The 144,179-nt window shown below is 43.5% G+C and overlaps 1 protein-coding gene and 1 pseudogene across 2 annotated transcripts; both read right to left on the minus strand.

Moving 5' to 3' along the window:
- Window positions 1-12,550: 12,550 nt before the first annotated feature.
- Window positions 12,551-102,936, minus strand: LOC147459838 (Nitrilase/cyanide hydratase and apolipoprotein N-acyltransferase family protein). Of its 2 annotated transcripts, none has more exons than XM_086511035.1 (9): window positions 102,702-102,922; window positions 43,778-43,914; window positions 43,548-43,676; window positions 43,402-43,460; window positions 43,208-43,320; window positions 43,013-43,105; window positions 42,197-42,299; window positions 41,703-41,785; window positions 12,551-12,770 (listed from the first exon to the last, which is right to left on the minus strand). In XM_086511035.1, the coding sequence occupies exons 1-9, from the start codon at window positions 102,858-102,860 to the stop codon at window positions 12,702-12,704; spliced, it is 945 nt and encodes a 314-aa protein (XP_086367161.1). In that variant the 5' UTR covers window positions 102,861-102,922; the 3' UTR covers window positions 12,551-12,701. The 2 variants fall into 2 exon arrangements, with proteins under 2 accessions (XP_086367161.1, XP_086367160.1); XM_086511034.1 differs by lacking the exon at window positions 12,551-12,770 and adding an exon at window positions 25,242-25,640 and having other exon boundaries at window positions 102,702-102,936.
- A 39,451-nt stretch (window positions 102,937-142,387) lies between these two features.
- Window positions 142,388-144,179, minus strand: part of LOC147459839 (cytochrome P450 71A1-like) — a 4,575-nt pseudogene continuing 2,783 nt past the window's right edge.

Here is a 144,179-nt window from a genome sequence, read left to right on the forward strand (position 1 = left end):
ATACCTTCCATAAATCTAAAAAAATTTGTCTTTACAAAAAATCGTAGAGGGTGTCGTGCTCTTTGATTGAGGCTATAGATCACCCAAATCGGAGTTTGGATAAAGAAGTTACGATCAAAAGTGTCAATTCCAATCTACTAGGTCAAAAAACGGCTACGTTTTTGGTTGAAGGAGAGAGAGAGAGAGAGAGAGAGAGAGAGAGAGAGAGAGAGAGAGAGATGCCTTGCTCTATGCATCACACGCCCATGACGGGTTGTTCTCCCCTTGGCTCTGTGCTCACAACAACGAGCCCAATTCAACTCACTTTGGTGGAGGTCGACCCCCCCCCCCCCGCCCCCTCTCTGCGGCCTAAGCGGCCCTGCATGCGTGACTCTTTTTTGCTTAACAAAAGCTGCAACACGACCATCATCTTCCCCATTTTGCATGAGCATACACAAAGCTTTAGTGGTGAGAGATGACCACGCCCTCTTTCCCCCAAAAACAGCCCAACTCTTGATACCAATGTAAGAACCCTTGGAGGACTGCTTGGGAGATCCTCCTCCCTACCACCCTTAATATAAACCGTAAGACTCATAGTCCTTGTCTATTTGGATCCCAGTCCTCATTCCAAGTTGTCCAAGCCCTTGGCCTAGGTCCGTGACCCCCAAGGGTGCCCTTGGCCTTACACAATGGTAAAGAGAGTGCCGAGAGCGCGCGCGCGCACACACACACACACACACACACAATTAAGAGACATTGTGAGGCAATAGATCATCATGTATAGTGTTGTTAGCTATTAAAACATACTCATTGTACTTGGGACTTTAACCTCTAGCTTGGGTTTGGTGATCATCCATTGAGTCTCTCAAAAAGTACCTATATTATGTACCATAGTACCTATCAAGGTACATTAGAGTACCTTTTGCAGCCAGTAACTAAGTACATGGACTATATCCCATGGTAGCCTACTAATTAATCAATCTTTTCATTACACCATATCATTTTCTCTCTCATATTCGAGTTGAGGTGCAACTCATGGAAGAGTTTACATGAAGGTCGTAAGGAGACAAGCTAGATTGAGCTAGAGCAACGATTCCACTACACATTATCTAGTGAGCTTAGCAAGATTGTGAAGTGATCTTACTGGAAAACACACTCACACCTTAGCATCGGCAAAGAGAGTAAAGAGAGAGAGAGAGAGAGAGAGAGAGAGAGAGAGGTGTGAGAGACATTATGAGAGCGCATGCACACATAGAGAGAGAGAGAGAGATAAAGTGAGAGTGAGAGAGAGAGAGAGAGAGAGAGAGAGAGAGAGAGAGTGAGAGAGCGAGAGTGAGATAAAGTGAGAGAGAGTGAGAGACATTATGAGGCATTAGATCATCATGCATAGAGTGTTGTTAGCTGGTAAAACACACACATTGTACTTGGGACTTTACCCTTTAGCCTAGGTTTGGAAATTAGCCATTGAATATATAAAAAGTACCTATATCTTGTATCATAGATACATTCATAGTACCTATCAAGGTACTTGAGAGTACCTTTTTCATATAGTTAAAATTATTGAAAAGTACCTTTTTGTGTAATTTAAGTGCTCAAAATGTATCTCATAGTAGCTCTCTGATTAATAATCTTTTTATTACATTATATCATTCTCTGTCTTGTACTTGAGTTGTATTTATCTCCTCCCCTTTTCTCATATATATCTTCGCACAAAGACCCCTTTCTTCCCCCACGTATTCTTACATGGTAACAAAGCATTTTATTTTCACGTGTTATTAGAGCACATTTTTTGCATAAGCACCTCCTACACTATGACCATGCATCGTAGGTAAGGTCCAAGGGTTGCAATTGAAGGATGTGTAGGTGGTCCCTTTGTACTATTGATTAGCTCTAATGGCCCAAATAGGCCCTTCTTTTATATTGAGGATCAATTTCAACCCTTGATGTAAACTAAATCTAAGGGCTAAATTTAAACCTTTGTACAACATACTTTACTCAAGCAATGATGACTCTTCAAAGAATTGGTGGTTTTAACTCTCCAACCTATTAAAAAATGTAGATTTTGCTTTATAAAAGAATATTTTTTTGCATATTTTGAAACCTCTTATAAACCCAGCATTTTGGTGCATATGGCATCCGGCCCTTTTCATAGTCTCAATCAAGCCTATTAGGCTACAACAAATTGAAGGGCCCTAAACAAATTGTTATGTCTTTTTCACTTGCAACACCCATTAGAAATTCAGCTAGCATGGAATGAGCTATCGTGCCCTAAGTAGCACACCATGAACATATATGTATATCTTTTACGGTCATATATGTAGTTATTGAGGATGAATTATCTCCCATATTGTAAGTGATTCTTTTAATTGACATATGGTTTTGTACTTTGTGACTTCTCCTCATTATATTGTATTGAGTCATCACTTATTGTTGTACAAGTTCAAAGTAATGAAATACATAAGTTGTTTAATCAAAGTCTCATTCTTGTAATCATGTCATCTTTGCATTTTTTAATTCTCTTTGTGAGCATTGTATGGCCAATGGTATAGGCATACTTGGTGATGCGTGTCCTCCTCTAGGATATCGTTAATGGGATGGCAAAGCCTTTGCTGCTCTACCACTGAAAAAGAAAATTACTCATACTATTGGTATTCAAGGTTCTTGAGCATCAATCAATATTATAGATCTTATTAACCTCAATATTATTGTTGCTTTCACAATTGATATAAACCAACTCTGATATGGAATTACAATACCTCCTTATAGAGCATATGAAGCCGCAACGCTAGCATGAAGATCCCCTTGCAGTGGTACGACATTTACCAATATTAATGCAAAACTAAATCCTAGTAATCGAATATGTGCTTGCAAGAGCTCAATATCTTCTTTACTATCACTCAAATTGGTACTAGAGCCATGTGGTGGCTAAGGAGCTATGAACGGTAAAGAAAGAAAGGCATACAAAGAAGCTCAATTGAAAGAACTTCACTATTCTCTATGATTTTGTGTCAGTATTGTGCCCCCTAAGGGAATTTTGAGGAGGGCTAATGATATGGAGGTGATCGTGTGTAAAATCATGTAGTTTGCAAGCTCTTTGGATTTCGTTTGTGTGATCTAATATTGTTTTAGGCGTAATTTTTTCTAGCTTTTTGTGAATACAGCTTTTGTTGTTGCAAGAAGCTTGGTTGTTGGTGCAATTAACTATATGGAGAGTGTATAATGGAATGATGCATTTAGCGTATATGTATACACATTGTGGTCACAAGGGTTGTAATAGTTTTATGCCATTTTCAAATCGATACTACAATTGCGTGCTTAGACATTTATTTTTCTCAAGGAAATTAACTGCTTATTGGTTAAATTTCAGAGTTTGCAACAAATTGGATAAGAACAAAATCCATCCTTGGTAGCTTTTGAATGACCAATGTTTGGATGGGTAAAGGTTATTAGTATTGAATAGAGAAGGAAAAAACAAAAGGGTTCCCAAAAACTTCAAGCATTGTGAGCCAACAGCTAAATCGGCAAAAGCCCAAAACAATGAGCACAATGACTAGGCATACACAGGATGCCACGTTCCTCAAGGACAGATCTTAGCACATTGTATTAAATAGACATAAAGATCAGGAAGTTGTAACTAAAAATGAGATGTGCATCATTAAAAAAAACATTCATTGAATGTGCTTTAAAGGTAAAATGGCTTGCAAAATTTAAGTGGAATTTCACGTTGCAAGCATGATGAGCTCCAAGGATGTGCTGAGGTGGATACACATGTGAAGAACTAGTGTAGAGAAAGAAAACTCCGTTGGTTAATTAGAGAGAAAATGAGCGCAATACACCCTTATATATGTGCAGAAGGAAGAAAAAAGACAATTGAAATCATGATTTAGATCATGTGGGAGAGACAACATGACATTTTGGAGATCTTTTGGAGGGCCTTTTAGTAGAGAGAAAAAAAAAAAGTGCTCTTCCAACCAATTATACATAGAAAAGTAGTCGTACACATCAAATATTGCAATGCTTTATGAAAATGATCATGTTTTCATTCAATGTGACCATCCTTTTTACGAGGTGGAAATCATGCATTAAACATAGCTTACATCATGAAAATAATTAAAAGTTTATCTCTGGATTTATTCAACGTATAATTACATGTTTAACACCACCAATGCATCCCAAAAACCTTAAAAGTGAATGTCTTTTCATGTCATTCTAAAACCTGCAGAGCACGAAATGGGCAAAAAACTCTCATAAGAAAGTTGTGTTGAATGGAGTGCATAGGTCATTCTATTTTTGTTGAAGTGCCCCTCTACACCTTTTTTGGCACAAGTTTCATTTATTCTTGTTTCATAATGTCTTTGAGTGTCAAGGGTTTTAGTACCTTCAAAGTTTGTGGAGACATTTTAAATCCAAGTGGGAGTTGTGCAAAATGGTGCGCAAAGGGCTTTCTGAAAAACAATGGAAGTCCCGCCATGTGTCGTTTGGCACAACTTCCATACAGACTTATTTACTATAATTTTTGGTAAGAACTATCTGGATGTAAGAATACTCATTTGATGTTGTGAGATCCTTTAGAAATTTGAAATATGAAAATTCCAAAACATACAAAAGTTATCGTTGCTAACATAATTATTTTTCAGAATTTGAAACTATTTTTTGAACTCATGCAACAAATGTCGTCGTGTTTAAAAGAGATTTACTAAAGAGAGAGAGAGATTCAATTTCTTACAAGACCCTCTAAATCGCTTGAAAATTTTCCTATTGACATAGGAGTTTCATCATGCCTTCCAAAGTAGAGATTGATTTGTGTAGCTTGTTCCTTGAGTTCATATGACCCATATGCCTATATATTATGGACATACAAATGTAGCTAGACCAAGTTCCATGGTGCGGAATATGCTAGGCTTACCCCTACATGCCATTCTTAGGCACACACCAAGGGAGGGGATCTCTCTCTCTCTCTCTCTCTCTCTCTCTCTCTCTCTCTCTCTCTCAGTGAAGGACTACGCTTCTCTTTGCAACTTCCTCCAGGAACATTAATATCCAAATTGTACCAAATCAAAAATTCTTGACATTTAATACGCAAGGAGAAACTCATACATGCATGTAGCAAGTTTGAAATGTTATTTCTTTGAGAGTGTTTTATATAATCTAGTCATGTTCTGTCACCATTCCATGTGCACGATGAGACCCACCATGCAACTATGCTACTAGTTATTGTGTTTTCATCATATGATGGGATTCTAAAATATAGCTAGAACCACAGCTTGATTACTCAAGGATGAAGTTGATCTATTTAAGAGATCTTATGGAGGCATGCATCAGATGAAGGGACTTGAAGTTTTAGGGTCAATTAACTATAGCCCAAGTATATGGCCCTGCATTAACAAAAGGCCTCCATATTTTTCTACTTTACTCTTCCAAGTAAATAAATGAGTGGGTCTCACAAACACATCATTTCAAATAATTATTTAATAGTAAGCAACATTCAGGTGCCTCACCATCAACTAACAGGCACACATACAAAATATAATTCTTCGAAAAACAAGCCAATGATATGAAAAATAAAACACACTGCTTTCAAAAACCAGGAAAAATTCTTGTAAAAGCACTAAACGTGAAAATTCAATCACTATTCACATCCTTGAAATGATTCACTGGACAAGGACAATCAATAATTGATACATGAGTTAGTTTAAGTTCTTATAGAAGTATAAACATAGTCTCCAACCTTTATATACTAGAACAAAGCAAAGAAATGTAAAATTTATTTTCAAACTCTTAAGGAAGGAACCCTCCTTTTTATCTAATCAAAATGGAAAGAAATTTTTGGGTGTGAGACCATGGCTAGGGGTATTAAAAACCGGTGTCATTAACATTGCTATGTAGAGTGGTCTTTGTGTGTATATATCACAGTTTATAGTGAATATATCACTAAAAGGACTAACAAAAGGGGTATGGATATGGCTTTCGTAACAACTTGTGAAATGAGGGAATATGTAGCAAGGAGGGCACCATACTCTCTCTCCAGTGTTCGGAAAAATCATTTTCCCAAACATACAAAATGCCTTTCATTGAATTTGCCAAGAGGAAAATTTATACAATTAGGTTACTTTTTTAGGTTTTTACAGTATTTTTCTCTATTTTGGGGCGGAATTTCTCCTTTTTCCCTTGCGCTCAACCGGCATTTTGGAAATTGAAAATGGCACGATATTAAGCTGAGACACATTTTTCCCGAACACTCTCTCTCTCTCTCTCTCTCTCTCTCTCTCTCTCTCTCTCTCTCACAGAGCTCGTAACCCTAGCACCTAGCTCCAACGTCCTCCTCAGCCCCCCCTGGGCGAGGGGTTGCCCTTGGGGGAGGCGTTAAGCCTCAGCTCAACCCCCCTCAACAATGAGATCCCCTTCGAAGCTCTGTACGATGCTGGTCGTCTTTGCCCCGGCCCTAGCCACCCAAGCTCAGGCTCTGATGACTTGACCTCTGCCTGATTGCGCCCAGACTCGGTCTCTGTAGACTTGGACAGAGGCTTGCTTTGCTGCTCTCGCGATGCTCGCTTTGCTGCTCTCGACGTGCCACACATAGGCAGCTTTTAATTAAACGAAGCCCAAGCCTTCATTTTGAATTTGCTTCCTGGACTGAGTGCCCACCATGGCCACTCGGGCTTCATCTCGCGAAAGCTCACATTCGCAGGTGTCATGGCAACACCCCCACAAGTGGACAGTATAGCCCAGCTTCAACATGAAGTCGAAAAACTTCGCAAGGAAAACGACGCTCTGAAGGAAAGACTCACAGCCATTGAGTCTCGCCTCACCACAGCGGAGAACTCCAACAAGGGGAAGATGGAACAAAAGGAAATCAAGCTCAATACGAAGGCAGAATTACACTCACCGAGAAGGTCAAGACTAAAGTGCAAGATGTCATCCTCCGCAAAGTAGAAGACCGTGTGGCGTCTACGCTACGCGAACAACAACGACAAGAGGCCATTGCTCTCAATGTTTGCATTGGCGGGCTCCCGAGCGATTGGCAAGGAAAGGAGAACCCCAAGTTCCACGAGTCTTTTGCTCGCATCCAAACAACAACCCCCATGATATAATGGGATCCATCGACAATCACCACTATCGCTCACGAGCATCGCACCAACCATGCAATTCTTACCTTCAAGACCAAAGCGGATCGAGCCAAGCTCCTTGAGCAATCGAAGCTTCTCAAGGACACAAAAATTTGGTTTGCTGAAGATCTCACACCCACCCAACTCAAACAGAAGAAGGCCGAACTCCAAAAGATGCGCGAAGCACGCACAGCAGGGAAATGGGCAGTGTACCGAGGAGGTAAAGCCATCATCCAAGAGTTTCGAACTCCCAAACCAACTCCCCCCTCCTCACCTATCTCATCTTAGGTTTTTGTCCATCCCACCTTATCTTTTTTTTCACACCACTCGATGGACCCTCAGTCCTTAACTCATATGTATCAGACAGATCCTTTGTACTGTTTTGTTTCTGGTCCCATAGGTCATATATGACCTCCGTGGACGATAATTCAATCTATCTATCTATCTATCTCTCTCATTTTTAGAGCTTGTTGATTTATAAGGTCTCTGTCACCCTTGGAGAGAGGATTCCCATGTAAAGAAAAAAATATCATTGTCATTTTGGTCATAAATAGAAAGTTTCTAATTTTGACAATTTTTCGACCTCTGATGAACTAATGATGAATAAATTGATGTGAGCTCTTCAAAAATAAAATTCCTTTTTTTGTCACTTTTGTCCAAAAGTAGTAAGTTTTGAGGTCCTTGCACCCACCTAGATGAGACCATCTGGTTTAAATCTACCCATCCTCAATTTTCATAAAAATAGTTGTCTGTCTCAAAAAATGCTAAACATAGCAAGTGTGTGCATCTAACACCTAGCTTGTCATCCTCACGATCATCTTTTAATAACAACTTTCAGAATTGAATTTTGATGGGTTAAGCTCACTTTAGCCAATTAATTCTTATCCTAATATTAATAAATTAATTCATAGTTTAAGGTATATATTTGTATGCATGTGCATGGACATGTATGTGCATGTGTATGTATGTCCATGGATCCTCATAGATGACTCATAGCCATAGATCCATCTCTTATGAAATGGTTGACTATAAGCATGGAGACTACATGAGGTGTATCACCTAAAAGTGATATAGAAGAACACCTCTAAAGAGAAGTGGGGAGCTTGTAACACCTCCACACACTCTTTTAGCAAGAGGGGGCGAGTAGGGAGGTATGGGCATTACTTGGACAACAAGGGACCTCCAAAACTATATATAAATAGCAATTCCCATTCATTTTGCACACACAACAAGACTCTGTTGCTGTGGCTACTCATTGGTGAAGCTTCTACAAGGCCTTGAGAGATCAAAAACTCCTAAGCACAATCTAGTAATGAACATTTGTTGCATCAATTTACTTCTACACTTATATTCTCTTCTTTTCTCGAGAATTCCCAACATATTACTATCCTTTCTATTCTTATCTATCTAAAGCTTCTTGGAACACAGTGAAAATTCTACATATTATAATTCTACTCTATGATTTCTCAAGATGCTTGCAAGATGATATCAAGTCAAAGCAAGTGTTGTGTTGTGCAATCATGATCGTGTTGCTCGTTACAAACTCAATTTTGTTAAAATACACAAGCCCTTGTTCAAATTTGCACTAAAAATTGAGAGAAAGGAAGTTAAAAGTCAATCATCAATTACTTTGTGATAGTGAGGTGCATAGCCTAAACTTGGTATGCATTAAGCTTGTTGAGTTGCATTATAGTCATCCACAAATGCATGAAAAGGAGATTAGGGCATGAGTCATAATGTATGCTATCATAAAACCATGTTAGAATTAAGCACAACATATGTTGGAGTAATGTATGTTATAACCATAAATTGTTAATATTAAAACACTTAAAATCAATCATCCTTACTTCCATTGGGTTCTTTATATATTAAGCTTACAAATTCTCAAGTTAATTTAGTAACTAGTAGTGAGAATGGCACCCAAGAGAATGCCATGTGGTGGATCATGAAGTTAGGATCAGTGATGGAAAAGGAAAGGGAAAGGCACCTATTATCGAAGAAGTGTTAGCCATGTCACAAAGTGATGTTATTGGCCAAGAAAAGGTAGGAAAAAAAATTTCCATTCATTGTATCATGGGTAATTAAGAAAGAGAAAATTAGCTAAACACTGGGTCATTCCCAATTCAAAACCACATCAATTGAACTTGTTAACCTTCTTTAAGTTCGAATTAATATGAAGGAATTGTTTGAGAAAATACTATCTAGAGTAAAAAAGATATCTTTGCCTAAGAAGAACTCTCTCAACCTTACTTCATTATATTTCAATATTGATCTAATCTAAACTACCCTTAATCACAGGGAGGTAGCTCGTGTTTCAATGTAAAAGCCATGCATTCTATGTATAAAGTTTATCCATTTCTATGAGACAACTTAATTTATTTCAATTAACATATAAAGTGGCATATCGGAGAGTATTTCAGAAAGTGTAGTCCACTATTGGTTGTATAGGCAACCAAGGACAACGGATGGAGTAAACATTTGTCGAAAAAAGTTCCTACAGTTTCAGTGTATTGGAATTTAATGAAGTAATATTGTATGTCGAGTTTTTATTTAGGAAAGATTGTCCTGGTACCAATTTGATCATGTTTGAAGTGGTCTTAACAACCTTGTGATGCGAACCTTAAAAAAGAACTGTGTATAAACAATTATATGGTAATAATTAGAAAACAAGCAAAAAGTATGAGTACGGTGGTGGAAAGTGGGGACTGGCTAAAGTTGTCAATCAAGAATGGGTAGTCTTAATTAGTCGAGAAACTCTCCACTCCCTCTTATTAGAAGAAGCGAATTTAGAGACCCATTGTGCCAGAGTCAAAAAGTGCCAAATATACGTGCCTCTGAAAGCTCTCTCTTTGCAAGGTGAGAATTAAGAACGTATAAAATTCTTGTGTTAGTTCATGCTTTCCTTGCAACACAAGGCTAGGAACCCTTTTCAATGGTTCAGACTCAAGTTACTTGGTGACGAGAGGCCATCCATTGAAAACTAATTCTTTCTAGCCTATGTTCTCTGAAGCGATTAGGGCCTAGCGACCTACTTAGTACACTCCAATAGCCAAAAGATTATGGTAACGAGACGAGGACCTCACATGATTGATGCTCTATTGTGACACCCAAATGTTTACACTTTGGAGAAGAAGGCAACCGACAATACCCAAGGTGAGACTGACAATCAAGTAGCATACTACATACGAAAAATTGTCTACATCCAATTCCAACTACGATTGGAAGATGATTGAGACTTTCCTAGCAAAGCATGGAAAAGATAGCCAAGACATGGAAGTTTTAACCCTCAAAGATGCACATATCTTCAAATAGAAAGAATGCTTGTCAACCAAGAATAGAGCAACGAGTGATTGTCACACAGCTTGTCAAGTTGTTTGACAAGCCTCAAGGCCTTTTTGAGTTAATGGTTACAAAAATACATGTATGGTAGCCCGAGTAACTGCATTAAAGGATTTTTTTCAAAGGCACTCCGCAAAAGCACTTTTATGAAGCTCCTTGTTTTTCTAAGTCACTTTATATTATTAAGAGAAATTACTGAAAATGTGTTCTCAAAAGACCTAAACTATTTATTTGTTGGGGCTCTTTTACTCCTAAAAGTGCTTTCCAACAACAATGGTTGCATCCAAAGTCTTGTTTTGATGACACTTTACTATTCCTTCCTTTTCTCTAGGGGACACTTATTCTCAAAGCGCTTCCAAAGTGCACTTCCTGAAAGTACTTTGCATCCTCAAAAGGCTTCTATGAAAGTGCCTCACTAAACGCATTCTTTTGCTCAAAAGCATTTATTGGCTCGTAAAGAGATGGGGGGGGGGGGGGGGGGGGGGGGGGCAACTTATACAAAATTTGTATTTAGTAAACTAAACTTTGTTTGCAATCTAGCGTTAATTAAGAAAGAGGAGAGAATCTTTTCTCAATTATCAGTAATTGATGCTACCATACATAACACTGCACTTTCATTTAGTCACTTTGCTCCCCTCCCCTCTTTTCTTGACAAGGACATCTTGCTTGGGTCTTGTTCTCCACTTTCTCCTTCTCCTCGATCACAAAAGCTCCTAAAATTAGGAGCTTGCGTCTAACTTTCTTCTAAAATTAACGACACAATTATATTAACAATTATTTGCACAATAATAAGCGTGGTAATAACAATGGCAACACCCATGTGGGAAAAAGGCATTGTGACTTTACCTCTGCCCATGGCAAAGGATTCAACCTCTCAAAGTGTCCAAGGATGTTTTTTATAACGTGACAAGTTGGTATGCTCCTCTCTCAATCCACACAAGGTTATGCACATAGGAACACACACACACACACCTTTTTTTTTAGTACACATGCACGCGCACGAGCACGCACATGCACATACAAGAAAAAGATAATTGATGCAATGAAGAGCAAAGAGAACATCTATAAGCAAGGACCCCATCACCATTACCAATAGAATTTAAGCATACACAAGCCTATCTACATTATCGCTTGACAATCTTGGAAATGAGCTACAGTGTTTGTATATTACCACATTAACAAATGAGTAAGCCTAAGTTACCCAACCTAAGTGTACTCCATGTGGACAAAAATGTTGGGTGTGTAAGAGCCCTCTAAGACATCAAACGGTGCTCTTTCCTCCCCACAAAAGGTGGAGGATAGATTTAAGATGTTGGACCTACAATAACATCTATGTGCAATCTCTTGTTTGAGCAAAAATTATACATTTGATCTACATGACAAGCTTGCTCTTTCCATTTTTTTTCGGTGTATAATCTAGCCATTGGTAAGCTAATAAAGCCCAAAGCCCTGCAGCTAGAAGGGTTTGGGGAGAAGAGGTTTGTTCAGAGGAAAGACAAAATTATTAGTTCCAATCACGGAAAAAGGTTGAGTATCTGAAGCAAAGGCCTGAATGTGTTTGTCTGCATGTATGAGAGAGTAGAGACACACATATATGATCTTACACATTTATTTACATCCATGTATCGCCTACGGGAAACTACTTATTCATATCAACATGCTTGGTAACATAAATATAGCCACATTCATATCTATAGATGTGCACGTGCCCACAATCCTCACCACAGTTCATAAACTCCTTCAGAAACGTTACAACAAACTATATTTGGTTGCCCTTAGCTTTGCTTATTTGGGTGGTGTCCCCACCAGGCTCTTAGCAAGACACACTTCAATTCGGAAAATTACCAAAAAGCAGAGAGAGAGAGAGAGAGAGAGAGAGGGGGGGGGGGGGGGGGGGGGTGATCAGTACTAGCGTTTCTAGTAGAACAATCCTTCTGGCATGTTAATTTTCAAATAGAACGATCATTTCTATAAATTGTGGTCATCAAGAAATTGTGCATTTCTTAATTCTATTTTCTTCCTTAGCAGACACAAATGACTAGTAGTTCTATTTTCTTTCTTTATATTTTCTATTTTCTCGAAGGCATGGTCTGCCTTCGAGCTAGAGGCACCTGGAAAGAGTCGAATTAGAAACCAAAAACAAGTAGTAAAGGATTCAACAAAAATTACCTTGGCTGTCAGATCTTCTGTTTTCAGAAGTTTCAAATGGCAAAGATAAGGCAACCTCATTGGCTGATTTCACTATTCATATTTCTTTTTCAAGCAATGCCTGACCTTTCATAATGCTGAAGACTTCTCATAAGACATGTCTCTCTGCACATACCCATAGATGTCATACCTGCGATGCTGCCATGCAAATGTTCATCAATTAGAAATCGTATACAGAGACAACGTCCTAAATAGGACAGCTTAGGGTAACTGAACTTTGCAAGTTGGAATTTTGTCTCCATGCCCAGATGATTTCAGCAAAGGCGTTTCAATCTTATATACAAAAACACATGATTCCAGGGAGGGCGTAGAATCCTATAAACATGCCAGGTGATAGCTTAGACTCACCTTCACCAGTAGAGGTGGGAGATTTACTCATGCTGCATGCATCGGCTATTTCATACACTCGTCATAACCAGGCTACTACATGCACGCCTGGCCTATCGCGCCTCCCAGAAGACTTCTCTGATCTGCCCTCTTGCTCAACTGCTGGCTCTCTGCGATGAGTACAGTTAGTTGGTATGTAACATGGGCAACAGCGAGTGCAATCAGTTTCCATATGACCTTTCCTCTACAAGAGGTGGTTGTGGACAAAGAAGATCTATTGATTGGACTCCTCAATGGTAGGTGCAATCCACGACAAGGCTCCTCTGCCGTTTAGAAGGTCGTTGAGACACAGCGAATACATGCTCTCAATGATCACCCTTCTAACCTATTTGCTGGCTCACCATCCACGACCTGCTATGGTCCCATTTTCTCCATGGGTGGCTCCATTCACCCACCATGAGAGAGACACTCAGACCGATGACATGGCATGACTGTGCTGATAGAGCAGAAGCGGACCGGAAACAGAACTCAACGCCCAAGTCTCAGCGTTAGAGCCCGGATTTTGCGCCACAAATCATGGGGCCTATGCGGACAAGCTAACATGGCATGCTGGCTTGGTACAATGTACGGAAAAATGCGCTGATGTGGCCAATTTTACACTCGGATGATGTTTTTGGACGCCAGATTATCATAGCAAATATCTTTTGGTGCTTTTTTGTACCAATTATTGAGTATTTGAATACGCTACAAAAGTCAAAGCTGGTCCTCTTGATGAGCCTTGTGCATTGACACAAAATGGATTTTTCAAGAAATTGGGACATTTTAAGCAAAAAAAATTGAGTTCTTGCAAAAAGTTTCAACATATGTTCGATTGATGTCTCTCGACATTCTTGTTGTTTGATCACACATAGCAGGTAAAGGAACAAGAAAGATGGATTTACAAGCATGTGGATACTAGAGATGGATATCCATGTAAGGAGAAATCTCTTTGATATTTGATTGAAAAGTTGTCGGAGTGAAATCATGTTTGAATTTATTTATTTTTTCCAAGAAAAAGATCCTTCCATTAGCTGCCCACAACCTCTACTAGAGAGGGCTACATCAAAGACAAGTGGAGACTCTCCCGGTGAGAAAAACAAATATGTACAATGGGGCCTAAATCACGACATGGGAGGAGGGAAAATCCACACAGGTGGACGGTAGTGCCATCTGGGTGCACCCTGGACCATGGTGAAGAAGGGCCCAGGCCGCCAGAGACGCAGAAAAGGCCTCTCTGCGCTCCTGCATGCGATCGGAGCTGCCCTATGTCTCTCGAACTGGCCCCTGAGAGTATGGACCAACTCCAGCCAAAAGTCGAGAACAGTCTCCGCCGGTGGGACTGGGCGAGCCTCGCAGATGTGGAAGCATAGGGACCGCCAAATGAACCAGAGTGTCAGGCCACAGACGAGCTCCCAACACACATCTCTCTCACTGCACCACTCCTGGGGGGTAAGCTCTATAGCAGACTAAAGTGTAGGTCGACCCCCCTGTATCACTATCATCCTATTGGTGGATGACACCTCAAACTGTAGCGCCAGGCCCATGAGGGTGGACCAGGCAGCAACTCCCCAAGTGTACTGTCATGTTGTGGAAAGAGTTGGCATCAGCCAAATGTTGAGCGCGCGGCGGTGTGTGCAAGTGAAAGAGCACGCGAGGAAGTGCAGTGTGTGTGCAGAGAGGGGTGGCGAAAGCCAGCAGGAGAGGAAGCACTAGCAGAACGATGAGGGAGAGAGAGAGGGCTCACGTTTTTGGGGAAAACTCAATAAGTGAGTTTTGGGTTTTCCCACTTTTATTATAAGTGACCTTTAAAAATGTGTACACGTTCAATATGAACCTGGACAAAGTATAAAAATGTACAAAAAGGGGTTATTTAGGCCTTTAACCCAACAACCTCCCACTAGCTGTATGCAATGCTCATGTTGAGCCTTAGCAAGACTCTTGGTGAGAACATCTGTAGGGTTATCCTGTGTGTGAATCTTAGTCAAGGTGACTAGACCATCCTCCAATACCTGTCGTATGAAGTGGTATCGCACATCAATGTGCTTTGTCCGTGCATGAAACATGGCATTCTTGGCCAAATAGACAGCACTTTGGCTATCACATCCCAAGACAGGACTACTAGCAGGCATACCAAGCTCTTTGACAAGTCTGCCCAACCATATGGCCTCTTTAGAAGCCTTAGTGGCTGAAATATATTCAGCCTCAGTAGTACTCAATGCCACAATTTTCTGCAATCGTGAACACCAAGAGACAGCACCACCAGCAATAGCAAACACATAGCCACTAGTGGACTTCCTGGTATCCAAGTCACCTGCCATATCTGCATCACAATAGCCCTGCAACTTCAGGTCACTTTTGCCATAGCATATACACCTAGATTGTGTACCTGACAAGTATCTCAGAATGCATTTCACAGCTTCCCAATGTGCTTTGTCGGGATTGGACATGTATCTACTAACAACTCCCACTGCATGGGCAATGTCGAGACAAGTGGAAACCATAGCATACATAAGAGATCCACAAGCTGATGCATAAGGGATTCCCTTCATAGCATTCATTGCCACGTCATTCTTTGGGCAATCAGCTTTGCTAAGTTTTGTGTGTGGAGGTAAAGGTACTCCAAGTGACTTAGCTTCAGCCATGTTAAACCTATCAAGTACTTTAGCAATGTACTTTTCTTGAGATAAGAAGAGCAATTTCAGCTTTCTATCTCTCTTGATTCTCATGCCCAAGATGTGCTCAGCATCACCTAAATCCTTCATTGCAAAAGCTGAATTCAGCTGACGTTCAAGAGCATCAATGGTAGACTTATGCTTCTTAGCAATCAACATATCATCTACATATAGCACAAGGATTATAGGACTTCCATCATTATCCTTCTTTGTATACAAACAATGGTCTGAATGGCTGCGTTTAAAGCCTTGAGACAGCATAAAAGTATCAAACTTTTTGTACCACTGACGTGATGACTGCCTCAAACCATACAGTGCCCTTCTTAGTTTGCATACAAGTTCCTTTCTATCAGGAACTACAAAACCCTCAGGTTGCTTCATGTAGATATCTTCATCAATGTCACCATGAAGAAAAGCTGTTTTTACATCCATTTGATTCAATTCTAAGTCGAGCACTGTAGTGAGAGCAAAAAGGACACGCAATGTCGTAAGCTTTACAACAGGAGAAAAGATCTCTTGAAAGCCAATCCCCTCTTTTTGTGCATACCCTTTGGCAACTAACCTTGCTTTAAACTTGGGCTTTCCATCAACACATTTGACCTTGTAAACCCATTTTTTAGGAAGAGCCTTTCTTCCTTTAGGCAATGGCACAAGATCCCAAGTATTGTTTGCATGCAAAGATTTGATTTCCTCTTGCATCGCAAGCTCCCACTTACTGCTTAACTCACATGATTTTGCCTCTTTATATGTAAGAGGCTCACCCTCATTTGTCAACATAACATGATGCAAAGAGGGGTCAAAGCGCTGTATCAACCTTCTGACACGAGTAGACCTGCATACCCAATGATCTACATTCTCAGGCACAGGTTCTACATCAGGAGGCAACTCATTTTCAGCATGCTCATGCTGCTGAAAATCATTTTCAGCCATGACAGGTGGCTATCCATCCTCATTTGGAGCATCTAAATCATGCCCTATCTCTTCTGGCTCAAGGTTAACCGGCTGATTATCAATTTCAGCTTGCGGTAATGCATCCTGAGGCTCTTTTTCAACATCAATAGGTGGCAAGAGAGGCTGAAATTTGACCAATTTCTTGTCAATTTCATAAGATGTAGAATTTTTCAGCAATTTAGCCTCATTGAACACTACATCTCGGCTGCGTACAACCCTCTTAAACTGACGCAACCATATCTTGTAGCCCATTTCACCCTCTTCCCCATAACCTAGGAAGAGTCCTTGGATGGACTTGGCATCTACCTTTGTCCTCAAGTCATTACGAACATGGACAAAAGCCTCGCTGCCAAACACTCTCAAATGATCATAAGAGGCAGGTTTGCCAGACCAAACCTCCTTTGGAATGTCATTTTTTAGCGTACTGTTAGGAGAGCGATTGCATACATGAACTGCAGTTTTCAAAGCCTCTCCCCAAAACCCATGAGGGAGATTAGCCGTGGACAACATACAACGCACTCTCTCACATAAAGGACGGTTATACCTCTCAGCCACACCATTAGAAGACGGATTATAAGGGGCTGTCAACTCCCTTTTAATCCCATATTCTTCGCAACAACACTGAAATTCAGCAGACGTGTACTCCCCCCCATTGTCAGATCTCAGACATTTAAGCTTACTACCCTTTTGCGTGGTCACAAAAGCATGAAACCTCTTAAATGCATTAAATGTCTCACTCTTATTCTTTAACAAATATGCCCAGCCTTTCCTAGTGCAATCATCAATGAATGTAACAAAGTATAATGCACCACCAAAAGACTTAACAGGCATTGAACATACATCGGAGTGAATTAAATCAAGAGCATTAGCTTTGCGCGAGACACCAGAATAATAAGAAGACTTCTTTTGTTTACCATACAAACAGTCATTACAAAAATCTAACTTGGTGCCCTTTACATCAACCCTCTTCAAAGAGGAGAGCACATCAAGTCCCTTTTGGCTCATATGGCCAAGTCTTTTGTGCCACAACTCCAAATGAGAAGCAACTTCGGCCACTGCAAGAAACTTGCCAGGCAAAGCTTTGCCATGTAAATCGTACAATGTACCACTCTTGCATCCCTTGACAATGAGCATTGATCCCTTAAGCAACTTCCATGAACCCCCAGCAAAAATGGTTGTATAACCCTGTGCATCCATCTGGCCAACAGACAATAGACTCTTCTTGATGCCTGGTACATACCTTACATCTTTAAGCATAAACTCTTGGCCATTGTTTAATGCCAAGCGCACAGTGCACATTCCTTCAATGTCACAAGCATGGTTATCCCCAAGGTAAACCTTGCCATACTTGCCTGCATGATAAGAAGCAAAACACTCCACAGATGGAGTCACATGAAATGAGGCACCCGAGTCTACTATCGAAGACTGTGTAAGGCCATCATTTGCACTTAGCAATGCATCAATGACATCTCTACGTGAGATAAGCATGTCTTCTACATTTGCTACAACAAAATCTGAGGGGCATGAAGCTGCAACCAAGATCTCCTCACTGTCAAATAACTCTGTGATAACCACACTAGAGGATACATTGACAGTCTCCGAATCCTTCGAGGAGATACCTGCTGATTTTTCCCCTTTCTTATCCTCTGTCTTCTTCTTCTCCTGTGATTCCTTCTTTCTTTCCTGCTCTTTCTTGAAATACCTGCAATCTGGCTTCTTATGGCCTTTTCTGCCACACTGGTAACAAGTCACATCCTTATCCCTAGACTTGCTTTTGCTCCTGTTTTGAGTCTTGGTACCTATATTTTGCTTCTGACTTCTGCCTCTCGCATTGTTAGCAGAACTGCCACCTTTCCCACCACTAGACTTGCGTCTAATTTCCTCATTTAAGATGGAGCCTCACACTCCATCATATGTGAGGTTGGGGCTATTACTCAAAGAAACCACAAGCGTTTCCCAAGAGTCTGGCAAAGTCATCAACAAAAATATGGCTTTCAACTTATCATCAAAAGGTTGAAGCCTAGTATCTTGTAGCTGACTCATAACACTAGTGAAAGCACTTAAGTGCTCAGAAGCCGACTTGGCTTCGCCAAGCATCATGTTCACCAGTTTGCGCATCAAATGCACCTGATTCACAGGGGTGGCATTCTCATAAGTGGCCTTCAACTTATGCCAAATTGCATGTGCACTGTCCAAGCCCTTTATGTTCACCAGAATGTCATCGGTCACAGCCATTTTGATGTAGGCCTTTGCCCTCTTGTTGAGCTTGGCCCAATCCTCATCCGGCATATCCTCGGGCTTTACGGCCAAAAGGGCGTCCTCACAATCCTTGAGGAACAAAATCCCCTGCATCCTATCCTGCCATAGGTCGAAACTTGTACCGTCAAATCGCTTGATTTCCATCAATCTCTTGGCATCAGACGACGAGGAAGTAGAGGCCATTTGTACGGATAAAAATGCAGCAGAAAGTGTCTACACAAAATCTGAAAATTTTCAGTGATCACAGTGTACCGCACGTTGCATACAATGTGCTGAAAATTTCAGCAATTAACAAGTATCCCCAATGCGTACTTGCATAAACCCACAAAAGGCGTACATAAAAACAGTCCAATTCTGAATTTTCTACAAATTTACTGTTTTGGCGCATCAATTTGCATCAAATGGACCTGTTTTGAGTGGGAAAAGCAAGGGGCATTCACGGGAATCGATTTAGAACACCTGCGTTTTTCTGTTTTGACCTGTAATTTTTTGGTTTACCTGTTTTGACCTGATTTCAACCTGTTTTAGGCTGTTTTGGAAACCCTAATCACCCTAGGTGACACCGGAAGCAAGGGGCTTCGCGATGAAAGCGGAAATTTGACGCGAGAGAAGCCTTTCGCCTGCTGTCCAGCCACCTGCGCAAAGCTTCTGAAACCCTAATCTGGCTCTGATACCAGTTGTTGAGCGCACGGCGGTGTGTGCAAGTGAAAGAGGACGCGAGGAAGTGTAGTGTGTGTGCAGAGAGGGGTGGCGAAAGCCAGCAGGAGAGGAAGCGCTAGCAGAACGATGAGGGAGAGAGAGAGGGCTCACGTTTTTGGGAAAAACTCAATAAGTGAGTTTTGGATTTTCCCACTTTTATTATAAGTGACCTTTAAAAATGTGTCCACGTTCAATATGAACCTGGACAAAGTATAAAAATGTACGAAAAGGGGTTATTTAGGCCTTTAACCCAACACCAAAGGACCCGAAGCCAAACCTGTTGTGCCATGGGGCAGTCCCACAGACAGTGACGCTGACTCTCCAAAGGATGGTCACAAGCTGCCGAGAGGCCACTATGTGCCAGCCAGCTCATAGTGGCTGTAGCTCTGTGTGCAACTAGCCACTGGAACAAAGTGACTTGCCTCGGCTGTCTACAGTCCCACAACCGCGCCCAAAAGTCTAACAAGAACTCAGTTGTGAGACCCTCCTCCTGCCAATGAAGTGTTGCAGAAAGACGAGCCTCTCTCCGTGCTGTTAGTATGTGTCGCCCCAATCGAACAGTGTACTGAAAGAAGGGGATCTCAAGGTGGTCAGCTGAAGAGAGGGGGTCTCTCCAAAACCACTCTCCAAGGTCCCACTGCACTCGTGACAGCGGGCAACTCTCCCAAGCCCGAAGTCTCTATAGTAGGCTACAGTGTCACTTTCATAGGACACACAGTTAGTACAGTTGATCTGGTCTGGTTCACACTGGACGAACTCTCTAGGCTGGGCAGTGACCACTGACACGTGGCAGGGATACGGACGGTGGTCTAGTGGACATCGAGGCCAGGTCACCACAACCACTCAGTTTGGAGATAGACTTAGATGGCTGATATTTATGAGCCGTTGGTGGCTCTTTATGGTTGTACATATGAGTAGTAATTGTTGGGTCATCGGGAATATCTTCTTTATATATGGTCCAGTGTCGTCGTCTAGAGTAGCGAGTCTATACACAGCACGTCTGCACCATCCCTGCACATCTGAGCCTCAACACCCCCATTGTACCCGTGAGTTCTGGGCTGGAGCTGAGTGTGCTGCCACACCAGAGTCAGTATTGATTCCTTTGAGATATTTGAGTCCATATGTTTTGGCCTGCTGATGTGTCTTTGTGTTGATTTACGGTTATCTATTGTTTCCTGTGTTTTCATTCTGTTTTGAGTGAGATGTCACGCACATTGCACTGAGGAGCACCCATTGTAGAGAGCACGACACACTATCCGCGCTACAGGTGCTCTCATTTTTGGCACGCCCGGTGGGACCTCAATTGAAGTCTCTCTCTCTGTTGAGGTACAAATCGGGGAGCTAGCTGGTTTACCAAGTCTCTAACCTTGCACAGTACAACCTGCTGGTCTGGTCCAGTTTCACCCTAAACAGCTTAGTCTAGCTGACCTAGTCTCTCGCCCTGCTGGTCTGGTCCTCTCTCACCCTGGTCCAACGAGCTCTCGTCCTGGTCTAGTCCTTCCTCGTCCCTGGTCCAGCCAGGTGGTCAAGTCACTCGCCTTGGTCTAGTAGAGTTTAGACCGGTGTTCAGCCAGTTAAAGGTCTTTCTGCCCAAAGCTTGGTTGGGTTTGTGGTTACTGCATGACACATACAAGGCGATCATTAGAGCGTCAAAGCGCACTACTGAGTCCTCTGAAGTACTACCACAGAAGGCCTCAACCCTTGGTATTTAGTAGAAGTCCACCAAATCCATCACCCATACCTCCACATACGGCATCATCCATTCCTCCATCCGGTTCTACATCTTCCAAGTCACCTTCGCCAGTAAGCTCTCTCCCATTTTGTTACAGCAAGATATTGAGCAACAGGCTCTTGAGCAAGATGCCATGGAGGTGTTGACCAGTGTTTTGGCCAAGGTAAACATCAAGTTTCCTACTTTCAAGGGACTCTCCTCAGAAGATGCCGATGACCATGCAAGGAGGTTTGTATCTCTCTGTAGAGGTCGTGGTCTTAATAGAGAAGATGCTTATTTGGTACTCTTTCCATCTACCTTGGATGGCTTAGCAGACAAGTGGTACAGTCAGTTTGCAGAGAACCACTTTGCAACTTGGGCCACTTTACGACAACAATTTTGTGAAGCTTTCAGACCAGGGGACTTCCACGAGAAGGTCTTGGATGAGTTGGCAAACCTGATGCTCCAGCCAAATGACACTTTCGCAGAATTCATGACCCAACAAAATCTTCGGTCGCCAAGCGTCCTCAACCACCAGGTGAGTTCATGGTCAAGAAATGGGTAGAGAGGGCTCTTCCAAAGACTTCTCAGCAAAAACTGAGAGAGAATCTCTGGCCTGATGCCACCTTGGAGGAGTTTGGTGCGGCTGCTACTAGGATAGAGGGGGCAAGGAAGCTGTTTACCGACTCTTCTCAGGTAGAGATTGCCTCTGTACTCTTGGAAAGTCCATCTGGCCCTTTGACTTCTTTGCGTAGGGAACTTGAAGCCCTAAACTACAATGCGCTCTTCAAGAGGAAGAAATCAATCTCTCTTAGACAGGAGAAGCCTCCACATCACGAGGCTTTGAAACAAATCAAGAGAGAGCTAGAAGAGCTTAGGTCTCAACAAGAGACTAAGGCTATGGTATGGTGCAGCTCATGTCGCTCTCCAGGACACCCTCCACGGGACTGTCCCCTTCATGCTTATTGCCATTTCTGCGAAAAGTCTGGGCATGAAGACAAGGATTGCTACTATATCAAGGGATTGCGGCACATACAACAAAGTCTAGGTCCTTCTCTCCAACAAGGGCTAGCACCAACATCCAATATGGTTTCCCCCTATGGCCATCCAAATTACATGTCACCTTTGCTCAATACCCCAATTGTCCAAGGTATGTCAGGTAGTTTTCCGTCTCAAAGTTTTTATCATACTCATGCTCCCTCAGCCCCCTCAGAGCTTCTACACCTCAGCTTCCAACTCCATGCAACAAAAATAGGGACCACCTCGTCCCCCATTTCGTCCATCAAATCGGCCCATCTTATGCTATAGATGTGGAGAATATGGGCATTACCAAAGCAAGTGTCCTATACCTGAAGGGTCTCCTCCTTGCCGTCATTGTCCGGAGTCTAAAGACCACTACAGTAAAGATTGTCCCAAGCAAAGGGCATCCTCATCTTCAAGCCCAACTCAGAACCAACAAGAATTCACATTCCGAAGATCAATCTGATCGCAGTGAACACCATCCCTCAACCATCACCTGCTACTCATACAGTTCGGCCACAAGTGGGGGAGCCCGCTGGCGTACTCACTCGAGCACAAAGAGCATCTCTTGGTCGCAGCTTGCCAACAGGTCCATCTCGTCCATCTCCACTTCCACAACCTGACGAAACTGACGAGCCCTTCATTCGTGCTAAGAGTAGGCCAGTCTCTATGCTTTTGGACATTGATGGAGCCTTCTTAGAAGCAGTGGCTGACTTGGAACAAGTCAAAGTTCTAGAGGAAGCCCACATTGAAGGAGCTAAGCCCACAGCGGAAGCAATCTTGAAGAACACCTTTCAACAAGTATCCCTTTATGAGATGCTCCAGCTAGATGCAACCCTCGGGAGTGACACCCTCTCAGTCATTCAATCTCTGTACCCAATGGCGGGCACCTCCCTGTACAGCCCTTAAAGTCTTACATGATTTCTTATCCAGCTGCTCCCCTCACCGACTACAAAAGTCCTCGTCTCACTGTATCTATTCTTGGGCATCATTTCTCAGGCTTCATAGTGGATGGTGGATCCGGGATCAATCTGATGCCAGAGTTTACTATGATGGCTTTAGGTTTGCAGACTACCTGCCCCGCTCCATTCACTATTACATCGGCTGACCAGAGGACAATCTATCCAATGGGCATAGTAGATAAGGTGCCTCTGAAGGTACAAGACCTCACATTTAGCTTGGATTTTGTGGTGGTCAGTCTTCCCCAGGTGGAGGGAGGATCTCCTTTGCTTATTGGTAGACCATCGTTGCGCCATACTAAGGCACTTCACGATTGGGGAAACGACGCCATGTGGATACATACTCCTAGCTCCCCCATGCAACCAATTCGACTCTAAGGAGGTATAAATCTAGTAGTTCATCACAGCTCGTTGTCAATACAGTCCAGCCCCGACCCCGAGCAGCCTATCCCACCTGACAGGTCTGACGAAGACCTGCTGCAATGGTTGGAAGCTACCACATTGATGCCGTTCTATGTGGTCTCTATTCAAGCCTAACCTGTGCCTGTAACACTCTCTCTCCCGGCTTCTCAAGCTGACACCAGTGACCCAAGTCCTACAGCAGAAACTGTGCCAGTCAAAGAAGCAAGTGTGTTAGCCCCTGATGACCATGATTCAAGTGTTCCTCTGATGGAAGTTGTCGGCCTTGGTGAACCTATAACACATCATCGAAGGGGAAGAAATCTCCTCTGCAAGAGTTCACCAACGTTCCACCTCTTCCTCTAACATCTCCCGGGTCTGACGCCCCGCCCACTCAAAAGCACTCTGCTATGTCTGAAGACTTACCCTTCGAGGAGCTTCCACCACGATGGTTACAAGAGGAGTATACGTGTAAGGTGCATCGGAAGTGAATGTTGAACTTTGCTCAAGATGAGTGCTCCGAACTGTGCTCAAGGGTTCCTTTTACTTACGGGAGAGAGAGCCTTCCGTTCCTTTAGTGAGAGAGTGCAATGGACACAAACAAAGTGAATGGACACTATGAATGGAAGTGCAGGAGACTGAGAGCTAGAGAGACAAGAGAATACGACACCGGAATGTTGTCAAACCCTCCTCAGAAGGCCCCACTCTCTATGGCGAGAGCGGTCTACTTATGATTGCACAAATCTCTACAATGGTTGGACTTGCCGACGATGAGGACGACGACGAGACGGGCTGAAATCTGGAAATGCTAAGGGGCTGAAATCTGCAAATCTTTATCTGCTGAATTCCGACTCTATGTCGATGACGACGATGCGACGACGACGCGCTGAAAACGCAGATGCTGAAATCTGCGTTTTCCGGGCTGAAACTGTAAACCTTGCGGAATCTGACTGCGCGGCGAGGAACTGCTGTGGGAAGGTGAGATCTGCGAGGTTCGGGGATTCTACTGGTGGAGTCTGACTCCTGAAAACTGAAAACGCTGCTGCTAAATGGGTCTTGTTGAGATGAATCTGCAAAACGCTGAGGTTGCTGCCTGATACAAAAACGCTAGAGGCTGAATTGTCTTCTGTTGCAAAAACGCTAGGGGTTCTGGTGTCTTACTGCTGTCGGGGCTGATCTGTTGTGCAAAAACGCCAAGTTGCTTGTCTTGATCCAAAAGCGCTGGCTGATCTGGTCCAAAAACACTAGGTTTATGCTGTGGAGCAAAAACGCTAGGCCTCTTGGGTTTTGCTGAGAAGTTGCCTATTGAGCTCCTGCTCCTGCTCCTGCTCCTGCTGCCTCTTCTGCCAGAAAGTGTTAGCACTAGGTTTGCTTATATACAAACTTAGCAAAATTGCCCTACCTACTTTCCAACAAAAGTCACTTAAAAATAATAAGTGAAAAATGTCAAAAATAGGGAAAATAGGTCTATGCACTGTAAAAATGCTATTGATGGGATCTGACTGGAATTTGATGGTCATGCTGTGTGCAACCAGAGGATATGCATCTAATCTAAGTGTCTGAATATGCACGGTTTGCGAACAGACTCACAAAAGTGCCAGATTACTTTCTATTCTAGACTGACTTGACTGAACTGAACTGAATCCTTGTCCTGAAGTAGCTTGTCCATGTACACATAGGGTTAGATGTGCACGTGACATCCCCTCCTTTTCAATGTGAGGTACTCTTACCGAACTGTATGGCGTCGAGGGAGATCGCCAACAGCATTTGGAATCCTGGAAAGGACTCTTTGCCGGCCCACTCTGATACGTGGATCCTGCCTGCGATACTTGAACTTCATAAAGGTCTGCAACGAGTGCTTCTTTGGGCCGCGCCAAAAGCAACACAAAGTCTTCTGTAGCTCCTTCAATGCTTCAACTTTGTCTATGGACATAGGTCCATCTTCTTCAAGAATCTCCAAGGCTAAAAATTCCTGAAACCACTTCCAACACAAAAACATGAACATACCTATTCCATGTAAAGTGACTCGAAAAAATCTCGTCTTCCTCAAAGACTGTGCATGCAATGTCAATGAACAAATAGACGGAGTGCCAAACCGTTCACCACACACATGCAAACAATGAGAGCGAATCTTGTGTTTCTGATCTAAATCAATCAATTGTGGCAAAACACAATGGAAATGCCGATGCTTGGTGCTCATACTTTCTTGTGCTCTTTCTACAACTGTGTCGTGCCAAGGAAGAGACATGGAATGTGACTTCCGTGAATGCATACTTTTCAGCTTTTCATGAACAATCCTCATACATCCGTGTTCATTCATGAGTGAAACGTGCTCAACGTACAATATGTCATGCCTAGGAAAAGGGATCACATAAAGCGCTGACTAAAATACAGGAAACGATCACGAATGAAACACTCGAACAATGCGTGCTAACTAATCATTCAAACACAAAATACTTCCTGTGAGGGTTCTTTGGACCTAAGCTCAAGAGCCAAGATCAATTCTTCTGGATCTATCAAATCTTCGTGTGGGGGTTCTGTGGACCTCGACTCGAAAGTCAAGATCGATTCTTCGTGATCGATCGAATCCGCAACGAGGTTAGCTTCGCTAGAAAAAGCATCAACTAAACCATCATCCTTGTGAACAATCACGTCTTGATCATACAAATCATCATGCTTGTGAGAAATCACATCGTGATCATCATGCAAATCATTGTCATTCAAATCATCAAGTTTATCATCATGCAAATCCTGTGTATCATGCTTTGGAGAAGATGAGACCGAGAGAGTCTCCTTCTCCTGAACCCGTTCAATCTTCGCCTGCACATTAGAAATGAGAGATAGAGAATGAACAACTTCCTCTCCACGAATGACAATGGGAGAGTCACTTTTGGCATTGAAAGTGAACATATTTTCCGCCCAATCAATGAGAGGGTTATGCTCACAAAACCATCGAATGCCCAAAATCATATCACATCCTGAGAGAGAAGAGACTAAAAATCTTCTTCGAAAAGCAGCTTGTTGAACTGTAAACAACACATCAAAGCACTCCTTCGTGATGAGAGAATCCATACCGGGAGCGAAGCCAGAGACCTCGAGAGGAGATTTCTGACTAACCTCTAGGCGGGCTCTCTCAACAAGAGAGGAACTAATCACATCATGCATACTGCTTGGGTCAAACAATATGACACAACGCTGCCCCGTCATATGACCATAGCATTTAATGAGAGACTCATCAATGGGAGGGTCATGAGAAACTTGGGGCACACTCATGTTGTCATTTATTGCATTGACACAGGAAGTGGGTTCTGTGGATTCTTTAGATTCATTAGAGTCAAGCTTAGGACATGTTCTTTTTATGTGACCCTTAATGTGACAATGAAAACAACAACCTTCCTTAGAATAAGTGCTTTGCTCTTCCGACGTGATACCTAGAATTCCTTGTGCTACCTTTTCATCTCGAGTGAGCTTAGGTTTAGCAATTGTGTTAGCCTTACCCTTAGGTTCATTTTGAGAGTTCTTTTCTGAGAGACTATTGGAAAATTAGTTAGAAGAGTTACCGTTCTTACCATTCTTACCGTTCTGAGGGTTCTCAGAAGTCTGAGAGGTACTTGTGGAAGTCTTGGTTTCCTTGGGCTTTCCCTTGTTGTGCTTCATCTCCTGTGCGAGAGCAATCGCTACCGCCTTGTTGAGATCGATTGGATCGAGCACCTCGACATCGTACTTGATATACTCGTCCAATCCATAAAGGAATGCCTCCTTGCGCTCCGCATCCGATTTGTATAATTGCGTGCCGAGCTGCAGAACACGATTAGAGAAAGACATAACTAGCATACCATTTTGCTTAAGAGCGTGCCAATCGTCCTTCAATCGTGCGAGGCACTGAGGTGGCATAAACCACGCCTTGAGCTTGTCTTGGAAGTTAGCCTAATTGAAGGAAAGGGCCGTGAATTCGTCGGCTTCCTCTAGGTGCGTGGAGAACTGTGCCTCTTACCACGCGTGGTACCAATTGATGGCATCACCGGCAAGGTACATAGCTGCCGTCAAAACCTTGCTATTTCCTGTATTCTTAGTTGTCGCAAAATAAGCATTAGATTGATGCAACCAAGAATGAACAACCGTAGCATCCATCTTACCATCATACTTACTGAGCTGGATCTTCTCTATGACGGAGTTGTTGGAGTCCGAATCTCGGCTTGCGCCACTTGATGAACTACCAACATCTTTGGCTGGCTCGGACTTCGAGGTGAGAACATGTCGGACCAACTCTTGCATGCGTCGTTCACTCTGTGCCGCACGCTCTGCCTGTCTTTCCTCGGCCACCAAACGATTCGCTTCTTGTTGTGCCATCATGTCCAGCATTGTCTTGACCAAAGCCTCCATAGGATTTGGTACAATCCGTGGCGTAGATGGGGAAGGGGGAGGGTCAGGAAAATCTCCTGGTGGAGAAAACTCTTCTTCGCCACTCCCATGCTCACCACCTCCATGCGAAGTATCCATGCCTCTACGGGTGATGACCATACACTGTGATCTTGGTTCTTAAGTTCTCGAGGAACGTGGGTTCTTGTGGGTCTTGGGTTCTAGGGTTCTGGGGGTCTTGAGTTCTTGAGGTTCTTGACGTTCTTCTTTCACTTGCAATCTGTGTTAGAGAAGGATCTTCTCTTCACCCGAGTTTTGCTCTTTTCCGCGATCGCACCCCTTGGCGACCTTGCACTCACACCAGGGTTGCTTTTTCTAACCTCACGTCGATTGGCCGGCTGCTAAGTGCACGGTCCGCTCTCAATGAGTGAAAAGAGGCACAAGGGGAGGCTGGACAAGCCCTTCTTTCTTGGGTTTCCTGTCACTCTTCAAAAACACGATTAAGAATCGACACGCCCAAGAGGACTTGGGTTACGTGCGACCTCAACAAGCAACAAAAAAAATTCTGTGATTCTTTTGGTTCTTTCCTTGAGTGATACAGAACACTGCCAAAGCTCTGATACCAATGTAAGGTGCAGCGGAAGTGAATGTTGAACTTTGCTCAAGATGAGTGCTCCGAACTGTGCTCAAGGGTTCCTTTTACTTACGGAAGGGAGCGCCTTCCGTTCCTTTAGTGAGAGAGTGCAATGGACACAAACAAAGTGAATGGACACTATGAATGGAAGTGTATGAGACTGAGAGACTGAGGGCTGAAATCCAGAAATGCTAAGGGGCTGAAATCTGCAAAACTTTATCTGTTGTATTCTAACTCTATTCGGTGACGATGTCGATGGTGATGATGCGACGACAACGCGCTGAAAACGCAGATGCTGAAATCTGCGTTTTCCGGGCTGAAACTGTAAACCTTGCGGAATCTGACCGTGCGACGGGGAACTGTTGCGGGAAGGTGAGACCTACAAGGTTCGGGGATTCTACTGCGGAGTCTGACTCCTGAAAACTGAAAATGCTGATGCTTCTTGGGTCTTGTCGCGATGATTCTGCAAAACGCTGAGGTTGCTGCCTGATCCAAAAACGCTAGGGGCTGAATTGTCTTCTGTTGCAAAAACGCTAGGGGTTCTGTTGTCTTGCTGCTACCGGGGCTGATCTGCTGTGCAAAAATGCCAGGTTGCTTATCTTGATCCAAAAACGCTGGCTGATCTGGTCCAAAAACACTAGGGTTATGCTGTGGAGAAAAAACGCTAGGCCTCTTGGTTCTGCTGAGAAGTTGCCTGTTGAGCGAGTGCTCCTGTTGCCTTTTCTGCCAGAAAGTGCTAGCACTAGGTTTGCTTATATACAAACTTAGCAAAATTGCCCTACCTACTTTCCAACAAAAGACACTTAAAAATAATAAGTGAAAAATGTCAAAAATAGGGAAAATAGGTCTATGCACTGTAAAAATGCTACTGATGGGATCTGACTGGAATCTGATGGTCATGTTGTGTGCAACCAAAGGATATGCATCTATCTAAGTGTCTGGACATGCACGACAGACTCACAAAACTTTCTATTCTAGACTGACTTGAATGAACTGAACTGCATCCTTGTCCTGAAGTAGCTTGTCCATGTACTGACTTGAATGAACTGAACTGCATCCTTGTCCTGAAGTAGCTTGTCCATGTACACATAGGATTAGATGTGCACATGACAATGCGGAGTTTCAATCAATCACTTTCTATTCTAGACTGACTTGAATGAACTGAACTGCATCCTTGTCCTGAAGTAGCTTGTCCATGTACACATAGGGTTAGATGTGCACATGACAATGCGGAGTTTCCAATCGATCAAACGCCAGCCCATGATGTCTCGAAGCTCCAAGAGGCAGCTCACTCTTCATCTTCTGAGGCACCCTCTCCAACTACACCTCCTGACCCGGTCAAAGAAGTCAACCTGGGCGACCCTCACAACCCTCAGCACATCCTCTTAGCAACTTGGTTATGGGAGCATCCCGCGTTACTCGATCAAGTAGTCTCTTTCATACACTCTTTTAAAGATGTTTTCGCTTGGTCCTACAAGGATTTGGAAGGCATCCCACCAGTATTGGGTGTCCATAATATCCCTCCGGTTGAAGGGGCTAAGCCTGTCAGAGGCCGAGCTTACAAGCTCAACCCAAAGTATGCAGAGGTTGTCCAGTCAGAGCTAGAAAAAATGCAAGAGGCAAGGATCAATGGTACCTGTGGAGCACTCTGAGTGGTTATCACCCATGGTGATAGCGCCTAAGAAGCAGTCCAATAAAACCCGTGTGTGCGTAAATTACCGTGCTCTGAACAAGGTAACTATCCCATATGGCTTTCCCACACCTTTCACTGAGCGTGTGCTAGAAGATGTAGCAGGGCATGTTTTGTACAGTTTCATGGACGGGTTCAATGGGTACAATCAATTGGGCATCCATCCACGTGATCAGATTAAAACTGCTTTCATGACACCCTGGGGTATTTTTATCTACACTAGAATGTCGTTTGGGTTGAAAAGCGCTCCACCTTACTTCAATCAAGCAGTATATCTCATATTCTGTCCTTTGCTTACGGATCCTCTTCACATCTTCATGGATGATTTTTCAACTTTCTCAGGTGCTCAGCCCCAGTGGAAAATCTAGAGGAGCACCTCGCTCAACTCTCTGTTGTCTTTCTTAGGTGCAGAGAGGCACGCCTGAAGCTCAATCCGAACAAATGTCATTTTTTGGTCACTGAAGGTACACTTCTAGGCCATGTAGTGTCTGCTAAAGGTTTAGCGTCCGACCCAGAGAAGATAGTAGCAATCTTGAAGTTACCACCTCCAATCAACCCTAAAGGTGTTCAGAGCTTTGTCGGCCATACAAGCTATCATCGTAGGTTTATACGCATGTATGCACAAGTGGCTCAACCACTGACCCAACTCACCAGTGCTACTGTACCCTTCCAATGGCCCAAACCTAAAGCTGAAGCTGAAGCATTTGCATATCTTAAAAAAGGTCTCACTGAAGCACCGATTCTAGTGGCTCCCGATTGATCTCTTCCTTTTTATGTGCATAATGATGCCAGTCAACTAGCTGTAGGTGTTGTGCTAACCCAGCCTAGAAGGAGTACAACTTGGATCGCCTTGTTCACTATGCAAGTCGTCTGCTCACCAAAGCAGAGCGCAACTATAGCACCACAGAAAGAGAAGGTTTGGCTATTGTGTATGCCTTACAAAAATTTCGCCATTATTTATTAGGGGTCAACTTCACAATTATTACCGATCACTATGCCCTGCGCTATCTGCTTAATAAGCCGCAAGTTGCAGGTCAAGTATGGCGATGGTGGCTACACTTATTTCAAGAGTTTGATTTCGAAGTGGTACTCAGACCCGGCAAACATCATGTCCTTGCTCACCACCTCTCTCGCATTCACACAGGTGAAGAAGCAACAGGGGTTGCAGATGACTTTCCAGATAGCAATCTCTTTAAGGTGGATACCACTCTAGAATGGTATGGCGATGTATTGCATTTGCTATCTACTGGCCTGTACCCCGTGAATGCGTCTCCACTGCAAAAGAGAAGATTGCTTTTAAAGTCGAGGCCATTCACCCTAATTGGAGGCCAGCTCTACAAGTCCAGACTAGATGGTGTTCTAAGACGGTGTGTCTCCCCTCATGAAGTTGAGAATATTCTGGAGGATGCCCACACTGGTCCCACTGGTGGCCATTACCCTAGTCACATCACCGCCCAGAAGATTCTACAGAGTGGTCTATGGTGGCCCTATGTTTTCCAGGATGCAATTGCCTATGTGAAAGTATGTGATGTGTGTCAGTGCTGCGGACCTAAACCAAGCAAGCAATCCAACCGTCCTCTGTAGGTCTCTATGGCATGGCTGTCCTTTGAGAGATGGGGCATAGATTTTGTCGGTCCAATTGCTCCCCCGGCCCAACCAAGTAACCGGAAGTATCAGCTGGTGGCTACAAATTATGCAACCAAGTGGGTAGAGGTACTGGCAACAACTGATTGCACTGGCAATACTGTAGCCAAGTTTCTATATGAAAATATTTTGTGCAGGTTTGGATGTCCCCTGGAGATCACGAGTGATAGGGGCAGTCACTTTGTTAATGAAATGATTTCAACCTTGCTCGCCAACTACAAGATTTTTTACCATAAGTCTTGTTCCTATTACCCTAGAGCAAATGGGCAGGCCAAGAGCACCAATAAGGTTCTGATAGCCCTTCTAAGGAAAGCATGTCATCTACATCCGGCGTCTTGGGCTCAAGCTATCCACAGTACTCTTTGGGCTTACCGCACTTCTTTCAAAGCCACGACCAACCACACCCCATTTCAGTTAGCCTTCGGTTTGGAAGCAATAGCACCCTTTGAATTCAACTCAGGATCTCCACAGGTAGGAAGTCTCCGTGCCAATAGGGGTTTGGGGTCTGCCTCTGTCTCTCGTCTTGCCCTATTGGAAGAAAGCCGCCGTTTGGCTTCTCAGGCTCTTGAAGTAGAGTAGCTTCGTCGCAAGGCGTGGCATGATCGCCATCTCAGAAAGCCAAAAATTATGCAAGGATCATTGGTGCTACTGTATCAAGCTAGATATCAGAAAAAAGCAAAGAAGTTGGTCCCAGCTTGGCAAGGTCCATTCACGGTACAGGAAATTTTGCCACAAGGAGCGATCCAGCTTGTAACTTTGGACGGTGTTCCCTTGCCGCTGGTAAATGGCTCCAGAATCAAGTGCTATTATTCCTCTGAGTAAACAGTCTGCAATCATTTCGCCACATGTAATTGTTATGCCTATAGTATAGGTTCCTGAATTTTCCATCTCTTTTCTTTCCATTACCTTTCCACCAGAGCCGGTGTCAGTCTCTGCTATGCTTGTAGGAGTCTCAGCATTTTCTCCTAAGGTATACTTTCTCTACATTGTGTAATTGGGGTACTTGTTTCGTCTTGAACTTCTTGAAATCCAATCATTCTTTCTATTAGTGTGGACCACCTTGATTGTAATGCTTTCTATCATCTATATTGTTTGACGCTCTTATTGGGGTCTCTCTAGTTGAACTCCTTGGCTAGATCTGTAAGGTCTCTTGTGATAGTTTCCTATGAAGTTAAAACTCTCTTCATCTTCTTCTTCTTCTTCTAGAGTAACACACTTGGACCATTGGGAGACTTTTCTAAGTTCCCACTCTTCCTTCAGTAGCACGAAGTTGTCTGTCTATAGTCTCCTAATTTGCCTTACAGCTCCTACATAAACCTTCACTGTCCCTAACCCCCCTTACTACCTCCTAGGCCTAACTGCCCTCGCATCCTATCTACTAACCCTCGCCCCTCTCTACTAACCCTCGCCCTCCTACCTAGTGCCCCTCGCCCCTCTCTATCTCCCCCTCGCCCCTACCCTCTCTACTCTCGCCCCTACCCTAATCCCCCTCACCCCTATCTCCCTTCCCCTCGTCCCTACCCAACCAGTCCCTCGCCCCTACCCTCGTCCCCTCTCTACTCTCGCCCCTACCCTAATCCCCCTCGCCCATATCTCCCTTCCCCTCGCCCCTACCCAACGAGTCCCTCGCCCCTACCCTCTAGCCTCGTCCCCTCTTAACTCCCCACGCCCCTAGCCAAACTTACCCTATCCCCTACCCTGCATCTATCGTCAAGCACCTCGTCCCTACCCTAACCCCACCCCCTCCCCTCCTTACAGTCTATCGCCCCACCCTATCAACCCTCGCACCTATCCTCCTTATACTGCTCGCTTTCCCTACCTACATCCTTTCGCCCTCTTCCTTCCTTTCGTCCTACCTTCAGCTTACTATCCCCATCGAGTTGCAACGTTGCAGCGTTCATCTCCTTCTACATTCTCCACGGATAGGACCTCTTTCAACGATACGCTTTTCAAGCTCTACTCAGCTAACCGCGTGAATGTACGCTTTTGTGGGTTTGTAAGTTTCTGAGGATACAGGCACAAAGTGCGTTCAGAACAAGAACAACTCACGATGGCTGGTATAAGCAAGCAAGCTAGAAAGAAATCCTTGTCGCGAAAGAGACCCACTAATACATCTCGAAGTTCTGTGGAAGAGGACTCAGGAAACTCAAGCCATGGCCTCACAGATCTGTCATCAAGTGATCATAGTGATGAGAGTTACAAAGCTTCTCAGGAGTCCTCGTCGGCGGCGTCTGACTCCGGCTCTGACTCTGACTCAGAGTCTTTTAGCCAACAGGAAGAATATGTGAAAGACAAAAAGAAGAAGGCCAACATCCAGGTACTCAGCCATCAAATCCCTAGGCCTCCTTCCTCCAAAACTCAAACCAAATTTACTTTGAACTTCCATCTGCAGCAGCCTCATCCGTCTCTTCAAGAAGTTTTATCAAAAGATCAGCTACAAACGCTAGGTCTGTCAGCATTAGCAGAGGCCGATCTCCCTACTGATATTCCCATAGATATGGTGCATGAGGTTCTCAAGCTTTTTCCCAAAGTAAGAGGCACCTGCTGACGGCTACACGCATTGGTGACCAAAGCGTGAAAACTCTGCACAAGCCTCATGTTGGCTCTGCAATAAACTAGCTTCTCCAGCTGACTAGTGCTCAAGCGATTGCGGATCTTGGTGTGAATCAATGAATAAGCGCTCCAATTACGCTCGCATGCACCTGCTGAGCAATCCTGCGTAATTTATAGTGCAAAGCCAAGGGTAAATCCATCATCCATGCAAGTAGGCTACTAGGAGTCTAGGACCATGGTACTAGGTGAAGATCCCTTACCTGAGAGAGAATTCGAAGAGCGAGACGAGCAAGGTTAGGTAGTCCTCTCCTGCCATGAGTCTGCCACCATGTGAGAGGAACCTTTGTAATCTCCGTTCTCAATGCAACCACTCTTGAGAAGGATGGCCCAAGGTTATTCATGAAGCTACAGAACTCGGCATCAATAAGAAGCTGGTCCTCCTCATCAAACATAATGCTCACATAATCTGAATGTAGCTTGGACAAGGCAGTGTTCGTGTACAATTCAGGCTTCTTGTAGAGAGGATGGAGCAATGCTGCCATCCCATGAATAGGACGACACATAAATGTCCACCGTGTCTCTACAATGCCTAAAATGTCAGCTCGGCTGCAATGATGATTGTGCAAGCAACAAGAGAATTCAGTATTAAGTGATGCGATTCGCAAATGAAGAGGATTAAAATCTAAACAATGCAAGAGTATACTTGAAAAAGCAAAAAACAAGTCTCAAAAAGATAAGTACGCTCACCGCTCCTCAGATAACTTCGTGCATTTGGTGATGTGGTCCTTCATCTGCTGAAAAAGATGAAAGACCAACCCCAAGGTAGAGCCCTCCATATCCGTGGGACGTAGAAGAACATATACAGGCTGGAAAGCCACTGTGAGACTCTGCACCTCTGCCCAAAAAGACTCATCAAGTACCTTTCTCTGTAAATACTTTGTACGCTCGTCCTGGGAATTGTGCATATTTCTCCACTTTGGATCAACTACTGTCTGAAGCAGTGGATCCCTAAGCTTGAAGAGCCGCTGCAAGACTAGATACATATAGGCAAATCTGGTCTTCGAAGGTCTCACCATGTCCAATGTGCTATGACTCCTGAAGATGGCAAGCGCCTAGTGCTTCTTCCAAAAGAATGTGGTGATCTTTGTTGCATCTGCAACAATGGGCTGCATCCAAGGCAACTTGCCAATGTCCTCCATCAACAAATCAAGACAGTGTGATGCACATGGAGTCCACACAATACGCTTGAACTCTCTCTCGACCATCTCTCCCATAGCCTTGCAATTGCTAGCATTATCCGTCACAACCTGTACAACATTATCTTTTCCAACATCAAGAATTGCTTGGCGTATATGCTTGAATATGAACTCCCCTGTAATCTTTTCTCCAGCCTTTCCAGCATCTACTGCATGCAAGAAGTAAGTACCCAAGCAAGAGGACACAAGGATGTTGATTATGTGACACCTACGGATGTCACTCCAACCATCAGAGATAATCGTGCATCCAAACTGCTGCCACCCTGCTTTCACTGGGACCAATGCCTGTCTATCAAGGCTTTTTGCTCAACTAGCATAGTGGTCCGCATCTTCATATAATCCAAACCACTCCACCCTTCTGTCGGACCAACCTGTGAAATGGCTCGCATCATCCTCTTCCACTGATCTGTCCTCAATACATTGAATGAAATGTTGCATTCAATGAGAGTACGAGCTATTTCCATCTCTGCAACCCTCTGTCGCTCCTTTACCCAAGATTGGGCTGAGATGCAAGAAGGTATGGTGGTTTGTCTTGGACCTGTTGGGGGGCATCCCTCACCTGTAGCAGTAGGCAATACATCCTCCGCATCCTCAGACACACGTGCTCTCTTCCTAGAGCTTGAGGGTTGTCCTGAACCAGAACCACCAGCATCCACTCCTTCGTCGGCACCTGTATCAGACAACTCCCCCACTAAAGCATCATGTAATACATCCTGTGTACTTCGACTCCCTCTCACAGAAGATCCTGAAGGAGCCCATCCTGGATAATGCTTTGCAATCAATTCGTCTCTCAATTGCTGTGATATATTTGGGCAAGGACCACAATTGTTGGTGCATTCTTTGCCTGTCAGATGCCTGATGATGCGGGTGATCGTGCTTGTGCGTATCAATCCACAATACTTGCATTGCCATTGACGCGTGCCTGTCCCTTTCTGCGAAGGAGTGTTGACAATTTGGACAATGTTTGTGTGGAGTGACCAATTAGCGTTGCTCTGGCACGGCAAGATGAAGCCTGTGCAATGTACATAAAACATAAACTCATGAGATTCAAAAAGTCGCGTTGCTCGAGGATGGAAAGACTCGTGAGCACTGAGCACTGAGAACTTGGTAGAACGGAGAGTCTCGCGAGAAGAACGCAAAGTCACGCGAGAGAACATGAGAGAGGGAAGAGGAATACCTTGGAGAGAGTGGGCACAAACTCTGGAGTCTGCAGAAGGTGAGACTCGAGAGCTCTGAACTTATAAACTTGAAACGCACTATGCAGATGTCTGCAAAACGCACGCAAGGCTGATCGCTGAGAGATTTTTATCAATCGCTGATTTTTTATGCTTGAGACCCCTAAGGTAAGTGCCCCCTTATCTACAAAATTTCAGCACTGTCCGACCTGTGAGTCGATTTTTCGCCAGACATTCGATTTTTTAAAAAGGTCAAAATTTGCCGTACAGTACCTACCAGTACGTAAAAATTCGTACCGTACGGTTGTACCATACGGTTCCGTACAGTACGTATGTACGGATGCAACCTTGCATTGGTCATGCTTTGGGAATGACAAACTTTCCTTCAGTAAAAACGGCTACAAGAACCTACTCACAACTTTCGAAAGATGCGACCATTCAAGCATGCAAAGAGCTACTTAGTGCTGGTCACGCTGACTATGCAAGAAATAAAAAGCTTTGGGCCATTTTCAAGTACTACTTTCTGGTCACAGCTGCTAAAGTAAGCAAGGGCAGATGTGACGTGCCTACTACGTGCTCTCATTGCGATGGCCTATACTGCCTCATCAACACCATCCCGTGTGGCTTTCATCAAATTCTATTTACCTCTTTACAGTCCCGGGCAAAAAGATTCAAAGCTCAGGTGCAATCTGTGCAATCTAGCTTTCAATGCTTTACAGCTCCTATGTTGGCCTGGGTCATTAACATACATGTTAGCCCCATGGATGTGGATACAGATATACGGCGTAAAAGCTCTAAGGCAAAAGGAAAATCTATTGAACAGACAATGGATCTACTTGGGAAACCGATGAAAAAGAGAGCGAGAGTGGTGAAGGACACAGTAGAATCTCTAGTATCACTGCCAGTATCCCGAAGCCAGCAGCTTCGAGTGAAGCAACTTGTTCGACGTTCCTCGCATACTCCCACTACTTGTTCGATGGTATGTTCAGGCGCTTCAGGTCACACTATGCATGTCACAGTTGTGGCTTCTACAGTGTGTGTTCCTCTCTCTACTAATGCGGCTATTTTCACTCCTACCACAGTGACTAGCTCCCAAGCCCCGGTTGGAGTTTCTTCTTCTCCTATGCCTAGTCCTGCTACAGCCACTTGACCCGTCTCTACTCCACCAGAGAGGCATGCTCCCAGTCCACCACGAGCTGTGCCACCACCAGCAATGCCACTTGCCAACCCTCTCCCACCTAACAGTGTTAGGGGCTCTTTCACAATTTCGAACTCTACATCACTTTTTCGCCTATCTGAGGATATATTGCAGGAGTCTAGGCAGGCCATTGCTACCATTGAGCTTGGGGCAGAGAGGTTGGCAGCTACACACCAGCATCATGCAACTACTTACGCAACTATGGAGGGATCTCTGTGAGTCACTGAGAGCGCCATCGCCGATCGGGATGCTACTTTTTTCGTAGTACAACAAGCCTTGAAGTTAAAGTCCCAAATGATTAATGACCTTCAAGCTCAGGTACAAGGATTTAGAGGACTGCTTCTACATGAAAATAGGGCTGCCCAGCCTACGATGATGGGCGTGGGGTATGTATGGACAAGATCAGGTACACCAGTGCAGAATGCAGCAACAGGTCCTTCTCAGCAATTTATGGGACTCTACACACAGCCTCCAGTTCAGTACTACAATCAACAGTATCCTCGGGGGTTTCAATCATCGTTTTTGCCTCAAGCGCAGAACGTTCCTTGCTGCAATGGTATTGTTGGTGCACATCGCCATGGTTGTGTTACTCGACGTCCTCAGTACACTACCGGACAAGTGCTACCCTTTGCCCAGCAGCAGGTGGCTGGCCCCTTCCTAGGCGGCCCAATTACGGACAGGAGAGTCCACATACAGCAGGGTTCCACCATTGATTTGATGGCTCCACCTCCAGAGACTGATGCTTCGGGTGGTGTGGCGACTAATCTGTCTTGGGTGACTGCATAGTAGTTTTTTTCACCGTGGCAGTGCAGTGCAGTAGTGGTTTATTTTGAAGTATTACGATCTTTTAGCAGTTTCAGTTGTTTCTCTCACCGAGACGGTGAGCGGTCTTGTGGCGGGCAACCTCTAGCAGGCTACAGTGTCACTTTCACAGGACACACAGTTAGTACAGTTGGTCTAGTCTGGTTCACACTAGACGGACTCTCTGGGCTGGGCAGTGACACGTGGCAAGGATACGGACGGTGGTCTAGTGGACATCGTGGCCAGGTCACCACCACCACTCAGTTTGGAGATAGACTTCGATGGCTGATATTTATGAGTCGTTGGTGGCTCTTTATGGTTGTACATATGAGTAGTAGTTGTTGGGTCATCGGGAGTATCTTCTTTATATAAGGTCCAGCGTCGTCGTCTAGAGTAGTGAGTCTATACACAGCACGTCTGCACCATCCCTGCACATCTGACCCTCGACACCCCCATTGTACCCGTAAGTTAAGTTCTGGGCTGGAGCTGAGTGTGCTGCCACGCCAGAGTCTGTACTGGTTCCTTTGAGATAGTCGACTATGGACTCGACTATCTCAAAGGACCCAGTACAGACTGTGGCGTGACAGTACACTCAGCTCCAGCCCAGAACTCACGGGTACAATGGGGGTGTCGAGGCTCAAATGTGCAGGGATGGTGCAGACGTGCTGTGTATAGACTTGTTACTCTAGACGACGACGTTGGACCATATATAAAGAAGATACTCTCGATGACCCAACAGCTACTACTCATATGTACAACCATAAAGAGCCACCAACGGCTCATAAATATCAGCCATCTAAGTCTGTCTCCAAATTGAGTGATGGTGGTGACCTGGCCACGATGTCCACGAGACCACCGCCCGTATCCCTGCCACGTGTCACTGCCCAACCCAAAGAGTCCGTCCAGTGTGAACCAGACTAGACCAAAGTGTACTAACTGTGTGTCCTGTGAAAGTGACATTGTAGCCTGCTACAGGTTGCCCGCCACAAGACCGCTCACCGTCTCGGTGAGAGAAACAACTGAAACTGCTAAAAGATCATAATACTTCAAAATAAACCACTACTGCACTGCACTGCCATGGTGAAAAAAACTACTATGTAGTCACCCAAGAGAAAGATTAGTCGCCACACCACCCGAAGCATCAGTCTCTGGAGGTGGAGCCATCAAACCAATGGTGGAACCCTGTTGTATGTGGGCTCTCCTGTCCGTAATTGGCCGCCTAGGAAGGGGCCAGCCACCTGCTGCTGGGCAAAGGGTAGCACTTGTCCTATAGTGTACTGAGGACGTCGAGTAACACAACCATGGCGGTGTGCACCAGCAATACCGTCGCAGCAAGGGACGTTCTGCGTCTGAATCAATGGCGACGACTGAAACCCCTGACGATACTGTTGATTGTAGTACTTGACTGGAGGCTGTGTGTAGAGTCCCATAAATTGCTGAGGACCTGTTGCTGCATTCTGCACTGGTGTACTTGATCCAGTCTATCCATATCCCACGTCCATCATCGTAGGCTGGGTAGCCCTATTTTCATGTAGAAGCAGTTCTCTAAATCCTTGTACCTGAGCTTGAAGGTCATTAATCATTTGGGACTTTAACTTCAAGGCTTGTGGTAGTGCGAAAATAGTAGCATCCCGATCGGCGATGGCGCTCTCAGCAACTCGCAGAGATCCCTCCATAGCTGTGTACGCTGGCGTGGAGCTGCCAACCTCTCTGCCCCAAGCTCAATGGTAGCAATGGTCTACCTAGACTCCTGCAATATATCAGTGATGTAGAGTCCGAAACTGTGGAAGAGCCTGCAAGAGTGTCACGTGGGAGAGGGCTGGCAAGTGGCACTGCTAGTGGTGGCACAGCTCGTGGTGGACTCGGAGCATGCCTCTCTGGTGGTGTAGAGACGGGTGGAATGGCTGCAGAAGGACTAGGCATAGGAGAAGAAGCAACTCCAACCGGGGCTTGGGAGCTAGTTACTATGGTAGGAGTGAAAACAGCCGCAGTAGAGAGAGGGATACACACTGTAGAAGCCAGAGTTGTGACATGCATAGTGTGATCTGAAGCGCCTGAACATACCATCGAACAAGTAGCGGGAGTATGCGAGGAACGTCGAACAGGTTGCGTCACTCGAAGCTGTTGGCTTTCAGATACTGGCAGTGATACTAGAGATTCTACTATGTTCTTCACCACTATCGCCCTCTTTTCCTTCGGTTTCCTAGGTAGATCCATTGACGCCCTAATCACATTTTCAGCCAGGCACTATGCTTGTAGACACCCCAGAGTTTCTCCAAGCAATTGGAGCTCACCACTTGGCTAAGACCACAGATAACCAAGCGCTGCAGCTCCGGCCTATCGGATCCATACTGCTACCAGCGCAGCCCCATTCTCGAAGCGATCTAGATGTGCCTCCACACACCCAAAGAATCCCCTCCCTTCCACTGCCAACAAAGGCACAGTTGATCTCTAACCTTACAACTGATGGAAGGATCGAGCACAAATCACTCCAAGACAATCCACCATTCGTTGCTGATCTCCTCATGATTCTCTCGAGGTTGACCTTGATCAAATCATGACAAACTTTAAGATTTCTTCTTTGATTACTTGCTGCAATCATATGCATCTTTAAGCTTACAATCCACATAATCTTGACACAACACTGACCACTAATCATAATGATAATAATATTTTGATAGTATTTACTAGTTTACTAGTTCCTAAAAGGACACAAAGGTGTACCTCAGAAATTGGCATCCGCATTCTAACTGAATTTAATGCATCCAGATTGATTTCAGCCACTGCTAGCCCCGTACATAAGTGATCTGTCAACATGAAGCTGACCAATTTACTTGGCAAGAAGAGAAATTACTTATAACCATGACACACATAAAATACAGCATCGCCTCCATTTTTAAAAAAAAGATGTACACATGCGCATGCCTCCGCAAAATCCCAACCATGTAAATACTTGAAAAAATCAGCTCCCATCTCAGCCACCATCAGGAGATCTCTTTGACTAAGCATGAAGAGCAATGAAGAAGGAAACTTGTATTCTCAATAGTAGGCTGCTCTTCCCAATTCTATTACTTCATTTCTTTTTTATGGGAGAAACTAGCCTATTGGCGTTATTTTCATTAAGGAATCTTTTATATTACTATTCTCTATCGATCCAAAAGGCTAGTATGAAAATTGCATCTTACCAACAGTACCGCCACAGCAACTGTGATCATTACCTGAGCATCGGGCAAGTACTGTGCCCCAAGGGTCAATTACCATTGCATCTCCATAACTCTCTCTTTTCTCGTTGTGCTTTCCTGCCTGTGCTGCAGCAATCACCTGCACAAAAATGTCCAAACTTTATGAAGACAAAGTGTTTGCTCTAGACATGTGCATCATTAAAAGGTCACTTCATCAGAACAAGGGGAGTGCCTTAAGTGCCTAATACGGACTAGCGTGTTTCTGCATATATTTTTGAAGGAGACTGAACATAAATGGTCGCCAAGGGAGTTGGGCCATCATTAGCCAGCACTAAAAAAGATGCCAATCAAAAGAGGGGATCAGAACCTAGCCCTACATTGTTAGACGAAGAAGACTTCGATTGCAGCTCGGACACCTCGTCCCTGACGGCTCACGCCTGATCCAGATCTAGGCAGGATCCTCAAACTCAAGGTCTTCTTTGTCTTTACATACAACCTTTCCCACATCAGCCCAAAAGATCCCTCTTTGGAGAAGTGACTTGGAGAGATTGAAGCATCCAAGAGAGTGGACTGCCAATTGCCAAGTTATTGATTTCTTGATCACTTGTATGAACGGTTTATGCAATACAGAACACTCTGATAACGGAATAGGGGCACTGAGAGGGTTGGGAAAGAAACCCACTAATATGCTATTATCAGAAGACTAGAATAACTTACCCAACTCTCCGAAAAACTACTACAAATATGCAGTAAAGAATTGTTCACTCATCATAGAACAATGTAATTTTTCAGAAAGTTCATAGAAACACCTACGCAGATTGCAACCAACATCCAGAAAAAACAAGCCCTTACATAGCATTGTGTCTCTACAGCTCGAGCTCGAAGAAGAACCTCCCAATGAGCTGCTCCCGTAACTTTTGTAAAAGCTGATGGCACAAGCAACACCTAAGAGATAAGCAAGAAAGAAAAATGTCTGATCCTGCAGATTTCATTGTCAAAAGAGTGGTTGCCACTTATTTCAAAATCCAGATATCTTAGACATTGAACCTCTGCATTTTTTTCAAAGCGAAGCCGTTGATACAACTCTGGGAACCTCAAATCATAGCAAACTGTCAGTCCAAGCCGCCCTACTGGGGTATTTGCCACCACCATTTCTGATCCTGCTACCTCACAATCATTAAAAAGGTAGAAACATAAAGCTTACACTTAGGAAAAACCCATAGTGCCAAGGGATGTCATGCCTGCTGCAGTAAACTTGCTCTCTTTAAGAACAGGTCCTCCCGGTACATCAACGTCAAACCTGCCACAACAAAATATATTTGCATATGCAGAGCATTTGCTAGGTAAAAAGCAGCAAGAGCATAATTGGTAGGGAATGCATTATCACAAATGAATTTTTCGATAGCAGCTTTGAATTGTTCCCAGATCATCTAAAAGAATATGACTGTTGAATAGGCGGGACCCATCAGGACACTTTTCTTGAAAGCCCCCAAGCGAGAGCCATATTTTAGATTGCCTGCACAAAAGAACTGGAATCGTAAGATCTTTTGTTTCATGTCAGAAGAGGTTGCCGTGTTATCAAATAAAGCATTCAACAAAAAATCTCAGGTTCCTTGCCTTGCAAGCTCTTGATATCCTTGTAAGATTGACCCATCCAATGGTTCAGCAATAGATAAAGCTTCTCCCTCCCTTGAACCAATAAATGAAAAACATTCTGGTAAGCTGAGAAGCTTGACACCAGCAGCTACCGCCTCCTAAGAGAAGACATTTTTCCTAATGTTTTAGAATATGTTAAGACTCTCATAGTAACAAACGAGGTAAGATCTGGGGTGGGTGAGATGATGAAAAATGTGAAAATGAGTGAAAAAATGTGAGAGAGAATAGAGTGAAGCTATAGAGAGAGAGAGAGAGAGAGAGAGAGAGAGTAGCTAATGAGAGGACAAAGACAGTGTTGTCTAGGAATGCTTTTGCACCAAACATTTGGTCAATTTAAGTTAAAATGTATAATGTCTTTGACTTTCCCTCCCCCCACCCATACACAGACACACACATTGCGTGCGCACACGCACGCGCAAGCGCACACACAAACATGTACAAATATATTATATATGAACAAATCAATAGATCAATAAACTTATAAAGACCTATTTATTTACATGTATATTTAAATGTATGTGTATCCGTATGTGTACGTATACACATAGGTATGTGTAAACATATGTACATATACACACATGAATACATTTACGTATACATATAAGTAAATATTTATCTATTTATTTGTTTATATGTATATGTGTGTGTGTGTGTGTGTGTGTTTCGGCTCCGTTTTCCCTCCGGCTCTTTTCACAGACGCTTTTGGCTTTTTGGGGTGCTCTAGTCACCGTCAATCTCAGTTTGCGGTGTTCTTCACTTGGGTCAGATTTTGGACTCTGTGGGCCATCTGGCACTATAGGAACTCCTTCATGTTACAAGGCATTTATGTTGACCCCTTTCCCTATTTCAAATTATGTCTTGGTCAAGCGCTGCATTTTGCTTATGATGCTGGAGACGTCACTCTTGATACCTACAAGATTTACTTTGTCTATTTCTAGCCTTCGGAGCCTCATAGTACTCCGCTTTTTGCATCCCTTTCTTTTCGTGGGTTTTTCTCGCTTTGAGGTTTCCCACTTGTAAATTAATCAAAGCAGATTCACAAAAAAAAGTGTGTGTGTGTGTGTGTGTGTGTGTGACATATACGTATATGCACATTGCGCTCAACCACACTCTCACCCCCAAACTAATATCCATACCTACAAAACAAGCTTCACTTACAGACACTCAACCCCAACCATACACTGAAACCGGCCCGTAGGGCGGTAGACATAGGCTTTCACCCGAAACTTTACTTTAGACTTTAGGACACAGAGAAACTTTGCAAAAGAAAACCTATAACGGAAATTGATACTTCAAACACACACGGCTTGGAAGCTAGAGCGCTACCAAGCAGACGCCGACACATGTTGGCCCCAAAGACTAGCGCCCCAATCCGGGCTGAAAATGACTTGTTTTGGCCCGATTTCGGCAACATAACTATACTAGGACGCTTCACAGACAGTATCCCCACGCAATAGATGACTTTCCCGACGCATACGGAAACTTTGCAAAACAGCAAATCACCTGTACAGCGGTCCCCTCGCGTCCCCGGACCTCCTGGGGTACTAGAGACTGAAACCAGCCCATAAGGCAGTTAATTTTGGCTCTCACCCGAAATTCTTTACTTTACTTTAATTTTTCACACACAAAGAGAACTTTGCAAAGGTAATCTGCGATGGGAATTAACACTTAAAGTGCACACACAACTCAGAAGCTAGAATGCTCCGAGCAGACGCCAACAACCTATAGGCCCCAAAATTGGCGCCCCTTTCGGTATTTCTTTATTCTTTATGAGGGTAAATTACAAAGAAGAGTCTTGGGAATCCTTTACCTGTATCCAGCTAGATACCACCTGTTCTGGCAAAATTTCGGTAGCATAACAACCCCAAAACTTGCCCAAAACCAATTCCCCTGCTGAAACTCACTTCCACTAACATAAACCTCTGTTTTCTACCCAAAAACAGTGAACTCAGTACGCTGTATTTACTGGTTTTTGCCTTGTTTTCAGTCCTAAACAATCCCAAAACTGTCCTCTAACAATGGGGCACTGTTCCCAATGGCTTTGGCATCCGTATGGCTGAAAAACAGTCCAAATTCAGTGCATAACCAGGGCTGAAAATGCACCTGTACGGTGAGGTTATCACCATCACCGGTGCCTACTTTTGCAGCAACAGTTAGCTACTCCTGGTCCTGCTCAGAGAAGCTTTTGCCTCAACAAAAACGAATATGACCACACAGTTGTACATGAGTCAAATGAATTGCCCTCTTGAGGGGCATCACATTACTGCACGTAGGGGAGAGAGAGGGCAGTGTAAGGTGTGCAGGACATGACTTCTTGCACTACACTGTACATGAGAGGGAAAGCTTGCAGTCAATAGCTCTTAACCTGTGACAGCCTGCAAATGAGGAGTCTCCTAGTTACAAATCGAGCGCTAGCTCTTCTGCATGAGGAAAGTGCACCAAAAGGTGCCACTTGGCACATTTACAAGCAGTTTCCCGCTTAAAAATCTCCCGACTGGTCGCCCAATTGACTTTGCAGCAGAGTTCTAAAATGTTCCCCTTGTCATTCCGGAGGTAATGACACGAACAGATTTCATGGTCCAAAATAGCAGTTCCCTAAATTTTAGGGGATGCTTCTTTGGACTCCCACTGGTCATCTAACCATCTATCCCCACTGGGACCGCATCCAAAAATGCAATATAGCCGAGTTGTCGGGTACTTTCCTTTCGTGACCCCACCTTAGCACTGTGCCTTTATTGAGTTCACTTCCTAGTATCCACCAACTTGCTAAGTGCTACGGGAGGACCTACATGATCTTGAACTAAACCTAGACATCCTTTTACTATACGAGTTCCAGTGCCGACCAACTTCCCGTCTCTGGGTGAAACTCCCGTTCACATTGGCCATACAATGTCTGACCATTTGCAACTTCAAAGAGAGGGTCTCAAAAATTAAACAAAAATCATTGGAAAGAAACCAACAACTAAAGTTAGCAATTGCCACGTCCTTGTGACATAGTTAACAGTTGCCACGTCCTCGTGACAGAGACCGTTTAGGGCCGAAACCCTAAACCTGCAAAAATACACAGCAGGGTGTATTTCCTTGTTTTGGGCTCCGTTTCGCAAGCCACTCACATCCGTAGCAAGTCCTCGAGCTCCCGCACCTGTAGGGCTACTTGCCCTTTGAATCGGACGAGATTTCTCGCATGAAATCTCTCCGAATTCACCTGTACCTGCGGGGGATTAGCAACTAGCTAATCTAGTACCTGTGCAAGAGGCTCTTGCCTCGGCAATCGCGCATGAACCCACACAACTGTACATAGGTCAAATGAAGAGCCCTCTTGTAGGGCATCACGTAACTGCACGGAGGGAAGAGAGAGAGCAGTAAATGTTGTGCAAGGCTTCAGTTCTTGCACTTCACTATACATAGAGGGTAAGCAAGCACACAGTAGCTTTGGTACCTGCAACAATCCACCATACAATTGAAAAATGCAGCCCACGTTTTGTTTTAATGCTTCTCTCTCTCTTAAGTTGGAAAATGCCCAAAAATGTGCCAAGTGGCACTCATGCATTAATTCCCCGCTTTGGACCTTCTGGTCTAAAAATATCTCAATTGGTTGCTTAGTTGACTTAGCGGCTCAGTAATAAAATGTTCCTCTTGTCATTTCGGAGCTAATGACACGAACAGATTTCGTGGCCCAAAATAGCAGTTCCCTAATGTCACAAGATGGCACCACGTGCCAATAGAAAAGAACAGACCGAACAGACTTTTAACACTTCAATAACAATTGAACTGAGAGAGAGAGAGAGAGAGAGAGACGACACGCGGCACGGAGTGGCGGAATTCCACCCCAGAGAGTATTGGCCCCAAACCTTGGCGCCCCTTTCGGTATTTCTTTATATTGCATCAACACAGTACAAGCCAGTACTCCAGACTCTGCACCTTCTCCAAGAAGCATGCCAGAGAATGAGCCCATGGCCTCATATTTAATGGCCCTAGGCCCCAAAAGCAGTTTACATGAAAAGCCTTCAAACTCAAAAGCTTCTAGTCCCAAAGCAATGCCAAAAAGCTACCAACGTAAATCACAAAATTCCGTACAACTGCTACATCAGCAGTCAGCACAAAACACGAAAATTAGTACAACTCCCACGTCATCATGTCAACGCAATTTCCAGATTTTCTGTACAGCTGCCACGTCATCAGCTGCTACGCAAGTCTTTCTCTGTGTGTGTGGATCCTGCTTTATTTTAATCCTTTATGTCACTAGGCCCCATCGGACGGGGTCCCATAAGTTGGTAGGACTTCTTCTTCTGTTGCTTGTTCTTCTTAGGGTTAGGGCCCTCGGCCGTGATCTGAAGGTTGGCTCTGCTCTTCACTGACTTGACACGTAAGCAGTTTGTGACATCCCCCCTTCTTGAAAGAGAGTAATCGTCCGCGATTACAGCATATCTGCAAAACAACTCAAGTTAGCTTTTAAAAAAATTCTGAGGGTCATTCTAAGGGACAATCAGTTTGGTATTTTTTTGTTAAGGAGTTGGCTTCTCCTTTTAGCTCTTTTGATCAAGGAGTTGGCTTCTCCTTTCGTCCAATTCGGAACTCTTGATATGCTGGCGTAGTAAAATTAGCCATCACACCTAGACCGCACTGATCTTCCACGGGTGTCTTGATGCACAAATTACATACCCAAGCAATCTCATCCAATTAGGAATATTCAATAGTTGGCACATCACAATGCAACACAAATGCTCACATATGCATGTTACAAGACACAGAAAACAGTGCCGTTGAGCACTCCCCCGAGACAAACGGTCTACGGTATGAAGCTACTCAACGACTACCTCGTCAATCCCCCCCGCAAATAACCTAAAAAGGTCTGGGCCATGAGCTCAGAGGACTGTACAACCAAACAATCTCCAGACCGCAGTCTACGTCACTTGGAGGTTCAAGCATACAACCAAACGCTCCCCAGGCATCGGCCTGCGTCGTTCCGAGGTTTTCTAACATACAACAGAACACTCCCCAGACATCGGCTTGCGTCGTTCCGAGGTTTTCAAACATACAATGAAACACTCCCCAGGCATCGGCCTGCGTCGTTCTAAGGTTTTCAAACATACAACGAAACGCTCCTCAGGCATCGGCTTGCGTCGTTCGAAGGTTCAAACAATACCAAAACAGTATTTCTCACTTCTCTACCCGGAAATAAAATCACCAATCAATGAAACTAGTTATAAAACCAGAGTCAAACATTTCAAATTGGCACCAAGACAGGTTCAAAACAAATACCATCCATTTCAAACAAATTTCAAACAAGATCACCAAACAAGTTAACTCAAACTTAAAATGTCACGTGCACATCTAACCCTATGTGTACGTGGACAAGCTACTTCATGACTTGGGTTCAGTTCAGTTAGCTTAGGAAGTGTTCTGGCACTTTTGTCAGTCTGTTCGCAGGCCGTGCATGTCCAGGCACTTAGAGTAGATGCATATCCTCTAGTTGCACACAGCATGATCATCAGATTTCAATTAGAACTCATCAGGAGCATTTTTACAGTGCATAGACCTATTTTCCCTATTTTAGCCATTTTTCACGTATTATTTTTAAGTGACTTTTGTTGGGAACTGGGTAGGGCAATTTAGCCATGCATGTATATAAGAAACCTAGCGCTAGCATTTCTGGCAGAAGAGGCAGCAAGAACAAGAGTTCAACAGGCACCTTCTCAGCAAGCCTCCCCCCCATCAGCAAACCTAGCGTTTTTGCAGCAAGCAGGCCTAGCGTTTTTGCATCCACAGAAGCTTGGCGTTTTTGCATGGTAGATCAGCCTTGGCAGTAGCATCTCCAACAAGTAGCCTAGCGTTTGTGCATCTAGCTCCAGATCAGCCCAGCGTTTTGGATTTCCAAATCAGCCTCCACGTTTTGCAGATCGACAGCGTCAGATCAGCCCATAGCCTCAGCGTTTTCAGTTTTCAGCATTCAGATACCGCACCACAGCCCCCAAACCTCGCAGATCTCACCTTCCCGCAGCAAATCCTCGCCGCACGGTCAAATCAGCGAGCGTTTGCAGATTCAGCCTGGAAAACGCAGATTTCAGCATCTGCATTTTCAACACGTCGTCGTCACATCTCGTCATTGCCGTCGTCACCGACATAGAGTCAAAATTCAGCAGATAAAGATTTGCAGATTTCAGCCCGTCTCGTCGTCGTCCTTATCGTCGTCCACACCATCGGCAAGTCCAAAGCATTGTAGAGATTTGTGCAATCAATAGTAGACCGCTCTCGCCATTGAGAGTGGGGCCTTCGGAGGAGGGTTTTGACAACATTCTGGTGCCGTATTCTTCTCTCTCTATCTCTCAATCTCATGCACCTTCATTCACAGTGTTCACCACTTTGTTTGTGTCCATTGCACTCTCTCACTAAAGGAACGGAAGGCTCTCCCTTCCGTAAGTAAAAGGAACCCTTGAGCACAGTTTGAAGCACTCATCTTGAGCAAAGTTCAACATTCACTTCCGCTGCACCTTACATTGGTATCAGAGCTTTGGCAGTGTTCTGTATCACTCAAGGAAAGAACCACAAGAATTATTTTTGCTTGTTGCGGTCGCACGTAACCCAAGTCCTCTTGGGCATGTCGATTCCTAATCGTGTTTTTGAAGGTGGATCTAGATTTCGGTCGAGGAAACCTCCCACTACATGCTCACAATGTAAGGTGCAGCGGAATGAATGTTGAGACTTTGCTCAAGATGAGTGCTCCAAACTGTGCTCAAGGTTCCTTTTACTTATGAGAGGGAGAGCCTTCCGTTTCTTTAGTGAGAGAGTGCAATGGACACAGAGAAAGTGAATAGACACTGTGTGTGAAGGTGCATGAGATTGAGAGATAGAGAGAGAAGAGAATACGACACCGGGAAGTTGTCAAACCCTCCTCCAAAGGCCCCACTCTCTATGGCGAGAGAGGTCTACTTATGATTGCACAAATCTCTATAATGCTTGGACTTGCCGACGATGTCGACGACGATGTCGACGACGATGAGGACGACGACGAGACGGGCTGAAATGTGAGAATGCTAGTGGCTGAAATCTGCAAATGTTTATCTGCTGAATTTTGACTCTATGTCGGTGACGATGTCGATGATGACGATGCGACGACCACGCGACGAAAACGCAGATGCTGAAATCTGCGTTTTCCGGGCTGAAACTGTAAACTTAAATGGATCCCACCGTGCGGCAAGGGACTGCTACGGGAAGGTGAGATCTGCGAGGTTCGGGGGTTCTTCTGCGGGTACTGATTGCTGAAAACTGGAAACTCCTAGTCTATTGGAGGTTCTCTCGCGAAGGTTTGCAAAAACGCTGATGGCTTCAGGTTGAGGCAAAAACGCTAGGCTGAAAATGGTCCTGCTGCAGTGAATCTGCTAACGCTGGGGCTTCTGCTTCTTGCTATCGCCAGGAATCTGCAGGAGCAAAAACACTGGCTGATCTGGTCCAAAAACGCCAGCTTTCTGCTGTGAAGCAAAAACACTAGGGCATCTGGGGGTTCTGCTGAGAAGTTACCTGTTGAGCGAGTGCTCCTGCTGCCTCTTCTGCCAGAAAGTGCTAGCGAACAGACTCACAAAAGTGCCAAATCACCTCCTATTCTAGACTTACTTGACTGAACTGAACCCTGGTCATGCTGTAGCTTGTCCACGGACACATAGGGTTGGATGTGTCACGTGACACACAAGGCCAATGATAGGTTGTCTTGAGATGATACTGCACCTTAGAGATGATCACTGAGCTCTGCAACTGCTGCCCACCAAAAACGCTAGGGCTGAGTGCTTGTCACAAACTGGTGACCTGGCTGCCTTGTACACACACACCTGCCCCGCAGAAACCTGCCCCGTAGAAATGTGACACGTGGCAGCAGGCGGACACCCCCGCAGATCGCGGCGCAAATCCCGGAAGGCTGTACGGACAGCAACGTGGCAGGCAGCGTACAGAAAAAAAGCAATTGTACGACAGCTTTCTCTACGCTTTTGGCTATGCAAGGCATTAGAGAAAGAGAGAGAGAGCTTTTGCTTTATTTTATTGCAAGGCTTTTGATTTACAACTTTTGGGGCTCTGCTTTTGGCATCCCTTGTAACTCTTTATAAGTGTAGTTGGGCTCCCACTTCTCAGAGCATCTTGACGCAGAGTCTGAGAGTGAGACCCAACCACTCATGTGTACTTTGTGCAACAGATTAATACAAAAAGAAATACCGAAAGGGGCGCCAGTCTTTGGGGCCAATATCTGTAGGTACGGAACTCCGCCGGGCCGTGTCAAATCAATTGTGAACTGTAAATTGTTTTGAAGTGAATTCCTGTCATGTCGCCGTAGAATCTTGACTTGGAGTGTACAAGTCTGTTATAGTGGCATCAGAGCACGGCCGATTTCTCTGCTACCGGGAAATCCGATCCTTTTTACGCGGCACTTATGGATTCGGACAGAGACCAGTCGGCTTTCTCTACATGCGAAGATGCGGAAAGAGATCACCAAGAAGATTCACGCGAGGAGTACGGCCTGCCTCAGCCTACTCAAGCGGAGCTTGAAGAGATGGAGCGTCGACGATTGATTGACGCAACAAAGATGATGCTAAATTTTGCGAAAGGACCCAAAATTTGCAAAATTTATGAACCAGACCTCCTTCGACGAGGTGCACTCACAGTGGCGGCAAACCACAGAACCACCCCTCAAACCAGCACTCAAGAAACCTCCTACTCCAAGGATGTTTACAGAGCAAGAATTAGAAGAGGTGGTTGATACACAGATTTCTTAGCTTTTTGACGCACAGAACAAAGCCGAAAAGCACGACAAAAATCAGAAGAAAGGCACTAACTTCCCGGGTTATTTGGGTCGTCAGTCTACATTTGCCTCGGCAAGAAAGCAGAAGCATGTGCGATTTAAAGGAGTCCCCCGTTCTTCTTCTTCTTCTTCTTCTTCTGACAGTTCTTCTAGCTCCTCTGACTCAAGCGAAGAAGACAGAAAAGGGAAAAAGCAAAGCTTCAGAAAGGGCAAGAAAAAGGCAAAGAAGTCTAAATCTCGCTCAGTTGTTGACAGTTCTACAGAGGACTCATCTTCGGATAGTTCGGACTCTGACGACGGCAGCTTTTATGCAAAGAAGAAGAATTTCTATAAAGCCAACCAGTATGACTTCCTGGAGGATAAAAGCAAGAAACCCCAAGAGTTTAAAGAAGGTGGACAGTCAATTAAATTTGACACGTTTTTTGGATATCGAGATGCTTCTAAGGCTTTGGCCTTCATACAGCAGTTTGACATAGCTTTCTCTGGAGGGCATTACTCAGAGCACTCCAAGATTCGGAGGGCTACCTCTTACTTCAAGGGAAATGCTCGAAGTTGGTGGTCCACGCTTCTATTGAACAAGACAGCGCGAGTCAAATGGCTGAAATTTAAAAGGCTTTTTATTTATTCTTGGTTGACTCGGGAGTACGAACGCGACATACGAACTGCTTGGAACCATCTTCGGATGACCAAGAAGGACGCGTATTGCAAGAGGAAGATCTCATGTAAAGAACAGATTGAGCGGTTTACCTTGAAACTTCCTACGGGCATCCGAGATCACTGCTTAGAGCAAAAGTCAGATTCCATTCAGGAATTGATGAGTCATGCGAAACGGGGTGTCACAAAGTGATGACGTGGCGGACAACAAAAACCCTAATTTCTGCCAGAAACCCTAATTTCCGGAAATCGCGGAGGCTGAAATTTTTATATAAAAAAAAAATTTTGGAAAATGATGAGCGACGCAAATTTTGCTTTTTTTCTACTTAAATGAGAAAGAGAGAGAGAATGCTTTTGCTTTCATGTTTTGACTCTCTGTGAGAGAGAGAGAGAGAGAGAGCAATTGCTTTTGATTTGAAGCTTTTGGGGCTCTGCTTTTGGGCATCCCTTGTAACCTTTAAATTAGTGGTGAGGGCCTCACTTCTCAGGGCATCTGGACGCAGAGTCTGAGAGTGAAACCCTAACCGCTCTCTTGTACTTTGATGATTGATTAATATAAAAAGATATACCGAAAGGGGCGCCAGTCTTTGGGGCCAATATCTCTAGGCACGGAACTCCGCCGGGCCAGTGCAAATCTATTGTGATCTGTGAATTGTTTTGAAGTGGTTATTTGGTGCTGTCGCGGTTGATTCTTGACTTGGAGTGTCCAAGTCTGTTACAGTGGTATCAGAGCACGGCCGATTTCTCTTCTATGGGAAATCCGATCCCCGAAATTTTTTTTTCTCGCGGCACCTATGGCTTCAGGCAATGATCAGTCGACTCCCTCTGCATTTGGAGATGCGGGCTGGGATCACAACGAAGATTCAAACAGAGAGTATAGCCCGCCTCGGCCTACTCAGGCGGAGCAAAGAAAGATGGAGCGTCGTCAATTGATTGGCGATGCAACAAAGATGGTGCTCAATTTTGCCAAGGATCCAAAGATGGCAAAATATATGAACCAGACCTCTTTGGAAGAGGTACAGATGGAGTGGCAGAGAACCACAACACCACTCCCGAAACCCGATCTCAAGAAACCTTCTGCCTCCAAGAAATATACGGAGAAGGAACTGGAGAACGTGGTTGATGCACAGATTGCTCATCTTTTTGACACGCAAAAGAAGGCCAAAAAGCACGGCAAAAAGCAGAAGAAAGACACTGACTTCCCGGGATATTTGGGTTGTCGGTCGACATTTGACAAGGCAAAGAAATTGAAGAAGCGCGTCAAGTTTGAAGACCTACCCAGTTCTTCTTCTTCTTCTTCTAAGAATTCTTCTAGCTCCTCGGATTCGAGCGAAGAAGACAGAAAAGGTAAAAAGCGAAGCAAGAAGCAACGCTTTGGAAAGGGCAAGAGAAAGGCAAAGAAGGCTATATCTCGCCCAGAGACTTACAGTTCTACTAAGGACTCGTCTACAAACAGCTCAGATTCCGATGACGGAAAGTTTTATGCAAACAAGAAGAATTTTTACAAAGCCAACCAGTATGACTTTCTCGAAGATAAAAGCAAGAAAGTCCGAGAGTTTAAGGAAGGTGGCCACTCGATCAAGTTTGATACTTTTCAAGATACTCAGATGCTTCGAAGGCTTTGTCTTTTATACAGCAGTTTGACATCGCTTTCGCGGGAGGACGCTATTCAGAGCACTCCAAGATTCGGAGAGCTGCCTCTTACTTTAAGGGGAATGCTCGTACTTGGTGGTCCACGCTTCTATTAAGCAAGACTCTGCCAGTTACATGGCTGAAATTCAAGAGGCTTTTTATTTCTTCTTGGTTGACACAAGAATATGAACGAGATGTACGAGCTGCTTGGAACCATCTTCGGATGACCAAGAAAGATACAATCAATGCTTATTGTGAAAGATTCTGGAACTCTTTTCTACCCGCCTCTTCATTCAAGAAGATCTCGTTCAGAGAACAAATTGAGCGGTTTACCTTGGGTCTACCTAGAGAGATCCGAGATCACTGCTTGGAACAGAAGTCAGCTTCTATTCAGGAGTTGATGAGTCATGCGAAGCGGGGCTTTGCCATTCACTCTGGCAGTCTGACCTACCCCACTGATAAGGCCATGACACAACGAGCCGAACAGACTTCTGGGAATGAAAGTAGAAAGAAAAAGAGCAAGCCAGAGAAAAAGGATGCACAACCCAAGCTTACTCCTGAGGAGAGAGCTCGCTTCATCAGAGAGGGGAAGTGCTTTGGATGCGGGGAACACGGACATATCTCCGCGAAGTGCCCTGATAAGGCACAGAAAGAACAGAATGATAAAGACGACGACACGTCTGAGAGTTCGAGAGCAGCTGAGGAATGTGGCAGAAAAGGCAGATAGAAAAGCAGAACTGGTACCACATGGCGTGGGACCTGCACCGAATCTAATGAATGAAAGTACAAACTTTGCCGCTTTCGGGGCAAAGTGAAGGATCAGGAAGCTCTTTTGAAGGAGCCAAGGCCAACTTCTTTTCACTTGGAATTGGCGGCTCGATTTGGAACTACGCCCGACAGACTGACGCCACAGGCGGAGGTAGTTCGACTGGCACCCGGATGGGATGTTTCCATTACACCGAGCATTGGCAAACTTCGTTTGCAATGACAGGGGTGTTCAGGGCACGCGAGTGACGTTCTACTCGGGATCCCTTGGTACCACAAGAACTACGCCGTGGTTGACTACCGGGCCGAGAAAGCGACTTTGATAAATGAAGGGCTTAGAGATTGTACTTGATGAACTTCAGTTTTCTTACTCATTCTTTTGGGAGAACTGAACGATGGATAAAAGTGGAATATGTTTTGACCTGAAGAAAAGAACGCCAAGATTTTTTTTCTCCACGCTCATGCCGATTGCTTTTGAGAGGGCCTGAAGATCATACCATTGATCTGATATCTGGAAGCACGCCACCGAATCGGCCACCTTATCGTGTGAGCCGAGTACAGAATGAAAAGATTATGAACTCAGTGAAAGACCTCTTGGAAAAGGGTCTTGTCCAGCCTAGTACTTCACCGTATTGCTCTCCAGTGTTGTTGGTTTTGAAGAAAGACGGATCTTGGAGAATGTGCATCGATTATAGCACTCTCAACGAAATCACCATCAAGAACAGATTTCCGATTCCTAGGATCGATGATATACTCAACAGGTTACAGGGATCCTCGTGCTTTAGCAGGATTGACTTGAAGAGTGGATATCATCAGATCAGGATAGCGCCAGGAGATGTCTACAAGACAGCTTTTCAGACGACTTTTGGGTTATTTGAGTTTTTGGTGATGCCTTTTGGCTTAACCAATGCTCCTGCGACATTTAACCGGATGATGGATAGGATTTTTCGAGAGTACAGGCTACTTGTTGGCACTTTCTTTGACGACATCATTATTTTCTCCAAGAATGAGGCAGAACACGGAGATCATCTGCTTCAAGTCTTTCAGGCATTACGAGATCACACATTAGTGATTAATGCTAAGAAAAGTGAATTTTTCCTACCAGAGATACATTTTTTGGGACACATTGTGTCAACAGCAGGAGTGCAAATGAACCCGGCCAAGATAGAGACTATCCGTGATTGGCTCGATTTGAGGAATGTCCATGAAGTTAGAAGCTTCTTGGGACTGTGTTCGTACTACAGGCGGTTCATACGAAAGTTTACAGAGGTTGCTTCCCCTTTGCATACCTTGACACAGAAAGGAGTACCTTTTTCGTGGGGACCCACAGAGGTGACTGCCTTTCGGACATTGAAAGAGAAATTCACTACAGGACCAGATTTGACTTTGCCGGACTTGCAGAAGTCATTTGAAGTATTTTGTGATGCTTGTGGTCGTAGTCTGGGTACGGTCTTGATGCAAGAAGGCCATGTCATAGCTTACGAGAGTCGTTTGTTCTCTAGGCCGGAGATGACAGCACAGATCTATGGGAAAGAGCTTTTGGTCGTTATCCATGCTCTTACTCAGTGGCGGCATTACCTACTCGGAGCGGATTTTACTGTCTTTACAGACCATCAGAGTTTGCGCTACTTCTTGTCACAGAAGCAGCTTTCGGAAAAGCAGATGCGGTGGGTGAACATCTTGTCACAGTTCCACTTCCAGATTGTCCATGTGCAGGGACAGAAGAATATGGTGGCAGATGCTTTGTCTCGAAAACCGTTGGTTGTGGCTATTTCCGCGATACATCATAGGAGCTTCGAGGATATGGTCGATCAGTGTGCCACAGATAAAGATTTTGCAGATATTTTCACACGGATACGGGATGGGGAGACAGTAGCTGGATACTCCCTTCGGGAAGGCTACTTGATGAAAAAGACTATGTTGTGCGTTACACAACCGTTGAGGGAATAGGTTATGACTAATTGCCATTGTCCACCTTTTACGGGTCACCGCGGCATTGCTACCACCATGAAAGGGGTAGAGAGAGATTTCTTTTGGCGGAGACTGAAGAAGGATGTGGAAGAGTTTGTGCACAGTTGCTTGGTATGCCAGAAGGTCAAGTTTGACAGGCATAAGGCACAGGGATTGTTACAGCCTTTACCCATACCCACCCGCCCCTGGGAAAATATTGAAATGGATTTCATTTTTTTTTATCTCCCGAGAATACAGAATGATCACGATGATTTTCCGATTACATGGCACGCCTAAGAGGATTGTCTCCGACAGAGACCCCAGATTTATGAGTTTGTTTTGGAAGGCAATTTGGGAGAACATTGGCACGCGGTTGCAGTTCTCGTCATCGTTCCACTTGCAGACTGACGGGCAATCTGAGATTGCCAATTCAGTGATTTTAGATTTATTGAAGTCTTGTATCTCGCATCAGAAGACTCAATGGGAAAAGAACTTACCTTTGGTGGAATTTGCCTACAATAACACGATACACTCTTCGACGGGGAAGACGCCATGTGAGATTGTTGAAACTGCTGCGAAGGTTCCATCCTTCCTGAGCACGAAAGATTAGAAATTTGAAGCGGATGAATATTCGCGAGACTTGGATACGGCTTTTGCCAAGGTTCGCGAGACTTTGCAGAAGTCTCAAGAACGACACAAAAAGGCAGCGGATCGCCATCGTCGTGACTGGAAACTGAAGGAGGATGATTGGGTGCTCTTACTTTTGAGAAGGCACGCCTAAGAAAGAAAAAGGGAAAGGAGAGGCTTTTTCCAAAGCTTAGTATGTGATACTACGGACCTTTCCAGATTACTGACAAGATAAATGATGTCTCCTTCCGATTGAAACTGTCAGATACTTGGAGGATTCACAATGCATTGCATGTGAGTCTCTTGAAACCTGTTAAGGGTGATGTGCCTGATGGTGGGGAGCCTAATGAGCAACCCAAAGTGGAAGAAAACGAGGAGATCCTTGTTCCTGAACAGATTTTGGCACATAATGATACGAAGAAAGGTAAAGTCCGAAGGCGGTTCTTGGTTAAGTTCAAGAACTTTCCTGCATTTGATGCGAAGTGGATGGAGGAGGAGGACCTAGCAGATACTCCTCGGATTGTGAAACTTTACCTCGCTGTTTTGGTTTAGCATAGTCTACTCCAAACGGAACCCAGAATTCAGCTTGGCCGGAGATCTGGTGCAGTGGGATGCACAAGAGGGGAGTCACTCCACTCCTTTGTCAACAGATGCCTCAATTTTGATACTAAAGTCACTGATGTCTCTTTGAGCTTCAGGGATCCTGAGAGCTGACAGTATTCTGCTGGATGACTTTATGAAATGGAATTCCTGATTATGATACTGATTTATTCTTGACTTCTTGTGAGTGCAGGAACTGATAGCCGAAATGACTGCAGCATTTTGGTCTGATTGATCTCGAATAGACATGGTTGCAATAGGGGTTAGTCAATCGGACATCGATGAGGTCCCGATTGGACCTAGATGTGATTGCTAGCTACATTGCCGATAAATCATGGTCTAAGATCCGAATGAATGTTGAATGTCATGTGATGTCCTGTGATGTCTGGTGATGTCCTGCGATGTCGTGTGATGTGACTGTCGATTTTGTACATGTGCTAGATGTGTGTTCCTAGTACGCAGGTACTAACAGTCAGTGTCTGCTAAGACGGTTTATGGCTTTTGTCGGTTTTGCAGGCGTAATCGCGGTCGATTACAATGCTTTCAAGAGGGGGGTATGTCACAAAGTGATGACGTGGCGGACAGCAGAAACCCTAATTTCTGCCAGAAACCCTAAAATTCCTACAAACCCTAATTTCTGACATAAACCCTAATTCCCGAAAATCGTGGAGGCTGAAATTTTTATTTTTTAAAAAAAAAATTTTGGAAAATGATGAGCGACGCAAATTTCGCTTTTTCTCTACTTAAATGAGAAAGAGAGAGAGAATGCTTTTGCTTTCATGTTTTGACTCTCTGTGAGAGAGAGAGAGAGAGAGAGCAATTGCTTTTGATTTGAAGCTTTTGGGGCTCTGCTTTTGGGCATCCCTTGTAACCTTTAAATTAGTGGTGAGGGCCTCACTTCTCAGGGCATCTGGACGCAGAGTCTGAGAGTGAAACCCTAACCGCTCTCTTGTACTTTGATGATTGATTAATATAAAAAGAAATACCGAAAGGGGCGCCAGTCTTTGGGGCCAATATCTCTAGGCACGGAACTCCGCCGGGCCAGTGCAAATCTATTGTGATCTGTGAATTGTTTTGAAGTGGTTATTTGGTGCTGTCGCGGTTGATTCTTGACTTGGAGTGTCCAAGTTTGTTACACGGGGTTTTGCCATTCATTCAGGCAGTTTGACCTACCCCACAAATGAAATCATGACGCAAAGGATCGAACAGACTTCGAACAATGAAAGTAGAAAAAAGAAGAGCAACCCAGAAAAGAACGAAAAGGATGCATGACCCAAGCTCACTCTTCGAGAGAGAGCTCTCTACATCAAAGAGGGGAAGTGCTTGGGATGCGGGGAAACGGGGCACATCTCCACGAAGTGCCCTAAAAAGGCACCAAAAGAACAAACGACAAGGATGAAGACAGGCCTGAAGGTTCGAAAGCAACTGTCACAAACTGGACACGTGGCTATCCAATACATACACACACCATCTGGCAAAGATGATGATGTGGCTGGCCGCTGAATAATTTACTGCAGAGAACCGCTGATGTGGCAGGCTGTACGGACGCCAGCGCAAATCGCGGCGGATTTTCCGCAACGGGAAAAGCAGCGCACCTTTTTGGTTTTGCTCTATTTTCTACGCAAGAGATGAGAGAGAGAAAGCCTTTTGCTTTTATTTTTATCTCAAGAGGCCTTGTGAGAGAAAATCATTGAGCATGCTTTATTTTTTTAAAAAGCTTTTTATACAAACTTTTGATTTCAGCTTTTGGGCTCTGCTTTTGGCATCCCTTGTATCTTTAAATATGTGAGCAAGCCTCATAGCTCAGAGCATCTGGACGCAGAGTCTGAGTGTGAGCGCCTGCCCGCACTCTTGTACTTGGAACTCAGATTAATACAAAAAGAAATACCGAAAGGGGCGCCAGTCTTTGGGGCCAATATCTCTAGGCACGGAACTCTGCCGGGCCAGTGTCGAATAAATTGTGAACTGTGAACTGTTTTTGAAGGGGTTATTTGTTGCTGTCGTGGTAGATTCTTGACTTGGAGTGTCCAAGTCTGTTACAGTGGTATCAGAGCACAGCCGATTTCTCTTCTACGGGATATCCGATCCCAATTTTTTTCCCGCGGCACCTATGGCTTCAGGCAAAGATCAGTCGACTCCCTCTGCATCCGGAGATGCGGGAAGGGATCACAACGAAGATTCTGGCAAGGAGTATGGCCCACCTCGGCTTACTCAGACGGAGCGTCGAGAGATGGAGCGTCGTCAATTGATTGGCGATGCAACAAAGATGATGCTCAATTTTGCGAAGGACCCATAATTTGCAAAATATATGAGCGAGACTTCTTTCCAGGAGGTGCATGCGCAGTGGCAGAAAACCACACCACCACCCCCAAAACCCGCCCTCAAGAAACCTTCTGCTCACAAGAAATATACAGAGAAGGAATTAGACGAGGTGGTTGATGCACGAATTGCTCAGCTTTTTGACGCGCAAAACAAAGCTAAAAAGCACGGCAAAAAGCAGAAGGAAGGCACTGACTTCCCGGGTTATTTGAGTCGTCCGTCGACATTTGAAAAGGCAAAGAAACAGAAGTGTGTTCCATTTGAAGGAGTACCCAAATCTTCTTCTTCTTCTTCTTTTGACAATTCTTCTAGCTCATCTGACTCGAGCGAAGAAGACCGAAAAGGCAAAAAGCGAAGCAAGAAACAACGCTTCGGAAAGGGCAAGAAAAGTCTAAATCTCGCCCAGTGAGTGACAATTCTACAAAGGACTCGTCTACAGACAGTTCAGACTCTGATGAGAGCAACTTTTATGCAAAGAAGAAGAATTTTTACAAAGCCAACCAGTATGACTTTCTGGAAGACAAAAGCAAGAAAGTCCGAGAGTTTAAAGAAGGTGGACAGTCAATTAAATTTGACACGTTTTTGGGATATAGAGATGCTTCGAAGGCTTTGTCTTTTGTACAACAGTTTGACATCGCTTTCGCGGGAGGACGTTACTCAGAGCACTCTAAGATTCGGAGAGTTGCCTCTTACTTTAAGGGGAATGCTCAAACTTGGTGGTCCACGCTTCTATTAAGCAAGACTACGCCAGTTAAATGGCTGAAATTCAAGAGGCTTTTTATTTCTTCTTGGTTGACTCGAGAGTGTGAGCGTGATATACGAACTGCTTGGAACCATCTTCGGATGACCAAGAAAGATACAGTGGACGCTTATTGCGAGAGATTCTGGAGCTCTTTTCTACCCGCCTCTTCATTTAAGAAGACCTCGTTCAAAGAACAGATTGAGCAGTTTACCTTGGGTCTACCTACAGAGATCCGAGATCATTGCTTAGAACAGAAGTCGGCTTCTATTCACGAGTTGATGAATCATGCGAAACGGGGTTTTGCCATCCACTCTGGCAGTCTGACTTACCCCACCGATGAGATCATAACACAGAGCTGAACAAACTTCGACAAATGAAAGTAGAAAGAGAAAGAGCAACTTAGAAAAGAAAGATGCATGACCCAAGCTTACTCCTCAAGAGCGGGCTCGCTTCATCAAGGAGGGGAAGTGCTTTGGATGCGGGGAACCTGGACATATCTCCGTGAAGTGTCCTAAAAAGGCACAGAAAGAACAGAACACAAGGACGACGAAAGGCCTGAGAGTTCGAGAGAAGCTGAGGAACGTGGAAGAAAAGGCAAGATGAAAACAGGACTGGTTCTAAATTGCGTGGGTACCGATCCCAGCACAGTGGAAGAGAGTACAGAACTTTGCCGAGCTTGGGGCAAAGTGAAAGATCAAGAAGCCCTGATCTTCTTTGATGGAGGAGCCAAGGCCAACTTCATCTCACCGGATTTGGCGGCGCGGCTCGAGATCACTCCCGATCGTGGGACCACTTGCGGAGGCAGTTCTAGCGGCACCCGGCAGGGATGTAGCCATTACGCCTGTCATTGGCAAACTTCGGTTGCATTGTCAGGGGTATTTGGGGCATGAGGACTTTTACATAATGCCTTTGGAAGGTTGTGATGTTCTCTTGGGAATTCCCTGGTACCACAAGAACAACGCCATGGTCGACTATCGGGCAAGGAATGCCAACCTCTCATGCCGATTGCTTCTCAGAGGGCCTGCCACGTGAGTTACCACCTGCTCGTCCTGAAGATCATACCATTGATCTGATTCCTGGAAGCACACCACCGAACCGGCCACCTTACCGTGTGAGCCGAGCACAGAACGAAGAGATTATGAACCAAGTGAAAGACCTCTTGGAAAAGGGTCTTGTCCAGCCTAGTACTTCACCATATTGCTCTCCAGTGTTGTTGGTGTTGAAGAAAGACGGATCTTGGAGAATGTGCATCGATTATAGAGCTCTCAACAAAATCACCATCAAGAACAGAATTCCGATTCCCAGGATCGATGATATACTCGACAGATTACAAGGATCCTCGTGTTTTAGCAGGATTGATCTAAAGAGTGGATATCATCAGATCCGAATCGCGCCGGGAGACGTCTACAAGACAGCCTTTCAGACGACTTTTGGGTTATTTGAGTTTTTGGTGATGCCTTTTGGCTTAACCAATGCTTCTGCGACATTTAACCGGATGATGGACAGGATTTTTCGAGAGTACATGCTATTTGTTGGCACTTTCTTTGACGATATCATTGTTTTCTCCAAGAATGAGACAGAACATAGAGATCATCAGCTTCAGGTCTTTCAGGCATTATGAGATAACAAGTAAGTGATGAATGCAAAGAAAAGTGAATTTTTCCTACCAGACATACACTTTTTTGAGACACATTGCCTCAGCAGCGGGAGTGCAAATGGATCTGGCCACAATAGAGACTATCCGTAATTGGCTCGATTTGAAAAATGTCCATGAAGTTAGAAGCTTCTTGGGATTGTGTTCGTACTATAGGCGGTTCATTCGAAAGTTTGCAGAGGTTGCTTCCCCTTTGCATGTTTTGACACAGAAAGAAGTCCCTTTCTCGTGGGGACCCACAGAGGTGACTGCCTTTCAGACTTTGAAACAGAAATTGACTACGGGACCAGTTTTGACTTTGTCGGACTTGTAGAAGTCATTTGAAGTATATTGTGATGCTTGTGGTCGTAGTCTAGGTGCGGTCTTAATGCAAGAAGGCCATGTCGTTGCTTACGAGAGCCGATTGTTCTCAAGTCCGGATTTGACAGCACAAATTTATGAGAAAGAGCTTTTGGCGGTTATCCATGCTCTTACTGTCACGTGACACATCCAACCCTATGTGTCCGTGGACAAGCTACAGCACGACAAGGGTTCAGTCAGTCCAGTCAATCTAGATTTAGAAGTGATTTGGCACTTTTGTGAGTCTGTTCGCAGACTGTGCATGTCCAAACACTTAGATTAGATGCATATCCTCTGGTTGCACACAGCATGACCATCAGATTCCCATCAGATCCCATCAAGAGCATTTTTACAGTGCATAGACCTATTTTTCCTATTTTTGACATTTTTCACTTATTATTTATAAGTGACTTTTGTTGGAAAGTAGGTAGGGCAAATTGAGTAAGTTTGTATATAAACAATCCTAGACTAGCACTAATTGGCAAAAGAGGCAGCAGGAGCACCTTGCTCAACAGGCAACTTCTCAGCAAGACCAACCCCCGTGACTACTTTGGCGTTTTCTCCACAGAAGACCTAGCGTTTTTGCATCAGATCAGCCTTGGCGATTTGTGCACAGCAGATCAGCCCCGACGTCGTCAAGACACAGCAGATTAGCCTAGCGTTTTGCATTTGCAGAACAACCGGCAACAACAGAAGACAATTGCAGCCCTAGCGTTTTTGGTTTGCAGATCAACCTCAGCGTTTTTGGAGATCATCGCGACAGAATCAGCCATAGGACCAGCGTTTTCAGTTTTCAGCCTTTAGCACTCGAAGAACAAGTCCCGAACCTCGCAGATCTCACCTTCCCGCAGCAGTTCCTCGCCGCACGGTGGGATCCATCGAAGTTTACAGTTTCAGCCCGGAAAACGCAGATTTCAGCATCTACGTTTTCAGCACGTCATCGTCGTACCGTCGTCATGGAGATCGTCACCGACATAAAGTTAGAATTCAGCAAATAAAGATTTGCAGATTTCAGCCCTTAGCATTCTCAAATTTCAGCCCGTCTCATCGTCATCCTCATCGTCGTGACATCGTCACCAAGTCCAAGCATTGTAGAGATTTGTGCAATCATAAGTAGACCGCTCTAGCCATAGAGAGTGGGGCCTTCGAAGGAGGGTTTGACAACATCTCTAGTGTCGTATTCTCTTCTCTATCTCTCAGTCTCATGCACTTCCATTCACTGTGTCCATTCACTTTGTTTGTGTCCATTGCACTCTCTCACTAAAGGAACCTCTCCCTTCCGTAAGAAAAACGAACCTTGAGCACAGTTCGGAGCACTCATCTTGAGCAAAGTTCAAACATTCATTCCGCTGCACCTAACATTGGTATCAAAGCTTTGGCAGTGTTCTATATCACTCAAGGAAAGAACCACAAGAACCACTGATTTTTTTTGTTTGTTGAGGTCGCACGAACCCAAGTTCGCTTGGGCGTGTCGATTCCTAATCGTGTTTTTGAAGAGTGACAGAAATCCCAAGAAAGAAGGGCTTGTCCAGCCTCCCCTTGTGCCTCTTTTCACTCATTGAGAGCGGACCGTGCACTGAGCGGCCGGCCAATCGACACGAGGTGGGAAAAAGCAACCTTGGTGTGAGTGCAAGGCCGCCAAGAGGTGCGCCCGCGGAAAAGAGCAGAACTCGGGTGAAGAGAAGATCCTTCTCAAACACAGATTGCAAGCGAAAGAAGAACCTCAAGAACCTGAAGACCCCCAAGAACCCAAGTTCCTCGTGAACTTAAGAACCCAAGACCACAAGAACCCACGACTTCAGTGGATGGTGATCACTCGAAGCGGAATGGATACTTCGCTTAGAGGTGATGAGCATGAGAGAGACGAAGAAGAATTTTCCCCACCAAGAGGTTTTTCCAACCCTCCCCCTTCCCCATCTACGCCAAGGATTGCACTAACTCCTATGGAGGAGTTGGAGCATATGTTTATGGACAGGAAGTTAGAACGCGAAGCAAGAAGAGTAGAAAGAATGGCAGAAATGGATCGTAGACACGCAGAAAGAAAAGCAGAAAGAGAAGCAGAAAGAAAGGCAGCCATAGAGCGTGAGCATGAGCAAGCGCGACACATGCAAGAGTTGTTGCGACTCTTTTCTCAAGTGCAGGCACAAATGCAAGAGATTCGGGAAAAGGAGACTCTCTCAGTCTCTTCTTCTCCCAAGCATGACACACATGATTTGCATGAGGATAAGCATGATGATTTGAATAATGATAAGCATGATGATTTGAATGACAATGATAAGCATGATGATTTGAATGACAATGATGAGCATGATGATTTGCATGATAAGGACAAGCATGATGATTTGCATGATCAAGATGTGATTTCTCACAAGCATGATGATTTGTATGATCACGATGTGATTGTTCACAAAGATGATATGTTAGTTGATACTTTCTCTAGTGAAGCTAACCTCATTGCAGATTCGATCAAACACGAAGAACCGATCTTGGCTCTCGAGCGTAGGTCCAAAGAACCCTTACAGGAAGTACTATGTGTTCAAATGATTCATCAGCACGCATTGTACAAGTGTTTCATTCGTGATCGTTTCCTGTATTTTCGTCAGCGTCTTTATGTGATCCCTTTTCCTAGGCATGACATATTGTATGTTGAGCACGTTTCACTCATGAATGAGCACGAATGTATGCGGATTGTTCATGAAAAGCTGAAAAGTATGCATTCAAGGAAGTCACATTCCATGTCTCTTCCTTGGCATGACACAGTTGTAGAAAGAGCACATGAAAGTATGAGCACCAAGCATGGGCATTTCTGTTGTGAATTGCCACAGTTGATTGATTTAGATCAGCACGACAACATTCGATCTCATTGTTTGCGTGTGTGTCGTGAACGGGTTAGCACTCCGTCTCTTTGTTCATCTACATTGCATGCACAGTCTTTTAGGAAGACAAGATTTTTTCCACTCACTTTACCTGGAATGGGTATGTTCATGTTTTTGTGTTGGAAGTGGTTTCAGGAATTTTCAGCCGTGGAGATTCTTGAAGACGGAAGAAGCATGAATCTAGACGAAGTTGAAGCAAGGAAGGAAACTCATAAGACTTTGTGTCGCTTTCGGCGCGGCCCAAAGAAGCAAGCGTTGCAGACCTTTATGAAGTTCAAGTATCGCACGACCCACACATCAGAGTGGGCCAGCAAAGAGTCCTTTCGAGGATTCCGGATGTTGTTGGCGATCTCCCTCGACGCCATACAGTTCGGTACCAGTACCTCACTTTGAAGAGGAGGGGATGTCATGTGACACATCCAACCCTGTGTGTCCGTGGACAAGTTACAGCATGACAAGGGTTCAGTCAGTCCAGTCAGTCTAGATTTAGAAGTAATCCGGCATGTCCAGACACTTAGATTAGATGCTATAACCGGCCTATACAACGTAGAGGGCGGTACTATTTCAATTACCTGTTAACTTTACACAGAGCACTGAGAGGGGAAGAGAACACAGTTGCGTCCAGCGACTAGAATGTCACTGCGCACACGAGACCGACACCCTGTAGGCCCCAAAGACTGGCGCCCCTTTTGGTATTTCTTTAATTTAGAGAGAGGGAATTACAAAAAAAGAGAGTCCTTGGAAGATAACACCTGCATCCAGCTAGTACGCTCCAGATTCAGCAAAATTTCGGCAACATAACGGTACCGAAATTAACCCGAATCAGTTTCCAAGCTCAAGACTCTATCCCACTGGCGTTATCCCTCAGTCGGGAGCACAAAACAGTAAATTCCAGGTCGCTGTAATTTTTGGTTCAGTCCTGTTTTTGACCTGATTTGGACACACGATGGTCCCTACACTGTTCACTGCACCTTGGGCTTGGTGCCCCTTGATTCTGGAAGCATCCTGGTCACAAAACAGTCTCAAAACATAGTAAAAACAGCAAGCAAACAGTGCTGAATTTATTGCGCAATCGAGAAGTTATCACCCTCTCGTGGACCTGCTTTGGTGCAACAGCTAGCTACACCGGTTCCTGTGCAAAGAGGCTCTTGCCTCGGCATGAAAGCATATTTCCCCACAGCTGTACATAGGTCAAATGAGAAGCCCACTAGTGGGGCATAACATACTGTACGTAGAGGAGAAAGAGAGCAGTATGTAGCGTGCGGGGCATCACTCCCGTCACCATACTGTGCATAGAGGGCAAGGTAAGCATTCCATAGCTTCTGTACCTGCTACAATCCACCTGAGGCTGAAAATGGCGCCCCCTTTGTTGATATGCAACTCATTTTTGCCTCCCAGAGTGGCAGAATCGCTCACAGGCTGACACGTCGCCCAGTTTCCGAGTTTGGGCTTTCCCTACTAAAAATATCTCAACTGGTGCGTCAGTTGACTTGGCAGCAGAGCAATAAAATGTTCCCCTTGTCATTCCAGAGCTAATGACGCGAACACATTTTCCGGTCAAAAATAGCAGTTCCCTAAATTTTAGTTTGCGGATGAAACGAAGAAGAGAACTTGAGCGTAGTGCCAATGTTCTCAAACAATGCCTTCCAGAAAAGACTCATCATACGTGGATCCCTGTCACTGACAATTGACTGAGGCATCCCGTGATATTTAAAGATATTGCTCATGAATATCTTGGCCATGTGTTCTGGCTTTATCTTCTTCCTCACAGGAATGAAATGGGCCTGCTTACTGAACCTACAAATGATAGTCCAAATCCCATCATTGCCTGTTTGCGTCCTTGGAAGATCAAAGATAAAGTCCATTGCTATGCTTTCCCATGGCCTATCAGGGATCGGCAATGGCTGCAACAATCCCGATTGCTTTTGTCTATCAAATTTGACTTTTTGACATACTAAGCATGATCTTACAAATGTGTCAACATCTTGACGCAAAGCTGGCCAATAGAAGAATGCCTCAACCCCTTTCACTGTCGCATCAGTTCCACGATGCCCAGCATAAGGTGGAGCATGACTTTCCATCAAAATCTTTGGCCGTAACTGTTTAGTAACGCATAACTTTCCATGCATTATAAGAAAGTCATTCTTAAGCATATAGTGCTCATGATGTTGCCCATCAACAAGCTGGTCATAGATCCTTGCAAAATCTGAATCTTTAGCATATTGTGTCTTCATTTCGTCTAGTTCACAATGGTACGGAATTGACACTGCTGAAATTTGGGGCTTTCGTGACAACGCATCAGCCACCACGTTCTTTTTCCCTTGCACATGCACAATCTGAAAATGGAACATTGACAAGATGTTTGCCCATCGCATGTGCTTCTCAGACAACTTCACCTGTGTGAGAAAATATCGCAAGGTTTGATGATCCGTTTGGACAACAAAATCAACCCCTAGCAAATAGTGTTTCCAACTAGTGAGAGCATGAATTACTGCCAGCAATTCTTTCTCATAGACTTGCAAGTTCCTTTCAATCTTCAAAAGAATTCTGCTCTCATATGCGACTACTCGGCCATTCTGCATTAGAACTGCACCAAGACTATGGCCACACGCATCACATTGAACCACAAAAGGTTTAGAAAGATCTGGCAAAATAATTACCGGATCTGAAGTCAGCTTCTCTTTCAAGTGTTTGAACGCTAAAATTTCCTTGGCTGTCCACTTGAAAGTAACTCCTTTTCCTTGCAGTGCATGGAGTGGAGAAGCAATCTCAGCAAAATTTCGGATGAACCTCCTGTAATAGGAACATAAGCCTCGAAAGCTTCGAATGTCATGTACGGACTTCAAGTCTGGCCATGACCTAATTGCTTCCACTTTAGCGGGATCCATGCGTACCCCATCTGAAACCGGCCTGTTAGATCCAAAAAGGGCGGTAGACTTTACTTCAAACCTTGATTTAGCTTTCACCCATTATTAGTCGTCTATTTTACCTGTACTTTCAAGACACAACAAAGGGGAGAGGGATACAGGCTGCTAGATTGCACCTGTATGAGTAGACAGACACCAGATTGGCCCCTAACTTAGGCGCCCCTTTCGGTATTTCTTTATTGTTCAAAAGAGGGAATAAACGCTGTGGTTCCCTACAAGCTGCCCCGCACAAACTCAGCTGAATTTCCACTGTTCCAGCCCGATTTCGGCAGCATAACTGTACTAGAACCCTTCACGGTCAGTATTCCCACGCATTAAATGACTTTCCCGACGCATACGGGCACTTTGCAAAACCTGGAGAGAATCTGCAGCACGTTGAATTCTCTGTTTTCAGCCCTGAAAATGCGCCAGATCACCTGTACAACGGTCCCCTTGCGTCCCCGAACTTCCTGGGGGTATTAGGGTCCGTTTAGGGCCAAAACCCTAAACCTGCAAAAATACACAGCAGGCTGTAATTTACTGTTTCGGGCTCTGTTTCGCGTGCCGGTCGCATCCTTAGCAAGTCCTCGAGCTCCCGCACCTGTAGGGCTACTTGCCCTTTGAATCGGACGAGATTTCTAGCGTGAAACCTCTCCGAATTCACCTGTACCTGTGGGGGGGTTAGCCGCTAGCTAATCCAGTACCTATGCAAGAGGCTCTTGCCTCGGCAATCGCGCATGAACCCACACAACTGTACATTGGTCAAATGAAGAGCCCACTAGAGGGGCATAACATACTGCCAAAGGGGAGAGAGAGGGCAGTGCGTAGCGTGCAGGGCATCACTCCTGGCACCGCACTGTGCATAAGAGGGAAAGCAAGCACTCCATTGCTCTTAACTTGTGACAAATTCTGAAAATGAGCCTCTCCCAGCTTAAAATTCAGCGCCACTTCCTTCTTGCATTGGAAACTGCACCAGAATGTGCCACTTGGCACATTTATAAGCATTTTCCCGTTTCGGGGTTGCCGTCTAAAAATATCCCAACCAGTTGCCCAGTTGACTTCACGGCAGAGTAAGAAAATGTTCCCTTTGTCATTCCGGAGGTAATGACGTCAACACATTTTCACGTCCCAAAATAGCAGTTCCCTAAATTTTAGGAGATGCTGCCATTGTATCTTTCTAGGTCATCCGACCCTCTTTGTACACTGCGGCCACATCCAGAACTGAAATGTAGCCTCTGTAGCAAAGGATTCCACTTTGGCTAGTCAATGACCCCACTTGGCTAACCATAGTCCTTGTCCAACCTTAGTGCTCTCTTGCCCTCAGGCCTGGACTCCCTCTAGACAGTTCCACACTAGCTATGCAATGCAGGGCAGTTAGATTTCCCGAGGGGTGTTTCCAAAAAGTGAAAGTAAATAGATAATAAAAAAGAAATCAACAAAAAGGATAGATAGTAGTCACACGTCGGTGACATACCTCCCTCTTGAAATCTCAAACGTCCTCGTTTGCATCTATGTCGTACATGCTCATAGTCAACACTGATGTATTCAACACCTGTCGACACATATACGACACATACATACTCATTGTCAACACTGATGTATTAACACCTGTCGACACATATACGACACATACATGCTCATTGTCAACGCTGGTGTATTCAACACCTCGTCGACTCATGTATTGCCTACGTGTGAACCCTGTCCCAATGACATAGTGGTAGCTTCGCACTGTGCCATTGCTTTGAGTCACTAACTTTCCAATGACAAAATGGTAGCTGCACATTTTGCCACTGTCTTATAGTACACGTTGGATCCCGTAACACTTTCGAGCATACCCAAACCGACAGTTTAAGAATGCAGTTACACATGTACTCTTCAATAGAAGCAATCACTGTATCCTTGACAAACTGACAAGAAATACTCACTTCTATAGCACTAACCAAACTTTTGGACATTCCATAAGAGCAATTGCCAAACTGACAATCTGTACAGCTCTAACATTCATGTAACAGGTATTTGATTTGAGCTCACTTTAAATACCATGTACATCATTTGTTTCAGAAGCCATTGTCACACTGACAATCCATGTAGCTTTGAAACTCAAGGGGTCAAGGTAGGTTGCAAATCGAAGGCTTCAAGGTAAAGTGATAACACAGTTGGTGACTCTGCAAGTTCACCTTCTTCCATCCACTTAGCATCCATTGGTGGATAGTTTCTGAACTTTACTAAGTATCGCCTAGCAACCTTGCCTTTCACTTTTCTTTCTTTGTGTGCCAAAATCTGTTCCAGGACCAAGATCTCGTCAAGTTCCTTGACTTCCGGCTGATCTTCAGCTGGCATATCTTCTGGCACATCACCCACATAGGGTATGAGAAGACTCACATGAAACGCATTGTGAATCTTCCAACTGTCAGGCAATTTCAGCCTATATGCAACATCACTGATTATGTCGCATACTTGAAAAGGCCCATAGTAACGCATGCTGAGCTTTGGAAACAGTCTTTCCTTGCCCTTCATCTTCTTTAACCTTGCCTTTTCAAAGCGTAAAAGCACCCAATCACCAAGTGAATATACCACTTCACGACGGTGACGATCAACTGCTTTCTTTTGTTTTGCCTGAGTCCTTTCTAAGGCCACTTTGACCTTCTTGTACATTTCATCCATGTCCTGAACATACTTATCTGCTTCAAATATCTTGTCCTTTGTATGCAGTATGGGAGGAACTTTCTTGCCACCTTCAACTATCTCAAAAGGTGCCTTGCCAGTTGATGAATGCACTGTATTATTGTATGCAGACTGCACCAATGGCAAATACTGCTTCCACTTTCCTTTATGCTCTGACACATAATACTTCAACAGATCTAGGACAGTAGAATTTGCCTCTTCTGACTGCCCATCTGTTTGAGGATGAAATGACGAAGAGAATTTGAGCGTGGTGCCCATATTCTCAAACAAGCCTCTCCAGAACAAACTTGTCATGCGTGGATCACGGTCGCTAACAATCGACTGTGGCATGCCATGATACTTGAAAATATTGCTCATAAACAAGCGTGCCATCTGATCTGGCTTTATCTTCTTCCTGACTGGAATAAAATGAGCCTGTTTGCTGAATCTGCAAATAATGGTCCAAATACCATCGTTTCCTGTCTGCGTTCTCGGAAGATCAAAGATAAAATCCATAGCAATACTTTCCCATGGTTTATCTGGAATAGGTAGTGGTTGCAATAACCCTGGTGCCTTTTGCCTGTCAAACTTGACCTTTTGGCATATTAGGCATTCTCGCACAAAGGCATCTACATCTCTTCTCAATGTAGGCCAGTAGAAGAATGTCTCAACCGCTTTAACTGTAGCATCGATACCACGATGCCCTGCATACGGTGGGACATGACTCTCTTCCATCACTTTGCGTCGCAATGGCTTTGTGACACAATCTGCCATGCATCATCATGAACCCGTCTTTCAGAAGATAGTGTTCATGACGTTGTCCATCCATTAGTTGCTCGAAGACCCTTGCAAAATCTTCATCATTTGCATACTGTTCTCTCATACCATCAAGTTCATGATGATAAGGAATTGACACAGCTGAAATTTGTGGCTTCCTTGACAAGGCATCAGCGACAACGTTCTTCTTGCCTTCCACATGCACAATCTGAAAATGGAACATGGACAAAATATTTGCCCATCGCATATGCTTCTCAGATAACTTTGTCTGTGTCAAGAAGTATCGCAAGGTCTGATGATCCGTTTGGACAACGAAATCTGCACCTAGCAGGTAGTGTTTCCAACTTAAGAGCGCATGAATCACAGCCAGTAACTCTTTCTCATAGACCTGCATGGTCATCTCTGGCCCTTGCAAAATTCTGCTCTCATAGGCTACTACCCTGCCATCTTGCATTAGCACTGCACCAATGCTACTACCGCAGGCATCACACTGGACCACAAATGACTTCCTAAGATCTGGCAACACAATGACTGGATCTGAAGTCATCTTTTCCTTTAAGAGATTAAAAGCTGAAATCTCTTTTTGTGTCCATCTAAAGGTGACTGCCTTCTTTTGAAGAGCATGTAAAGGTGAAGCAATCTCAGCGAAATTTCGGATAAACCTTCTGTAATAGGAGCATAGTCCCAAGAAACTTCGGACATCGTGCACCGTCTTCAAATTTGGCCATGACTTGATCGCTTCAACTTTTGCAGGATCCATTCTGACACCATCCTTTGAGACAATGTGTCCCAGAAAGTGAATCTCTTCCAGAAAAAACTCACTTTTCTTTGCATTGATGAGCAACCTATGACTGCGTAGCTCTTTGAACACAATGGCCAAGTGATGCCTCGGCTCCTCTTCATTCTTTGAGTAGACCATCATGTCATCAAAGAATGTACCAACAAACTGCTGGTGTGGACGGAAAATTCTGTCCATCATTCTATTGAACGTAGCAGGAGCATTTGTGAGACCAAAGGGCATCACTAAAAATTCGTAAAGGCCAAACGTCGTTCTAAAAGCAGTCTTGTGCACATCCTCTGATCTAATGCGGATCTGATGGTACCCACTCTTTAGATCTATCCTGCTAAACATAGCTGCTCCTTCTAATTTGTCCATAATATCATCAATTCTAGGTATAGGGAACCTATTCTTGATGGTATTCTTGTTCAGTGCACGATAGTCGATGCACATACGCCATGAGCCATCCTTTTTTTGCACCAACAACACTAGAGAACAGAATGGAGATGAACTGGGCTGAATCAGCCCCTTTTCTAACAACTCCTGTACTTGGCCCATTATCTCTTTCTGCTGAGCCGCACTAACCCTGTATGGAGGCTTATTTGGTGGGCTACTGCCTAGCACCAAATCTATCGCATGGTCCTCGGGTCTCTCTGGCAGTAATTGAGACGGTAATGAATCGGAAAAACAGTCACTATACTGTTGTAAAAACATTGACCTTTCTTTATCTAGCATAGATAAATTTGATTCATCACAATCTGACACTTCACGTGCAAAAACCAAGTACGCAGAAAGATGCTTTTTCATTACAGAAGTAATAGCAGAAGCTGATACAGTGGGAATAGACTCCCCTTTAAGCTTTACATCCAGAATGTGAGTCTTTCCCCTGCTCTGTACAGTGATCTTTTTGTTGTAGGCATCCATGATTCCCTGTACACGAAACAACCAAGGAATACCTAACAACACATCACATCCGTCCAGTGGCATGATGTAAAATTCTTCAGTATCTACATAGGACTGGATATGTAGACGCAACTTTCCAATGATGGGTGTCACAGCCTCTGTATGGCCAGGACATGCCAAACCTGCCTCTGCTGTATACCCCATCTCTTCAGGTCTGATTCCCAACTTTGAAGCCAATTCTAGGGAAATAAAGTTGACTTTGGCACTTGGATCAAAGAAGATAAGCACTGTTTGATCCCAGACCTTTCCCCATGCTCTGCAAAGCTCACTTGCATCTGAATTTGGCTTGTCGCCCACCATATCTGGCACTAGACCAGCCATGGGCTTCTTTCCTTTCTTGTCTTCCTTGTCATCAGAATCAGCTAGCCTTTTCTTTGTAGGACAATTGTAAGCAATGTGGCCAAGCTGCTCACATATAAAGCATTTGTTCTCTGTCCTCAAGACCTTTTGCTCTTCTGACTTACGAGGAAAACGTCTTTTCCATTTCTTTGCTGGTCCTTTTTCTGATTCAGCCGTAGCTTTGTCTTTCCCTGCGTTGGCTGACTCCTGAGTCCCTTTAGGAGCCTCATTGGGAACGTGCTTCTTGGCTGAATTTTTCTTGCCTGATCCTGCCTTGACGCCAGTGTTAAATTCACAATCTTCTCCCATGAGCAAACCATTGCCAGTGTTTGCTACCTCGATGAGCTGCGTCAAAGTAGTGACTTTTGTGTCTTCGTGCAGTATTTTCTCAATCCTTTGGGTAGGCCACAACAGTATTTTTCAATCTGTTTTGTCAATGGCACAAACCTATAGGAAGTTACTGGAAGTAGAGCTTTCCAAAACTTCCGATTGTAATCATCCAGATTCCTGCAAGTGGCAGCATTTAGCTGGTGCCATTCTGTCATGACATCTGCTTCAAAGTCATCAGATAACCATGCTGCTGCAAAAATCTACTTAAAGTAAATCCATGTGGACGGAGCTTGCCCTTGAAGCAATAAAGTTGTCCACCATTGTCCCGCATTCCCTGTCAAGAAAGTGGCTGCCTTGCGGACCTTTGAAGCCTCTGTAAAGTTTCCCCCTACATAAGCCTTGTCAAACTGCTGGAGGAATGAGAGAGCCTTCTTCCTGTCATCAAACCCTGTAAAGGTCGTGAATGACACACCTTTGCCACCTTCTTTGTACGGAGTTGGCCTCTCCAGCGGCGTTAAATTGTCATATGGAAGTGACTGAAACATGGGAACACTATTAGGGTTCATTTGTGTTCCTTGGCCGCTATTAACTTGACCTGGAAACGCCATATTTGGCTGCTGATTTGTAATTCCAGCCATATCAAAATTTGCCTGTGGCATCCCAAATTGGCCCTGAGTGCTCTGAAACCCTGGTTGCATAGCCATGACACTGTACATGGGGTTAGGCATCATCGTTTGAGCACCCCCGAACACTGTTCCTGGCGTATAAAACTGATTTCCAGGTGCATGACCAGCCATGCTCTAGAATACCGATCCACCTCCAAAATAGCCAGGGTGTACTGAAGGTGGTGGGAAGACTTGTTGCATAGCCTGTAAGTTGCTTCCCTGCCCATTAGAACCAGCTATAGGCTGCTGAAAGGTGGCGGGCTGAACTGGTACAGCTTGAAAGACTGGCATCTCAGCCACCTGTTCTTGCACCTTAGGCACAGGTTGTGGAGACTGCATGTTCTCCGTCAAGTGTACAGGTGTTTCCATTGACTGTGCGGTATGAATCACCTGTGCTCGAGCCTTAACAGGCTTTTGAATATGATCCAGTGACCCAACTTGCTGAGACGGAACAAGAGGTTGCAGAAAGGCTAAAAACCTTGGGTTCTGCATTACTTGTGTGAACATAGCCACAGCAGTAGCCAACTGGGTCCTGAATATATCGTCATCCGTCTGTGGTGGTCTTGAGGACTCACCCACTTCATGTGTCTGTTGACCCTGTGAAGAGGAAACCTCTTCAGTCACATCATCTGGTCTGTCAGCCATAATTGCAATTCCCTGTGTCTGGTCTATGATCCCCTGTGTCTTCAAGCCCAAAACTGACCAAGGCTCACTTCTATGGGAAAAAGTGATTTAATCCCGTCGATGGAACCATGAAACCGGCCTGTTAGATCCAAAAAGGGCGGTAGACTTTACTTCAAACCTTGATTTAGCTTTCACCCATTATTAGTCGTCTATTTTACCTGTACTTTCAAGACACAACAAAGGGGAGAGGGATACAGGCTGCTAGATTGCACCTGTATGAGTAGACGGACACCAGATTGGCCCCTAACTTAGGCGCCCCTTTCGGTATTTCTTTATTGTTCAAAAGAGGGAATAATCGTTGTGGTTCCCTACAAGCTGCCCCGCACAAACTCGGCTGAATTTCCACTGTTCCAGCCCGATTTCGGCAACATAACTGTACTAGAACCCTTCACGGTCAGTATTCCCACGCATTAAATGACTTTCCCGACGCATACGGGCACTTTGCAAAACCTGGCGAGAATCTGCAGAACGCTGAATTCTCTGTTTTCAGCCCTGAAAATGCGCCAGATCACCTGTACAACGGTCCCCTTGCGTCCCCGAACTTCCTGGGGGTATTAGGGTCCGTTTAGGGCCAAAACCCTAAACCTGCAAAAATACACAGCAGGCTGTAATTTACTGTTTCGGGCTCCGTTTCGCGTGCCGGTCGCATCCTTAGCAAGTCCTCGAGCTCCCGCACCTGTAGGGCTACTTGCCCTTTGAATCGGATGAGATTTCTGGCGTGAAACCTCTCCGAATTCACCTGTACCTGCGGGGGGATTAGCCACTAGCTAATCCAGTACCTGTGCAAGAGGCTCTTGCCTCGGCAATCGCGCATGAACCCACACAACTGTACATTGGTCAAATGAAGAGCCCACTAGAGGGGCATAACATACTGCCAAAGGGGAGAGAGAGGGCAGTGCGTAGCGTGCAGGGCATCACTCCTGGCACCGCACTGTGCATAAGAGGGAAAGCAAGCACTCCATAGCTCTTAACTTGTGACAAATTCTGAAAATGAGCCTCTCCCAGCTTAAAATTCAGCGCCACTTCCTTCTTGCATTGGAAACTGCACCAGAATGTGCCACTTGGCACATTTATAAGCATTTTCCCGTTTCGGGGTTGCCGTCTAAAAATATCCCAACCGGTTGCCCAGTTGACTTCACGGCAGAGTAAGAAAATGTTCCCTTTGTCATTCCGGAGGTAATGACGTCAACACATTTTCACGTCCCAAAATAGCAGTTCCCTAAATTTTAGGAGATGCTGCCATTGTATCTTTCTAGGTCATCCGACCCTCTTTGTACACTGCGGCCACATCCAGAACTGAAATGTAGCCTCTGTAGCAAAGGATTCCACTTTGGCTAGTCAATGACCCCACTTGGCTAACCATAGTCCTTGTCCAACCTTAGTGCTCTCTTGCCCTCAGGCCTGGACTCCCTCTAAACAGTTCCACACTAGCTATGCAATGCAGGGCAGTTAGATTTCCCGAGGGGTGTTTCCAAAAAGTGAAAGTAAATAGATAATAACAAAGAAATCAACAAAAAGGATAGATAGTAGTCACACGCTGGTGACACCATCCTTTGAAACAATGTGCCCAAGGAAGTGAATCTCTTGCAAAAAGAACTCACTTTTCTTCGCATTAATGAGTAGCCTATTCTTGCGTAGCTCATTGAAAACTGCGGTCAAGTGATCCCTATGCTCCTCTTCAGACTTTGAGTAGACAATCATGTCATCAAAGAAGGTACCCACGAAGTTTCTATGTGGTCTAAAAATTCGGTCCATCATTCTATTAAATGTGGCAGGAGCATTTGTGAGACCAAATGGCATGACAAGAAACTCATAGAGACCAAATGTTGTCCTGAACGCAGTCTTATGGACATCTTCTGGTCTAATGCGTATCTGATGATACCCGCTCTTTAGGTCTATTCTTGTAAACAATGACGCTCCCTCAAGCCGATCAAGAATGTCATCTATCCTCGGTATGGGGAACCTATTCTTGATGGTATTCTTATTCAAGGCACGATAGTCAATGCACATGCGCCATGAACCATCCTTCTTCTGCACTAAGAGTACAGGCGAACAAAAAGGGGATGAACTGGGCTGAATCAGCCCCTTCTCTAAAAGCTCGTTGACCTGACCCATAATCTCTTTCTGTTGGGCTGCACTAACCCTGTATGGTGGTCTATTCAGTGGACTAGAACCTGGCACAAGATCTATAGTATGATCCTCAGGTCTCTCAGGAGGTAACTCCCTTGGCAAAGAGTCCGAAAAACAATCACTGAAACCACTCAAAAAAGTTGACCTGTCTTTATCTAAGGTAGACAAATTAGATACAACTTGAGGTACTTCTTTTGCAAAGATCAAGTACGCAGAAAGATGATTCTTTATTACAGATGACATAGCAGAAGCAGAAACAACTGGAACACACTCGCCTTTAAGCTTTACATCAAGGACATGAGTCTTTCCTCTATGTACAAGGGTAATCTTTTTGTTGTAAGTATCCACCATAGCATGCAACTTGTAACACCATGGATACCCAATAACACATCACAGCCGTCAAGCGGCATAATATGAAATTCTTCCGCATCCACATAGCTCTGAATGTGCAGACGAAGCTTTCCCAGAATGGGAGTAACAGGCTCTGAATGTCCTGGGCATGTCAAACCTGCTTCGCGTGTCATACCCATCTCCTCAGCACGAATGCCCAACTTTGATGCCAATTCTGGTGATATGAAATTTGCACGAGCTCCTGGATCAAAGAAAACCAGCATTGTCTGGTCTCTAACTTTGCCCCAAGCATCTGTGTTTGGCTGATCTCCAACCAAATCTGGAACAAGTCCTGCACTCGGCTTTGGTTTCTTCCCTTTATGGTCTGACTTGTCATCCTTATCCTGTGACTTCTTCTGTGGGCACTCATTTGCAAAGTGTCCTTCCTGTTCACAAATGTAGCATTTCTTGGCCTCCCTAAGAGCTTTCCTTTCTTGAAAAGTTTTGCCAAAAAAATGCCTTCTTTGTCCTTGTCCTCGTTCCGAAGAAGATTTAGATTGTTTCTTGGACGTATCAGCTCCTTCAGTGGAGGGCTTCTTTGCAGGAGACTCAGAAGGCTTTGCTGCAACATTGCCCTTGGCTGAAAACTGTTTGCCCTGGGCCCCTTTCTTGTGGCTATTAAATCCATCGGAATCTCCCTTCGACAGATTGTTGGCCACTCTTGCATTCTCTATCAATTGAAACATATTCATGACAGTAGTCTTTGTGCAGTAGTCCCTGATTTTCTTGGGCAATCCGCAACAGTACTTCTCAATTTGTTCTGACAAAGGCACAAACCTGTAAGAGGTGACTGGCAACAGTGCGGCCCAAAACCGTTTATTGTACTCTTCCAGATCCACACACTGTTTAGTATTCAACTCGTGCCATTCCGTCATCACATCCACTTCAAAAGTGTTTGTCAACCATGCAGGCGCAAAAAGTTGTTTGAATTGGACCCACGTTGTTGGGGCTTGACCTTGGTTCAACAATGCGGTCCACCATTGAAGCGCATTCCCTTTCAAGAAAGTGGCAGCCTTGCGTATCTTTGAAGATTCCGTGAAGTTGCCTCCAGCATAAGCTGCATCGAACTGCTGTATGAAGGTCAAAGCCTTTAATTGGTCCTCAGTTCCTCTGAAAGTTTCAATCTTCACTCCCTGCCCACCTTCCTTGTAATCCTTAGGCTGACTCAAAGGAGCCACATTATCATAAACAGGTGCCTGTAACAGTGGTGCTCCATGAGTGTTCATTCCAGCACTTGTATCAATTGTTTTCCCTGTCATATCTGCATTTTGTACGTATGGCTGCGAAAAACCAGCCATACCAAATTGTGTTCCAGGCACTCGAAACTGGCCATAGGCACCCTGAAAACCTGGTTGGACACCCATGTTCGCGTACATAGGGTTACCCATGCCTGTTTGCATTGTCCCGAACACATTCCCTGGCATATAACCTGTGGAAGGTCCAGCCATAGCTTGAAACACTGAACCACCTCCAAAATAACTAGGATAAGTATTAGGTAATGGAAGGGTCTGACGCATAGCGTGTTCATTGCTCCCTTGACCATTCACAAACGGTTCCTGTCCAGCTAAAGCAAGTTGCTTTGGATCATTGGACACCGCTAGTTGCTCAACCACATGGGCTTTCCCTCGAGCATCATGAGTCCTCTGCGCATTGGAAATCTCCTTTTCCTGCAACGGCTCAGTCATGCCCTGTGTAGGAGGTTGAAAACCCTGTGTCGGAGCCTGTAAGAATTCCTGCATCCTTGGGTTGTTAGCCAACTGCTGAAACATGTCCATGCAACAACGCAGTTGAGTTCTAAACAACCTGTCCTCTTCTTGAAGAGTTGAAGGAATTTTCTCTGTGCCATGTGAGGAAGATCCCTCTTCAGGTACTTGGTCTCTCTTCTCTGCCATATCGACAAGCTTTGTGTTGCTTTCACCCACAACAATCCACGCTGCACTTTTTGAAGAGAAAGTGACTATCCCGTCGATGGAACCATATAACCGGCCTATACAACATAGAGGGCGGTACTATTTCAATTACCTGTTAACTTTACACAGAGCATTGAGAGGGGAAGAGAACACAGTTGCGTCCAGCGACTAGAATGTCACTGCGCACACGAGACCGACACCCTGTAGGCCCCAAAGACTGGCGCCCCTTTTGGTATTTCTTTAATTTAGAGAGAGGGAATTACAAAAAAAGAGAGTCCTTGGAAGATAACACCTGCATCCAGCTAGTACGCTCCAGATTCGGCAAAATTTCGGCAACATACCGGTACCGAAATTAACCCGAATCAGTTTCCAAGCTCAGGACTCCATCCCACTGGCGTTATCCCTCAGTCGGGAGCACAAAACAGTAAATTCCAGGTCGCTGTAATTTCTGGTTCAGTCCTGTTTTTGACCTGATTTGGGCACACGACGGTCCCTACACTGTTCCCTGCACCTTGGGCTTGGTGCCCCTTGATTCTGGAAGCATCCCGGGCACAAAACAGTCTCAAAACAGAGTAAAAACAGCAAGCAAACAGTGAGAGGTTATCACCCTCTCGTGGACCTGCTTTGGTGCAGCAGCTAGCTACACCGGTTCCTGTGCAAAGAGGCTCTTGCCTCGGCATGAAAGCATATTTCCCCACAGCTGTACATAGGTCAAATGAGAAGCCCACTAGTGGGGCATAACATACTGTACGTAGGGGAGAAAGAGAGCAGTATGTAGCGTGCGGGGCATCACTCCCGTCACCATACTATGCATAGAGGGAAAGGTAAGCATTCCATAGCTTCTTTACCTGCTACAATCCACCTGAGGCTGAAAATGGCGCTCCCTTTGTTGATATGCAGCTCGTTTTTGCCTCCCAGAGTGGCAGAATCGCTCACAGGCTGACACGTCGCCCAGTTTCCGAGTTTGGGCTTTCCCTGCTAAAAATATCTCAACTGGTGCGTCAGTTGACTTGGCAGCAGAGCAATAATACGTGGGAACTTGCCATTCCATTCCAACGGTGGCATAAAGTTTTCAACGTGTTTATTTTCCAATAAAATGTTCCCCTTGTCATTCCAGAGCTAATGACGCGAACACATTTTCCGATCAAAAACAACAGTTCCCTAAATTTTAGGAGATGCTTCCATGGCGTCCCTATCGGTCTCCTGACCAACATCTACAATGTGGGTTAATTTACTGGCCCCTTTCAACTTATAAAGTTGCAGTGACTTGACGAGTGGCCCAAATTCCAATTTGGCGCACACGAGCTTCCATACTCATCAGAATTCAGTGCTAACTGGCCCCGGCAATCCCTGTCTGACCGACCTAGATCCCCGATGTGAGAAACCCATTTGGCTGCAACCGTTTCACACTGGCCGTTCAATGTCCACTTGCACCTTTTCAAGGGTTCCGGAACAAACAAGTAAAAATAAAATAAATATATCTAATACTTATTTACGGAAGGCAACAGGAAAAATACACCTCCCGGTGACAGATGCATCTCTTCTGGTTGCACACAGCATGACCATCAGATTCCCATCAGATCCCATCAAGAGCATTTTTACAGTGCATAGACCTATTTTCCCTATTTTTGACTTTTTTCACTTATTATTTTTAAGTGACTTTTGTTGGAAAGTAGGTAGAGCAAATTGAGTAAGTTTGTATATAAGCAAACCTAGGCTAGCACTAATTGGCAAAAGAGGCAGCAGGAGCACCTTGCTCAACAGGCAACTTCTCAGCAAGACCAACCCCCGCGACTACTCTGGCGTTTTCTCCACAGAAGACCTAGCGTTTTTGCATCAGATCAGCCTTGGCGATTTGTGCACAGCAGATCAACCCCGGCATCGTCAAGTGCAGTGGGATGCACAAGAGGGGAGTTACTCCGCTCCTTTGTCAACAGATGCCTTGATTTTTGTATACTAGAGTCATTGATGTCTCTTTGAGCTTCAGGGGTACTGAGAGCTGACAGTATTCTGCTGTATGACTTTATGAAATGAAATTCCGGAATATGAAACTGATTTGTTCTTGACTTGTTTATAAGTGTAGGAACTGATAGACGAAATGACTGCAACATTTTGGTCTAATTGATCTCGAGTAGATATGGTTGCAATAGGGGTTAGTCAATCGGACATCTATGAGGTCCCGACTGGAACTAGATGCGGGTTGCTAGCTACATTGCCGAAAAATCATGGTGTAAGATCCGAATGAATGTTGAATGTCATGTGATGTCGTGTGATGTGACTGTAAATTGGTACATGTGCTAGATGTGTGTTCCTAGTACGTAGGTACTAACATTCAGTTTTTGCTAAGGCAGTTTATGGCCTCTGTCTGTTTTGCAGGCGTAATCGAGGGCAATTACAATGCTTTCAAGAGGGGGGTATGTCACAAACTGGACACATGGCTGTCCAATACATACACACACCATCTGGCAGAGATGATGATGTGTGTAACAGACTTGGACACTCCAAGTCAAGAATCAATCACGACAGCACCAAATAACCACTTCAAAACAGTTCCCAGTTCACAATAGATTTGCACCGGCCCGGCGGAGTTCCGTGCCTAGAGATATTGGCCCCAACGACTGGCACCCCTTTCGGTATTTCTTTTTGTATTCACCAGTGTTCAAAGTACAAGAGTGGATCAAGTCTCACTCTGAGACTCTGCGTCCAAATGCTCTGCAGAGTGGGAGCCCAATCCACATAGTTATTTACAAGGGATGCCAAAAGCAGTGCCTCGAAAAGCTTCCAATCAAAAGCCTAAAAATAAAAGCAAACGCTCTTTCCTTTCTCAAGCTCTCTTGAGCTTTAGAAAATAAAGCAAAGTATTCTCTCTCTCTATCTATCTCAAATTGCATAGAGCTTTTCTGGCTGCCGTAGATTGCACCGCAAAAAGCGGATTCTGTCGTACGGTGCCACGTCATCAGGTTTGCGCATTTCACGCGTTCTGTCCCTGCTACCCTTTTAGGGTTAGGGTTAGGGTTTTTGGCAGATTTTAGAGTTTGCAAGTTTTAGGGTTAGGGTTTTCAAAAATTAGGGTTTCAGCAACAATTAGGGTTTCGGCTCTCAAGCAGACACGTCATCACTTTGTGACATACCCCACTCTTGAAAGCATTGTAATCGCCCTCGATTAAGCTTGCAAAACAGACAGAGGCCACAAACCGTCTTAGCAGACACTGACTGTTAGTACCTACGTACTAGGAACACACATCTAGCACATGTACCAATCGACAGTCACATCACACGACATCACAGGACATTCAACATTCATTCTGATCTTAGACCATGATTTATCGGCAATGCTAGCAATCGCATCTAGATCCAATTGGAACCTCATCGATGTCCGATTGACTATTCGAGATCAATCAGACCAAAATGCTACAGTCATTTCATCTATCAGTTCTTGCACTTAAAAGAAGTCAAGAACAAATCAGTATCATAATCAAGAATTCCATTTCATAAAGTCATACAGCAGAATACTATCAGCTTTCAGTATCCCTGAAGCTCAAAGAGACATCAGTGACTCTAGTATCAAAATCAAGGCATCTGTTGACAAAGGAGCGGAGTAACTCCCCTCTTGTGCATCCCACTGCGCCAGTTCTCCGGCCAAGCTGAATTCTGGGTTCCATTTGGAGTAGACTATGCTAAACCAAAAGACTCTAGGTAAAGTTTCACAATCTGAGGAGTATCTGCTAGGTCCTCCTCCTCCATCCACTTCGCATCCAATGCAGGATAGTTCTTGAACTTAACCAAGAACTACCTTCGGACTTTACCTTTATTCTTCGTATCCTTATGTGCCAAAATCTGTTCAGGAACAAGGATCTCCTCGTTTCTTTCACTTCGGGTTGCTCATCAGGCTCCCCATCATCACACACATCACCTTTGAAAGGTTTCAAGAGACTCACATGAAATGCATTGTGAATCCCCCAAGTATCAGGCAGTTTCAGTCGGAAGGAGACATCATTTATCTTTTCAGCAATCTGGAAAGGTCCGTAGTATCGCATACTAAGCTTTGGAAAAAGCCTCTCCTTTCCCTTCTTCTTTCTCAGGCATGCCTTCTCAAAACATAAGAGCACCCAATCATCCTCCTTCAATTTCAAGTCATGATGATGGCGATCCGCTGCCTTTTTCTGTCGTTCTTGAGATTTCTGCAAAGCCTCGCGAACCTTGGCAAAAGCAGTGTCTAAGTCTCGTGTATATTCATCCGCTTCAAAAATCTTATCTTTCGTGCTTAGGAAAGGTGGAACCTTTGCAGCACCTTCAACAATCTCAAATGGCGCCTTCCCCGTCGAAGAGTGTATCGTGTTATTGTAGGCAAATTCAACCAAAGGTAGGTACTTTTCCCATTGAGTCTTCTGATCCGAGATATAAGACTTCAATAAATCTAGAACCACTGAATTGGCAATCTCAGATTGCCCATCAGTCTGCGGGTGGAACGATGACGAGAACTGCAACCGCGTGCCAATGTTCTCCCAAATTGCCTTTCAAAACAAACTCGTAAATATAGGGTCCCTGTCGGAGACAATCGTCTCAAGCATGCCATGTAATCTGAAAATATGGGCCACAAACAGTCTTGCTAAGTGATCCGGCTTGACTGTTTTCTTCACTGGAATGAAATGAGCCTGCTTGCTAAATCTGTCAATAACAGTCCAGATACCATCGTGACCACTCTGTGTTCTCGCGAGATCAAAAATGAAATCCATTGCAATACTTTCCCAAGGGCGGGTGGGTATGGGTAAAGACTGTAACAATCCCTGTGCTTTATGTTTGTCAAACTTGACCTTCTGGCATACCAAGCAATTGCGCACAAACTCTTCCACATCCTTCTCGAGTCTCGGCCAAAAGAAGTATCTCTCTACCCCTTTCATGGTGGTAGCAATGCCGCGGTGACCCGTAAAAGGTGGACGGTGGCATTCAGTCATAACGTTTTCCCTCAACGGTTGTGTAACGCACAACATGGTTTTTCTTATCAAGTAGTCATCCCAAATGGAATATCCCGCTACTATCACCCCATCCCGTATCCGTGTGAAACGTCTGCAAAATCTGTATCTGTAGCATACTGGTCGATTATATCCTCGAAGCTCCTATGATGTATCGCGGAAATAGCCAGAACCAACGGCTTCCGAGACAAAGCATCTGCCACCACATTCTTCTGTCCCTGCACATGGACAATCTGGAAGTGAAACTGTGAGAAGATGTTCGCCCACCGCATCTGCTTTTCCAAAAGCTGCTTTTGTGACAAGAAGTAGTGCAAACTCTGATGGTCTGTAAAGACAGTAAAATCCGCTCCGAGTAGGTAATGCCGCCACTGAGTAAGAGCATGGATAACCGCCAAAATCTCTTTCTCACAAATCTGTGTTGTCATCTCCGGCCTTGAGAACAATCGGCTCTCGGAAGCAATGACATGGCCTTCTTGCATTAAGACCGCACCCAGACTACGACCACAAGCATCACAATATACTTCAAATGACTTCTGCAAATCCGGCAAAGTCAAAACTGGTCCCGTAGTCAATTTTTGTTTCAATGTTTGAAAGGCAGTCACCTCCGTCGATCCCCACGAGAAAGGGACTCCTTTCTGTGTCAAGATATGCAAAGGGGAAGCAACCTCTGCAAACTTTCGAATGAACCGCCTGTAGTACGAACACAATCCCAAGAAGCTTCTAACTTCATGGACATTCTTCAAATCGGGCCAATCACGTATAGTCTCTATCTTGGCCGGATCCATTTGCACTCACGCTGCTGAGACAATGTGTCCCAAAAAGTGTATCTCTGGTAGGAAAAAATCACTTTTCTTTGCATTAATCACTAACTTGCGATCTCGTACTGCCTGAAAGACCAGAGCAAATGATCTCTGTGTTCTGCGTCATTCTTGGAGAAAACAATGATATCGTCAAAGAAAGTGTCAACAAATAGCATGTACTCTCCAAAAATCATGTCCATCACCCGGTTAAATGTCGCAGGAGCATTGGTTAAGCCAAAAGGCATCACCAAAAACTCAAATAACCCAAAAGTCGTCCGAAAGCTGTCTTGTAGACATCTCCCAGCGCAAATCTGATCTGATGATATCCACTCTTCAAATCAATCCTGCTAAAGCACGAGGATCCCTGTAATCTGTCGAGTATATCATCGATCCTAGGAATCGGAAATCTGTTCTTGATGGTGATTTTGTTGAGAGCTCTATAATCGATGCACATTCTCCAAGATCCGTCTTTCTTCAAAACCAACAACACTGGAGAGCAATACGGTGAAGTACTAGGCTAGACAAGACCCTTTTCCAAGAGGTCTTTCACTTGGTTCATACTCTCTTCATTCTGTGCTCGGCTCACACGATAAGGTGGCCGGTTCGGTGGTGTGCTTCCAAGTATCAGATAAATGGTATGATCTTCAGAATGAGCAGGTGGTAACTCGCCTGGTAGGCCCTCTGAGAAGCAATCGGCGTGAGAGTGGAGAAAATCTTTGCATTCTTTATCAAGTTTAGATATATTTGTCCTATCCTTATCATTCAATTCTTTCATGAAGATCGAGTAAACAAACACACTGGATTTCATTAATTTAGAAATGGTCGAAGCCGATACAATAGGGACAGACCCGCCCTTCAGTGTAATATCAAGTACAATGATTCTGCCCTTCTTTGTAGTCAATGTCGCTTTCCTCGGCCGATAATCGACCACGGCGTTGTTCTTATGGTAACACACTTGGACACTCCAAGTCAAGAATCAATCACGACAGCACCAAATAACCACTTTAAAACAGTTCACAGTTCACAATAGATTTGCACTCGCCCGACGGAATTCCGTGCCTAGAGATATTGGCCGCAAAGACTGGAGCCCCTTTCGGTATTTCTTTTTGTATTAATCAGTGTTCAAAGTACAAGAGTGGATCAGGTCTCACTCTCAGACTCTGCGTCCAGATGCTCTGCAGAGTGGGAGCCCGATCCACATAGTTATTTACAAGGGATGCCAAAAGCAGTGCCCCGAAAAGCTTCCAATCAAAAGCCTAAAAATAAAAGCAAAGGCTCTTTCCTCTCTCAAGCTCTCTTGAGCTTTAGAAAATAAAGCAAAGTATTCTCTCTCTCTCTATCTCAAATTGCGTAGAGCTTTTCTGGTTGCCGTAGATTGCGCCGCAAAAAGCGGATTCCGCCGTACGATGTTACGTCATCAGGTTTGCGCATTTCACGGTTCTGTCCCTGCTGTCCTTTTAGGGTTAGGGTTAGGGTTAGGCTTAGGGTTAGAATTTTTGGCAGATTTTAGGGTTTGTAGGTTTTAGGGTTAGGGTTTCAACAACAGTTAGGGTTTCGGCTCTCGGGCAAACACGTCATCACTTTGCGACAACGTGGCTGGCCGATGAATATTTTACTGCAGACGTGGCTGGCCGCTGAATATTTTACTGCAAAGAACCCCGAACTGCTGACGTGGCAGGCTGTACGAACACCAGCGCAAATCGCGGCGGATTTTCCGGCAGCAAGAAAACCAGCGCAGCTTTTTGGTTTTGCTTTATTTTCTACGCAAGAGATGAGAGAGAGAAAGCCTTTTGCTTTTATTTTTATCTCAAGCGGCCTTGTGAGAGAAAATCATTGAGCATGCTTTATTTGTTATACAAGCTTTTGATTTCACCTTTTGGGCTCTGCTTTTGGCATCCCTTGTACCTTTAAATATGTGAGCAGGCCTCATAACTCAGAGCATTTGGACGTAGAGTCTGAGTGTGAGCGCCTGCCCGCACTCTTGTACTTTGAACTCCGATTAATACAAAAAGAAATACCGAAAGGGGCGCCAGTCTTTGGGGCCAATATCTCTAGGCACGGAACTCCGCCGGGCCAGTGTCGAATAAATTGTGAACTGTGGACTGTTTTTGAAGTAGTTTTGGTGCTGTCGCAGTAGATTCTTGACTTGGAGTGTCCAAGTCTGTTACAGCAACTGAGGAACGTGGACGAAAAGGCAAGATGAAAGCAAGACTGGTTCCAGATTGCATGGGTACTGACCCAAGCACGATTGAATATCATAGATCCGAATATCACCGGAAGATGTCTACAAGACAGCTTTTCGGGCGACTTTTGGGTTATTTAAGTTTTTGGTGATGTCTTTTGGCCTAACCAATGCTCTTGCGATATTTAACCGGATGATGGACAAGATTTTTCGAGAGCACAGACTATTTGTTGGCACTTTCTTTGACGACATCATTGTTTTCCAAGGATGAGGCAAAACATAGAGAACATCGGCTACAGATCTTTCAGGTATTACGAGATCACAAGTGGTGATAAATGCGAAGAAAAGTGAATTTTTCCTACCCGAGATACACTTTTTGGGACACATTGTCTCAGCAGCAGGAGTGCAGATGGACCCGGCCAAGATAGAGACTATCCGTGATTGGCCCGATTTGAAGAATGTCCATGAAGTTAGAAGCTTCTTGGGCTTGTGTTCATACTACAGGTGATTCATTAGAAAGTTTGCAGAGGTTGCTTCCCCTTTGGTAATCTTGACACAAAAAGGAGTCCCTTTCTCGTGGGGACCCACAGAGGTGATTGCCTTTGAGACATTGAAAGAGAAATTGACTACAGGACTAGTTTTGACTTTGCCGGATTTGCAGAAGTCATTCGAAGTATATTATGATGCTTGTGGTCGTAGTCTGGGTGCGGTCTTAATGCAAGAAGGCCATGTCATTGCCTTCGAAAGCCAATTGTTTTCAAGGCTGGAATTGACAGCACAAATTTATGAGAAAGAGCTTTTGGCGGTTATCCATGCTCTTACTCAGTGGGGACATTACCTACTCGGAGCAGATTTTACTGTCTTCACAGACCATCAGAGTTTACGCTACTTCTTGTCACAGAAGCAGCTATCGGAAAAGCAGATGCGGTGGGCAAACATCTTGTCACAGTTTCACTTCCAGATTGTCCATGTGCACGGACAAAAGAACTTGGTGACAGATGATTTGTCTCGGTCATTGGTTCTAGCTATTTCCGTGATACATCATAGGAGCTTCGAGGATATGTTTGATCAGTATGCCACAAATACAGATTTTGCAGATACTTTCTATCACGTGACACATCCAACCCTATGTGTCCGTGGACAAGCTACAGCATGATCAGTGTTTAGTCAATCCAGTCAGTCTAGATTAGAAGTGATCTGGCACTTTTGTGAGTCTATTCATAGACCGTGCATGACCAGTCACTTAGTGTAGATGCATATCCTCTGGTTGCACACAGCATGACCATAAGCATTCCCATTAGAATCCTTCAAGGGAATTTTCCAGTACATTTAGCCTATTTTACCTATTTTTGACATTTTTCACTTATTATTTTTAAGTGACTTTTGTTGGAAAGTAGGTAGGGCAAATTGAGTAAGTTTGTATATAAGCAAACCTAAACTAGCACTAAATGGCAGAAGAGGCAGCAGGAGCACCCGCTCAATAGGCAACTTTTCAGCAGAACCCAAGAGGCATAGCGTTTTCTGCATCAGCAGGACAGCCCTAGCGTTTTTCATCTACAGACCTGCCTTGGCGATTTGTGCACAGCAGATCAGCCTAGCATTTTGCATTTACAGAACATCCGGCGATAGCAAAACCATTTTCAGCCCTAGCGTTTTTTATTTGCAGATCAGCCCCAGCGTTTTGCAGATTCACCGCGACAGAACTTCAAGAAAACCCAACGTTTTCAGTTTTCAGCCCTTAGAGACCGCAGATCAAGTCCCGAACCTCGCAGATCTCACCTTCCCGCAGCAGTTCCTCGGTCGCACGGTCAGTTTCCGCAAGGTTTACAGTTTCAGCCCGGAAAACGCAGATTTCAGCATCTGCGTTTTCAGCGCGTCGTCATCGACATCGTCACCGACATAGAGTCAGAATTCAGTAGATACAAGATTTGCAGATTTCAGCCCTTAGAGTTTTCAGATTTCAGCCCGTCTCGTCGTCGTCCTCATCGTTGTACAGATACAAGATTTGCAGATTTCAGCCCTTAGAGTTTTCAGATTTCAGCCCGTCTCGTCGTCGTCGACATCGTCGGCAAGTCCAAGCATTGTAGAGATTTGTGCAATCACTAGGAGACCGCTCTCGCCATAGAGAGTGGGGCCTTCGGATTTTACGTCTCTGGTGTCGTATTCTCTTCTCTCTCTATCTCTCAGTCTCATACACTTGCACGCACAGTGTCCATTCACCTTGTTTGTGATCATTGCACTCTCTCATTAAGAACGGAAGGCTCTACCTTCCATAAGAACAAAAAGGAACCTTGAGCACAGTTCGGAGCACTCATCTTGAGCAAAGTTCAAACATTCATTCCGCTGCACCTTACATTGGTATTAGAGCTTTGGTAGTGTTCTGTATCACTCAAGGAAAGAACCACAAGAATCACAAGAATTTTTTTTGCTTGTTGAGGTCGCACGAACCCAAGTTCACTTGGGCGTGTCGATTCCTAATCGTGTTTTTGAAGAGTGACAAGAAACCCAAGAAAGAAGGGCTTGTCCAGCCTCCCCTTGTGCCTCTTTTCACTCATTGAGAGCGGACTGTGCACTTAGCAGCTGGCCAATCGACGTGAGGTGGGAAAAAGCAACCTTGGTGTGAGCGCAAGGCCACCAAGGGGTGCGCCCGCGGAAAGGAGCAGAACTCGGGTGAAGAGAAGATCCTTCTCTAACACAGATTGCAAGCGAAAGAAGAACCTCAAGACTCGCAAGAACCTCAAGAACTCAAGAACCCCAAGAACCAAGACCCCCAAGAACCCATGTTCCTCGTGAACTTAAGAACCCAAGACCACAAGAACCCACGACTTCAGAATGGTCATCACTCGAAGCGGAATGGATACTTCGCTTGGAGGTGATGAGCATGAGAGAGGCGAAAAAGAATTTTCCCCACCGGGAGGTGTTTCCGACCCTCCCCGTTCCCCATCTACGCCAAGGATTGCACTAACTCCTATGGAGAAGTTGGAGCAGATGTTTCTGGAAAGGAAGTTAGAACGCGAAGCAAGAAATGCAGAAAAAATGGCAGAAATGAATCGCAGACACGCAGAAAGAGAAGCAGAAAGAAAGGCAGCCAAAGCAAGACAAGAATAGAGCAACCGACACATGCGAGAGTTCTTGCGACTCTTTTCTCAAGTGCAGGCAGAGATGCAAGAGATTCAGGAGACGGTAACTCTCTCAGTCTCTTCTTCTCCTAAACATGACACACAGAATTTGCATGATGATTTGAATGACAATGATTTGCATGATGATTTGATTGACAATGATAAGCATGATGATTTGGATGATAATGATAAGTGTGATGATTTGCATGATCAAGATGTGATTTCTCACAAACATGATGATTTGCATGAAGATGACGTGATTGTTCACAAGGATGATGAGTTAGTTGATGCTTTTTCTAGCGAAGCTAACCTCGTTGCAGATTCGATCAATCACGAAGAATCGATCTTGGCTTTCGAGTCGAGGTCCACAGATCCCCCACAAGAAGATTCGATCAAACATGATGAACCGATCTTGGCTCTCGAGCCAAGGTCCCAAGAACCTCTTCAAGAAGAACCGATCTTGGCTCTCGAGCCTCGGTCCAAAGAACCCTCACAAGAAGTACTTTGTGTTCGCATGATTGATACGAACGCATTGTTCGAGTGTTTCATTCGTGATCGTTTCCTGTATTTTAGTCAGCGTCTTTATGTGATCCCTTTTCCTAGGCATGACATATTGTACGTTGAGCACATTTCGCCCATGAATGAGCACGAATGTATGCGGATTGTTCATGAAAAGCTGAAAAGTATGCATTCAAGGAAGTCACATTCCATGTCTCTTCCTTGGCATGACACATTTGTAGCAAGAGCACATGAAAGTATGAGCATCAAGCATGGGCATTTCTGTTGTGAATTGCCACAGTTGATTGCTTTAGATCAGAAAGACAAGATTCGATCTCATTGTTTGCATGTGTGTGGTGAACAGTTTGACACTCCATCTCTTTGTTCATCTACATTGCATGCACAATCTTTGAGGAAGACCAGATTTTTTCCACTCACTCTACATGGAATAGGTATGTTCATGGTTTTGTGTTGGAAATGGTTTCAAGAATTTTCAGCCATGGAGATTCTTGAAGAAGAAAGAAGCATGACTCTCGACAAAGTTGAAGCATTGAAGGAGCCACAGAAGACTTTGTGTCGCTTTCGGCACGGCCCAGAGAAGCAAGCGTTGCAGACCTTTATGAAGTTCAAGTACCGCACGACCCACACATTAGGGTGGGCCAGCGAAGAGTCCCTTCCAGGATTCCGGATGCTATTGGCGATCTCCCTCGACGCCATACTGAAACCGGCCCGTGGGGCGGTAGACGTTGGCTTTCACCCAAAATTCTTTACTTTAGACACACACACAGAGCACTTTGCAAAGGAAACCTGCGACGGGAATTAACACTTAATCACATATACGGCTCGGAAGCTAGAATGCTCCGAGCAGACGCCGACAACCTGTAGGCCCCAAAATTGGCGCCCCTTTCAGTATTTCTTTATTCTTTGAGAGGGTAAATTACAAAGTAGAGTCCTGGGAATCCTTTACCTATATCCCGCTAGATACTACCTGATTTGGCCAAATTTCGGCAACATAACAACCCCAAAACTTGCGCGAAATCAATTTCCCTGCTGGATCTCACTTCCACTGGCATAAACCCTCTGATTCCTGCCCAAAAACAGTAAATTCAGCACGCTGTATTTACTGGTTTTTGCCCTGTTTTCAACCCCAAACAGTCCCCTAATTGTCCTCTGCCAGTGGGGCACAATTCCCAATGGTTATGGCGTCTGTATGGCTGAAAAACAGTCAATTTACAGCGCATACACAACGCTGAAAACGCACTTGTACGGTGAAGTTATGACCCTCACCGGTGCCTTCTTTGGAGTAGCAGTTAGCTACCCCTGTTCCTGCTCAAGGAGGCTCTTACCTCAGCACAAAAGCATGAACCCACACAGCTGTACATCAGTCAAATGAAGAGCCCTCTTGTCAGGCATCACATAACTGCACATAGGGAGAGAGAGAGAGCAGTGTGTAGCGTGCAGGGCATCACTCCTAGCACCACATTGTACATGAGAGGGAAAGAAAGCACTCCATAGCTCTTAACCTGTGACAGGTTCTCAATGAAGTATCCCCCCCAACATAAATCGAGTGCCCCCTCTTCTGCCCTTGACCTATAATGCATCTGTGAACAAATAGATGCAAAAGGGGAAGATTTCCATGGCTGCCAAAACCTGCGTATCGCTGAAAACGTAGCAAAACAGCCTTGTAAATACGCATTGATGCCTTCCAATGCTGAAAATGAGCTCCTTTGTCCTAGATAAAGTCATGGGAAGCTCAAAAATGGAGAGAAATGGCTGAAAATCACAATTATCGGCCTCCAAAACTGCTCCAAAAAGTCAGTTACGAGTTTTGTTGTCCCAAACTTGGTAAATTGGCCAAAAAGTGTCACTTGGCACTCATGCATGCAATTTCCCACATTGGGCTTCCCGCTTAAAAATCTCTCAACCGGTGCATCAGTTGACTTTGCAGCAGAGAACTAAAATGTTCCCCTTGTGATACCGGAGGTAATGACGCGAACACATTTCACGGCCCAAAATAGCAGTTACCTAAATTTTAGGAGATGCTTCTGATGGGCTCCCACTGGTCTTCTGACCATCTATCCTCATTGGGACCGCATCCAAAAGTGCAATGTGGCCCAACTGACGGATACTTTCTGTTGGTGATCCCACCTTGACTTTATACCTTTATTGAGTTCACTTCCTAGTATCCACCAACTTGCTAAGTGCGACGGGGAGGACCTACATGATCTTGAACTGAGCCTAGACATCCTTTTACTTTACGAGTTCCAGTGTCGACCAACTTCCCGTCTGCGGGTGAAACTACCGTTCACATTGGCCATACAATGTCCGACCATTTGCAACTTCAAAAAGAGGGTCTCAAAAATAAAACAAAAATCATTGGAAAGAAACCAGCAACTAAGGTTAGCAGTTGCCACGTCCTCGTGACATAACAGTTGCCACGTCCTCGTGACATACCCCCCTCTTGAAATCGCAAACGTCCTCGATTGCATACCATAAATACATACCACTGATGATCTTGTGTTGTTAGCACTCTTTTATCATCGCATATATCCGCAAGAAAGGTCGTAACACATAGATATAAATGACTTAATGAGGCCTTCATACTTTTGTCATTTCCATCCATTACACTGAATTCATATGTACATTTGATGTGCTAGCTCTATCATTACCCCTCCTTTGCACACATTGGGTTGGGGCATAAGTAGGCTGTAACCCAAAGGCCTCAAGGTAAAGCTGCAATACATTTGGTGACTCTAATAGTTCATGCTCTTCCATCCACTTTGCATCCATAGGTGGATATTTCTTGAACTTCACCACATAGCATCTTGCAACCTGTCCCTTAACTTTTTACCTGTGCAAAAGGCTCTTGCCTCTGCAAACGAGCATAATTCCACAACACTAACGTACCACCCACGACCAAGCAAGCTCAAATTTCAAGATGATTTACCAATGCGTCATAGATACCAAGCAATCGCCTCAGAGAATCGGCAAGCAACGTGTCACCTGGCAGACCCACATTACTCCCGCAGGAGATCTAGTGGCCAATCTACCACCGTGAGACCTCTCCCTATCTCATCTTGGTTCATACTTGCAAACCCTAAAAACGCAACAGAAAATCAACCCTAATTTGACTGCTTTTTAGCAGGGCGTACACGCGAAATTTCCTATCTGTCCTGTGAAGAGGAACCCTCTTCCATAATGCCCTTCCCTTTGTCGGCCATAGTGTAATCCTGCGTTCATGTACTCTGTGTCTCCACCCAAAACAACCGAGGCTCACTCTTTGAGGAAAAAGTAATTGATATCCGGCAATGGAACCTTGAAACCGGCCCGTGGGGCGGTAGGCGTTGGCTCACTCGAAATTCTTCACTGTAGACACACACACAGAGCACTTTGCAAAGGAAACCTGCAACGGGAATTAACACTTAATCACACACACGGCTCGGAAGCTAGAATGCTCCGAGCAGACGCTAACAACTTGTAGGCCCCAAAATTGGCACCCCTTTCGGTATTTCTTTATTCTTTGAGAGGGTAAATTACAAAGTAGAGTCCTGGGAATCCTTTACCGTATCCCGCTAGATACTACCTGATTTGGCCAAATTTCGGTAGCATAACAGCCCCAAAACTTGCACGAAATCAATTCCCCTGCTGGATCTCACCTCCACTGGCATAAACCCTCTGATTCCTGCCCAAAAACAGTAAATTCAGCACGCTGTATTTACTGGTTTTTGCCCTATTTTCAGCCCCAAACAGTCCCCTAATTGTCCTCTGTCAGTGGGACACGATTCCCAATGGTTCTGGCGTTTGTATGGCTAAAAAACAGTCAATTTACAACGCATACACAATGCTAGAAACGCACCTGTACGGTGAGTTTATGACCCTCACCGGTGCCTACTTTGGAGTAGCAGTTAGCTACCCCTGTTCCTGCTCAAGGAGGCTCTTGCCTCAGCACAAAAGCATGAACCCACACAGCTGTACATCAGTCAAATGAAGAGCTCTCTTGTGGGGCATCACATAACTGCACGTAGGGGAGATAGAGAGCAGTGTGTAGCGTGCAGGGCATCACTCCTAGCACCACACTGTACATGAGAGGGAAAGAAAGCACTTCATAGCTCTTAACCTATGACAGGTTCTCAATGAAGTATCTCCCCCAGCATAAATCGAGTGCCCCCTCTTCTGCCCTTGACCTGTAATGCATCTGTGAACAAATAGATGCAAAAGGGGAAGATTTCCATGGCTGCCAAAACCTGTGTATCGCTGAAAACGCAGCAAAACAGCCCTGTAAACACGCAGTTGATGCCTTCCAATGCTGAAAATGAGCTCCTTGATTATAGATAAAGTCATGGGAAGCTCAAAAATGGAGAGAAATGGCTGAAAATCACAGTTATCGGCCTCCAAAACTGCTCCAAAAAGTCAGGTTACGAGTTCTGTTGTCCCAAACTTGGTAAATTGGCCAAAAAGTGCCACTTGGCACTCACGCATACAATTTCCCGCTTTAGGCAATTTCCCGCTTCAGGCTTCCCGCTTAAAAATCTCTCAACTGGTGCATCAGTTGACTTTGCAACAGAGTACTAAAATGTTCCCCTTGTCATACCAGAGGTAATGACGTGAACACATTTCACGGCCCAAAATAGCAGTTCCCTAAATTTTAGGAGATGCTTCCGTTGGGGTCCCAATGGTCTTCTGGCCATCTATCCTCATTGGGATCGCATCCAAGAGTGCAATGTGGCCCAACTGTCGGATACTTTCTGTTGGTGATGCCACCTTGACTTTATACCTTTATTGAGTTCACTTCCTAGTATCCACCAACTTGCTAAGTGCGACGGGGGGGACCTACATGATCTTGAACTAAGCCTAGACATCCTTTTACTTTACGAGTTCCAGTGCCGACCAACTTCTCGTCTGCGGGTGAAACTACCGTTCACATTGGCCATACAATGTCCGACCATTTGCAACTTCAAAAAGAGGGCCTCAAAAATAAAACAAAAATCATTGGAAAGAAACCAACAACTAAGGTTAGCAGTTGCCACATCCTCGTGACATAACAGTTGCCACGTCCTCATGACACATATAGTTCGGTACCAGTACCTCACTTTGAAAAGGAGGGGATGTCACGTGACACATCCAACCCTATGTGTCCGTGGACAAGCTACAGCATGATCAGGGTTCAGTCAATCCAGTCAGTCTAGATTTGAAGTGATCTGGCACTTCTGTGAGTCTATTCGTAGACCGTGCATGACCAGTCACTTAGTGTAGATGCATATCCTCTGGTTGCACACAGCATGATCATAAGCATTCCCATCAGAATCCTTCAGGGGAACTTTCCAATGCATTTAGCCTATTTTACCTATTTTTGACATTTTTCACTTATTATTTTTAAGTGACTTTTGTTGGAAAGTAGATAGGGCAAATTGAGTAAGTTCGTATATAAGCAAACCTAGACTAGCACTAAATGGCAGAAGAGGCAGCAGGAGCATCCGCTCATTAGGCAACTTCTCAGCAGAATCCAAGAGGCCTAGCGTTTTCTGCACCAGCAGGACAGCCCTAGCGTTTTTCATCTACAGACCCGCCTTGGCGATTTGTGCACAGCAGATCAGCCCGACGTCATCACGACACAGCAGATCAGCCTAGCGTTTTGCATTTGCAGAACATCCGGCGACAGCAGAACCATTTTCAGCCCTAGCGTTTTTTATTTGCAGATCAGCCCCAACGTTTTGCAGATTCACTGCGATGGAACTTCAAGAAACCCCAGCGTTTTCAGTTTTCAGCCCTTAGACACCGCAGATCAAGTCCCGAACCTCGCAAATCTCACCTTCCCGCAGCAGTTCCTCGCCGTGCGGTCAGTTTCCGCAAGGTTTACAGTTTCAGCCCGGAAAACACAGATTTCAGCATCTGCGTTTTCGGTGCGTCGTCATCGCATTGTCGTCATCAACATCGTCACCGACATAGAGTCAGAATTCAGCAGATACAAGATTTGCAGATTTCAGCCCTTAGAGTTTTCAGATTTCAGCCCGTCTCGTCGTCCTCCTCATCATCGTCGACATCGTCGACAAGTCCAAGCATTGAAGAGATTTGTGCAATCAATAGTAGACCGCTCTCACCATTGAGAGTGGGGCCTTCGGAGGAGGGTTTTACAACGTCTCTCGTGTCGTATTCTCTTCTCTCTCTATCTCTCAATCTTATACACTTGCACGCACAGTGTCCATTCACTTTGTTTGTGATCATTGCACTCTCATTAAGAACAAAGGCTCTACCTTCCATAAGAACAAAAAGGAACCTTGAGCAGAGTTCGGAGCACTCATCTTGAGCAAAGTTCAAACATTCATTCCGTTGTAGAAGCAGAAGCAGAAGCAGAAGCAGCTATCGGAAAAGCAGATGCGGTGGGCAAACATCTTGTCACAGTTTCACTTCCAGATTGTCCATGTGCAGGGATAGAAGAACTTGGTGGCAGATGCTTTGTCTCGAAAGTCATTGGTTCTGGCTATTTCCGCGATACATCATAGGAGCTTCGAGGATATGGTCGATCAGTATGCCACAGATACAAATTTTACAAATATTTTCTCTAGGATACGGAATGGAGAGATAGTAGAGGAATATTCCATTCGCGATGGCTACTTGATGAGGAAAACGATGTTGTGCGTTACACAGCCGTTGAGGGAAAAGGTTTTAACCGAATGCCACTGTCCACCTTTTACGGGTCACCGCGGCATAGCTACCACCTTGAAAGGTGTGGAGAGATACTTCTTTTGGCCGGGACTCAAGAAGGATGTGGACGATTTTGTACGCAGTTGCTCGATATGCCAGAAGGTCAAGTTTGACAGGCATAAAGCACACGGATTGTTACAGCCTTTACCCATACCCACCCGCCCCTGGGAAAGTATTGCAATGGATTTCATTTTTGATCTCACGAGAACACGGAGTGGTTACGATGGTATCTGGACTGTTATCGACAGATTTAGCAAGCAAGCTCATTTCATTCCAGTGAAGAAAGCAGTCAAGCCGGATCACTTAGCGAGACTCTTTGTGGCCCAGATCTTCAGATTACATGGCATGCCAGAGACGATTGTCTCCGACAGGGACCCCAGATTCATGAGTTTGTTTTGGAAGGCTATTTGGGAGAACATTGGCACGTGGTTGCAGTTCTCGTCACCTTTCCACCCGCAGACTAACAAGCAATCAAAGATTGCCAATTCAGTGATACTAGATTTATTGAAGTCTTACATCTCGGATCAGAAGACTCAATGGGAAAAGTATTTACCTTTGGTGGAATTTGCCTACAATAACACGATACACTCTTCAAAGGGGAAGGCACCATTTGAGATTATTGAAGGTGCTACAAAGGTTCCACCCTTCCTAAGCACGAAAGATAAGATTTTTGAAGCCGACGAGTACACGCGTGACTTGGACACGGCTTTTGCCAAGGTCCGCGAGGCTTTGCAGAAATCTCAAGAAAGACAGAAAAAGGCAGCAGATCGCCATCATCGTGATTTGAAATTGAAGAAGAACGATTGGGTGCTCTTACGTTTTGAGAAGGCACGCCTGAGAAAGAAAAAAGGGAAAGGAGAGGCTTTTTCCAAAGCTTAGTATGCGATACTACGGACCTTTCCAAATTTTCGAAAAGATAAATGATGTCTCCTTTAGACTGAAGCTGTCCGATACTTGGAGGATTCACAATGCTTTTCATGTGAGTCTCCTGAAGCCTTTTAAAGGCGATGTACCCAAAGATGGGGAGCCTGATGAGCAACCCGAGTGGAAGAAATCGAGATCCTTGTTCCATAACAGATATTGGCACATAAAGACAGAAAGATTAAGGGTAAAGTGATAACGCGGTTCTTGGTTAAATTCAAGAACTATCGTGCATTGGATGCGAAGTGGATGGAGGAGGAGGTCCTAGCAAATACTCCTCAGATTGTGAATCTTTACCTTGAAGCATTTGGATTAGCATAGTCTATTCTAAATGGAACCCCGAACTCACCTTGGGTTGAATCTAGTGCAGCGAGTATGCACAAGAGGGGAGTTGCTCCACTCCTTTGTCAACAGATTGCCTCGATTTTTGATACTAAAGTCACTAATGTCTCTTTTGAGTTTCAGGGATACTGTGAGCTGACAATATTCTGTTGTATGACTTTATGAACTGGAATTCTCGATAATATGATACTGATTTGTTCTTGACTTGTTTAAGTGCAGGAACTGATAGACGAAATGACTGCAGCATTTTGGTCTGAACGATCTCGATAGACATGATTGCAATAGGGATTAGTCAATCGGGCATCTATGAGGTCCTGAGATGCGATTGCTAATTTTGTTGCCTATAAATCATGGTCTGAGATCCGAATGAATTTTGCATGTGATTTGTCATGTGATGTCCTCTGATGTCCTGTCGATTAGTACATGTGCTAGATGTGTGTTTCTAGTGCGTCAGTACTAACAGTCAGTGTCTGCTAAGATAGTTTATGGCCTCTGTCCGTTTTGCAGGCGTAATCGAGGGCGATTACAATGCTTTCAAGAGGGGGGTATGTCACAAACCGGTGATGTGGCTGCCTTGTACACACACCTACCCTGCAGAAATGCTGACACGTGGCAGCCGCGGACACCCCGCAGATCGCGGCGCAAATCCTTGAAGGCTGTACGGACAGCCACGTGGCAGGCAGCATACGGAAAAAAAGCAGCTGTACAACAGCTTTCTCTACGCAAAAAAGCTGACAGCTTTTTGGCTATGCAAGGCATTAGAGAAAGAGAGAGAGAGAGAGAGAGCTTTTGCTTTATTTTATTGCAAGGCTTTTGATTTACAGCTTTTGGGGCTCTACTTTTGGCATCCCTTGTAACTCTTTATAAGTGTAGTTGGGCTCCCACTTCTCAGAGCATCTGGACGTAGAGTCGGAGAGTGAGACCCAACCACTCCTGTGTAATTTGTGCAACATATTAATACAAAAAGAAATACCGAAAGGGGCGCCAGTCTTGGGGGCCAATATCTCTAGGCACGGAACTCCACCGGGCCGTGTCGAATCAATTGTGAACTGTGAACTGTTTTGAAGTGAATTCCTATCGTGACGCGGTAGAATCTTGAGTTGGAGTGTCCCAAGTCTGTTACAGTGCTGCCCTCTGGCTGGGAGAGAAAAACGCTGGGCTGAAAGGGAAAAACGCTAGGGTTGCATACATCCTCTGCCCACTGCCCCTCCTAGGGCTTCCCCCTAGGGGTGCCCTGTGCTCCCTAGAGCCTACACACATAGTATCTCCCCTCTCGCTCTTGTCCTCACCTATATACCTAACAATGACCAGGTCAGCCAGCCATCAGCCAACGGCTTACGACCTGGGAAATGTAGGAAAATAGGGAAAGTGGCATCAGAAGCCATGGGAAAAATATCAGCAAGGCTGGGAAAAATACCCCCAGCCTGCAAGAGCCTAATGGCCATCGAACAGAGCCAAAACCCAAGACTAAATATGGCTAGACACAACCCGAAATGAGAATTCTGCCTCACACTGGACAGGCACAGCCACTAAACAGCCCTCACTCCCTAACACCTTCCATGGGAGAAACTAGGACCGACCGGACAAATCCGGAGAGATGCCTAAACTCTTAACACTTTGATGTGATATGAGCAGTGCTCCCAATATTGACCAGATCAAATGTAAGTCAGGGTCAGAAAAATGGATTTTACAACCCTACAATCACGGCAGACAAGTCTTCAACATCATTGAAGATCGCAAAATTTTAAACCGGGAAGTCAATTTATGTGAGTGCAAGCGTGCTGCATACCATGAATCCAGGATACTCATAATGAAACACAGCAGGCATGCTGGATGATGCACACATATACGAGAGGGAGAAAATAAGACCTGGACGAGACGAGAGCAAGTAAGGAAGTTGGAACTGAGATCGTTGGTGGACGTCATCTGGGCTGCAGCAACTTTGAAGATGCGAGAGGTCGCCATCGCTCTTTCTGCACAGAAAACAGCTCTCCCTCCCGCGTGTGTTGCAAAGGAGCTGACGGCCATAGACTCTTCTTCAAAAGCTTAAATACGAATCTCCCCTCTATTTCTTTTTCTTTTACTGTTATAGATTCGAAGCTCATTCAAAACTAAATCACACACAAAGTTTGCACACGAAAGCACCTCATTTGTCTAAATTCATGCTATGTGCTACAAAAATCGGTTTTGAGACTTCTCTTTCCAGGGACTTCAGTGCAAGAGCTTTACCCTTCATGCGTCGTACGCAGATGATGAGACCATCGAGTGAAGGCTAAAAGTGCAAGCAACCCCTCTATGTGCTTGAATAGACGGGGCTCTTGCATTGGCCCCTTATCTTCTAGTAGGGCAATGGGGCATGTGAAACTGTTTACACTCCACTGTCCAAACTTGGGTGGCATGTACATATGCGGACCTATATGCCAAGGGATGCAAAGCAATTTGTAGTAGAAAAAACAGGTGTATGCGAAGGGTGGGCATCCATTCACTAACCCACCACCACTCTATTGCTAACCCAAACCCCTCATAGCGTGGGTTGAAAATGAAGCTTCTATTCACCTCTCGCGTCCATTCCATCTTTGACATCCCCATGAGAGCTATGAGCATTCTCTCCCAACTTCAAATTGACATTCTAAAGGTATTCCCTCATGCATAGTACCAATTGCTGCAATGTTAAAATATGTATTTGAATAAGTATTATTTGCAAAGATTTTGAGAGCGTGGTTGTGACATTACTACTTCCAAAGGGTACTGAGGTCACACAAGTTCACGTTCTTCCCAAGGATTTTGATATTATTCATTTGAGAATGGAAAATATGGTTGTCTAGGTGTTCAGTGTAGGTCAATGGATGATTAAAAGCCCACCCATCTACATATTCATGTGGCCCCAAATCTTCTCTCTAGAGGGTGGCGACCCTGCTCTATATTTTATCTAAAAGGAGAAAGAGAGTTGGAAGTGGGAAAAGCAAAGGGCAGTGTGGAAGGCAAAAGGGAAAGACAAAGAAGTGGATGAATGGCAAGAGCATAGGGTTTTGGCAGCTCACATTAGTCATAATCTAGAGCGTAGGAGGCCAGAGAAACCAGAATTCTCAGAGGCTTGATCCATTCAAATCTTTTTCCTATAGCTTCAGCCAAAGGGCAGGAATCTCAATGAGATTGGTTCTAGTGTGAAGAATCCTAAGAAGACAACAGAAATTTCAATGATTGGTGTTGATAGGAAGAATCTTGAGAAGGAATTTTTGCAAGTCAGAGCTGAATTAAAAAATGCTAATAAAAAGGGTCTAGAAATAGAAAATGTTCAAGAAGAACAATCCAATTTTCTAGAAAATGTTCAAGAAGAACAATCCAAATTTCCACCAAAGGATCTATTAGCAAAAAGAAAGCAGAGAAGAACATCACAAGCATGGCACTCTGAGGACAACTATCTAGAAGGCAAGTCGTCCAGGTCAAATTCAAGTTCTGGAAACGAGCAAGATAAAATTTATGTTAAGGTATGTGAAAGAATACAAAGGCTCATGATAGAATTGGATGACATTAGAAAGATTCTGCCTAAGGCCACCAAGTTTATCAAGAAACAAAGGCCGAGAGATTTTGAAGTCAAGGTAGTAGATTGTTCAAACATTAAGGATGATGAAGTATCGATCATCCAAATAGACTAAAAAGTCCAAAAAGTTGTGGGAGTTGCTATTCAGAGTACTTATGGATGGAGGTGCTAGTGTAAACATACTTGGTGAACACATCAGATAGAAACTAGGGATTATTGAGATGAAGCCTCGACCGTTCAAAATGAGAATGGCAGATCAACAAATTGTGCAACCCAATGCCCTGGTGGAAAATCTCCAAATCAAGGTTGGTTTTGAGAATTTCAAGACAAGTTTTCCGGTGGTACATGTAAGCAATGCTTACAATATATATTGGGAAGATTGTGGCTATGGAGTGCAAAGGCCATACACGATTATTCTAGCAAGACACTCACTATACAAGGGACAAATAGAAGCATTCATGTCCTAACAAATAACACCATGACATGGAGGATAACAATGCTACCTGAAGAGGTATGTCAGAAGTATGTCATGAAGAAGATGAAAGGGATGATAGCCTCCATGAATATATTCCCCATAGCTGAGATTAACATAAATGCGATCCTTTTAAATCAAGGAAGGGCTCAAGAGCAGCAACATCAGTACCCTAAGAACTTTACCAAATTAAACAAAGGGGAATGACCAGTAAGTCTAGATAGGAAATCTTTAGAGGATGCAGCGAACCAAACATCTAGGACGGGCAATTTAGATGGTGTCACAACTTCAGACAATGCCACACCATGTATGGCCATATTAGATAGTGCTAAAATGGAGTTTAATAATTAGAAAGCACAGAAGCAGAAGGTGGTGGCTAGTTGTTATCTAAATGAGATCATATCCTAGCTAGTTCCATTACCCCTTACAACGAATATGTAGTTGGGATAAGGACAGAGAAGGAGATTGAATCCTTGTCCAAAAGGAAAGGAGGGGGAGCACCCAACTAGTTATTACCATATGACCAAGGGGGGGAAGAGTGGAACCAAGGGATGGAAGTTGATCCAAAGATAATCAAAATCCACAAACATCTAAAGCAAGAAGTCAAAGAAAATCTAGACAACATTTTCACAAGTACAAGATATGTTTTTGCCTAGGAGCACAATGATTTAAAGGGAGTTGACCCTGAAGTTTTCCAACATAGAATACCACTTAAACCCAATGCTTGACCAATCAGATTTCAGAGGTATAGGATGAACCCCAACTATGCTAAGAAGATCAAGGAAGAGATCAATAACCTTTTGAATGTGGGGTTCATCACAGAGGTAGCAAGCAGTGGCTCGCTGCTTTTGATTTTAGTGGTACCAAAGAAGAATAGCAAAGTTAGAGTCTTTGTAGATTATCAAAAGCTGAATAATCATATGAATAAGAATGTATTTCTACTTCCCTTTATTGATATGATTCTAGATGAGATATCTAGCCATGAAACATACAACTTTTTGGATGAGCATAAAGGCTATAATCAATTAAAGGTCGTGCCAGAAGATAGCACTAAAACTACCTTTATCATTGAATGGAGAGCGTTCATGTACCTTGTTATGCCATACAGCTTATGAAGTTTTGGAGATGTATGATGGAGATATTCATTGAGTTCCCAAATAAGTTTTTAGCCATCTTTGTGGATGATTTCACCATCTTTTCATCTAAAGATATGCATTTGTTTTTCGGAGATGCTCTTTGAAAGATGTAGAGAGAATAGGATTTATGTGAACCCCTTCAAATCAGTTCTAATGGTACAGTAGGGGCACTTGTAAGGCTAAGTTGTTTCTAGAAATGGCATCAAAATGGCTGAGGACAAGTTCCAAAGTACCCAACAGGCTAGAGTGCCCACAAATGTGTCTGAACTTAGCTCTTTTCAAGGATATATTAACTTTTACTTGAGATTCATTCATATGTTTGTAGCAAAAGGCTCTTTTGTTATATGAATTGACCAAAAAGGTGTTAGATTTATATGGTCCCTCGAGAGTGAAATAGCCTTTCAATCTCCAAAATTGGCTATTAGCATGTAATGACTACTTTGCCAGCCAAACTAGGATGTAATTTTCCATGTGCATGTTGATGCCTCTTGAATGGAGATGGCTTAGCTCAACCTAAAGGGAAGATTGATTATCCAATATACTTTGCCATAAGGCTAAGCAAGGATATCAAACTACAAAGAGGGAATCAATGGGAATGGTTTCAATCCTACAAAAATTAAACATTATTTTTTGGGGAAAGTTTGCCACTTTTATATAGATCATTAGGCTCTATTATATCTTATAAACACGGTTATCATCCAGGAAAGATTGATTAGGTGGATGATGTTTATCCTAGAATTCTAATTTAAGATCTTTCACAAGCCTAGCAAGACCCATTGTGGCATAGATTTTGTATTGAAAAGTATTGAAGGTATCTCATCAATGTCATTGAGAGATGAGCGAGTAGATGTTGAGTTATTTCAAACTTTTGGATGTTGAAGAGATAGATCCAGAATGGCACGAAGTTTATGATTTCTTGTAGTTTGGGGGTTTATCAAAGAACTAGTCTCAGTTTGGTAAGAAGGCGCTCACCCTCGAGAGTGTGAAATTTACTATTATTGCTAGATCTTTGTATAGATTGGGCATCAATGGGGTCCCCATGCAAGCAAGAATGTAGGCTCACATTGGGAGGTCTAGAGGAAAATTCTCCACTAACATCACTCACAAGAAGATTCTACATGCTGGTTTATTGTGGCAAAGTATGATGTCAGATGTTCAAGCCTTCTACAAAGCATGTGATATTTTCTAGAGAATCAACAGACCCACTATAGTCGATATCATGCCATTAAGCACCATTCATCCTTTAGAAATATTCATGAAGTGGGGATTGGATTTTATGGGCCCCTTCAAGAAGGTCACACCAAGGAAGAATAAGTACATAGTTATGGCAACATGCATGTAAGTAAATGGGTTGAATCTAAGGCAATTTCAAACATCACAACCAAGTCCACAACCGAGTTTATTTATGAGCATATCATAGGTCGACATGGCTACCCTCTAGAAATAGTATCAGACCAGGGAAGTCATTTTATTGATGACACAACTAAGATATTCTCCACGAAGCATCAAAAATCGGTGCCTTACTATCCTAGATACAATGGACACAGTGAGAGCAATAACTAGATGATAAATACCAAACTAACTTTGTCCAGAAAGAGTGTCACAATTGGGATGAAAAGCTTCATAATGCACTATGGGGATATAGAATAGCCTACAAGATCACTACTCAAATGACGCCATTCAGAATGGTGTATGGCACAACGGTTAAAGTCCCATTCGAATATATTGTTCTTAGTATCAGAGTGGCAACCAAACATTACAATAGTAACCTGAAAAGAGACACGACGATTTGTTGAAGCTGCACAAAATCAGTCAAAGGGCAATGCTAGAATAGAAAATGGTACAACAAAGGAGGAATCGTTGGCATGATAACAACTTGAAAGTGCATGAATTTTAGAAGGGGGCTTTAGCTCTATTGTGTCTGTCTAAGTTAGGGCCCAAGAAACCCAATTTGAAGATTGCATGGTGTGGATCTTATGAGGTCAATTGGGTCTTTTCCAATGGTATAGTACGACTTAAGGACTTACCTGGATAAATATTGCTTGGTGTTTATAATGGGTCAAAGATCAAGTTAGCTCTAGAGAAACTTCCAACGCAAACCACTAATCCATTTGACTAATTTGATTTTTAAATTCCACCATTGGACTTATTTTTGGTAAGGTTTGGTCTAAATCAAGGTGACCAGAGTTTTCAAACTTCAGATAGTATGGAACCTACCAGACGTATGTTTCAACCGCTAGAGAATTTGAAGAGTTGGTTAGAATTTTGGACAATATCTAAAGTAACTAGCGATAATTGGCGGTGCCTTGAAACAAATCATAAGACTTCCTAACATCGCGGGTTTGGGGAAATACAACGACGATTATGAGGAGCAACCAATGCATGTTTGCCATGTCAATAACAAGTGTTCTTCTCTGAGGCATGAATGGAGTGGGGCATTCATGGCTCAAGTTAGAACCATTGTGAGGTGTATAGGTGACCTTAAACCATTATCATCACAAACCCCTACACAACCCTTTCACAACGTGCTATCTCCTCAAGAGCTCTTATACCTGTAACCACTGCGCAAGAAATAATGTTTGTTATTGCCGTGCTTCCCTCTTCAAGTAGTTCTAGTGAGTCTTCTTTCTCCACCCGAGGACACCTCATACTCCAGCCATGGGTAAGACAAAAGCATCCAAACCTATGAAGCAAGTTTTTGAAGCATAGTCGGTTGCAAAAGAAGAGACAATTTCATACCAAGCTATTGGAAAATAGCTTTAAAGATATAGAGAAGGAATTTCTCACCAATTGGGGTATGAGGATACTAATGGAGATGGCAAAAATACCCATAAACATGTCAGTAATCCAGTAGGTCGTGGACACCTTGGTTTCAAAGTCGACGATGCAAAAGCGTAGGCGCAAGAGAGAGAGAGAGAGAGAGAGAGAGAGAGAGAGAGAGAGAGAGAGAGAGAGAGAGAGAGAGAGAGAGAGAGAGAGAGAGAGAGAGAGAGAGAGAGTCTCCTAAACCAATCAATGTTGGCAATGAATAATTGAATGTGTAATACAATGGAGGGAAGGGGTTGCATATACCCACCTCGAAATTGCCCTACCCAGACTTTGACAAATAAGTAGAATAAATAACTAAAAGCCAAAATAAATGATGGGCTCACATTGGGCATTCACTTGAGATGCCAAAACTCTTACACCCTCTCTGTAGCTCATAGTGGATATAAATAGTGAGACCACTGAAGAAGCTACCATGGATACCCCAGAAGTGGCCACCAAATGGATACACCTCGATTTTGCTACCCTCAACTTTGTACCTAAGAAAAATGCCATCTTGAGCATCGGTTGCCATCTTGAGCATCATGTCCATAAAATACTTCCAAGATAGTGACCTATGGAACACATCCTGTCCCATGATCTGACCAACAACAATGGATTGGAGCACTCATCCATAGTGTTTTAGATACATATGATTGGTTCCCTGCCAGATGCATATACCTTGAGCTTGGTGCCACGGGTTCAAACACCGATAACTTGAACTCCAACACAAGGGTCCAAATTGATTATATGCAGCACTTCTTGCCCCTCTCTACCACTCACAAGCTTCTCCCTGACTGAAGCTGGTGGTGGCACTAATCTCCTTGTGACTAGAAGGCAGGATTCCATGCCAGTGTAGACTCCACTACACAAGCAACCTCTTTATTGCCCTTGTCACTATCACTGCTTTCATCATGATGCTTGCTTTTATCTTTGTCCTTTGTAGAATCTTTGTCTTTGATTTTGGATCTATAATTTTTAGCCAAATGACCACGCTTTGCACAATTGTAACAATGGTTCTTGGTTGTCTTTCTGGAATCCGAAGCAGTTAGTGCTTCCACACCTTTCTCAAAAATTTGAATTTTGCCTTGAGTTATCAACACGGCTTCCTCCTCAATGAGAAAAGAGTTGAGATCATCAAATTCCAACTTTTCCTTCGTAATTTGTAGCCAAAGTGTCCTAGACACCATTTCATATGCCTCAGGCAACTTCATGAGAACCAAATCAGCTAACTAAGTACTCGTTGGTGCACTTTTCATAGACAATAATTGATCATGAATAACTTTAGCCTTCATAAGAAGTTATTGCATGGAACTTCCTCAAGGAAACTGGATGGCAAATAACTGTCCGCATCATAGAATCCTAATCAAACATTCCAATGAGTTTGAACCACATATTGTTGGCAGTCTTCAAAGTCTGAATGGCTGCAGAAATGTCCTTTGAAGAGATTTCGCAACGGCCGACATTGCCTTTCCATTAGCCGCATCCCAATCGATACATGATTTGAGATATTTTTCATCTAGACGTGTGTACATGTTGTTGGGATCCCTTGTGGGACGAGGCTCTGAGCATTTGGCAATATCCCATAAGCCTTTTCGTGAGAACCAGAGTCGCATGATCAATTTCCAATGAGCATAGTTATTGCCATTCAATTTGTCGCTAACGCTAGAGCAAAGGGGCCCCATGTTGAAGTTGCAAGATTTGGAACTCTGGGAATCCTTCTCGCACTCTAAGAGGTGACTGCACTAACCAAGCCACAAAAATAAACAAGCTGGTCCACTCCTCTACTACTCCCAAGTGGCTCCACAAAATCCGTTATCCCTCTCTTGAGCTCCAAACTCCACCTCTTCGTGTCCCAAGTCACAAGGTTGGCATGAAGCTGCTCCTCAAGGCTCAACACAAATCCTTTATAGGCTTGAATCTCCTCGCTTTAAATCGCCGCTCAAAGCTCGTGAACCCCTGTCGCTTCTCCCAAAGCCTAAAAAAAAACTTTCTCTAATTCCCTTAGCTTGGGCTATCTACACGCTCAACAAAGCTGGTTAAGACATTGATCATGCAGCACGAAGGAAGGGGGGGGGGGGGGGGGGGGGGCATGTTTTAAAATGCAATGGGCAGAGAGTGGGGTGTTGCCTTAACTTGGAGTTGGCAGAATTTCAAGACGCTGGGAGTTGTGGGTAGTGTTCATCGACGCCAAGCGTTTTAAAATGTTGGGGAAGGAGGGGCCTCTTAGTGTCGTTGCCATCGTTGGCGTTTCAACACACACCACCAAGGGGTTGCAAAGTGGCCAATAGCATTCTAAAATGATGGCCAACAATGTTGTCACCAAGGGAAGCTTGTTGCCATTGTCTAGCCTCGTCGTCGCACAATGCTACAGGGGCAACGTTCTAAAGTGCAGACGTGGGGTAGTCTCCGGTGCCACCCAAGGGGGCTTGGCGCGCCTACAAACGCTAGTGACGGCCGAGGGGGTTCCTTGTGGGTCGCATTTTGCAACGCAAGAGACATAAGGGGGGAAGGTTGGATGTTGGTGACAAGGGAGAAGAAGGCTCCTTACATGAGCTCCTCTTCTCAAGGTGCATATCGACCTCCACCAAGGTTCTTCAACGACACGGCTCTGATACCATGTTAAAGTCAACGATGCAAAAGCGTAGAGACCAAGGAGAGTGAGCATGAGAGAGAGAGAGAGAGAGAGAGAGAGAGAGAGAGAGAGAGAGAGAGAGAGAGAGAGAGAGAGAGAGAGAGAGAGAGAGAGAGAGAGAGAGAGAGAGTCATGAACCAATCAACCTTGGCAATGAATAATTCAATGTGTAATACAATGGAGGCAAGGGGTATATATACCAACCTTTGTAAATTTCCTACCCAAACTTTGACAAATAAGTAAAATAAATAACTAAAACCCAAAATAAATAATGGGCTCACTTTGGACAGTTCACTAGAGATGCCAAAACTCTAACAATTTGATGCAAACATAGCCATGGTTTACGATCAATAAACAGGAGATACAACTCATTGTTGTGTTGATTGCACATGTGGTCAACCTTCCCTATCACTAAGAACCCAAGGTTTCATTTGAGGAAATCAATAGTTTTTGAAGAAAACATCAGAGATGAAGACAAAGAGGAAGTGTGGAGGGTAGGGCACTCCAGTGTCAACCCTCAAACACAAGGAAGCATGTAAGTTTGCAGCAGAAGCTTTAAGACTCAAAAATAATACAACATGCGTATCTAAAAAGGTATTCAGTATGTTGTTGGCTAGATCTCTAACCAAGAATTGCTCAAGCAATTTGAGCACCATCCTATATGATAGTATGGTGGCACACATGTGAGACATCAAAAAATATAGCATCTCTTCAAGGAATGGGATGTCTAGCAATTTGTCTACTGAACGACCTATGTGTCTACCCATCCTAGGGTCATAGCACTGACATAGAAGCTGATTGGACCAGAAGGCTAGTTTGAATAGTCTACTCCCATAACCAAGAAACAACATCCTTCAACCAACCAAGAAGGTCCATCTGAATAGCACAAAGAAACATAAGAATTCAATGGACTAAAAAAATGTATGGGATATGATTCAAGGCAAAGTAAACATCAGAAGATAAGCAAGCAAGGAAAGGGCTTAGACAACACTACGGTAATACCCTTGTTAGGTAGCACTCTAGAAATAGCTATTAATTATATCAAGACCCAAATAATGCTTCCTAGACCAAGGCCACCAATCCAATAGAGGTAGTTTAAGGCTTCACCAACACTACATGACTAGCCACATTGCAATCCTAGGCACACCTTGCCTTCAAACATTTGCCTGGTAGGCTATATTTTTTACCAGCACTAGACAACTAGCATATCACAATCCCAAGCACACCTTGCCTTCACACGTTTGCCTGATAGGCTGTAATTTTTTTAGAAAAGTCCACCTGTGGGTAAATTTCAACTTGACATCTCATGACATATCTCTCAACCCTATGCTGCTCGTGTTATGAATCTTACCAATGATAAGACGGATGCCAACTCTCTGACAAAAGCATACATTGCCATTATACAAATGGGTTGGAACACTATTGTCAATGTGATCTCCCAGATGCCTAAAATCCAAGGTAAAATGGAGTCTGATGAATTGAAGGAGGTCAAGAAGCAGCTCGCACACAAGTTCAGTACTAAAAAGCAATGGAAATAGGAAGTACAAAATCTCCAAAATCTATTGAAGGAAGAACAGTAAAATGGTGAACAATAGTACAGAAAGTCAATCAAAGAAATGAAAGAAGAATACGAAGACTTAAAATTGATCAAATCCAAATTCACTGCTCAGAACAAGAATTTGGTGAGAGAATTCAGAAGAAAACCTATGATTATGAGTCGACTCTTAGCAAGAAACATGCCAACATTGATAGCTTGAAGCAATCAATGCTATTCTAAAAAATCCATTTTGAACAAGTACATCTACCAGTCTTTGTTCAACATTATTGATTTGGAAGGAAACATCACTATAAATTTAGAAGAATTGAGAATTTTGTGGAGAACATGAAGACTAACCTAGAGGACTCTGCGGCAAGGTATACCAATGTACAAGCCAAATCGAACACCTGTATAGGCAGGTTAAGAAAAAAGCAACGTGTCTGACAAAGAGGATGAAGATGATAAAGATGATAATATTATTGAACCTGATCTAGATTCTTTTCCAAAATTAAAGATGGTGATGATGATGATGACATGCACACCCTTGATCCCAAAGGATTGATTGATCTAGTGGAGCAATCTCTAGATCAAATCAAAGGCCAGCCACAATCCAATTCTGACAACATGATCAAAAGCCAGACACCTTGTAGACTCCTCAGACATAGGACCAACTACTTCTAGCATAGCTGGGATAAAGGAAAATCTGTCCAGAGCTAGAATGACTCAGATAGTGAGTCCAACTCTATGTTTTCAAATTATTTTTTGAGTTTGAATAAGGAGCTAAGGCAAGAAACCTATTTGATGACGATGCTTCCTCGGATCTAGAGAGGTTCGATGTCAGAGTATTGGCAATAATAGTAAAAAAATGGAGATTAATTTGTAGATCAATCACCTTGTGTATAAGTAAGCATGTTGTAGCATAACATTTGCAAAAACATGCATGCATAATTTCATCAATATTCAATCATGCATGCACACATGAACTGAAACACGATTATATATATAGAGAGAATTCGACACCAATTGAGGGCCGGACTTTTTGGAGCCAACCTCCCCTTTGAAAGGACTTTGTATTAATTGTTATCTTCAATCAAAGAGAATTTGATTACTTACAATGCTAATCACACTTCCCACTGATTGAATTAGAGAGATGGAGACAATATCTCCTCGGCTCCTTCAAATTCAAGAGGATCTTCAGCTACTAGCTCTTGTGGTGGATCACTCTTATAGCTTTTGAGTAGACGGACATGGAAAGCATTATGGATTAGCCAATGAGAGGGAAGCTTAAGCTGATAAGCCATTTCATTGATTGGCCTTTGAATTGGAAAAGGTCCATAATACATGCGTGCTAGTTTAGCTTAGTAATTTTGATGACACGTGACCCCACATGCCAATTTTTACCCATAGTGTGCCTTAAATGAGCTTTGGAAAATTTTAGGAGAACCTAGCCTTTTTCTTTTGATGCATTTTTTTGCGAGCATTTAACAACAAGTGATTTTTTGGAATTCGGTGAGCAAATTCCAAAGATTCTTTTTGTCGAAGTGGGATACTATCCACTCTGCAACACATGTATGATCTAATAGTAAGTGACACTCCTTGTTAAAATATTAACAACCTTCAATATATGACAAAATGCATGAACAACATTATGAGATGGGTGAAACTTACCCATATAATGATATTGATAGGCTTTAAGATAAACACCTTAATTAAAACAACAATGGGAAAAAGATAAATATGGAGTGAATCACAGTACAATATTTCCAGATGGCTACAGGGTTTCGGGGCTTATATTGTTTTAACACTAACTTACAATAAAACAATCTATTTGTCGTTGTCGCTAGTGTCCTCATCGTCATCGTTGTCATTATTTCCATTGTTTCAATTGTTATCTCCACTAGCTTGCCCGTGTGAAGCAAGGTATGTCATCCACACTTGTAGTAGGACTCCACATGCCCCTCGAAGGTTGCATGGTCATGTGGGGTACGATATCCAAGATCTCCCCAATGCATGACTACATTGTGGTGGATAATAACGAAAACTTGCTTGACATCCTCTCTGATTGGGTGTGCATTGCCATCTAACTCATACATGGCATTGAATAGGGACCTAGTGGCTTCATTGGTTGCACAAAAGGCCTTGGTGTTATTGCATGCACTTTGTGTTTCATATAAGCTACCCATTATATACACAATGTTCAAAATATAATTAGCATGCATATTGTTAATGGGGTCCACATGGGGGATCAGTGGACCACGTTGACACCCATGTCCATATTGAGCGACTTGCCCACGTTCATTTTGTAGTCCATAGTTACACCTTGGCATGGTTCATTTGTGGATGCGAGAAGACTAAAAGAGAAGCTTGTGAAAAAGTGCAGAGAGAAAATTGCAAATGAATGATACATTTGAATTTTTGGTCTTTTATAGAAAACCCAAAGTCACTGTATTTTTTAAGGCCATTCACACCATGTTTTTGACTATTTTTTGAATAAAATATGACATTAAATGAGATGTCCCTTCAAGATTGAGCACCATTGGTTAAATTACAGATAAACCAAGGATTATTTAACATCAGAATGCAGTGTGTGGGGGGGGGGGGGAGAGAGAGAGAGAGAGAGAGAGAGAGAGAGAGAGAGAGAAGAATATTAAAATGAAGTGGAGAGAGAAAAAAATTAGGGAAGAGTGATAGAGAGTTGATTTTTATAAAAATGAATATAAAAAACTTATTTTTTTTGAAAAAATAACATTTTTTAAAGAAAATATTATTTAATTAATCTTAATGGCCACTTAATTTTACTTGTTATATAATCTTAACCTCTCTTAATTTTAAGAGGAACTTATGTTATAGTACTCTCTATCTACTAAGCAACTTTTTGCTAAAGATTATCTCTCTTATCACTTGTACTCTCAACTTCCCTGCTTTCATTCAATCTTTTTTGTTTTCTAATGAAAAAGTTACTATACTTACTTGAAAGTTTCTTGATTGATTAAGCTTCTTCTTTCAAGTTTATTTCACTAGATGCTATTATTGGTATTGAAATAAAGCAAATTTATATGCCTCTAAAGTATACAATCTACTGGGGTACATGCGTCTGTGCCTTGCCCGGCCGCCTAGGCTATGGGCGCCCGTCCACTGACACCTTATTCTTGTGTACATATACAAAGAATAAGGGGCAACTCATGAGTTGAATGTTGCTCCACCTACACGCTATCTACTCTCTCCTCCCTCGCACTCTGCACTCAGCACGCATCGCTTCCGCACCTAGCACTGGTATCAGAGCTTTGGTTTTGTGCGGGTGTAGTGTGACAATTGAGTCGACGGCTCCGGAACAACAAGGGCATTTATGACATCAAGAAAGGAGAAGCACAAATTGTAGATCTGAGCTTAGGCATGTATATTCAGCTTGTACAGAGCCTGTGTAGAAAGCCATTGCTGAATTTTGCATAGAAACAACAGGAAGAAGAAGTGTTGCAACTCGTTTTTTGCTGTTTTTGGCTCCTGAAACATCGTTTTTTTGCATATCTCCATCACTCGGAGTCGGATGGATATGATCTAGTCGACCGTGTGATGGAGATATGCAAAAAAAGATGTTTCGAACGAATATGATCCAGGAGTCTAGGTTGGGGTTTTGGCACATTCCAAATGCGATGGTGATGTTCATTTTTTTGAAATTATGATTAGAATTACAACAGGTGCAATAATAACAAGTTTATGCTGTGTTTTTGGGCCAAAAACGGATATTTTTGGTATATCTCTCACACCCAGGCTCGGATATATGTGATCCAGGAGTCTAAACTACAATTTTGGCATGTTTTGGACTCGTTGATTATATAAAAAATTTGAAATTCTGAGCGTTGAATTTTTTGCAGCAGCCTGTCAACAATCTTGACATATCGAAGTTTTGCAGTTTGATCTCTAATTGTAGAGAGTGATGCGGTTTGGATCTTTGGCTCTGTATGGCACACTGTCGTGCTATTTGAGAGAGAATTCACCTTGTTTTTGCGTATACAAGTGATGCTTTGGGATGTGACTTTCAGATCGTTATACATCAGAATGCGGTTTTATGCGCATTGTATGACTATGCGGGGCAGTCCACAGAGAGCACTTTCTAGCACGGGTTTGTGCAGTTTCATGCTATGTATGCATTTGCGGATATAGCTTGAGATAGCTAGAGCTCGCTAGTGTTAGGTTCACAATTTTCTAGCATTTTGAGAGCAAAAGTCCATAGAGCCACTCGTTCAAGAGTGAGCCAGTTGCCAGGGTTTTGACAGTGCATGTATGCCATTTGTGGATCTGTTTACTGAGACACTGAGTGTCTATTTTGGTGCAGCTTTTTGGTGAGATTTTGCTCAAAATACAAGGGGAACTCTGTTCGTTTGTCCCCAGATTCTCGCTATGTTTTGCACTTATTCGCAGTTATACTCTTTGATGGTTTAGTGGTTGAGTTCGACTCCGACTTTGACAGTGATTGAGTGTTTACTCTCACTATTAGACTTTGTCAGCTTGGACACTGTTTAATGTTCTTGTACCCACTCTCGCAGGAGTGAGGATTACGTATGCTTGTGTGGCTTACAGATAGACAGTCACAGGTTTCACATGTTTTTTTTTTTGGGTAGATTCTTGCACACAATTTCTCTTGTGGGATGCATTTTGAGCTAGTTTGCTCTCTACTTGCGTATATGGTTATGCGCTTTACGTCAGTTGAGCAGTTTGTCCCAAATTGCATGCTTGTAGAGTTTGCAGATTGGGGAGTTTGTTTTATGCATATGTGAGCATCGGTTTTGATGTAGTTTGATCATGGCTTCATGATTGTATAGTGGTTGATTTATTCCCACTTTGACAGTGATCGAGTGTTTACTCTCACTTTGAAGTTTGGACACATGTTGAGTGTTCTTGTACCCACTCTCGCAGGAGTGCATTTATGGTATTCTCATAGTGGTTATAGGTTTCCTTTGATTTTGCCTCATGTTCTCACATCGACGCATATTCCGAGCGTGAGACTACAACATGCAGGTTACATGTTTGCACTATTGAGCTACTGGTTGGTTTATGCTTGATTAGCACAATGGTTGAGTGATCTCCCACTTTTGATGCGTATGCATTGACATGATGTGTGACACAATTGAGTCTATAGTGATAGCTCATGAGAGACGGAGGTCTTGATCTTCTTGACATATGGGATGTTGGTATTGTGATCACACAGGGCACATTAGATGTTGTTGTTTTATACGCATGAGACAACAGTGGAGACATATGCCTGACGCATAGATAGTTATGACACAGACTAGAGAGATGGCTACATATGCCAGTGATGGTGATGTCACACTTACCTCTAGCCTCCACCCTTGATTTGTGTCTGCCAGAGATGACACTTGCTCTTGATAGCTGCTAGATAAGTTTGCAACATTTCATGTCACACCATGCCATGATGGTGATGTCACACTTACCTCTAGCCTCCACCCATGATACGTGTCTGATAGAGATGACACTTGCTCCCGATGGCTGCTAGATGAGTTTATGCCATGACTGGTTCAACACATTTGCTAGTGGCATTTATGGTCGTTTTCATCTGGCTGATGGTTCAACGTATGGCATAAAGGGTGCAAGAGATATATGTCTGTTACTACCCACTGGTGCATCTTATATGCTTACACATGTGCATTATGTTCCTGGGATTGCGTAGAGCTTGGTCTCACTCAGATGCCTGAAGTTAGTGGATCTGAGGTACTGCTTTGAGAGCGGTCTTTCTAGATGTAGTTGGGTTGCCTCTAGTGATTGCGCGAGGTGCTATGTCATACATTGTATACCCACTACAAGTTTCTCAGGTGCAAGATGGCATGGTATCCATTACTACCATAACATGTGAGGAGCAAGAGACCAGACGCGTCTCCTTCACGAGTGAGCTATACTATGCTCAAAGACATAGCATTTAGTTGTGCACGACATATCAGTGGACTTTGCAGTGGCATAGGTGGAGCAGGATTGCTCTAGTGAGACACATGAGGTGTCATTCGAGTGTGTACAAACAGAGGTAGAGTGGGTATGCTCCCTAGAGGCACATGCCGAGATGACATATATGGAGTTTTTTGACATACTCATGCTAGAGGCTGATGAGGTGATATCAGGACACACGCATCGAGTCCCTATGGAGGATGAGGGGGAGGTGGTCCTCCGGGAGTTAGAGTTGACACATCCATTTGTGATAGCTAGTCTTGATGATGTAGAGTATGCACATAGCATTGAGGTGACTGGGATAGCCAGGATTGCATAGGTTTTGTTAGTGTTCGGGCATCTCATGTATGACCTGTTAGTGTCGAGGCCCGACCTAGCAGCAGCTGCAATGGGAGAATTTGTAGCAGGGATTGTCAGTTGTGTGATGATTGACACTAACATGATGCATAGTGGAGTTTTGCAGACCATACAGAGTAGTCTGTGGGACTTACATGCAGCCTCTAGCATGGGTATGCAGTCTCACCTACTAGAGAGCCAATATAGCTGCATATAAATGAACGAGCCTGTGGGCATAGGTTGAGAGAGTCTCTCACCTATTTTTTGTACATATTAGTAGTTTAGCTAGTAGGATCCACTTATCAACACATTTGCCTTTAAGTGGGAGGTTGTTGGGGTACAGGTGTCTGTGCCTTGCCCAACTGCCCAAGCTATGGACGCCTGCCCCCATTGACACCTTATTCTTGTGTACATATACAAAAAATAAGAGGCAACTCATGAGTTGAGTCTTGCTCCACATGTACACTATCTACTCTCTCCTCCCTTGCACTCCGCATGCACCGTGCATCGCTTTCGCACCTATCGCTCTCACACAATCAATCATCTTGGAGAAGGTGGTGGACATGTTTTGGAGGACTACTTGTTTAGTGTTTACAAAGTTAATGTCGCAGATCCATCATTGCTATCATGTATTAAGTGCCTTTTTGCTAGCACCCCTTTAGTTTCTGAACCAAGCATGACAAAATTCATTGATTGAGCACCACCACGATGGAAAACATATGTCAGCCCAAGATTGTTTGCAAGCGTCACCATTTGAAATGGATGGAAATAGTCTTGTGGATATTTTGAGGTCCGCATCAAAGAAAAACACTTAAAAAAAATCATATTCGACACTGATCTTATTGTGAAGGTGATAGAGATTCCCAAGGGTTACAATAGAGACGTCATTTTTGAGTTCCCAATGACCAAGCAAAAAGTGCATGCAATGGAATCAATGGAATATCAATATGACCTTCATCTCTAGACAAAGCCAATGCGTTGGTTCTTTGAAATGCATCAATGAGGTTTGCCACGCAATGGACTCAATGGAATATAGATATGACCCTCATCTCTAGACAAAGCCAACAACGACGTCATTTTTGAGTTCCCACTGACCAAGGAAAAAGTGCACATACAATGGACTCAATGGAATATTGATATGACCCTCATCTCTAAACAAAGCCAATGCGTTGGTTCTTTGAAATGCATCAATGAGTTTTTCCACACAATGGACTCAATGGAATATCGATATGACCCTCATCTCTAGACAAAGTCAATGCGTTGGTTCTTTGAAATGCATCAATGAGGTTTGCCACAAACTTACTATGGGTATTCTTATTGTGCACGCTTTTGAGGTAGTTTGTTGGGGACACCAACATCGGGTGAGGTGTGTGACACTTCATTAGGCAAACTATGGGTATTTTTTATTGTGCACACTTTCATGGTAGTTAGTTGTTGGGGGCACCGAGACCGGGCGAGGTGTGACACACTTCATCAAGAAAAGTAGTATGTCCCTTTTGTTCCAATGTTGCACTATGCATTGGAACTTGTGAATGTTCTGTATATTATGTGATGGCATCAGATGAGACATGCTATATGTTGTTAATTCATAAATGCACGCACTCCCATGACATTTGTGGTCGCACATCAAAATCTATCACAGAAAAAACCAAAGAAATGGTGAAAAGGGTCATTGTTGTTGACCATCAAGCGGGTGCTAAGAAAGTTTAGATGTGTGTGGAAAAAGAAATAGTGTCAAGGACTACCCTTCAAGCAATAGTACATGCCAAAAAATCAATGAGCAAGAACTATATGCCATGACAGAGGAGATTGTTCCCTTGGTGCAAGACAAGTGGTAACAGTTCCTTTTCATATAGTATAGTGGTTTCTTTCAAAATGTGATTTATGATATTTAGAAGTAATATGTTAGTAATGCTCCTTTCATTAAATTTATCCATTAAGTTTCAATGATTTGTTTCTTCAATGTGAAGTGGCCCAACCAGAAAATCATTTGGTATCATCACACTTCTCAAGTTGAAACAAGATTGTACTTATGAATTCTTCCAAGGTAGCAAGCCGATTTTCGGGGCAAGGCAAGGAAGGGAAGAAGTTCTTTGTTTTCAAAACATCCAAGGTTGGTTCATCATCAGGAATTGATCTAGTGAACCACATGAGGCAAAATGGAATAAGAGATCTACACTATGCTTGGGTGCAATTTGATCACGCTAGAGGGGTCACATATTGGTTAATAATGGCGTGCCATGTATATGATTCAAGGTGTGCTTTTTCAACATACTATGTGTTATATTCATCGGGGATCTAAAAAGCATTTCATTGTTAGACTACCATAACTTCCACATCATAGCTCCCTTTTAGGAGCCATCTAGACCGGCTCATAAAGCATCACAAACACCACATTCCAAGGCACAAACTCAACACTCTATACACCCTAATTTGATAATTTTTTTTTAATATCATGGAGCCTTTCTGGACTAGAAAACCACATTAGGCATGATAGCTAAATAACAAAGACAGGATGTGGGCTGCACTAGTGGGAGAAATCCGAGGCTCTGATCAGGATGTGAAAGAGGCATTTACAACAGAGCAGGCAGCTTTGGTTGATGGGCATGTGTAGAGATTGAGCACATGGTGGAGTCTGTAAGAAGCAAGGAAAAACTAAATAAATTTAATTGCTTGGTTGTTTTGTGCTGCAACATATTGGAGGGAATCAGAATTGGTGTGATGATAGCCAAAAGGGCGATGACTTTGAGGAAACCGCTATGGTGGGAGTAGCAGATGCCGAAGGCCCAATAGAAAGTTCTTCTATTGTAGAATACCCAATGCTAAAAGGATTCCATTGGATTTGTAGGTTGGAGTAGAGAGGTTCAATGTCAATCAACTCAACCTCTGAGTTTTGTAGCTTTCTTTAATGTTGATCTCTTAAATTATAAGAGACTATTCATGCATAAAGTAGTTCCATTCATGTGCACTTAAGTGCCCAATTGCATGATATGCTATCATACATAGATGTGCCCATGTGCAGAAGGGGTGCAATAAATGCCTTACGCCGGATTTTTGGCACAACAACGGTACCAAGATCTGGGTGGTAGATTTGATTGTATATTTTGAGCGAGGGTGTGCTTCATGTTTTTATCTATATTTGGGGAATTATCTGGTGTTTGAAGTTTGGTTTTGTTGTTGATTTTTCTTATGAAGCTTTGGGGTGTGGTTGATGATGTTTTCTCCTTACCCTATGTATTTTGTGATGATGGAGCTTGAGTAGGAGAGTTAGTGTAGGAGTCGGAGTTTGATGTGTGAGTGTTTGGGAATGTTTTGGAGAAGTGATGAAGTTGTGGGGGTTTTTGTTTGTGTTGATGAAGTTTGGAGAAGTGTTTAATGAGGAGTGATGCAAATAATTTATTAAGTACGTTGAATATGGAGTTTCTTTATCAAGTTTCTGTTCATGGGAGCTCACAAGCTTAGTGAGGGAGAAACGATAGCCTCCGATTTTGTCATAAAAAGGCTAAGAAGATGCGACTTTTCCCAAAATTGATTACTTTTTACCCATGTTTTTACGGCATCTAGGCCTATGTGTGCCCTTGTTGCTATGTGATTTGAACCCATATTATTTTTTCAATGCTTGGATATTAGCGAGTCCGCACATCATAAGCCAAAGAATATAAACTCTCCCTTGTCATGTAAATTCCAAGCCATGGTCATTGTATACACAAAGAAGCCTTAGCCTAAGGTCCAAAATCACATGCAATATTTCTAACTTGAATAAAGAAAAGGGGAAAAGGAAGGGTCATGTGATTTGAGAGGTGTGGGAGGGTGCAACCGAATTTTTTTATATCTCTCCTTGCACATGTCTCATTCCAAACTCTCTTGGAAAGGGCACAACTCTCTTTCTTGATTTGTACTTCTCTGTGTGCAAATTCTTCCTAGCTGTGGATGGAGAGAATGACGATGAAGAAGAGGATGGAATTCATGTGTATCCGTTGTGTGGTCTCTCTCTCTCTCTCTCTCTCTCTCTCTCTCTAATCTATGGCCATGAGAGAGAGAGAGAGAGAGAGAGAGAGAGAGAGAGAGAGCATGGTCTTTGTATGTGTTTCTTGAGAGCCTTCTTGCAGTTTTAATGGCTAGTAGCCAAGCCCCATGCATATACCTTGCGTGCTTGAGCCAAGCTCTTGGTGGACGCACCGACGAAAGTCATACTTCCAAGCTACGATAAGAATATAAGAACCGGGCTCAAGGACACAAGGTATATGCGTGGAGCTTGGATACTAGCTATAAAAAATACAAGAAGGCTCTCAAGAAACACACACAGAGACCATGCTCCCTCTCTCTCTCTCTCTCTCTCTCTCTCTCTCTCTCTCTCTCTCTCTCTCTCTTTTAATGGCCATAGCCATGCACACACAAAGAAAACCTATACTAGAGCACATAGAACATATACATGAATGTCATCCTCTTCTTCATCCTCATTCTCTCCATTCATAGCTAGGAAGAATTTGCATATAGAGAAGCAGAAATCAAGAAGGAGAGGTGTGCCCAATCTAAGAGAGTTTGGAACTGAGACATGCAAGGAGAGATATAGGAAAAGTTTGTTGCAACCTCCCACACCTCTCAAATCACACGACCCTTCCTTTTCCCCTTTTCTTTATTCAAATTAAAAAGATTACATGTGCTTTTTGGACCTTAGGCTAAGGCTTCTTTGTGTATACAATGACCATGTCTTTAACTTTGCATGACAAGAGAGAATTTATATTCTTTGTCTTATGATGTTCGAACGTGCTAATATCCAAGCAATTACAAAATAATATGGGCTCAAATCACACAGAAAAAAGGGTACAGATTGTGAGTGCGTGAATGCGGTGCATGTGCGAAGAGTGTAAAGGGGAGAGAGAGAGTACACAGGATGTGAGTGGAGCTCCCAAATCTCACTGTATGAGCACAATGTGAGAATGAGTGAGAGCTCCTTATTTTTTGTATGTATAAATAATAAGGAGATAAATGTGGGTGACTGGACACGGGCAAAGCACGATGAGGCACACCGCCTTTACCTAACATTCTCCCACTAAAGGCTGTGTGTCAATAAGTGGCAAGAAGACTAGCCTACAACTAGTATATACAAGAAGTGAGAGAAGACGACTCTCAACCTATGCCCACTGGCTCACTCTGTATCTGCTCTAGTGTAGATGCAACATGAATACCACTAGGGCTAGAGCTACAAGAAGTGTTGCAGCTCGTTTTGTTGTTTTTGGCTCCCGAACAGTGTTTTTTGCATATCTCTGGCACACAGAGTCGGATGGATATGATCCAGGAGTCTAGGTCGAGGTTTTGGCACATTCCGGACGCGATGGTGATGTCCCTTTTTTGAAATTCTTCTCTAATACCAATTGTGAGTGCGTGAATGCAGTGTGTGTGTGGAGACTGAGAAGGGGGGAGAGAGAGAGAGAGTACATAGGATGTGAGTGAGCTCCCAAATCTCACTGTATGAGCACAATGTGAGAATGAGTGACATCTCCTTATTCTTTGTATGTATAAATAATAAGGAGATAAATGTGGGTGGTCGGACACTGGTCGACGGACATGGACAAAGCACGGTGAGGCACACCGCCTTTACCTAACACAAATAGGCCTAGATGCCATAAAAGCATGGCTAAAAATTAATCAATTTTGGGAAAATCCGCATCTTCTTAGGCTTTTTGATGACAAAATCAAAGACTATCAGACCTCCTTTTGCTTAGGAAATGCTTCCATCTTCTTTCACATCATTGAAAATTCCATCAAACTTCCATGAGCATCTTTGAACTTATCCTGAAGGACAATGATTGTATGTTATTGAAGATAATTTTTCCAACCAGCAAGGCATGGCCTACGTGATTGTGTCTTTATTTAGTTGGAAGGGTGTTAATTTTTCTAGCTTGTCACTTTTCTTCTTGGGAGTTGTCTCACAACTAGAGATGCTTCTTGAAATTCACCAAGGGTTAAGACCAAAATCCAAGCTAGGCTTTTTCATAGCGGATGAAGTTTCACAATTTAGAGAAATAATTCAAAATTCAAAATTTTACTTGTTGATGCGAGACATGTCTACAAACATAAGGTAATGCACAGAACTAGACAAAAGTGAAATTGACACAGTAGACCAGTATTGTGATATTGGACTATTACTCATGATGTACACTTTTTTCCTCATATTTTGGGTGTTCACATGCCCTTGATGATATACATTCCCTTATGTCTGTAAGGGTAATTCATGGAACTTGATAAAAGTGAAAATTGACATAGTAGACCGGCAGGAGTTCACCTACAAAAAGTGTACCTATAAGATGAGTTCAACAAAAAGGATATTTAAGGTACTTATAAGTGCCAAAAATATCTACATATAAGGATACTTATTTTTCAAATTTAAGCAAAACTTATAGATTTCTAAAGAAAAGGGGACATTATATTACTAAAAAGACTCATAGATAAGGGGTTTTAGAAAGGTGCTTTGAATGCATGTGATATGGCACCACATGTTCATACTATCGCAAGAAGTTTTTCAAGAGTTGATGAATTTGAACTTTTTGATAAGAAATTAGGCCCAAAAATTGGTTTTGAAACTCCAAAATTGGCATATTTTTGGGGGTTTTGGTGATTTTGGGGTCCAAAATGGGTGAAACTTGCTATGCAAGATGGGAAGACTCTATAGATCCTATTGGTGATGTCAAAACCCCAAACGTGAAGGAAATTCTAGTATCATGATATTGGACTATCTTTGCCAAATTTACTAATAATTGTCCCACACATCCCTATGATATATAGAACACATACATGCATACAAAAGCAAATTTAGAAGTTAAAATTTTCCCCTTGGCAGCACATTTTGTTTGTAGTCTGTGAAATGCTAGTAATTAGTCTTGTGTAGTGATGTCATGCCCATTTTGAATAAAAATGGCATCAAGGGCCTTTATTCAACCTGTAGAAGCTCCTAGTGATGTAGAAGGTCAATTGTGACATAGAAAACTAGTATCTCAATACTGGACATGTTGATCAAATTCAAATTTTCCCAGCTTGGATTGATTCCTTGGAATATTTACTTATTTTGTCACCCTTGATTTTTTATTTAAAAAAATAGCAATTTATCATCCTATGGAGTTAGTATATGTTCTGCCTTTCCCCCCTCCTAGAGGGAGTTCTCCTAGACAATAGGTGGCTATCAGGTTTGTGCCATGCATGGGTTATAAAATTATGTCTATGCATAGCCTTGATTGTCTCTACCATGCAATGGATGTCAATGTAGTTCAAATTGACATGTTATGCAAGAGGAGGATATTAAGGAATATGCTTGGTGGTAATTGCTGGCAAAGTGTCCAATAGTTTCTTACAAAATAAGAGATTTGTAGATGGAATACACATTTTCTAATGATTGGTTGTATCATAGTAGTCACTTTGGGCCGCCAAATCCATTGTAATGGAATTTTATACTGTGAATGAAATTTGTTGGTGTGGATAGTAGGTGTTGCAACAACGATGAAAAGAGGAGCAACTGGATTTGGATGTGCTATGACAATTGACTAACTGACTGGTTTGGCGTTGTGCTTCTTTTGCCATAGCAATCCGGTCTTTTTCCATGGACGTGTTGTTGTTTGTCACGAGGTTGTTGCTATGTGGTTGGTTTATATTTGAGGTCTCCAAATGTACTTAGCGTGGTGTTGAAGAAGTCTTTTTGGTAGCCAAACTTGTGTGGTTCCTTTCATGTGCTTTCTAATTGGGCTTCATGACTATGATTGATGAATTGGTATTCATTAAACTATTGTGTATTAGGGAAATTACTTGGGTAGAAGTCAATGATGTGTAGCCCCTCAAGTGTTTTCACTTGCAGTGTATTGTTCTCTCGATTGGGAATTTTGTTGTAAGCTTGAATCTAAGGGGTGCAAAGAAATATAATCTTTGCTATCTTATCATCTAGCAGGACATAAAACATATGTCTACACAAGATATAGAGAAGTATACCTTGCCAATTTGTAGAACAAAGAGTGATTTGTTGTACACAACTCCTTCTATATGGTTCCATTTCTTCAGTGGTCATTCAAAAATATGTGGTGTAATTCATAGAATTTTCCGTAACCCCTATATCTACAAGTGCCCATTCTCGATGACTTGTTGAAGAACCAAGTTGGACTTTGATATCCATTCCTTCTTGTATGGAGTCAAGAAAGGTAATGTTCTCCATTAAGTCTAGGTTTGATCGCATGAGCTATTTGTGCCTTGAGGATACAATTTCCTCTTGAGCTTGTCCAATTATCTACTGCTTCTTGAGTTTTTGTCCTTTGGATGCGTGTAATTTACTTAGCATCTCATTAGTCAGTGGCAAGTGATACATTTTGAAACGACCTCCATTAATCCAGCTAGCTATTACCTCTCCATTGATTGTAGCAAGTTGTGTTGCCCCACTAGGAGATATATTTTCAATGAGAATTGGTCCATTCCACATTTGCTTAAATTTTGGCATATGTTGTTTCAATTAGTATACCAAAATAAGGTCTCCCTTTTTGAACTCTTTGGTCAGTACTTTGGAATCAAAAAGCTATTTTGGTTTCCATCTTAGTGCATATATGTGAGCAATAGTTAACAATCATCGTTCAAGCATTTGTTTCAGCTCATCTATCTTCGTGGATAGTTCATGGCCATTCCATTCAAATGCTTTAGCTACCCAAAGTGTTGGAATCAAAAATTCCATTGAAAGTATGGCATCCAATCCAAAAATGCCATTGAATACCGCCGAGTTTAGAGCAGTTTTACGAGCCATTTGCTATGCCCATAATGTAGAATCTACTTGTGTTTCTCGACATTCATTATGCAAGGAATCAAAGTGTGGAAAGGATCAAATGGTTGAGAGTCTACTAGCCTTCTACGGTACGTGATTCAACCACCTTTATAGACACATGCAACCCTTGCCAAAAGATCAGGCCTATACCTCATGATACTCTATTTCAAGTAATGTCAACGGAACATTTGGTAGAGTATCTATCAAATTAGAAATTCCCTAACAAAATGAGTAAAAGATGCAAGAGAGAAATCAACGTAGAGGCCCAAAGCTATGCTTTAATTGGAAACCATTTGTATAGGAGAGGACAAGACAAATACCTTCACCTTTGTGCCTCCTTTGTGCAAACAAAACCAATTACATTTTGACACTACAGCAAGCACATGCCGGGTTAGCAGGAGGACACTTTACAACAACAATGACTGCTTGATTAATCATGGTTGTAGGAATTTGGTGGCTGAATCTAAACTTAGATGCTCAAAATTATGTAAAGTGATGTGATGCTTGCCAAAGAGCTAGGATACCTCAATGTAGGGATTATATGCCGTTAAGGCTAATGATAGGAGCACGAGCCTTTGCAAGTGGGAAACATACTTTGTAGGACCAATTCACCCACTAATTTATTGCACACAAGTCCATTATATAATTGTGGTTACCAATTACCTGACTAAATGGGTTGAAGCCAAGGAAACTCAAAAAATGATGCACGAATTATGTTGCAATTCTTATATGAGAATGTCTTCACACGCTATGGTTTATCAATGGAGTTTGTTAGTGATGGGGGAACTCATTTTTTAAATGACATAATTGAGTATTTGCTGATTTAATTTATGATAATTCACAACAAGTCAGCTCCATACCACCCCAAGCTAATGGACAAGTTGAACATATACTAACAAAATTTTGAGCTCTGTTCTCACAAAATTTGTTAGTATGGAATGGATTGTATTATGTGGTGGAAGATTTTAGGATCCACCCTTTTAAAATCTTTTTACAACCAAGAAAACACAACCCTATATTCCCTTAAAGTTTTGATAAGAATATACCCTTATTTTTGTGTGAGATCTTCGACTATGTATGTTGGTTTTGTGCTTCTCTTGGAAGAACTAGGTCAATCTGTATTGCATTTTGAAGTCCATCAAATGATTTTTCTAGCCTTTTAGCTCTTGCATTGGCTATTGGACCACAATTCTCTTGTCATAATAATCAATATCTAATTCTCCTAAATGATTTTCTCATATTAAACTGATAATTTGATATGGGGAAGTGCCAGCGGAGAAAAAGCTAGAATATTGGTTAAGTTAGCAGACCGGCCACAGTAGGGATCCAAAGGAGGGAAAATAGGGATCGAAAGGGGGGGCCATCTGCAAAGAGCTATGTGCAAAAATGGGCTCCAAAGACCTTAGGGTTCAGCCCATTAAGACTTCCAAAATGCTAAGGTTCCAAATTTCAAAGGTTGTGTCCAAAGGTCAAAAGCCTAGGGAAATTGGATGCTTTGTGTGTGTCCCAAAAGTCTTCAACCATCCCTACATAAGAGGGGCCCGAGCCCTAGAAGTAGGAGATGAGAGAGAAACTCACACACACACACACACACACACACACACACACACACACACACACACACACACAAGCTCCCTTTACACAAAGGGAATGAGGGACACATCTCAGCTCCCTAGCCTAGATGCCCACAAGGTGTACTCAATTCCTATTGGATGGCCTTGGAGATGGACCAATGAGAATTAGGCTATAGTAAATCTAGTTTAATTAATTTCAAAACACTTAATAAATAACCAATAAGAATTAAGCTCTCTAGAAGACTATTGGACAGTCTCTCAAGGGGTCCAATGAGCATTCAACAGCCCAATGGCTTGCCTAATTCCTATTGGCCAGGAAGCAAAGGCGTCCAATGAGAGTTTAGTTGAATTAAGTAATTACCTAAAGCTCTCACAAAAGGGAAAAGGGGGACACATGTCAGAAGGCTATCACTTATGCTGCTTAATTTCCATTGTCTAGTCCTGGGGAGGTTCAATAGGGCTGTAGCATGAGCAATTAGCAAGGGGGGTTGACCAAGAGAGAGAGGGGGCTGATTTTTCAAAGGCATTATTCACTTACACACTCACACAATCTATGTGTGAAGCAAGAAGACTCTCTCTCTCTCTCTCTCTCTCTCTCTCTCTCTCTCCTTCTCAAGCTTTAATGAAAAGCTTACCACCTACTCCAAGCTTGTGAGAAGGGAGGCCTACACCAACAACTCTTGGCTTTGAGATGAAAATCCAACCAACAGCCAAGCTTCAATGCATGCTCATCTCCTCTACCATGCTAATTAGTAACCTAAGCTATGCTAATATGAGTGATTATGTGAGGAGATGTATATCTTTCTTGTAAGAATACTCCTTCTTCCTCTCAATCTACTCTCATACCTGCTAGCTCTCACCATCTTCAAAGGTGTGTGAGGTCTTGGGTCTGAGACTGTGAGGGAATTGATGTTGTGTTTAATAAGTGTTGTGCTTTGTGCTTGAAGTTTCCATCGGCATAGCACTAGCTAGGATTGAAGGAACACAAAGAATTGTATTGTAAAATGTCTCTCTTGATGGGAGAAACCATAATACAAAGCCTTTTGGAGGGGGGACCAGCTCCATGCAAATCCGGTCCTCAAATATTGTCAATTGCTTAATTTCTCTCTCTTTTGAAGTATTGTTCATGCTATCTAACTAGGTGTTATACTTTTTGTTGCTCTCTCCATCCAAGCACTCTTGTTATTCTCATTAGGAAGCTATTATAATGAAATGCTAACTATGTTCATGCTATTTTCCGCTACACACAAGTTACTAGACCATTAAATGTTACATTGGTATCAGAGCACAAGGTTTCTCTTTTCTTGCTCAAGAAGGGAGGTCCTCAAGCTAGCTATAAATGGTTGGTATTATTAATTGCATGTAAGTAGAATAGGGATTTTTCAGCCTTGCAGTACGCCTGCCTTTGTGCAGTTAACGGGGCATCACCGTCAAGAGCTATGGTCTTAATAGTGGAGTCCTACGAGGCTTGCCTACGGCTTTAACCACTATTGAGCTATTAGAAGCTTGACAGGAGCCGGTGCTGTTTTGGTGCTGAACGACCCTCTCTTCTATTCCTTGCAATTAATAGTATTCGAGCCACGAGTACATTAGCTTGATTGCTTTTTCTAAAGGGGTAAAGAGGAGTAGTAACTAGGGCTTGAAGTGCCAAAGTACACCTAAAAAGTTTACACCTAAAAGTTGTTAGAATGGCTGACAATAGTAAAGAGAACTAAATTAATGTTGATAACTTTGATTTTGCTAATGAGCAGGCTACTAATGATAGCCCCGATGCTTGTTAACTATCTTGTTTTTAGGCTTCAACAAGCTATGGGCAATCCATCCCTCCAAAGTGAAGTGCAACGGCAGCTTTGTGCTCATGGGATTCTCCAAGCTCCCCACCATGACGAGAGAGCACCTAGGAAGTCTCCTTGTAAGACTTCCAAAAGAGGTCTCTCTCTGATTCGGGAAGAAGAAGAGGATCCATATGAAGGGCTCAGAAATTTTCTCCTTGATGACGCATCTCCTTCTCAAAGGAGAACTCAAGAGCCTCCACCGAAGGTACGAGAAAGAAGTGAGTCTCCTGCCACTTCGACGAAGATGGCTCCACGAAGACGGTGGACTAAACGCTCTCCATCACCTCCAAAACGGAGAAGACCATCGTATACTTCTCCACACCATACTTGAAAGAGGGATGACAAAAAGCAAGAGAAGAAAAAGGCGAGAAATAGGACACACTCTTCTCCATTTTCTTCATCCTCTTCCTCTTATGAAAGTGATGGTGAAGACAACAAAGATCAAGGCAAGAAAAAGGCGAGAAAGAGGTCACCCTCTTCTCCATCTTCTTCAAATTCTTCACCTTCTGAAGAAAGTGATGGTGCAATCTTTGAATCATAAAAAAGAAGAGGCCATAGGAAATCCTATGCTGCGTGGAAGAGGTTATCCAAGCTCAAGAAATTCAAAGAGGGAGGGAAGAGCATCTCTTTCCTTACCTACAATGGCACTTTTGGTGCTACGGACAAAGTCTTGGCCTTTATCCAACAGTTCAATGCGGTGTTTGGAGATGATGGCTTAACGGAGTCCTCTAAGCTACACCATGTAGCTATGCACTTTCAAAAGTCCGCCAGACAATGGTGGCCTAGCCTACGGGCCAATGGTGAAGCTCCACAAACATGGAAAGCTTTAAGACCTTCCATTATGAAGCAGTTTTTGGCCACCGATGCAACAGACAAAGTACTCACTGAATGGTGAAGCTTGAAGCTCTCTCCCTATGAATCCATTCACAAATATGTAGAAAAGTTTTGGGACCTACAACTCAAAGCCACTGTCTTCAAAAAGTTGGATTTTGGAGAGAAAAAGCAACAATTTTGTGCGGGCTTAACTAAAGAAATGGCGGAGTATGTCAACTCCCAAAGGCCACGCACCATATCGGCGGTTATACACCATACTATGGTGGCCTCTCGAATCAATTTCCAAACAAGGGCTAAAAGAAATTCTAAGCCCACCAAAAACAAGGGTTCCAATGAGCCTAAGGGGAAGGACAATGTCCAAAAGTCTCCTAAGGGCAACTCCAACAAAGCTAAAGAGAAGGGAGTTTAAAAAGGCAAAAACAAACTCTCTCCTGAAGAGCTTGAGAGTTATCGCAAGGATAAACGCTGTTTCAAGTGCGGCAAGCAAGGGCATGCGTATCGCGCTTGTCCCTAAAAGAACAACCGCCATGAGCCTCCTAGAGCTACCTTGGTCGAAATCCAAGAGGAGGAAACTCATCACAAAGGATCTCCTCTATGCCATGCTTGGGGAAAGGTAAGAGAACATGATGCTTTTATTCTCTTTGACCCTGGTTCTACTCACAATTTCATATCCACAGAGTTGGCCACCAAGCTAGGCATACAAGCTTATGAGATGGGAGATGTCCTACCCACAAACGGTGCTTTCAAGGGGCAAGAAGCTTCTGTCACTCCCTTAATCGGGAAATTGAGGCTCCATGTCCAAAGCTATGTGGACAAAGAGGACATCTTTATCTCTCCTCTCAAGCATGAGGATGTAATCCTAGGGGCACCATGGTTTGATCGCATGGGTACCAATGTTAAATTCCCTGAAAGGAGAATCTCCTTTAGGTTCAGGGAAAAAGATATGTACATAGATGCTAAGCAAATGGGTAACACCATACCCATTGTACATACGCAAGCTTTCAATAAGTCAATAAAGAGCTCTATTTCCGTGTACATGATTTTTGTTAAAGACTCTTAAAATGAACCTAATGTTTTAGCAAAAGAAAATATACACAACCAAAAGGGATTAGAATTATCCAATTTTCTCAATGGGTTTCAAGATGTCTTTATGGACGACATCCCTTGTGAGCTACCCCCTAAACGAGGCAATGATGACCATGCAATTGAACTTCTTCTAGGAAGTTCACCGCCTAACAAACCTCCTTCTAAAGTTTCTCAAGCTCAACAAGAGGAGATTATGCGGCAAGTACATGACTTAGTTGAGAAGGACATGGTTAGGCCTAGCTCATCTCTTTGTTCTCCTGTGCTACTAGTGCAAAAGAAAGACGGCACATATCGTATGTGTGTCGACTACAGAGCACTAAATAGGATTACTATCAAGAATAGGCTTCCCGTTCCACGGGTAGAAGACCTATTTGATAAGCTACAAGGGTCCACCTACTTCAGTAGGATTGACCTAAAAATTGGCTATCATAAAAATAAGGATAGTTGATCAAGACATTGTAAAGACCGCATTTCGCACTACGTTTGGTCTTTACGAATACATTGTCATGCCTTTTGGTTTGATCAATGCACCAGCCACATTCAACCGCTTGATGGAAAAGCTATTCAGGCCTCACCGAACCTTTATTGGAGTGTTCTTTGATGATATCATCATCTACTCTAATTCAATAGACGAACACAAGCAACACCTCCAGGTAATATTTCAAGTTCTAAGAGAGAATAAACTTTATGTTAATCGAAAGAAAAGTGAATTTTTCCTACAAGAGATTCAGTATTTAGGTCACATGATCTCTCAAGGTGGCATTCAAATGGATCCATCAAAGTTAGAGGTAATAAAAGGATTGCCTAAACTAAGGAATCTTCATGAGTTAAGAAGCTATATAGGTATGTGTGCATACTGTAGACGCTTCATAGAAAAGTTCTCACTATTGCAGGACCGTTACATGACCTAACAAAGAAAAACGTTAGGTACACATGGTCTGCCAAGGAAAACAATGCTTTTGAAAAGCTTAAAGGAAAGCTTATCTCTCAACCTGTGCTTACACTACTGGATCTCTCAAAGCCATTTGAGGTCCAATGTGCTTGTGGTGATTGCCTTAAATCTGTTTTTCTCCAAGAAGAGCACGCCATAGGCTATGAAAGTCGAAGGCTCGACCCTGTTGAGCAAGTTCTAGGCATATATGAAAAGGAACTCGTCGCAGTTCTACATGTCTTAGACTCATGGAAGCACTATTTATTGGGGACTCCTTTCATTCTGTGAACGGATCACCAAAGTCTTGAGTACTTCATGACGCAGAACAAGATCTCCGACAAACAAATGAGGTGGGAAAACTTTCTTTTGCAATTTCATTTTCATATTGCTCACATTGCTGGCAAGTATAAGCAAGTAGCTGATGCACTCTCAAGACGGCCGAGAGTGAATGCAGTTTCCATAGCAACTCACAATGATCTGTCTTCTATGATAGATGAGTATGCTATTGATCCCGATTTTAGAGATGTGATTTCAGCCCTTGCACTAGGGAAGAAAGAGGAACCACAAGATGTTTATCTTCTCTATGGCAATAGACTATGCGTTACTAGTGTCGGAATCTCATGCTTCTCCTTATGCAGGGCATAGAGGGATTCAGTCTACCATAAAGGGGATTGAAACATATTTCTATTGGCCTACCATGAAAGCAAACATACAAGAGTATGTTTCTAAATGTGTGGTATTCCAAAAGACGAAGTTTGATAGAGGGAAGCAACCTGGATTGCTTCAACCTTTGCCAATCCCTAATTCACCATGGGAGAGCATATCCATGGATTTTATCTTTGGATTGCCTAAGTCTATCCATGGGAATACAGGAATATGGATGATAGTAGATAGGTTCAGTAAACAAGCTCATTTTATACCTGTCAAAAAGACTATAAAAGCCCATCAGATGGCAACCCTCTTCATTTCACAAATCTTCAAGTACCATGGCTTGCCAATGTCCATAGTGTCGGATAGAGATCCTAGAATGACTAATAACTTCTGGAAGGGTCTCATTGAGAATTTAGGAACAAGGCTAAATTTCTCTTCAGCCTATCACCCGCAAATGGATAGCCAAAGTGAAATAGCTAACCTAACAATTCTGGATCTACTAAAGACCTATGTAACGGAAGTAGATCAAAGATCCCAATGGGAGAAGTACTTACCCTTAGTGAAGTATGCCTACAATAACATTGTACATACTTCCACGGGAAAAGCACCTTTTGAGGTAATAGAGGGAAGATAAAAAAGTCCCTTGCTACTCTTAAGGTACACGGGAAGATCTTTGCTATAGATGAGTATAGTAGAGACCTACAAGAATCTTTCCAAAAGATTAAGGATGCTATCTCTATCTCACAGCAAAAGCAAAAGGCTCCTACTGACAAGCACAGAAGAGCCCAAGCCTTTAAAGAAAATGATTGGGTCGTACTCAAATTTCCCAAGGCTCGATTAAGGCACACGACGGGCAAGAATCCTACGGGACACCAAAAGTACTATGCTAAGTTAGCAAAAAGATACTATGGTCCCTTCCAGATTCTTAGACCAATCAATGAGATGGCCTATCAACTCAAGTTGCCCAACCATTGGCTCATACACAATGCTTTTCATGTGAGCCTATTAAAGCCTTACAAAGGAGAGCCACCTCAAGAATCAACTATTGAAGACCCACCAGGGATCGAGGACCAAGAAGAGGTGCTGCAGCCCAAGTCCATTCTCCGACATGAAGACAAGGTAGTAAGAGGTGGTAAGACTATCCGACGATATCTTATTAAGTTTAAGAATTATCCTTTTGAGGATGCTAGATGGATGCAAGGCATACAATTAAAGGATAACCTAAACCTTGTCAATGCTTACAATGCTTTCCTAGAGTAAGCAAATGTACAAGTGTTAAAAATGAACAAAGTTTTTGTCTTATAAAACTCTCTTTTTCTTTATTGTGCATAAAAATGAAGTAGTATGCATGCTTATATTAAGTTTGCGGAGATGAGACCTTATCACTCTACTATGGAAGATTGATAGGACTAATGTGCAGACATGCTTGCGGCAGCTTAGGCTCTCAAGCGCCAAATGAACTAGTCATCCATTTTGGAACAATGTCATAGGGTAAAATAGGGATCCTCTACCCGCTAGAAAAAGGACTAATGAATATGCTTTATCTTCTCTACCCCATAGTCGAGGGTGACTATGATTTCAAGAGAGAGGTAATGTCATAATAATCTATATCTAATTCTCCTAAATGATTTTCTCATGTTAAACTGATCATTTAATATGGGAAAGTGCCAGGAGAGAAAAAGCTAGAATATTGGTTAAGTTAGCAAACCGGCCATAGTATGGATCCAAAGGAAGGAAAATAAGGATCCAAAGTGGGGGCCATTTGCAAAAGAGCTATGTGCAACAATGGGCTCCAAAGACCTTAGGGTTCAACCCATTAAGACTTCCAAAATGCTAAGGTTCCAAATTTCAAAGGTTGTGTCCAAAGGTCAAAAGCCTAGGAAATTGGATGCTTTGTGTGTGTCCCAAAAGTCTTCAACCATCCCTACATAAGAGGGGGCGAGCCCTAGATGTAGGAGATGAGAGAGAAACCCACACACACACACACACACATACACACACACACACACACACACACACACACACACACACAAGCGCGTACGCGCACGCGCGCGCGCGCGCGCACACACACACACACACACACACACACACACACACACACACAAGCTCCCTTTACACAAAGGGAATGAGGGACACATGTCAGCTCCCTAGCCTACATGCCCACAAGGTGTACTCAATTCCTATTGGATAGCCTTGGAGGTGGACCAATGAGAATTAGGCTAGAGTAAATCTAGTTTAATTAAGTTAAAAACACTTAATAAAATAAACAATAAGAATTAAGCCCTCTAGAAGACTATTGGACAGTCTCCCGAGGGGTCCAATGAGCATTCAACAACCCAATGGCTTGCCTGATTCCTATTGGCTAGGAAGCAAAGGGGTCCAATGAGAGTTAAGTTGAGTTAAGCAATTACCTAAAGCTCTCACAAAAGGGGAAAGGGGGACACATGTCAAAAGGCTATCACTTATGCTGCTTCATTTCCATTGTCTAGGCCTGGGGAGGTCCAATAGGGTTGTAGCATGAGCAATTAGCAAGGGGGGTCGACCAAGAGAGAGAGGGGGCTGATTTTTCAAAGGCATTATTCACTTACACACTCACACAATCTATGTGTGAAGCAAGAAGACTCTCTCTCTCTCTCTCTCTCTCTCTCTCTCTCTCTCCTTCTCAAGCTTTAATGGAAAGCCTACCACCTACTCCAAGCTTGTGAGAAGGGAGGCCTACACCAACAACTCTTGGCTCTGTGATGAAAATCCAACCAAGAGCCAAGCTTCAATGCATGCTCATCTCCTCTACCATGCTAATTAGTAAGCTAAGCTATGCTAATATGAGTGATTATGTGAGGAGATGTATATCTTTCTCATAAGAATACTCCTTCTTCCTCTCAATCTACTCTCATACCTGCTAGCTCTCACCATCTTCGAAGGTGTGTGAGGTCTTGAGTCTGAGACCGTGAGGGAATTGATGTTGTGTTTAATAAGTGTTGTGCGTAGTGCTTGAAGTTTCTATCTTCCTAGCACTAGCTAGTATTGAAGGAACACAAAGAATTGTATTGTAGAATGTCTCTCTTGATGGGAGAAACCATAATACAAAGCCTTTTGGAGGGGGGACCGGCTCCATGCAAATCCGGTCCTCAAATGTTGTCAATTGCTTAATTTCTGTCTTTTTTGAAGTATTGTTCATGCTATCCAACTAGGTGTTATACTTTTTGTTGCCCTCTCCACCCAAGCACTCTTGTTATTCTCATTAGGAAGCTATTCTAATGAAATGCTCACTATGTTCATGCTATTTTCCGCTACACACAAGTTACTAGACCATCAAATGTTACATCTCTTGCCTTGGAGTGTGTACTTTTCATAATGATATGGGACACTGATGACATCACTTCTTTTGTTGGTTTTTTATTCCATTTCCATTGTCTAGACCTCTTTGAACGTCCGTTTTTAGCTCCATATAATTCGATTCTCTATCTATTTTGGACGTTTTGACATCTTTTTCCTTCTTTTCACACTTTGGTTTTTCTTTTGGTTTGACTACTTTCCTATTGTTGGGCCATTCTTAGCCCAATGTTTGCATAAGATAATAGCATGTTACTCATCCTTTATACAATGCTCTGCTCCTACCAGTGTAAGGTTTTGTTTCTTATTTGTCATGAAAGGAATATTTGTTGTTCTTGTATTTGTTTTCTCTCGTTTTTCCTTCAATATCTCTTTTTTTAGCTGATTCATTGATTTGGAAAAACAAAAAATTGATTTGTATCTAAGATTGAATTGCTTACAATGACTCTTTCTTCTTTAAACTTATCCATGGAATCATAATATGTCTCTATTCCTTCCTTGCATGTTAGATCTCTAATGGAGACCTCATCTTGTATCCTCAACACAGATGTATGTTTGTTTTTTTCTAATCGAGGATCACAAGGTCATTCTCCTTCCCATTTTCTTTAGTTGTTCTCATTAGAGAGATCATTTTGATTGGGATAACTTCCTTTCCATTCTCATTGCAATATTTGGCTTGTAGGGATTCACAAACACACACGTCCATGGTGGCCACAATATCCATCTGTCCATGTGGCTCAAACAGATGTTCTAGAAAAGGTTCATGAACATAAGAATCATCCATCACATTCCTTTCTTCTAGAAAATAATTCTCCTGGTATAAGTTGTCATATATTGATGCAACATACATCCATATAAGAGTCTCATCATTTAGCCCCCACGAGGGAAATTTGGTGTTGCTAGAGGCTAAGGATTTAGCATCTAAATCATTTGCAAGTTGCAAATTCATTCAAGTTTTCCTTACTGCTAGTTATCCCTAGGCTTCCCAAATGTGTTTCATAGCAACGTCAATCTCTAGTATAAGGAGAATAAACTCTAGCATATTTGATAGGTAACATGGTATTACCTTCTTCACCTTTCCAATCATCCTCGACTGTGTTTAGTGGTACATGTTTGACTATTTTCTTTGGTTTATTCTTTTGTTTCAATTATTGAATATGGTCCCTTTTCAACCCTCAGATTCCCATTTTCTTAAGACTATTGTGCAAGTTGGTCCATAGGTGGGATTTGAACCTCAAAGACTCTCCCATTGTAATTGTACATTTAATTGGTGTGGACACTATGGAATGCAAATTGTTTACATTCAAAGTCTTCTTCATCGTGTGTAACATGGTACTCTTGCATGGTATTGATTGTCTTGCATGCTCTCCTACATATGAGGGTAGGGTTCTATGGATGTTTATTTTGAAAGCCTCATAAGTTTTGTCCCCCAATCCCCAAATAAAGAATGCATATCCACCTCTAATGGAGGTTAATCCAAGCATACTTTTTCAAATGGAGATAATTGTTTATCTAAATTTTCACAATTTGCTCCCCTAACCTTTTCCCAAAGTTGTGCTGGCCAATCATCATTTATTGGTGGAATTCCTTTCACTCCCTCTTTTGAGTCTCACACTATTCATATAGTCTGTTTTGAAGTCTCAATAAGTTCAGAGGGTATAGCCTCCTTGACCTGACGATTCCACAATCTGACACTATTTGTATGGTCTCTTTTGAAGTCTCAACAGGTTTAGAGGGTATAACCTCTTCGACCCTTGATTTCATAGTCTTTCTTCATTCCTATTTCTATGAGAGTTGTTTTTGAGACTCCATGAGTTCTTATAAGTGATTTTTACTAGTGTCTCAAAAGCTTCAAGTTTAGCTCCTTCAAGCTTAGGATGTTGATAGATTTTCCATGTAGGCCTACTTGATAGGCTTCTAGGGTTGTGTTTATGGGTTCATAGATTTTATCCGCCAAAATAGATCTTGCAAACTTAGCTGATGCTATCTTGTCAGACACGAATTTGTTCCTTTTTTTTGTGATCTCTTGGGTTTTGCCCTCTACTATTGTCAAACGGCTACTCTACTCATATTTGTTATCAACTTTTCTCATGATTGGGAAATCCAAATTTGATTCTGAGAATTACATCGTGTTCTGTTATAGTTTGCGACTACGCATCTGCAAGACTTATCATCAGTTTTGCATCCGCTGAAAATAGTCTAGAGGTTTCTTGCCCTGCTCCTGTTGTGCGTATCCCGCAATCTGTGCTTGGCATACCTATCAACCAAGGCATTCAAAAGCATGTCAACTATTTCAACAACCCTTGACTAACAACATCAACGTGAATTTTTATGTCTATATTAGCACCTTGCGTAGAGCCACATGCCTTCAAGATGCACACGTATGTGATTGCATTAGGAGAAAGGCTCTCACTTTGCATCCGCTCAACATAGTGTGGAGATTTTGGGCCCCACTCCAGTTGCACATATCCCACAATCAATGCACTCCAAGAGATAAATTCCGAACAAGAAGCTCCTCAAGCACTTTCGAAGCTCTCTAAAGTGCACCACACTTGGCATACATATCGACCAAGGCCTTGCTAAGCACGACATTTTTTTGCAACAACCCAATACTGATGATATCAGAGTGAATTTTTAAGGCCCATATCAACATCATGCATTGAGTTCATGATGCACGCGCAGGTGATTTCATCTGACAATGGCCCTCACTTCAAATATCTGCTGACAAGGTGGGTGCAGCAGACACAGACAAGGCTGCCAAGCACTACATTCCGGACAATGGCTTTGAATGAACCATCCCTACTGGCCAATCGTCTAATTTAGCAAAACATCCACTGTAATCATCCTTGAGATTTTTGGCCTCGCTCATGTTGTGGATATGCCTCAATCAATGCACTCCAACAGATGACATTCTGGACACGAAGCTCCTCAAGCACTTTCTCACACGAGGTTCTAAATCTTAGAAGAAAACCAAGGACGAAAAGGAATGGTAGTGGAAGTGATACATCAGAATGTGGGTCCATGAGTCCGTAGAGCTAAAAATGCCTAAACAAAGCTACCTTGAGTTCATTGTTACACCACCACAAGAACCAACTACAAGAGAACCTAGAGTTCTAAAGCAAGCACTAGAAGAACCTTGAGGGGTCTTGAGAATATGATGCCCATATCTATGTTTCCCTTGTGGCTTGGGAGAGAGTTCTTCTCCCATTGGCTCCTTAGTTGAGGGCATGATAGGTTGGTTTGTAGCTACTCTAGCTTGAGCTCTTTTCACCCCTTTAAGAGGAATTCACACTCAGTTTGAGATGAATGAGGACAAGGTACCACAACATCTTACCTCTCATTTTGGATTCATCTTTTGGCTAGCCTTTAGATTCTTCAAGGCAATTCCTAGCTAGGCTATCTATGCCATGACCTACACAATGCCTATAAACATTTGGCCAACTAGCTCATCTTCTCTGCGATTCCTCGTTAGAGTCAAAGGGGCAATCTTCTACCCAATGTTTGCCAAAACATTTTGAACATGCGACAATCATAGCTTATGAGCTCTATAGTGCTAGGCTTTTCCTCTCTATAGTATACTTGAATTGAGACCAATGCCAATTCTTTACTTGTCTGGATTGAAATTTCCTTAGGTTGCAAAAGGTTTGGTATGATGAGAGGAGGCGCACTCTGAGATTTGTCATTTGGCATCTGACTCATTGACCGTCCATGCTCTTGCATATGGTGCAACCTCTGATTGTGAAGAGAAAGATTGTGAGTTGTCCATTGTAGACAAACATTCACACAAGAAGGCCAGTATTTGTGCTTGGTCACTGCGCACTCTTTCGTGGGGCCACCATGGTGGCAGTTTTTTTTCCCCACAACACATGCTCTCTTGGTGCCTCTTTCTAGTGGAGTGGTTCAATTCAACAAACATATTGACGATGACCTGTTTCTGCGGACACCACTCTTCTATGCCGCATTACAAAGGATGATTGTTAGTCACAATCTCTGTGGTTGAATCAACACTAGAAAGGGGGATTACAAACATTATGGTAGGATCAAAGCAATCCATAAATGTTTTACAAGAGGATTATAACTAGTAATGTGTAGGGTACCTTGATTTAGACAAGATAGAGAGGATCAGGAAACCTCTGTGTAACCATTGCAACTAATGGTTTTGCTAGAGTTGTCACAATGCCAAACTTCTCTTGAATGTCAAAATTAGGAGGAGCCTGCCAATGGAAGCCTTGTAGCAAACTTGCAAGTTGAATTTGTACATTCAAGAGACCTAGCAAAGAGCCAGGACATCCTCTTCTCCCCGCACCAAATGCTAGCAATTCATAATTCTTTCCTCCCATGCTCAAATTGCTATTTGAAAACCTATCTGGCTTGAATAGTAAAGGCTCATTCCACATACCCCAATCTCGACCTATCGCCCATGCATTCACATACACTTGCATATCTTTGACTACATCAAAGCCCATGAGCTTGCATGATTGAGTGGCCACATGAGGTATCAAAAAAGGTAAAATTGGGTGTAACCTCATGGTATCATTGACAACTGCTTTTAGATATGGCAGGTGGGCAATGTCTGACTCGTGCACCACATGCTCCATGCCCACCACTTTGTCGATCTCTTCTTGCACGAGTTTGAGCTCGATTGGATTCGCTAGTAGCTCGGCGAGTGCCGGCCACTCAATTGTGTATGCCGAGGTAGCTATCCCTCCAACAAACATGTCCTTGCAGAAAACATAAAAAGAAAAATGTAAAGCAATGCTCACACACACACACACACACACACTGTGTGTCAGAGCAGCTGACCATAGCTACACACACACACACACTTGGTCACGACTTCTGAACTGGATAGTATCTATGGGGCTCGGTTAATGTTCTAAATTGCCATTTCTGGCCACAATATATGACCTCTAACCTATTACACTCAAATCTTTTTTTGAGTTGTGGCTTTAGGAGATTTTACCTTATGTTATACATGCTAAATTACTGCCTTGGGGCTGTGGTTGCTCTAGCACCTCATCTGGAGGGGGTTGTAGACTACACTCCGAATCACTGTCTGAGCTCAAGTGGTTAAATTGAGTTTTTGCTTGGTAAGGGAGTACCTTGTGTTGTACAAATGCTTGATTTGTTATGTGGATCACATTGGTTAATATTAGAGCTAGTTACCATAAAGCTAAAAACTTTCCCAGCATCTTGTTTTGGCTACCCTATGGGTACTATCCCCTAATCTACCTCCTACCAGTTTTAGTTTTTAGCTAAAACTTACTCTTTGGCTCCTGAAAAACCTGGGCAGCTTTCAAATTCACTATTTCTACTTAGGTTTTCATCATGCTGTCGTGACAGTCATACTGCATCACTGCCCCGCGCAGACAATCTCGCATAAACGAAAAGTTTCCTGCCTTGGCTTCCTTACCTCCCACTCATTGATGGAATCCTACCTGGATCACCTCGTACATTCATCGATTCTAGGCGGCCGCGGCACCACCACTAATGAGTATCTGTCGCAGTGCATCCCTGCCTCCTCCACTATAAAGGTGAGGGTGTTTTCCCCTCACTTAGGCTTGGTCTTCCTTAGCTGCTTGGAAAATTGCTTGGCATGGCGACTGCTCACAGGTTTTCGTTTATCTCATGCTCTGATATCTGACTATAAAACAAGATTAAAAAAAATATTTTTTTGAAGAAATGGTCTTTTGGGATTCTATTGTCTTTTCAGATTAGCAAAGGATCTTTGGCTGCTTGACTGGTACTGACTGTATAAAAGATGACATTAAATCTGGTGATGGTACTGGTTATGCATAAACTCTGGTGATGGTACTGGTTTGGGCTTCTTTATCTTGTACCGACTGATCCTCTGCTAAAAACCTGGTGATAGTGATGGTTATGCATAAACTCTCT

Source organism: Adiantum capillus-veneris, chromosome 4 (assembly GCF_014529385.1).
Source record: "Adiantum capillus-veneris isolate H3 chromosome 4, ASM1452938v2, whole genome shotgun sequence".
Taxonomy (NCBI): domain Eukaryota; kingdom Viridiplantae; phylum Streptophyta; class Polypodiopsida; order Polypodiales; family Pteridaceae; genus Adiantum; species Adiantum capillus-veneris.

Bases quoted from the DNA above. Each gene is read 5' to 3' on its own strand.
- LOC147459838 (XM_086511034.1), bottom strand. From the start codon at position 102,860: ATGGCCGTCAGCTCCTTTGCAACACACGCGGGAGGGAGAGCTGTTTTC. The intron at 43,321-43,401 runs GCATGACATCCC...GTGAGGTAGCAG, and splicing joins GAGCAAGTTTACTGCAGCAG to GATCAGAAATGGTGGTGGCA. The intron at 42,300-43,012 runs GTAAGGGCTTGT...ATTTTTGTGCAG, and splicing joins CTGTAGAGACACAATGCTAT to GTGATTGCTGCAGCACAGGC.